The sequence below is a fragment of the Numenius arquata genome, chromosome 6 (genome assembly GCF_964106895.1).
Source record: "Numenius arquata chromosome 6, bNumArq3.hap1.1, whole genome shotgun sequence".
Classification (NCBI taxonomy): domain Eukaryota; kingdom Metazoa; phylum Chordata; class Aves; order Charadriiformes; family Scolopacidae; genus Numenius; species Numenius arquata.
In genome coordinates this window covers 57,809,769-57,915,285 of record NC_133581.1, presented here as the reverse complement: position 1 = coordinate 57,915,285, position 105,517 = coordinate 57,809,769, and the positions used below count along the sequence as shown (strand labels likewise).

Here is a 105,517-nt window from a genome sequence, read left to right as displayed (position 1 = left end):
GGTACGGCCGGGCTCGGGAACCCACTGACGCAGATATCCTTATATGGGATACATCCTGTGCGAGGGGGCGTGACTGACGGGAAGCGCTCCAGGGCTGCAGCCAAGTGCGGCGGGCGGCGCGCGGGACGGGACGGGACGGGACGGGGCGCGACGCGACGCGACGCGACGGGACGGGGCGGCCCCCCCCCCCCCCCCCCCCGCCACCCCCCTCCCCACGCGTAGCGAGACCCCGCACCGAGGCTGTCCCCACGAGTCACCCCCGCGGGTGACACACACACACACCCCCCGCACACCCCCCGCAGCCCTGCCGACGCCGAGCACGGTGCTCCGAGGGAGGCGGCAGAGCAGGGCCGGGGACCCGGCCCCCGCAGCGGGCCGGGCGTGGGCTTTGCACCCCAAAGTAAAACCCCGGTGCGTGGGCAGGGGGACACGGCGGGCCCTAGGTGCGGAGCGCCTGACCTACCCCCTTCCCTGCAGCGAGGAAGGTGTTATGTGGCACTAGTTACTTGTCTATTACAGATGCAGAGCAATAGTGGCGAGCGAGGGGAATGGCACGGGGCGCTGGGAAGCCCTGCCAGGGAAGCCTGGGGGGCCCGCAGCCCCCCAGGAAGGTTGGGAGAACTGGGGAGCAGAGCCCGGGGGTGCTGGGACACCCGCCAAGGGCACGGGCAGGGGGCCACCGGGAAACCACCGGTGAGGAGCGAGGGGTGAGGCTCGTCCTTTCCTCCAGTTTGGGTTTTGTTTTGATCCTTGTTGCAGCGAAGCCCGGAGACACCCACCCACGACGGGGATGTCAGGCAGCCCTGGCTCAGGTCAGGCTAAGCCGGGAGCCAGACCGCAGACTCGCCTTGCACGGGAGCCAAGAGATCGCGGCTATAGATAGTAACAGGGAAGCTGCAGCAGCGAGCGTGTTTACAGCAACAAACAGAGCCTGCAGCGCAGTCTCCAAGCAGGAGCGTCACCCAGCCAGGCTGGGATCCTGCTGGCAGCCTCTCCCGCTGTTTGAGCTCATGGGCTAAATGCAGCGCCTGATGCTGCTGCTGCTGCTGCTGTTGCTGTTGCTGCGCGAGCAACCTCCGTTCTTAGAGATCTGGGCCACGGGGGCGGGAGAACTGGGCCAGCTGCTATTTCTGAGCTGCCCGTCAGAGCGGAGGGGACAGCCAAGGACTGCCGCAGCTCACGGCCCACACCGCTCCCTGGGAAAGGACCCACGGGGGCCAGCGCAGCCTCTCGCCAGCTCAGCACTGGCCGGTGGGCTAGCCCCTCTCGGGGCAGGTGTCAGCCACCCCATGTCCCTGTGCTGCCAGGGGCTCCTTGCCATGGCCCGCGTTCCCGAAGCAGGGGGGCGAGCATGGTCTCTTCAGCAGCCCCACGCTGCAGGCAAGGAGGTCCCCCCTCAGCATTGCCTGGAGTAGGGACGTGCCAGCAAATTAGCAAAGCCACGACCCCGCCGTCCCTGCCAGAGGCCAAGTGGGAGGCCAAACCTCTGTGGCCACATCCCCAGCAGGGCCTGGGTTGGCGCACTGGTGCCCAGCATGGGCGAGAGCCCCCAGCACAGTTTCAAGTCTGAGACATTTTCCAGGCACGTTCCAGAAAATCCCTGCTCAGTCCTGCTGCTGTCTACCAACGGCCCCAGGGTTCCTCCAGCCAAACTGTCCCCCTCCCTCCCCGCCCCCCGACAGAAGTGTCTGGAAATCAGGGAGGGGGACCCGCTTCACCAAAGTCCAAAATATTTTTGTGGCGCCCATTCAAACCGTCTGTTGCCATCTCCGCTAGCGACCGAGCGTGCTCTGTTTGTACCAAACGGAAAGTGCACGGCCGCTGCACATTTCTAACATGTGGAGGCAAGGAAACAGAGAAAGCGAAAACACATGACGTGGGTTTGTTGTTTGCTCCAAAAGCGGGGTGCACACGGTTTTACCGCAGCATGTGTGAGAAAAAAAAGAGGAAGCAAGCAGTACCGCAGGGACAAAACAGAGTCAGAGCGCAAACCCTCCTGCCCGGGTGACGGGGTTGCCCTCTCCAGTGTGTTGCCAGAGCCTGACGAAGGCTCCTCGCCCCACTCGCCAGCTGGGAACAGGCAGACGCGTTCAGCCCTTCCAAAATATCGCAATCTGAGGAAGGGACCATGAGTCCATCAAGCACTACAACATTATTAAACATGTACAACTAGGCCCAGCAGGGTTTTACCGGGGTCTGGCCGTGCTTGGCTGGGCCTCAGCTGTAGGGATTGTGGCACTGTAAGGACCGGGATTCTCCCCAGTGCAGGGGTAGGGGTCCCCCATCCCAGCATGACCCTTTCCCCCTGCTCCAGGAAAGCCCATAGCATGGCTGGGCCCTGTGCTGGCAAGGAGGAGGTGGCTGCTGACCACCACCAGTGGGGAGATGGCTCTTCCCAGATGCTTGGCCAGACAGAAGAAGCCACGGCCACTGCACTGCTTGGGCACTGCAGCAGTGCTGGTTGGGCAGGAGATCACCCATCCAACAAGGATCTTGTTCCGGGTACCAATGGGACCCCTCCACCTGCCTGGCCCCAACTTTTCCTCCTGTCAAGTAGGGAGGTGGGAAGGCTCGCAGCTCCTGGGCTTACAAGGGAGCAGCGAGCTCCCCGGCCCCAGACTGCAGCACTGCTTTCACACCCCTCCTTCAGCTGAGCTTGCAACTGAGCCCAGGCTTGGAAAACCACAGCACAGAAGTGCCTGAGGCATGGGGGCTGGTGCCACACGCACAGCCAAAACCCGCTTTGGGGGCAGGAGATGGCTGTGCCTAAATTTGGATGCTCACCATGGGAAAGTTGATGCCAGCAGCGTGGCCCCTTGGCAGCTGCGAGACAGCCCCAACCCACCCTCTGTCAGCAGCACCAACCATAGCATAGTTCCACGTTCCCTCTCCATGCACACACCGTGATGGATGTCTGTCTCCAGCTAACCAGGGGCTGGTGGGCTGGGAAGGAGACCTGGCAGGGAGAGTACAGCAGCAGGGCTGGCACACAGGGGACACTGTTCTTCCCTGTAAAATACCCCTCTGCACTGAGAAGATGTCACTGCCTGACCAAGCGCCCTGTCCATACCATCAGAGGATCCATGCAATAGCCTGAACACCCGTTGCAGTACAGACTTGATGGGCAGGCTCCAGGGGCATTAGTGCAACTCCCCCTGTACACACCTGCACACCCGCTGTTCCCGGTGTCCCCTGTCATGTGCACTCCCAGTGTGGCATGAGGGGAGCCCCTCCATCCACCTGGCCCCAGGGAGGGTTGCGGAGCCAAGGAGAGGCTAAAGGTCTTGGGTGCAAATGGGATGGAAAAGCAGGAAAGGGGGCTGATAAAACAGCAGTGGGGGCCTCGCCCTCTGTTGATGTGGCTGGGGATCAGGGGGTGGAGGAAGGGCCCTTAGCACATTATCTGGGGGGGGGTCTGAGCTCCCCCCAAGACACACGGCAGCTATTGCCCTCCCACCTAGCCTGGGAGCCTCCAGGAGGGCAGGGTTCCCACCTCTGCTGGTCTTTAAAATGCAGCGCATACCCAACGCAAAGTATAAATAGTAATTAATAATCACAGCAGCTGGGCGTGTGACAGGGACATCCTAAAGAATAAACACTGCGAAAGGAGACATCCCGGCATCTCGTGGTCCCGCAGCCGCATGCCACGGGCCGCCAATTACTGTGGGTGATGCCGTCGAGCCCTCCCACCCGTTCTCACCACTCTGCCTGCTGCTTTCACTTGCCCGGTGGTGGATGCTGGCTCGCCAGGTGCTGCTGGACCTTGCTCCACCCGCTGACAAAACCCCGCACTGCTCACAGCCGGCAGCTCCCAAAGGCGGCTTCGCCCACCGCGGCGCTTCCTCCGCACCCCATTGACCCGGGGCCGGGCCAGCAGCCATCGCCCCATGAGCGAGGGTTCATAACCCAGAGCAATTCAAGTGCAAAGTTCTCCAGCCACAGCTCCGGCTGCCGCCGGCGCCGTCCCTTCGCCCGCCGTGGTGGTGCGATAGAGCCGGAGCACCACAGCCAGCCTGGCCTCTTATCTCCCTGCTGGCTCCAGCGCCATAGGGCTGTCCCAGGGCGTTGTATGTGTTCAGGGTTATAATCCCAGGGCACCGAGCAGCCAGGAGGAGAGCAAAAACCACCTGAAACAAAACGACCCGCACATTTGTGGAACTGCTTGATATTTAGAAGTGAAATCCCAGAAAGGCAAGGCAATAAGCTTGCACTTTGTGAGAGGTAGCACGTTCAAGCCCAGTGACAGGCAGGCTGATGCAGGTCTTTTCTGCTAATCAAACAAGATCCAAATGAGGCAAGCACAGCTGTGCTTTACTCACTGGAACCCTGCAATAAAACCCCACACAATCGAGAGAAAGCTTGGTCTTCTCGTTGCGTCCAAAAGCTTTCTGCAGGTAGCAGCTGGATGGTCCCGTCACACAAGCTGTCTCTTCCTCCATGGGGCCAGGCAGCTGCAGTGATGCTTATGCCGTGGGCTGGTGTCTGGGTAAAGGAGTCCTGCTCCTCCATCGGTGTGATGCCTCTTGAAGAAGAAAATGGGCCAAGGGTAACATAGGAGGAAGTGCTGAGACGGAGGAGGAAAAGGCCGCTGTGCTTAGCTAAGGAGATTTTGTTGCGGGCGGAGAACAAAGCAGCCGAAGTGAAGGGAAGGGACAGGATGTTGAAGATTGTTTGGCTCGGGACAGAAAGAAACCCTCTAATTGTTGTGACTGGGGAGGCTCAAGGGGACTCAGGACAAACAAAGGATCACAAAGCTGAAGATAGCCTGGGAGAGAGGAGGACAGCCTGAGGCTTTGCCACTGCCTGGAGAAACAGCCCTGCTTCACTGGAGGAAGTCCCCAGATCACCTTCCTCCTGTGCCATTCTGTGTCAGAGACCAGCACGCTGCCCCAGAGGACAGCACAGCCATTAACACAAGCAAAGACTCATTTTATTTTGAGTCCTTGGCTCTTGTAGTGATGTGGCTGTTGCAGGGACTCACGGAGACTCAGCCCGCCCTGGCCTGGGGGGAATCACACTCAGTTGCTGCTGCTGCTGCTAAAAAGAAATGGCGAGATTTGAAAGCAAGGTGTTTGCTCCCAGCTCTGGCTGAGCTGTACCTCGGGCTGGACAGTCAGGCTGCACACAAGGCACAGCCAAAGGAAGCCGTCGGCTCTGTGGAAAGATGCTGCCACTGCAGGAATAGAGACCCCAGTAATGCAGCAGAATAAATGATGAGGCACGGCCATGCGGAGAGTTGGCCTTCTCTGCCCTAGGAACAAACATTGGGAATACTCCAGGAAACTTAGGTTCCTTAGATGGTATTTAAGAAACGTAATAAATATGAAATTCAATCCTGTTTAATGGTCTGGGGTTAACAGTGCCATGAATATACATACATGTAAACAGCGTGGAGCGCTGCCAGCCCAGCCCCGAGGCTTTGATCCTCCCCAAGGATCCAGATCGGCCAAGCAATTTGGTTTGGCTGGGGGGAACTGCTGGGAGGGGGAAACATCTTTTGTGTTAACTCATCCCTAAGCATCTGCGCAACTGCAACGAGAGCTAAGCATGTGCTTGCGCAGAGAGACCTGGGAGGAGTATGTGGTTTGCAGATCATCTGGGGTGCTCTGCTCCATCTCCGCACCATTAACAGGGCCTGGAGGACAGTCTCTGTTGCTCACTGCTACCAGCCCACAGCTTGTTCCAAGTCGAGGAAAGAACTTGCCATTATCCAGGCACATAACAGCACCTGGAAAGACCAGCCATTTCCTTCCCCACCGAGGTCAGACGGAAAACATGTAGACACTAAACAGACCAGAGAGTACAGGCCTGGAAACTCCCCCCACAGAAGAGGCACAGCGACCCACTCTGGGGCTGAGTTTGATGATCGCACATGGGGGTCCCGTCCTTCTCTGTACTCCCCTCCCAGGACCCTAGCTGTCAGGGGCACAACCACCACACCAGCAGGGATAGGTTGACTTTTTTTCTCCCTGTTTGCTTTAGCATCTCAGCAGAGCTCAGCAGGCTGTGAAATTGGCACTTCTCTCCTGTGCTGAGACACCCCTCGGCCCTGTTAGCCTCCCTGGGCACCGAGCGCACCAGCACGGGTGTGGGCAGGCACCGGCATGGAGAAAGACGCCCTGTGCTCCAGCACAAAGCCCCAGTCAGCCAGCCTGGAGAGCCGCCCGCCGCCACCCACCCACGGTTCCTGTAAACAGGGATTCCCTCTTGCCTCCCCCAGGCAAACCCTGCCTCTCCCAGGGGGATGGAGGCAGCCTGGAGAGAGTGGCCCAGGCCCTGCCAGGGAAGTGGAGGATGGACCTGTGGGTTTGGGTTCCAGCGGCTGAAACAAACACAGGGAGGTCCATGTGAGCATGGACCCACGGCAAGAACCACCCTCTCAGGGCCTACCGCCTCCCTCCTGCCCAGCAGCAGGGCTGCCTGGGACCCCTCCACCCCGCCCGTGCTGGCCGCTGGAGTTTTGGGGCGCAGAGACCAACGCCCTGCCCAGGCCTCTAACACCCCGTGCCGGGTGGCCCGCACCGGCCTCCCGCCAGGCCCTGCTCGCCCCCTCAGGTGGGTGGGTGGGTGGGCAGCAGTGGGCCGTGGGGCGTAGCCACTCCCGGTGGGGACACCGTCCCCCCCCCAAGCAGCACCCCAGGCACCGGCCGCCCTCGCCGCTCCGGGCCCACGCCCGCCATCCCAGGCCTGTGGCGGGGAGGGGAGGGGGCGGGGCCGGCGCCGGGCCGGGCCACGCCCCCCTCCCCTCCCGGCCAATCCCGGCGCTGTTGCTGGGGCCGGGCCGACCGCCTGACGTTGCCCGGGAGACGGCGGAACGTTGAAAATACACAAACCTGTTGACGTCGGTGCGTGGTTTCCGTAGCAACGGGCCCGAAACGTCATCGCCCTCTCCCCCCCCCCCTCCCTCCTCAACCCCCCCGGAGCTCGCGGGGCGACGCAGGCGGCGGCGTCAGCCGCGGCGGGAGGGGCGGAGCCGCGTCGCCATGGCAGCGACGGAGGGTGGGGCTCGGTCGCCATGGCAGCGGGAGCGGCTGTTGTTTGTTTGGGAGGCGGTGGCGGCGGCGGCAGCCGAGGTCGGCCGGGAGGGAGGGAAGGAGGGCGCCGGCGGCGGCCCCGGCCTCGGCCTCCTCGGGCGTCCTGCCCACACGGCCGCCGGCGCCCGGCCCGGCGCCGCCGGCGGGGCACCCCCGCCTGGCCCGGGGACCCCGGGTGGGAGCACCCGGCGGTGGTAACGGCCCGGCTGGAGGTAGAGCCCGGGGCTGGGAGGGAGGGACAGACAGATGGACGGCCGGCCGGCCGTAGAAGGCCGTGCTGCAGGCACTGCTCTGAGAGGAGTCGCCACGAGCTCTTGCCCCGCTGCGGACACGGGCTGAACAGCCGCAGAGCACACGCGCTGCAGGTCTGTGCTGTGCTTGTCACCCCGGGGTGCCGAGTGGGGCACGCGTGTGAAGCGGACACCCAGGCGAACCTCAGAAATGTGGCCTCACAACAAAGAAACCGACAAGGGAACCGCAGACGTTGCAGCGTTTTCTGGTCTGTCTCTTGAAGAGTGGCCGGGTCCACCCTTCCCCTCCCGGTGGCGGCATCCAAAACCACCCGGCAGACTTTGCCCGGTGCCAGCGCGTGGCCTTGCTCCCGCAACCGGCGGCGGTGGCCGGCAGAGGCCAGACAGACCAAGCACTCCTCCCTGTGCGCTGGGCTGCTCCAGAGACCCCCACTCCCGGCGCCCTGCCTTCTTCCCCGGCTGCCGGCCTTTGGGTGTGCTTCGTTCAGGTGTCTTTCTCACTGACATCAGCTTCCTCCCCTAGGACACACAGCAGCCAAAGCCCTCCTGGGTAAAACGCCCGGTGAGGAGAGCGGGCTGATGGGGGGACCCACCCACTGGCATTTTCCCCCGTGCTGGGGCCTGGTGGGTGGGTCACACCAGCCGGGGGCCTTTCCTGAAACCCCAAACGCTGTCTTTGCGTCGGGGGTTGCACAGGCGCCGCCGGCAGATGGGAGAGGAGGGAACCTCGGGGCTGCCCCGGCCTCGGCCGCCACGTCGGGTGCCTGCGGGGTGGGAACTCCCAGCGCCTCTTCCCGCCGCCGCCGCCATCTGCTGAGGCCAGCAAACTGGAAACCAGCTGCTTTGCCCAACCCTCGCCAGCAGCCAGGCTGTTGTCATTGCTATTTGTTTTACATCAGCTCTGTTTGGTTTGGCAGACTGAGGGCAGCAGGTTCAATCCGGGCGATTTTATGAGGGCTGGTTCCTGTCCCACACCCCTCGTCGGCGAACACGGCGTACGATGAGGATACCCTCGCCCCGCAGCCCCAGGGCAGGAAAGGGTGCGGCTGAAATTAGTGTTTGCTTCTCAAGGGCAAGCCTGAAGTGCCGGTGTTTGGGATGGTAATCACCGGGCGTGAGAAAAGGCCTTCTGCCTGGTCATGGCAGCTCCCCGCGTGCTGCGGGTGCTCGGTCACCTGCACCCGGGGACTGCTGGCTGCATGGGAAAGTGTGGGTAGGTGGCCAAAGGCAGGGATCGCGGCTGGGGTCTGGCCAGCTGTAATGCAGAGCGTGTCCAAAGTCACCTGCCAGGGTGACTGAAGCCAGTGGGAGGGATGCCCCGGTGGGCATCCCATCCCACAGCCCTTGCCCCAGGCAGCACCTGCTACTGATGCCTGGCAACCTGGTGGTGCTCCATTTCCTCCTGAGATGCATCTTGTCCAGGCAGCTGGTACCCATGGTAAGTGGGGTGGTTTCTCCTCCACCTTTCATGCTGAAGTGAGAAAGTAAAAGCACTGCTAGTTACTCCTGCTGCTCCCCTCTTCCCAGGACAGGCTGTCTGCCCTCTGGCCCTGTCCCATCCCAGGGCACAGGCAATGGGGCTGCTGGTACAGGCGGTCACAGCTCCTGGGCTGCAGCAAGCCACAGAAGCCGATTAGCCTGGTGTCCTCTTCCTCATTAGCTCCTGCCTCATCTCAGTCAACTGGGCAGCCCCAGTGTCCCATCCTGCCAGTCAGCGACCCCACCAGGTCTGGGGTGTCGCACCCCCCTCATCTGCTGCAGGACCTCACCCGTGGGGAAGGAGCGGCGGGGCAGAGGACCCAGTTCAACACATGGCAGCAGCTCAAGTCACCTCCGCCCAGCCCTGCCCTGGCTGCTCCTTCCCAAACCCGCCCTGCCCCACGGCACATGGGCCCAGCTGATCAGTGATGTGGGGCAAGAGCAAGCTGCTGGAGATTTGGGGTGTGAGGAGGGCGGCCGCTCATCCCTGTGTCGCGCCTGGTCCCTTCCTGCCTGAGCCACGTATTTCTTTGCCTTGTGCTGGCCGTAGGGGCATGCAGCCGTGGGGCAAGCCAGTTCAGAGTGCTGACCCGGCTGGAAATGGAGCACTTTGGCAGACTGGAAGTCAGCTCGGGCCACTTGCTCCTCAGGCTTGCCATGGACTGAGCTGCGGCCAGAGTCCCCTCCCCGCTGGGGGACCTCATTCCCGCTCCTTGCCGGCTCCAGCTCTCGGCCGTGGGGTGAGGAGCCACCCTTTTGCGCTACCCCAGCAGAAAACCCTTTGCCGCCTTTTGTCAATCAGTCCTCCGCTGGTTTAGCAAGGTGAAATGGCTGGGAGCAAAGTCAGGAGTCAGCAACCGGTGCGGGGAGAAGGCCGGGTCCTGTGCCAGGAGGAGTGGGAAAATCCAGCCTACGGCAGCTGGGCTCGGACTGCCGCGGAGCTGCAACCTGGGCAGCCGGGCACTCACCTGTGCCGGCACGATGCAGGGTGCGGTGCCAGCAGCTGCCCAACTCCCTATAAATCAGCTGATCCAAATCTGGGAGGAACGGCCGGCACGTCCCGAGCCGAGCCGGGGCTCACAGCACTGCTCCGGAGCCTTGCGGTGAGCTGCGCTGGCAGACAGCTAACCCCTGGAAAACAAAAGGTGGTGGCTTTTCTGCCAGATCATCTCCTGGATCTGGTTTGCCAAGCAGCTGCGTACAGCGTTGTGCTGGCACGACAGAGAGAATGCGAGTGAGCGCCAAGGAGCTGGGATTGCCGAGACCACTTCAAACAGCCCCGGCACCAAAAAAGGGCAACCGGGGCCACACAGATGACCCCGAGCTGATGGGACTCCAGTTGTCTGCAGAGCCTTTGTGAGTCCAAGCCTGGGACAAGTCTTTACTGAATTGCATCACCAGGACGGGCTGTAATGAGTGCTGGAGCTGAGCTGTAGCAGGAGCGGGTGGGGGGGGCCACCTGCCCTTTTACACAATGTTTGAATGCATTTTCACTTCCCCGCAGAACTAAAGTGGGGGCGATTGGCTACTGTCCCGTTCTAGTCTATCCCCAGTCCGTAACATTTTCACTCCCTGAAGCCTTTTCGTTCCTTTGTGCATTTCTCAGTTGCTCTGGTGCCAGTTCTGGCAGTTTTAGTGGCCTCTGCCCCCCCGGGGCAGCGTTCACAGCGAGGTGCATCCACAGCAGCGTTGCAGGGGGCTGTGTAATAGCATCACTCCTCTCTTGTACCTTCACCCAAGCCCACGCCGCGGGGCCAGCACTATAGGGGCTTACACAGCTGCTGTGCTCTCCCTGCAAATCCTCTCCCTCCACACACGCTGAATCCACCCGCATAATCTTCGGGATGCTCCCCCGTATCCCAGGCTGGGCTGCGCTCATCCTCTTGGCGCTGATTTTCCTCTCCCTCCCCAGCAAGCAGGGAGTCGCTCCGGAGCGAGCCGCTCGCTGCGATCGTGACTGTTGTGAAACAGTTCAACTTCCTCCGGGAGCGGCAGCCCTTGCCTGTCAGCCTGTGCCTGGTGCTCACAACGCCTCCAGCCCTCACAGCCCCGCTTCCTTCTGCCTGACGTGTGCACATGCACGCTCCCGCACGCACACCCCGTCCCTCCTCCGGCATGCCTTCGGCGCCCGCTGCTTTCCCAGGGGCCTGCCCCGGGGAGCATGCCGGCCAAGCGGATGCGGTGGCAAGCAGGGTGGGGGTCAGGGTTCCCGCCGCTGCCGGAGGATGCAGGAGGAAGACGGATACAGGTCCTGCTGAGAAGACCCCAAGGAGGCAGCTCTACCATCCCAGCCAGCAGCTGTGCGGGTGGATGAGTGGTGGTTGTACATGGACCACAGTCCCCTCTCCCTGTGGGTTGTCCCGCACCCAGCAGTGCCTCCTCGGGAGTGGCCGGGCGGCAGGCACCGGCTTTCAGGCAGGCACATGCCTGGTGTTGGGGGGGGGGGGGGGGGATGTCGGATGCCGTGGCCGCCGCGGAGGCTCGGCAGTGTTCCCAGGAGGTGACTCTTTAGGAAGTGGGTGCGTCCCGCCGGTGCTGCCACAGGAGGCCCAGCGGGAACTGCGTGGGAGCGAGGAGAGCCAGGGAGCGGGCTGGGCCCTGGCCTGACCTCCCGGTCGTTAGAGAGAAGGCGGCTTTGACGTGAGTCAGCAGCAGAGCTGGGCACAGGGGAAGCAGGGCCTGGAAAGCGGAGGAGCAGGGAGGTGCCAATCGGCATCGTGACACGTCCTAATTACTTTACCTTCCAAATCCATGTTGCGCTATTGAATTCGCTTGCTTGCACAAGAAACAAAAGCAAGAGGCATTCCCCAAAACTCCCTCCAGGTAGTGGGTGCCTAACCCGCATGTTGGCAGATCCTGCCTGTGCAAGACAGAAGAAGAGGGAGTCCTGGTCACGCCATCTCCTGCCAAAAATTCCCAAACCGGCAAGCCCAAGGCTTGCTGCCCTGCCTCACCAGCCTGGGGCCAGGCACTGGAGCATCGCTGACGAAGGCACTGCCCAGAAGGGCCAGGCGTGGAGGAGCCGCAACCCCTGCAAGCGAGGAGCCCTGCGTAATGCCTCTGCTCCCCGCAGTTGGGAAATAGCTGTTGCATGGAGGCTGGGAGCTGCGGTCAGCTAGCACGGGACAGGATCAGCCACCTACCACGTCATGCCTTACATGCGGGAGGTCAGCCCAGGGATCAGCCCCTAGGATCACAGGGAATCGGGCACGGTGTCAGACCACGGTACCCCCGAGTGACAGGAAGCACAGGCAACAAGGGCAGGAGCCCCCATTTCCCCTCCACCCCCTTGGGTGCCCGGCTCCCAGCACTGGGTGCTGGGCTGGCCATGCCAGGCTCCTCCATGGTCTCACTGGTCTCCTGCGCACCCAGAGATGTCCCACGGGGAGAGCACTCTCCTGCTGCTGCTCCTGCTGTGGCTGCTGCTGCTGCCACCTAATGGAGCTGCTCCTCCGTCCCGGGTGAGATGAAAGCAGCAGTGCTCTGCACTGGCAGGCCAAAGCTTGCGCACCCCAGGCAGCCTGCTGGCCGGCTGTGCCCGTGCCCACGCTGGCGGGGAGGGTGTGTGACATGCAGGTGCTGGAACGGCTGTAACCCTTGGGCACATGTCACACCACACAGCAAGGAAGACCCGGTCTCCCCCTATAGATGTTCACCCTTGAATGTTGCTGACAGGCTCTCTCTCTGTGTACACACGCACGCACGCACGTACGGCACACCTGGCCCACGCAGCTGCCACGACCGTGGGGGTCTCGGCTGCCGGGAGCGAGCATCCCAGCCACCGGCTCCTGGAGGCTGAGACGGGGAAAATGAAGCAGCTCCCGAGCGATGCAGGTCATGGCAGGATGCTTTATATAACCCACAGCCACAGAGAAAACCAAAATAGCTGCCTCCCTGCTGCTCAGTTCGTCTCTTCCATCAAACACGGATAAAATTAGAGCAGGCGGTGACGTGCACCTACGTCTGCGCAGGGACTCCAGGGAGACGGAGGGAGCCGGCTCAGGGCTCTGCCATTAGCGGCACAGCCTGCCAGAGCTTTCAAGTAAAATCCGTCAGCGAGGCTGGTGTGTGGCCGCAGGGGACAGATGTGTGGAAGAGGAGGAGGCGGACGGGGTGAGGGGTGGGGGGGAGAGGGAGGGCACAGCTACCGAAGGCACTTGGGGACCACTCCACGCCTCGTCGCTGCCTGTTGGGAAGAGGGGCCGAGCGCTCAGACGCAAGCTGGGCTTCGGTGCCGCGCTGACCCTCGCCTTCCCGGTGCGGCCACCACGGGGGTCGGAGCAGGGCTGCTGCGAAGGCTGAGCTCTGGACTGACGCATCTCGGAGGGCCGAGCCCCCAAGCAGGGGAGTGCCGGAGCAGGAATTCTTCTGGAAGGGCTTTGGAGCAAACACGCCTCCGTGGGCTGGGACCCAGAGCTGCCGCTGTGCCCCGGGGAGGTGGCCCACAGAGCTGGCCAGCCCCCTCTCCCTCTCTGCTGGCTTTGCAACCTGGTGGAGCCCCAGGAGATGTGGTACCAGAGGGTGGTGAAAAGCTGATTCAGAAAACACTGCGTGGAGACTCAGACCCCTTTAAGGAAAAAAAAAAAAAAGAACAGGAAAAAAGAGGCAGGACAAAAGCCTAGGCTAGAAGCTGGAAAACAAACAGTCACCTACATCCCTGTATAGACACCCAGATAAGGTCTGAGCCTTTCACTGATGACACGAGAAACTGCAATTGCTCAAAGCTTCCGAATACCAGATTAAAAAAAAATAGTGTCATTGTCCAAAGCACGCGCAGATGGAGGTGTCTAGCTTCAGCTCTCTCTTTCGGATGCATCGCCTTTGACTTTTATTTTCTGGTTTACTGGTCTGAACGGAAGCGAGGGAGCCAGGAATGTGGTTGTCCGCTACACTGTGACGTTTCCCCAGCCTGTGACCTTGGACACACCTTTCCCCAATGTCCGCGTGTCTGCGTAGGTGCTTTGGTGTCCCATCCTCTTCTCTGACGCTAACATTCTCCATCCTCATTCAGCTGACAGGTTAAGGATTCGGGAAGGTGAGCAAGTTAGTATTTGTCAAACACTGAAGGTGGCAAGAGCCCTGGAGAAAATCTGTACATTAATCTTTATTTATAGAAAAGCAACCAAAAAAAAAAAAAAAGCCAAAAGGTTTAAAATTGCTTTCCTGGTCTGAGAGATGCGTGCCCACTTGTGAAGGTAATTTATGCCCCGTCCCCTGGAGCTCTGCTGCCTTCCCCCCCCTCCACCTCTGTCACACGACAGTGCTGGATACCTCTGCTCTTGAAGAGGTGGCTCAGATCCCAGCCAGCTCCTGGAGGCAGGAATTGCAGATATATATAGCAGCATGGCAAGAGGTGAGCTAGGCAGCCACAGCAGCAGCAGCAGCTCCTCACACTGGGCTTGAAAAAAAAAACCCAAACCACACAGAGCAAATGAAATCTGTCATTTCCCCCACAAGTTCCTGGAGTTGCATAGCTTGACAGGGGAGAAGTGGCCAGACGAGAGGAGGGATACCTGTGTCACGCTGTGGCGTCCCTCCTCACTCAGTCCTGCTCTCAGCCTGCCAAGGCCGCCTGGAAGTTGCTCGCATTTCCCTGGGGACATTGTTTGCTGAGTATCCATCGGCTGCCTGTTATCTTATCTCACCGATTTCTGAGGCACTGCCCTGCAATCCAAACGTCAACTGTACGGTTCAGAAAAACCGGCGTGCCGGTTCAGAACAACCGGTGTGTCCCTGCGTCCTCTGTTATCTTCTTCTCCTTTGGCCCGTGACAAGGCCAAGGGACGTTTGTGCACGCAGAGCACACCGGGGCGCCTGGAGTGGCAGAGGTTGGTTTTGCATATTCAGTGAGGCAGTTCAGAAAGGGTGTTCGGGAATCAAAGGGCTTCATGTGACTATAGAGCAAAACCCAGCTTCTCTGGGTTGGTACCGAAGCCAAGTGTGACTCCTCCCGGCCACAAACAGCTGCGTCTGCATCCGCACGACCCAGCGCAGCCTCGTGCCCTGGCGCTGCTGCTCCAAGCAGGCTCCTGCCCAGCGCTGCCCACGCCACCGGCTCCGGGGGCAGGCAGAGCTCCCGGTACTGCCTGCCGGCTGGGCAGGGGGCATTCATTCCATGGTTGCCCAGGTTACCAGGTTCCTTCATTTCACTGAAATAGCTGGTTTATTAGTAGCAGAAAGCCTCTGAGAGAGCAGAGAAGACAGAAGTGGAGGGGACCAGCAAGGATGGGACCGACCAGAAGGGCCCACAAAACATGTCCTTTCCCCACAAGCCACAAATCACCCTTCCTCAGGCCGTGCTGGCTGTTGCTGAAGAGTTTATGAGACACCAAAGGCAGGTGAGGCAGCCATGGACCAGCTGCTGGGATAGCAGAGAGAGCGTCACGCAGCTCAATGGCACGGCATATGGGAAGCCTCTTGTGCTTCCACTGCACTCACACCTCGTCTGTGACCTCTCCTGCACACCAGCTCTTGAGGGACGGAAGAACATCGAGTATCAGGCATATTTGTTGCAGGCAAGGGCAGGAGAGCGCTATGATACAGTCTGGGATTCCCCTGGGGCTGTTGGAGGACTGGTTTTTACTAGCGGGATCTCTGCTGGGTTGAGATGAATGGGGAGCAGGATTAATTTGCAATCTCTCTGACGTCACTTGACGGAAGATTTAATGACTGGGATTTCCCTCTGGTTATCCTGGGGGAATTGGAACTCATTTTACAAGCTCTCTCCCACCATCAGGCAAGGAGCCATTCTCAGGCTGCTTGAGTCTCTTCAGAAGACGTCAGGAATAAAGATTATTTCCCATGAGCAGTAGCGAGGAGCAGCCAGGCACAACTGTGGTCTGAAAAGGATACTACAACAGGAGCATCTTTTTCCTCAAACCCTCAGCGCATTGCTCTTTCATAACTGTTCTGTAGCCCAAAATAACCTGTCCTGGCAGCGGGTGCTACTTGCATAAAGAGGAAGCTGAGGCCCTCAATGAGGTCAAAGGGAAGAGCACCCTGTCTAGACTAACATCCCTGGGGATTTCAGCCCCAGCCTCCTGGAAACCCCCCTGGTCCAGAATTGCCCTGGTGAGTCAGAGCCACTTGCACAAAGCCAGCATCGAGACAAGCTCCAGAGCTATCCCGCTACTCTGACACTGCTCCTGTGACCTTCTCCTCTTGGGAAAGCTTCTGCAGGGCAAAGGAAATTTCCATGTTGCTCTTACCGCTTGATCAGTTACCGCTTATCGGCTCTTCCTAGCCACGCTGCAGGATGGATGAGAACCTGCGATTGCACATCCCATACATCTTCGTTACCTGGTTTTCCATTCCCTCCAGCTAGAAGGCCTTTCTTGTGCTGCTCACCAAAAGGCCTCTCCACTAACACTCTCCATATCAGATGTTGCATGCAACGGTCAGTCATGTCTTTGGTGCTCGCTAAGCCCAGTGCACAGGCAAGGCTCACAAGGCCCACGGTTTTTGGTAATGATGCTTAGGAGTGACTTACTGCCTGTGGCCAGCAGTGAGAAAACCAGTAACCCCAAAGTACTTCTTCCCTGGGTTTTGAGGTGCCTCCTGCACCCTCACCCAGCCTAGCAGCTCGGCTTGCCCTTGCAGAAGGAACTCTGCAATGCAGAAGTTGCCCATCTGCACTGAGTGGCCACGGAGGCTGTGGTTTGGGTGAGCCATCCTGCCCCACAGAAGTCTCACTGTAGAGGAGTTATTAATATTCCTGTTGCCCACGTGCCGTGCTGACGAGCTTCCAGGGATAAGTGCTCTCCTCATGTGCCTGTGGAGAGAGGGGACTTCCCAGGCCTAATTCAATGCTTCCCATTCCTGATTTCTTACACACCAATCTCTGCCCGGGCTATGAATATGTCCTGCTGATTCAGTGTTCATCCAGCCAACTTCCCCTTTTCACAAGGGGAAATATTTATAATCTAACACTCAAGCCACCACACAGTGCAGCTGGTGGAAGACATCCAATAAACATCCCATCTAACTGCTGCCTTTGCTGCCAAGCCTCCTCCCAAGAGTTGGCGACTTGAGTAGCATTCAACTGCGCTGTTGTTGATATGTACGAGGTAATATTCATTAAGCTGTTAGTTAGATGCTGACCCCTCTGACAGGATGCATGGAGGAATGTTCTTCATGTAAATATTCAAAAAATCAGCAAGGCTGCCCTGAGCTTAAAAAATTTAATCACATCAGTCCGGAAGAATTCATTAAGGGTTGTCTTCAGTGGAGAACCTGGCTTGGTGCTCTCCATTGCATCTAGCATGAAGATATCTTTGAAATACATAGTGTCCCTATGCGTAAATGTCCTCTGTCTACTATTACCAGGAGATATGAGGACAATATCCTTCAGAAATAGTGGCTCCATAGATACAGCTGAGGTTAATTTTGTGTTTAAAATAGGGATTCGAGCTCTCTCCTGTCTTAACATTCCCTCCCCAGTGTTCTTGCACTTACTTGCTACGTATAAGAAGAGATCTGAGAACAGAGAGGTACAAATGTTAAACAACTGAGAAGTTAAAAATAATTAAAATTAGCCCTTGAAGAAACACATCCTCTAGTAACAAACCTTTTTGACGCTTGATCATCACCATAGTAGAATAATAAAAAGACTTCAGGCTTCCTACGCAGCAAAAGCTTACTGCTATCACATGCAAAGCCTACACAAGAATATTTATTTTTTAATTCCTGGGTATTTTTCACATTACTTTTGACAAATCTCTCTGGATAGTTACATTAAGAATTTAGTTCAGAATTCTTCTTTTAAAGATGCGGCTGAAGTCACAACTCATCTTAAGTGGGGATCCTTTGCAAGAGTTGCTCTTAAACACACTCATAGACAAGCCTTTCCTCGTACCTACTCGCGTGTTTCTCTCAGTCACTCTCTCCCCACGGCTTGGGCAGGCATCTTCCTTGAGAGTGCATTTGGCTACGTTCCCATCAGGTACAACCGGAGAACAAGTTTTGTGACAGATAAGCTTTCAGTTATGAAAAACTGAAATTTATTTAAGGAAATACCTTCACAGACATTGGACAGCGAGTCTGGAAAGCATTTAAGTCAAGAACTCAGCAATATTAAAAAGCATTGAAATTTATATGGCTGGTAGGAACATCCAGATTTTTGCAAGGCAGTGCATGTTTTAAAAAGGATGGTGAGTCTTCTTCTGAGGTAGTACCTAGCTCTAACTAGGAAATATTTGATGCTAGAGTAAATATGACCTGTCTTTCTGCTGTGGGCTTCTCCGTTCTCCTGTGACATGTCTATCACTAGCCGTTATCAGAGAGAGGACAGTGGAGGAGCTGGTCTGGGGCTGCCCAGCAGTTGACAGTGTATGCGGTGAGTGAGGACTCCATCTGATCTGCAGGCAGGTGGACCTAGCATGGCCAACCACCTCTTATTTAAGGTGCTGTTCACTATAAATTGGCTTTACCTCTCTGTTTCACTCATTTGTTTCATGGGTGAGGAGACTGCTCAGTCAGACTTGTACAGAGCAGCAATATACAATATAACTGCTGATTAGAACTCAATTTCGGCATAAGTTCAGTTTGAAGAAAACTGAGGTGGGATTTACCTCATCCGATTTAGATGTCTGGTTCAGGACGAGATGACCTTCTCTCTAGAGTAACCTCTTTCTCTCCATTGCTTGGAAAGGGGATTGCTTGGAAAGGCCCTCACGCCCCCTCACATGCAGAGATGGGCATTCGATCAGATGGATCTCAGCTCTAATCTTTTAAGAAAAAGTAACTGTAAAGTTATGCCCCAAACCTTGAAATGTAGTCTCTTCTGTGCAGTCCCAAGCCTGCACTGAATTTCACAACTGAAAGAAAAATAATGGTATGACTTAACATTGGAGATTTTGCCTGTTAGGACATGACAGTACCCCAAGCCTCTTTTTTTTTCCTTTTTTTTTTTTTTTTCAGTTGTAGCTTAGGTAACAAAATTGCATGCAACGTTTTGTAGAGCTTCTTGAAAGCCTGTGTAAACAGCAATTTCTTACCCTCCCTGAGCAGTCATGTTTTTCATAGAGGTCAGAGGAGGACACAACAGGAGCTGGGGGGTTGAGAGGAGGTGACAAGCCAGCTGCTTCTTGCAGAGGGTGGAATTTTCTCTTTATTGGTGTTTGCTGGTGTTATGGAAATTATGCATGCCAGCCACCATAACAGGGTTTGACTCCAGGTTTCCACATAAGCTGAAAGACAGATTACTTTATAAAAGTACTTTTTATTAATGGCAACTCACGCTGGAGTAGCGCTACAGCTCAAGCTGGGCACCTCTGAAGAGGGAGCCCGAACAAAGAAATCCCTGAGCAATTATACCCTTACAACCTAATTTCCCCACCCCTCATGTGGCAGTTTGGACCAATAGTAATGTTAAAGTCTGGGGTCATCTTGCTTTTTTACAGGTTTGATTTGTGTGCAGTTTCATTATTAAGTGGTTGCTAAGTGGGCATCCCCTTATACAGTGTGACTTCATCCCAGGTTGGTTTTGGCTGATCCTGTAGATATTTATATGGAATGTTGTAATATGGTTGTTACTGTTCATATGTCACGATCTATAGGCTTCGCCTACTCTAGCTGTTGTTAATGTTTAAGCTGCCAGCTCCAAGTTTCAGCTAACTTTTTCTACAACACTGGGAAGGTTCACCCCGACGCAGCTGCCAGCGAGCAGGAGAGACCATGAGGAGCTTTGCCTCTGGGGAGCTCACATGGTGCTCGCTGCCAGGGCCGGGGGAGAAGCAGGGCTTTGGCTGGAGCCGCCTCTTGGGAATGGAAAGGGGAACTGGCTCCCCTTGAGCTCCAGAAGGGCAGCAGGTGAAAGCTGCTGGGAAGTGAAGTGGAGATTTTCCTCCAGAAAGCGGGAGGGAGCCTTGCCAGCCTGCACCCCGGCTATTGCTTGAAAGCCAAAAACCTGCCTGGCAGCAGGGAAGGCACTGGGGGGAGGCGAGAGAAGCATCGTGGATGCTCACTTCCTCAAAGTGGTTTGTGTGCAACTGAACCTGGGCTATCTGTGATGAAGGATGTTTCACTTCCCTAATTGAACTCATGCTTCAGATTAAGCCCCCCACACTTGATTTCAAGCAAAACCAGTTGACATTTGTGCAGGATTTTTAAGCCCAAGCTTCCCCATCATTACTTTAGGTAGAAAATAACTTCAGTCACTGGGTGAAATGGAAACAGATATGCGTAAATATATTGTAACAATAGTTTGTCTCCTCAAAAAAAATGCAGCTAGAATTACCTTATATGCTTCTTGATGTCTAAAGGTTACTGTCTTATCCAAGCGCTATATGTTTTAACTATATGGCCAGCACACAGTACCTGGGGTCTCTGGGACAGATGACAGGGGGGGCAGAGCAGCGCGATGCTGTTTGATGGCTGTTTAGCCACTGATTTATTTTTAGTTGATTGAATAACTTCCCTATCTGGATTGTGATCACAATGGTGGCTGTGATGGTTATATCCCAGTAAGGAGTTCAAATATAGCTGCTTAAAAGAGGAGGCCTTGCACTTTCCAGAAGAAGTGAATGAATAATTTTGCATGGTTAGTAAAAACAGCGATTAGCATCGTAAAGCACATGTAGTTTTTATAGAAGTTTCTCAGTAGCTTGTAGTGGATTGGCAGGTGCAAGGCAGAATGCAAAAGGACTAGAGCATAAAAGTAAGTCTAGAATGGTTTTTAAGAAGAAAATTGTTTCAATGTTTTATTGTCTAAAAGAAGAAAATGCAGAAATGCCACAGCAGCTGATGCTGAAACAGAAAAAAATAAAAGTCTAATTACATCATTTACACACATTCATACACACTGTTTCATGGAGATAGCAAATTAGTGTTGTTTTCTGCCATTTACCATGGACAAAAGATACATTTTGGTATAGCAAAAATTGACTACCGCCAACACTCTGTGAACTTCTTCATCAGCTGGGAAAAAATTAGAAAGTTGGGGGGAAAGGGCATATTTTCCTCAGTTGCCATTGCTGCCTCAAACTACTACAGAGATATCCAAAGGTTTCTGGTGCTCCTCTGATAACACAGGGTTGATAGAAGCTGAATAATTCATTGCTCTCTTCACTATTTTCAAGGCGGCAGCAAAACTGTGTTAGGGCTATTTGGAAATATAAAAAGTACAGAGGACCAAAATGGTTTAAATTTTGGCAATGTATTGTCATTGGCAGATGACAGGGTAATATTTACTTTGGGGGTACACCCATCTGTCCACGGATTAGCGGCAGGGAGAACAAATACCTGCTTCCAGCTAATTGCCGAGCTCCCACAATGCGTTAACAGCAGATTAGGCTGAAATAGGTCATCACTTCATCTCCACAGTTGTGTAACAAATTATCAATCTCTTCTTCTCCTCTGTCAAGTGTTTCAGAATTACGGGAAGCCTTTCATTTTGCCAGCCTCCACTATGTGGAAACGTTAAGGCATGTCCCTGCACGACTGTTATTTCTAAACCTGCAGCTGAAAGGATCTTAAAATGCTCTCCCTCTGCTAGAAGGTGCTTTGCACACTCAAGGAAGATTGCCCCATGGCGTGTTTCGGTGCTTTAAGGGGTGAAAAGCCGGGGATTGTGAAGAGAGTGGCTCAGTACTACTTTCTTTCACAACAGGCTAAGGCACTGAAGCATCTCCGATGGGGTTTTATAATTAGATCTGAACTTGCCTGCGCGGCAGTTTCCAGCATAATGCATCCACACGAGAGAAGGCTACAACAGAAACCGGGGGATAAATTTGTCCGTCCTAAATGTAACCCATCTAAAAATGTACGGTGACAAAATGGCCAGAATAGGAAGGGATTGTAGTTGGTCATATATTTGTTCTTCGATGGTTGACTTCACACCTTGATTTTAGAAAATGAGGCTACCTTAACACGAATGAGCCATTTTCTCTGTTATTTGCCCCAGAAAATAAGGCATCATTTAACGTTTTAAACGTGCTAGAAGGCTGGGTACAAATCACTGGTATGGGGAATGTTCTGCACGGAGAGATTTGTCGGTCTGTGCGTGTTTCATCAGGAATTTTGTGGCACAACATTACAACACTTCATACATTCAAATTCTAGGAATCTAGGTTTCTTAAAGCTTGTGAAATAATATCTATTTCTGCCTTAAGTGCTGCAATGGAAAGAATGTTTTCATTGTGCAAATATACTTTGACATATTACAGAAAGAGCTAAATATTTATTTTGTTAAGGTTAAGCTTCCAAATAATTTAATTGTCCAAGTAAGGAAAGGTTTGTGAACCAATTAGAAAAATAAAGATGTATTGAAATGTGCAACAAGTGACCATAAACCCAATTTCAAGCAATAAACTGGAGCATAAAGTAAAGTAATGGACTGAATATTTAGGCACAGTCGACCTTCACTTAAAAGATACATGCTCTGCTAAGGAAAATTGCCGAAAATTCTCTAAAATGCCATTTAAATAAAGGGCAAAGGTCTAGTGTTGGGAGGGTTTTTTGTGTGAGAGTTCTCTTTATTTCCCTCCAAGCAAGGTCACCGATCACTGTACGGTTGGGCTTGGTTTCTGTTCCTTCACACAATGGGCTTGGTCACATTGTCTTGGTAGATACAAGCATGAGGATGTGAGAGCATGGAGCTGTTCTTTGAAATGCTCTGGCTGTGGCGTGGCCTGTCTTGATCTCCACAGGAACATCCAGGCATTCAATTTGCTGGTTTAAGCCTCTTAAGATTGAAGTTTGTACCGATTCCTGATTCCTGATTGTCATTACAGACATGTTTTGCCCAATGGGAGAGGACCGGTGATGTTCAAGAAACAAAAGTGAAACAATGGTGTAATTTTTTTTTCTTTTTCACTTATGCTTTTACTAAAAGAGCTTTTGTTTTACTTTCTAGCAATGTTACTATGCATTTCTTTCTCTCCACCTTTCCTTACGTCTCAACACACCCAAGCAGGCCACTTCTCCCACTTTTGCACGTTCTCCCTGGTCCCTGTTGTCCCTGCAGCTGGCCCAGGAAGGCTGGGAAGGGAGAAGCACTGGTGGCCTGGTGCCAGGGGAAGCAGCAGTCCAAGACTGGGTGGCAGGTTATTTAATGCTATTTTCCTAAATAGTAGAATAAAGCAAGAGGAAAAAAAAAAAAAAAAAAGAAAAAGTAGATCTGAGCATATGCTGGAAAGGCAGAGAAAAAATAATCCTCTGAGGATCTTTAAAAATCATCATAATTTTATTTGCTGTCAAAACCGCTTCCATACTTCCGCCACTATCGTATTTGCAGGATGCTGATCCAGAGAAGTGAGACATCCGATAAAACTAAATTTTCTTGGCTGAAGAAGATGAGAAGTAATGGGCACAAACTTGAACATAAGAAGTTCCATCTAAACACAAGGAGGAACCACAAAAAAGACATCGAGGTGCTGGAGCGGGTCCAGAGAAGAGCAGCAAGGCTGGTGAGGGGTCTGGAGCACAAGTCTTATGAGGAGAGGCTGAGGGAACTAGGGTTATTCAGCCTGGAGAAAAGGAGGCTGAGGGGAGACCTTATTGCTCTCTACAACTACCTGAAAGGAGGGTGTAGAGAGGCGGGGGTCGGTCTCTTCTCCCAAGTCACGGGCGACAGGACTAGAGGAAACGGCCTCAAGTTGCGCCAGGGTAGGTTCAGGCTGGATATTAGGAAATTTTTTTTCACTGAAAGGGTTATCAGACATTGGAATGGGCTGCCCAGGGAGGTGGTTGAGGCACCATCCCTGGAAGTGTTCAAAAGACAGGTTGACGTGGTGCTGGGAGACATGGTTTAGTGACGGTGTTGCATTTTGTTGTTTTGTGGGTGTTTATTTTTGTCAGTTAGGTTGATGGTTGGACAAGATGATATTGAAGGTCCCTTCCAACCTAGAAGATTCTGTGATTCTGTGAACTTCTTTACTTTGAGGGTGGCGGGGCCCTGGAAGAGGCTGCCCAGGGAGGCGGTGGAGTCTCTGTCTCTGGAGACACTCAGACCCCACCCGGACATGTTCCTGTGCAACCTGCTCTGGGTGGACCTGCTCTGGCAGGGGGGTTGGACCAGATGATCTCCAGAGGTCCCTTCCAGCCCCGTATCATTCTCACGGTGATTCTGTGAGACTCAGAAATTTAAAAAAGCAATAATTAAGCAGCACATGCGCCTTCTGCAGAAGGCTCTAGAACATTCAGGCTGCTTGTCCATCCTTGGTACGCTCCTCTGCGTTGGAGCACGGCTGGGTTATATTTTATTACTATTATTATTTTTTGACTTCTTTAATGGATGAAATTATTAACCGTTATCGTTCATTACTATTAACGAATTAACTTAACGAATCGTTTATTAGATAGTCAAACAGCTCGCTGGAAGGGACGAGCTTCAGTAACGCTGGAGCGGGAAGAGGTGGCGGTCACAGGAGGACACTGAAACCCGCTGCCCCCCCCCCGCCCCGAAGCTCCTTTGCGTGGGACACGCGTGACGCCGCTCCCACCCGCGTGACGTCGCTCCCCGTGGCCCCGCCCCCTGCCCCGCCCCCGCCGTGACGCAGGGGCGTCGGCGTCGGTCACGTGTGGCGGAGGCCCGGCCTTGCCGCACCCGCAGACGCCGCCGCCATGCCGCTGCCGCTGCCCGGCCGCCCCCGCCTCGGGCAGGCCCCGCTCCCGGCCCTGCTCCTCCTCCTGTTGCTGGTGGTGGGCCCGGCGCGGCCCATCTCCTTCCAGCTGCCGGGAAAGGCGCGGAAGTGCCTGCGGGAGGAGATCCACCGCGACACGCTGGTCACGGGGGAGTACGAGATCGGCGCCCCGCCGGGATCCTCCACCGGACCCTCCGCCAACCTCAAGGTGCGGCGGCGGTGGGGGCGAGGTGGGGAGGAGTGGTGGTGGGGGGGGATACCTCGGCGTGGCCCCGCCTCCCCGACCGTGCCGGGGGGGGGCGTGGCGTGTGTGTTGCGGGGGGGGGGGGAGGGGGGGGAGTGTTGCGTGGCGTTTCCCACGCGTGAACGCCAGCCCACGCCGCCTCAAGGGGGAGGGATGGGGCCAGGCCCTCACCTTGCTTGCCCAGGGGCCACCAGCTGGCCCAGGGGTTTTGCCAGAGGGGTGTTGCAAGGGAGCAAGGCAGGAGCTTGGTTTGAGCCAAATGTAGGGTTTTTTCCCCCAAAGAGCTCATTGCAGCGGCCTCGTCCCGCCGGAGGCCGTATAATCCGCACAACGAAGGCCTCCGGCCTTCGTTGTGCGGATTATACGGCCTCCGGCGGGACGAGGCCGCTGCGATAAGGCTGTCCTAAGCCTGCTGGCATCGTGTAAGGAGGAAAGATACGGTGACGTGGCTTTCCCGAGGGTTCCCTCCCCGCGTAGGGCCTGGCAGGGCGGGATGGAGCGTGGGGCCACAGGGAAAGGGCAAGGCGAGGGCCTAGCAGCCAGGTTTTAGAATCATAGAATGGTTAGAGTTGGAAGGGACCTTAAAGATCATCAAGTTCCAACCCCCCTGCCGTGGGTAGGGGACACCTCCCAGAAGACCAGGTTGCTCAAAGCCCCATCCAGCCTGGCCTTGAACACTTCCAGGGATGGGGCATCCGCAGCTTCCCTGGGCAAAATTTTTTGGGAGGCAAAGTGGCTGTTTGGCGGGTGGCGGCTCGCCTGGGTTTTATGGAGGCAGGGGTTTGCTCCGGCGTTGGGGGGGGGAATAAAACACTCCCAAAGGATGTTTAGGGACTGTAGGGGGATATATGTGAATAATACACACCTGTATGACGAGCAGCTTGAACAGCTTCACTTTAATTCTGTCTGCAGTCTGCCTTCCCTCGCCTGGCTTCAGATTTCCCAGCTAGCTGATGAAGGCCTGTTGCTCCCTAATGAGTTCATAATATTTTTTCATTTCTGTCTAAGCTCCAAAGGCTTCAAAAGTAAGCAGGCCAACAGATGGGATGGTCTGCTCAGGATTCTGTGAGCTCAGTGTTATTCAGTGAGTATTTGAGATCTCTTGAAATCAAGTTGCCCTTCCAACAGACACTATTGGCAGTTGTGCTTGGTTATGGCTAGAGAGGGCGGTTCTGGAGTCTTTATTTTTTATTTAAAAATCTTCTTCTGCTGTTCTTACATCATTTGTAAGAGGAGACTTGTCCGTGTATAGGCAGAGCCAAGCAGCTTTAAAGCTTTAAAATGTTGCTGTAGTATTTACCTGGTAAGGTGCACATGTTTCAGATGGAGTGCCATGTTCCCACCTGTCTCTTACCGCCTGGTGATGGAGCCTCCTGGTTCTCCGGTTGCCCGCTCTTAGGTCAACTGGCCTTGCAGTCACTTCCAAAACTCACTTTTATGACAGAGGACTTGTCTAGGGAGGTGGTGAAGCAGCAGATCCCACGTTTAAGTCTTAGCCTGGCTTTGCTGCTGAAGCCAGTATCCAGGTAGGAAGGACTGCTCGTGGAAGTTTTGTTTCATTGGAACTGTAAAACAGAAATAAAATCGAGTCCTCTACTAGTTTGAAAAGCTACAAAGGAGAAACAATAATCGATACAATTCTTGCTTTCCTTCTTATTGTTCAGGTCTGTTGTGGCCTCCCAACATGCTGGGCCTGCTGTAAGTGCTGTAACTCCTCTCTCAGGTGCATACTTCTTTTTGTGTCTAAGTTTGTGGGGCAGAAGTTAGTTCAAGACACTATGTCTGCAGGTGGTCTCGCTGCTTCTGCGCTGGATGGTCTGCTTTGGTCCCCTGGATTGGGCCATCAAACGTAAGAGGTTGGTAGTTAATCCTAGCAGGGCTCAGTTCAGTTCCTGCCGGTGAGCTAAGTTTTATGCGTGTGACACGTGGGCGCTAACAGTGGCACCCTCTGTTTTGGAGGAATCCGGGGGCGCTGCCAGCTGGCTGCCGAGGGGCGGCATCGCTCTTGCCTGGGCCCGGCCACGTGCCTCTGCCCCATTGTCGAGGCTGGCCTTTTGGGGGACCGTCAGGCTGTTTGTCAAGGGCGAACAATGCCCTGTCTGTAGGGGATTGCGTTACCGTAAATAACGTTAGAGCAGCATGAAAAATCCCTTTCAGGTCAACTCCCCCACAAGCGTTCTGGCTGGGCTATTAGCAGCTTCTCCCGCCCCCGCAGGCCCGGCTGGATGGGCAGGGGATTTGGCTGGTTTGGGTAAATCTATTCAGTTTTGATGAAAGCGGAATAGCAGAGCTTTTGCTGTCCAGAATCCTGTTCGTGAGCAGGCTATTGCTAAAGCTTCAAAGGGCAAAAATGGATCAAGCTGCGTAATATCCTCTAGCTAAAGATCAGCTCCGGTGGCTACAAAGCACTAAGGGAATAGTGCTTAAAATAATAGGGACATTTGAGAGCTTGTTTTATTGTGTTCTTGTCACCACTTCTTGGGATGGGGAACCCCGTGTGCAGATTATATGATACCAGCCTGATGAGGCCAGCAACTTGCTTAATGAGGACGGCTCCGTTGAATAGCGTGCACTGTATGGTGGCCAAAACACATGCTTTTACACTGTATCTGCATGGTCACAGGCAGACAGTCCAGCACTCCAGCAGGGCCTGCTGACTTGAGCTGGGTGCTTCCGATAGTCTGGTGGCTTCCAGGCAGGAGGTGGCTTGTGTCTGGTGGCTTGTGGCAGGGGGTTGGTGAGGCAGCTGCCTGTGCCTGGCTGTGCAGGCGTGCTTTGCTCTGCTGGCTGCTTGAATACAGGTAGAGCTCAGAGCAGGAACTGCAGCACGGGAGGAGAGCAGAGCGGTGCTCCTCCATGTTCTCAGACGCTGACAAATACCATATGGTGCAGGAGCAGCTACAACAAATCCCGTAACAGACAATTACAGGATAATCTGTATGTAGAGGAAGCTTGTTCCTAAAGTCTTGCCTGCTATGGTTTATATCCTGAAGCATGAGGATTTATATATTTTATTATTTTTCCTGCCTAATGCAGCAACTGTCATTATCCATGTGAAGGTCCGCGTGAGTCCAGCAGGCTGCTGGCACCAGGGGTATCCTGAGGCAGGGAGTTAATTAGGTGTTCTAATAAGAATAAAGAAGAGTGTTTCCCTAGAATAATTTTGGGTACATGGCCCTCTTGTATATGGCCTTTGTACAAGGAAACGAGGCTGTTTTTCTGTTGTAAGATGGTGTAAAGGAGAATATCTGACTTACCTTCTTCATACTACAAATTATTTTGTGTACTTCTCTCTTATATACCTTTGAAATTGTTCCCAAGCTTTTTAATCTCTTCACCTCTAAGACTTTCAAAAAGCCCTAGTAACTTTAGCACCCGTGCTCTTTCAGACATACCTGTTGAGGGAAGCTGGGAAGCATTCCAGTGGAACACACACTCTTGATTTTCAGGTGGTATTGTAACGCCTTCAGTTTTTTTCACCCCTTTCCATGGTCAGAGTATTTAAACTTGACGGAGCCTTTAATTGAGCACAACGATTCTCAAGTCTGCGTCATGAAATGTGTGTCCTTTTTTTTTTTTTTGGCTCTTTGTTGAGGCATATTTGTAGATCTTCTACGGTTTTTGCCTATTCTTAGTAATTTCATAGACTTAGTGCAAAGCAGTCATTATTCTGTCTGTGTAGTCTGAATTGTCTTCTGAAGTGGCCACTTTTATGGATCTTGGAACCCAAACCTTGTATAAGTCAGAACCACGCTGGTGGTTCGTTTCTAGAGGAATAGATGTGCCCTTCTCCATTTCATCTTCTGGGGAATGAGTCTTTTTCTGTCCCGTAAGGCTTCTCTGTATCTCTGTTGCTATGGGAATTTATGAATTTTGCTTGCAAAAAGACGGCAATGAATAACAGTTTGGTTCAGCTAGAGTTCCTAAACGTAGTCTATATTCAGAGGTTAGAGGAGGAAGAGGAATTGGTGTGGTTTGGGGTTTTTTTGGTTGGTTGATTGGTTTTTTTGGCGGGGTTCTGTTTTGCTTAATCTGAGAGTCAATAAATTACCTTAGATTTTGTCAGGTCCTGGCGTGGGGATGAGGAAGAGAGGAATTGATACAGTTGTGAGGAAGGAGGCAAACTATTGAAAGGAGAGCGCAGCAGCTCCAAATAGGATGATGAGAACTCGTGCTGCATAGAGCAGGCAGCGTGAGCCTGTGGCAGCGAAGTGCTGTGCTCCTCACCCTTATTGTCTCTTTTACAGATAACTGACTCAGCTGGACACATCCTGTATGCCAAGGAGGATGCCACTAAGGGAAAGTTTGCCTTCACCACTGAAGACTATGATATGTTTGAGGCCTGTTTTGAGAGCAAGCTTCCTGTGGGTAAGTGAAGTGAAAGGTCTGCTGGCTGCTTCCAGCTTCCCAACAAGTTCATGTAGGTATGTGGACTAGGGGTATGGGTAAAGTGATCCTGAGTGTGGTCTGCAGAACACCGTTTGACTTCTAAGGCTGATCTTCGGGTGGCTGTAGGCAGTCTCTCTGCAGAATATCTGCTATCAGTGTTGCATCTGAAGTGAAGTCATCCTCTGTGTCTGTCGTGAAGGGCGCTTGGGTTTCCTCTGAAAGGGGAGCCTCATGTTCCTCCCACAGAGGTCGTCACAGTTCCAATGCATGGCAGTACTGGGGAGCAAACTACGCCTCTTTTGCCCTTGTCATGCTTCTCCCCATCCTGCAGTTGGGCCAGTACAGAGCAGGATGCCATCATCTCCAGGACCCTGTCTTTTTCCTCAGCTGACCTTCTCTCCCCACTTGGTGGGACATCATCTCTCCACAGTGTGTACTTGGCAGCAGTCCTGTGTTAGGTTAGCAACCATTTTCTGGGGTTGGAGTGTGTGTATAGAGAACGTGGCTTTGGTTTGCACCCACAACTGCTCTCTAAGTGGCCAGTAAAGGGAAGGGGAAATGAGCAGGATGTCAGCCTTGCATTTGTGCTGCAGGGATGGTTGCCTAACGAGCGCCGAGGCTCATTTCCTGTGAGTGTGACGCATGTGCTGCTTTGGGTGGCTGGGCTCAACTTCAGGCTGAAACAGCCAGCACGTGGGCTCTCATCTCATTTGTGGTGGTGCAAGGACATGCGTGTTCGTAGGTGCTCACGTCTTTTCATGGTCACTGTCGGAGTTCTGCTCCCTGGTCTTGGTTCTTCTTAGGTGTTATCCTGAAAGATGCCAGAGCATTTCACAGAGCAGTCACTAGCAGCGTTCCTCATATCTGCTGAAAGGCTGTCTCTGTTTTGCTGTTTTGCTCCATGTGTAAGATACAAATAGTTTGCAAGTTGAAGGGCACTTTCCAGAAAGAGAAGGCTATCTTCTTTGCTGGGATTGGGAGGGATCTGGCTTGTAACATGTTTTCTAGTGTTTTACAGATAAGACAGTGACCCCAAATGGTCAGGATTTTGCTTTTATTTCACTCCAAAGGTAGGGCTTCCAAATGCTCCTTAACATATCGAGACGTGCAGGCACTAGTGACTCATCTGGGAGTCACCCATGCTATTTACTGTCCAACACCTGGGTATTTGGGAGGTCTCCAGACAGTCCCACAGATCCTTTCATAGCTTCCACAGGATCACACGCTGAAGCGGGAAAGGCTTCTTTCTTTAGTTGTGTCTAGACTCTTATTTCAGTGCCGGTGACCAGAGGTTTCTCGCCTAGACTGAGCCCCTTATAGCTCTTTTGGTTGGAGCAAATGTTTTTTCCCTGGCTCCCTTGTATTTTTGCAAGTTTGTTTTAAAGTTGTCAGTACTGATGAGGATAAAATGTTTCAAAGTGCGGCTTCTGCCTGGTGACCAGTGGGGTGTTGAGGTGCCAAAATCTAGAGCTGTTCAATTGAGGAGCTGAATCCTTTTCTGGAGGCTTTCACTTTGGGGATCCCCAAGCTGATGTTTTCTTTTTGGACCCAGACACCCCCAGATTCCTTGCTAAAGAGAGATGCTGCATGATGAGTATCTCCAGATTTCCCATGCCTGTGCTGGAAATCAAGGAAGTATGAAAGGGAGGTGGCACTGTGAGGCTTGATCATCTGCAGGACTTGGTTAAGGTAATTGTGGAAGAAGTAACCACATCACAGGGAAGAGCCTTGTTTCCTCTGTAAGGTCAGGATGGGAATGGGGGAACTGACCAAATGCTTTTTTATCCCTATGTTTCTCTTTAAAGGTCGGGGGTTTTTTTCACAGTCTCATCAAGTGAGTGGTCAAGGCTTGCAGTGTGGCAGCCAAGGAGGACGTTGGTGGAGTACTGGAAGAGAAAAACTGTTGGTAGAGGAAGCCCAGAGCCGTTGGGACCTGAGGAGTCTAAGCAACTGGGATTTCTCAATCTTTAACCACAGAAATGAGGAAGAGGAAGTGAGAAGGAGATACTATTTAGAAGGTCCACCTTATCAGAGTGGAGGAGTTCTTAGGGTGCTTCTTTGAGCTATGGATATTTGCATGACAGGCTTTTTTCCCCTCTTCCAGGGTGGAAAGGTCCTGTCTTCCTGACCAGTGCTCTGTTCCCTGGCACACTTACTCTTGCACCAAATGCTAATCTCTGAGAAGAGCAGCCTGGCCGGCACTACGTGCTCCCTGTAGGGCTCCTCCTGTGTGCTAATCTGTACCTCTCTGCTCCTTCTGTAATCCTCTTCCCAAATTTCCTTAAGAGTGTTATGGCTCACTTTTTCTGGAATTCCTGTGGGAAATTTTTTTGACATCCAGGTCAACCATCCTGTTTTTCCACTGACTTTGCAAATTAGGATCTCCCCTGATCTCCCAGGAAACAGTTCTATGCTCATGTGAGATGACCTCTTGAAGACCTCCTGGTGAGTGTAGGTGGTGGTGAAGTTCGAGATCTCTGGACTCAGCTGTTTTTCTCTTTGCTGCTGATCCAATCTGCTCTGGTGAGGGTCTGATGAGCGTCAAGGGGGCTGCCTTGGGCTCAGGAAACTTGTAGAAGAGCAACTTGAGTTTTTCCAGGCCAGTCCCTGACAACGTTAACCTCTTGCAGAATGCCTGCTTTCCATCCCTTTGCTCCCAGCAGCTCTAAGTTTTCTACTTTCTTACTGCCTCTTGGCAGCTCTCCCTTCCAGCCTGACAAATTAATCCTTCCAGTTCTGTTCTCCCATTCACTGGCCTTTTTATCTTTCTCATCTCTTCCTGGAAGCTCCAGCTCTCCGCCCAAGTTGCTGTAATTTAAAGAACATTAAAAAAAAACAAACCAAACCAGAAACCTCTCACTGAACTGTGTGCTTTGAATTTTCTTCTGCAGCTACTGTTGGCTGTCCTACCTGCCAGTCTCCAGGCATGCTGCTATACGTATGGCATAAGTGGTCAAAAGTTGTGGCTGGAGAAAGGAACACTGGGTGGTTGTATACAGCCTGTCTGTTAAAGAACAGTGCTGGGACTTCAGTTTGTTTTTACAGTAACTGGTCTTCTATGAGAAAACCAAAAAATTCCATCCTAATCCTCATTTATTCATTGGGTTCTTACATAGCTAGGTTTGAGTTTTGAGCTCCTGTATTCCTTAGGAAATTTAAGAAACAGTTTGTGGTTGATATGGACCATCTTGTCAGTAGGTTATTCCATGTTCTGCTAGCAGTAGAAGGTGGAGGTGGTTCTACTCTGGTGTTGAAGAACTGTTCAGTGGGTAGAGAGAAAATTTGGAGGTGTTGTACTGAAGATCTGGAGGATCTTCCTAGCTTCAACTGGAGTGACCTGGTGTAACCTGCACATTGAATTTGTGTGTGGACTGAGGGAATGTCACCTGGCAGCCTCCTAAGGCAAAGTGTGAGTGTTGGACATGCTCCTGGATAAAGACTGAAATTCATAGTATAAGTGAATTCAGACCTTGTGTTTTGCTGGCAGCCAGCTGAGGACAACTGCATGGCCCAAAATGCTGGGATTTTGGAATGTGTTATGTACAGACATTTCCTTGGTGGGTGGTATAGTAGAATATGATACTCGAGTCAGCTGATGTACTGCATTCTTTAGGGTATCTTATATCCCTATTCTATATATTTATTGTTTTTCCTCTCATTAATGTTCTCAGACGTGGCAGTTTGTAGCAGTTAAAAGAAGCTTTTGGCCGTAGGTGTCCCCAGCTGGGGGGCTACAGCCTTAAAAGGTACTTACTGAGCAGCTGACTGCAGCCTTCTCCTACTCGCTGTTTGTGCGGCTCCAGCTGGCAGTTCTCTGAAGTGGCGTTTTCCCGGCTTCAGAAGCCTCCTGCCCTCTTGGGGTTTGCATTAGCAGTGTGGATCTCGGACATCTGAGCTGCTCCTTCCTTGAGAACAGATATTGGTAAAGGCATTGCCTTTGTTTCTGCAGATGCTGCAGCATGTGAGGGTCGGTAGTTGCCACATGCCACATTCCTCAATTAAAGCAGTTTTCTGCTCCTCTGAATGTAAAATCATTTACAACCCCAGTAACCTTCATGAGTTGCTGGTGCACTTCCTGCTAGGAGGAACGTGGGCTTCCCAGTTGAATATTTGTCCCTCTGGTGACTTGTCTTTTGCCGGGCTGTCTCATAGCAGCTGGTATTCATCTTCTAATCCTCTGCAGTTTTTACAGTGATTTGCATCCTACACACACTTAGCGCTTTTAGTTACAGCTTGTTCTCATTATCTTTGGGAGGCTCTCCTTCAGCCAGGATTTATTGTGAAGTCTCTGTATTTTTAGGCTGGACTGTGCTGCCTCCGCAGTTAGCTGCAGACATGGAGGGAGGGGTGGGATGTTGTGAGTTCTTCCTCAGTGGTGGGGAGAGCTGGTGATTTCCTGGCAGGCTGAATGTTTCGCACAATGAATCCTTTCATTATGCTTCCAGGAACAGGGAGGATGCCGGACCAGCTCGTGATCCTGGATATGAAGCATGGAGTTGAAGCAAAGAACTACGAGGAGGTATGTCCCCTGGCTGCCTGCACTGCAGGCTCCCCTTTCCCAGCACTCACGTGATGCCATTTGTAGATCTGGGGCTCGTGATGGGAAGCTGTTTTCCCAGCGGTGATGAAAGCCTGTCTGCAACCTACAATTCCAGTGAAGCTTTGTGTGTTAGGAGAGAGAGAAAAAAAAAAAGATAAACATCAGCTAAAATTAATTCTGTACTCTGGGAACTGGAGCCTAATGTGTGAATTTCTTTGCTAGGACAGCGTGACCCAGCTTCTGGGCATAGGCATTAGAGGCAACAGGAGACTGAGATGTGAAGTTCCCCCAGCCCAAGCAGCAGAGGGCATTTTAGGTTAATATCAGATTGTCCTAAAGGTCAAGTTACGTTGTTGCTGTTCTTACCTTCCTGACTGTAAGATGTACTGGCTCATCAGCCCTGAAATGGTGCTTGTGCGTTTCTAAGAACTGGCAGTATATCAGGGTAAAGGTGTTTGACAGAATATTAGCTGGTGTGAAATGGGTTTTTGGTTTGAAGGTGTAACATTGCAAATAGGCATAAAGCCTAAACGTTTCCATCTTAGCTTTCTTAGACCCATGAGCCAGCTGTGTGGAATAGCAGCTGCTTTGTGGCTGGGACAGTGCTGGCTGGTTTGGATGCTGAATTTTGATGGCTGCTAACCTCCAGGTTTCTCTCCTGGAATTGCTGCCTTTTTGAGCCTTTTGCTTGTGATGTTTGTCTGCTGTAAAGTCCCAGTGACCTGTCTTCTCCCCAGTTCTTCTCTTGTTGAATTGCTGCAAGAAGACTCGATGCAGGGAGTTGGATGGTATCAGTGACTTGTTCTGCTTGTGCATGGATACATGCAGTGGGAGGAGGGGTGATGTCCAGGTCTGCCTCCATAAGCTTTCATAGATCCAGACAGTCTTGGAGGAGAGCAACTGGGAGAGTGAGCTGGGTTAGAAAACCTAACTGCATGGCAGTGTCATGCCTTAATTCTCGAGGGTAGTGAGGAGTGACTTTCTCAATTCAATAGATAGAAATGAAGGTAGCAAAAAGTGAAAAGACTTTTCAGAGGGCACCAAGAAGGCTTGCTGATCTAGGTTCCTTTCCACATCAGCTACTCCTTGACAATTCTTGGCATGTCTCTTTCTATGCTAGGAAGAGAGTTAGGCTTTGACAAATCTTTGAGTGGCCCCTGAGAAGTTCAGTGGGGTTGTTGTCTTGGCTGATCTGGTAGTCCAGATGTTCCTTCTAGGATGATGGTGTTCCACAGTCACAGATGCTTGGTGGGCTTTTTACAAAACCCCTTGGAGCAGCTGGGCATATTGGCTTCACTAGGAATGAAAGAGGTTCCAGGATGTGAGTCTCAGAGTACATGCAGGACTAAAAGTAGCTATCAGATGTTTCTAGCTACACCTATTAAACGCGGCTGAAGGGATGCAGGAGCAGACAAGCCTTGTTTTGTTTCCCAGTGGAACCTTTGTAGCCTTCTGTGAATGAGGAAGAGTACCCTCCAGGAAGATAATGGAGCCAATCAACAGGGGGTTTGCTTGTCAGTAGAGCTGCCTGACACCTTGTGTTACAGACCTGCTGCTCAAGCTGTGTCAGCAGAGTCTGGGCCATAGGCACTCTTACACTGGTGCCAGTTTTCCAGCAAAGCTCTGCTGGCAGATACGGGTCCAGGTCACAGGGTTTTGTCAGTACAACCTATTGGCTAGCAAGCGGGAGGAGTTTAACCTGCTGTTTCCTACCCTTCCTCACAAATGCACTCGGAATTGGCACTGCTGTGCTGGCAGAGCTGTAATATACAGCTCGCCTCAGCATAAAATCCTCAGATGACTGCTTGATGGCCTGCAGCTTGCCAGGATACTTGTGTCATGTGAAGACCCTTCAGTGAAATGGGTGATTAGCTACCACTGGCCTGGTCACGAGCAGCTCTTCAGATGGGCTCTGACACCCAGGCAGCTGCCTCTGGAAGTGGCGTTTTGGGGATGGGCACCCCATTGCCTGCCTGTCAGCACCTGAACCACTGAGGGATGTTGTCCTGCTTGTCCTTGTGCCTTGTTGTCCTGTTGATGATATCTGAGTAATTCTGTGTGGCGATGAGACCGGTGGTGAGCTGCAGGTGCTCCCTGTGTTTTCTGTAGCGCGTCTTTCTTCTGCTGCATTGCCTGGGGACACGGCATCTGGCCTTCGTGGTGGGGGCCTGTCGCTCGTTGGTAACAGTGACAAATTCTACACAAGAACTGGAGTTACCCAAACCCTGTGCCGTAGCAGGAATTTCAGTTAGCTTCCTTTGAGTAATGTCCTTGTGTCACAGATTTTACATAATGTGTAGTCAGGTTACAGCCAGGGCTGGGGCAGGGACGTGTGTTTACGCACTCAACTTTAAATAGTTGCTGTTGTGGACTGTGCTTTCTAATTGAATTTCCTGTGGATATTTCTTTTTGGATACAAGTCTGTGACTTGTAGGACTGTGGGTTGCAGGTTCTGCACAAAAATGATTTCCTATAAAACCAGCTTTTATGAGAGAAGCGTATTTTGCTTTTTCTTTCCAACTGTCTCAGAGGCGGCTGGTCCCATAAGTGTTCCCGCAGCGTCACCTGGTGGCTTGAAGCAGAGGGAGCACTTTGTAGCTGCTTGGTCCCTACCAAGAGCGTATTCTTGCCCTTGAGGCTATCAGTGATAAAAGCCCTGAGCTCTTGTCGGTGTGATCAGACCACTGCTACTGGGAATGGGGCTGCCCGGCCTTATGGGGCATGTGGCAGCCGTTGGCAAAGTAAGTCTTGGTGCTAATTCCCTGTGTACCTATAGAACAGTGTCGTATGCGTATGTAAGTTAGTCACCTCTGTCTCAGTCTGTGACTTCTATTCACTGGAGGTTTAGTCATGTGGCAAACTCTTCTACCCACTGCTCAGAAACCAACTGAGAATGAGTTAACGTTAGGCTGAATAAGGAAGAAATGTGCTTGTATGCACACAGCGCTCCTCCGTTGTGTAGGAGGGGTAGTAGGAAAGTGTGTTTCAGAGAACAGGTGGGAGAAGTGATAGTGTTTTATGCAATGGTAGTTTCTGGCTTGTAGAGGTGGTTCCCTAGGGGAAGGATGCCCCAGATCTGTAGTATGTGAGGAGGAGTGGTTCAAACTGGCAGTAAAAACCCACGTGGGAGCTTTTGGTTTTGGCTCAGTGATTGCCTGACTCTTCTGTTTTCTAGATTGCAAAAGTGGAGAAGTTGAAGCCTCTGGAAGTGGAATTGAGGCGCCTGGAAGATCTTTCAGAGTCCATCGTTAATGACTTTGCCTACATGAAGAAACGAGAAGAGGAGATGAGGGACACAAACGGTAAGAGACTGTGCACTCCTTCAGAGGGATGGAGCTCTAAGACCCCTTCTGCAGAACATGTTATTACGACAGCATTTGGAGATCAAGCAATTATGGCCATCTCTGCCTGTTCTGTTCCTAGCAAGGGAAACGTGCTGATACTTCTCTCCCTCTGAAGCAGTCAGTCTTGTGTGTCCCATCTCTAGAAATCATTTTTTTCTTTCTCCATTCCTAATGTGAATTACTCTGAACCATTTAATGTTGCCCATTAACCACAGTTTCGCCTTGTTCCCTCTCATTATCCTTCTTGTTCCCTCTGCTTTTATTCTCAAGTACTGCTGGTGCTTGGGTGCCCTTGCTTTCATGCTGTATGGTATCTTGCCTTTGAAGTTGCCCAGGGGTGGGGAAAGAAAATCCTGGGAACTTTGCCCTCTTGAGGTGCATCCTGTGATGTCGGAGTCCCGTGCAATGGTTTGTTGTCTGTTTCAGAGTCAACAAACACCCGGGTTCTGTACTTCAGCATTTTCTCCATGTGCTGTCTCATCGGACTGGCCACCTGGCAGGTTTTCTACCTGCGTCGCTTCTTCAAGGCCAAGAAACTGATTGAGTAAAGGAGCAAGTCTTCCTCCCCCTCCTCTCAGACCCAGCTGGACACCGCTGGGACCCAGCCATGGTCCCCCTGGAGCCATCTCACAGATGACACCTGCTGACTGGAGCTTTTCTGCAGGAACTTGGACCCTAAAGGGGGAGGGGAGCCTAAACAGTGGAGGAACGGGGGACTTGTGAAATCCTGTTGGATGTTGAGGGTGGGGGAGGTTGTGATGGGTTTGGGGATTCCTGGGACAGCGATTAAATAATAATAATAATAAAAAAAGATATTTCCATGACAGCTGCAGCAAGTTTTTGCGCTGTCTGTTCTCCTTTTATAATCTTGGCTTGATGATGTCTCCCATCTGTCTGTGACTGTAGTGTTACTCTGAGCCACTCTGACCCTGCTGAGCTCTGTGGGTGCCATGCGGCAAGCACCGGGGCAGAGTGGGAGCTTCCCTGTTCTGACCAGCTGGGATCTGAGCCTCCTGCAAACGGAGGTGAGTGCAAAGCAATAGGATTCATCATTCCAGCAGGGCCTGAGGTTAGAGGGAGGTCCAAGGTTTGGTTCCTGTCGTGGACCTCTGTTTTTCTCCCTGTGGGAGCTGGTGTCTTTGTGCTGACAGGTCAGGGCGCTTGAGCATACGGTGGTTCAGTCTGGAGGAAGGGAAGCCTTGGAAGGAGGGCTTGGGAAGGTGTTTGAGCTTGCGAAGGAGAAGCCTGCTTTGCTCATATAAGCTGTCTAGCCTTGGTCCCACCCTTGCTCCACGTATTTGTCTTAGATTTGCCTCTCTTGCTCTGAAATGATGCAGCAGTTTTCCTGAAAGCTTTGGTCAGGGATGGCCTTTTGTGCAGACAGGAGGCCTCAGTCAGATACAGTCACAGAGCAAATAGGAGCAGGTTATGCTAGGAAAATTGGTTTTACAGTGAACAGGAGACTTTTTTTCATCTAAGAGTGTAGCGTTTATCCAGCAGGCAGTTGACTGAATCTCATTTTCTGAGACCTCAAAGCTAGGTGGGCTGCTGCTCATGCAAAGCATACCCCGCGTTGAGGTCTGAGGGTGCAAAGGGTGCTTTGCAGGTTGGCAGAAGAGTTGGAAGAATGTGGATGAACTCAAAAAAGCAGTACAGGGTAGGGATAGGCTAATTCTACATCTGGGGAGAGTCGGAACAGTGCCCTCAACAGAGTTGTGATTCTCCTATGGGGTACTACAGAGAGAGTAAGCAGCTTCTTGTTGTTTCTCAGCCCTCTGGATGGCATGATGTTAAATATGCCAAGCTGGGAAAAAACAGGCAGGTTAAATCCCTGGATTTACCTGCTGCAGTTTTTAGGCAGTGATTAAAATTCTTTCACCTTCTCTGCGTTCCTTCAGAGCAAATGGTTCAGCAGCACAGCATTCTGGTGTCATGTGCTTAGATGCTTCTGGTTAGGGAAGGGGTTGTCATGGCCATGGGCCTGGCCTACCATTTTGAAAAAAGCATGGTTTTGTAACTTCTGACCTGAATCTGATCTGTTGCTGGGAAGGAAACGGTTGTCTGGGATGAGGCAATGGGAAAGAGGATGAAAAGATGACCTGCTGTCATCTAAGTACATTAGTACTTTGCCTCCCCTCTGCCATTGCCGAGTTCCTGGAGTTGTTAGTTGTACTGGCAAGTGCTTAGACTGCTTTTAATTTGTTTCTTTTTTGATAAAGCCATATTAAGAACTCAAGTCCACTCCTCTGCCCTTGCATCCATTTTATCCTTGTATGTTTTCGAAAGCTGTTACAGTGCAGAACAGCGGTGATGCCACAGGACTGAAGTCATTTGAAGGTAGTTTTAGGTCCTACAGTTTGAAGCCTGTAGATCTGTAAAAGGTTTTGCTTTTGTTTTTATATAACTTGAAAAGACAGTACAAAAAATGGGCTTTTCCAGTCTTGTCTGTTTTGATATCCTCTCCCCGTCCTTACCTGAGTACAAAGATACCTTTATCTTAAAAATGGTGGTGAGGCCTTAAGTTCCCCAGGTGACTGTTACGCTATCATCATTCTGGTGTTGTGTTTTGATCTTCACTGTACCAGTATGGTTACTGGGGAGCAGGTGTGGGGGACTGGTATGGATTTACCTGTAATGACTGGTTGGGGGATTTTTGTCAACTTTCTCAAATAAAATTTCTTTGGGGAAAAACAACCCACCTCAGTTGTCTGTGTGAGTCTTGTCCTCTTTGTGCGTCTTCCTACCGACTGCTGTTCCCTGCAAGCTGACCTGTTGCAGGAAGCAGCAAGTACACAGACCCCCCCACAAGCCTTTGGGTTTCTCTAGCAACAATTAATTTCTAAAGAATTTGAGAATTCTGGACTTGGGAAGCTGCACAGGCTTCTTTGCGGAGTGGGATCAGCACAGCAAGTGAGATGTCTCTAATACGGGTTACCATTTGCTGCCTTTCTTCCTGTCCCTTCCTAATTATATCACTCTATGTGGAAGAATTTTGAGACTGGTGGTGAAACGGGGCTGGTGCTCTAGAAGACAAGATCCCATTTTTCACCGTCGGCTCCCATGTAAAATTTAGTTCATTAAGACAAAGGGAATTACTTTCAGTTTTGTGCTTTAGAGGAAACTTTAAGATGTTGCAAAGATGAGTAGGTCCTGTGTGAGCGGTGATGCTTACTGAAGAGAGTGGTTGGGTATTTACCGAAATGCTGTCAGCAGGAGTGCTGAGCCTGCGAGCCTTTTGTCACGCGGTAGCCAGGTGAGATATGCTACGAAACAGGGCTGGGGGCACGTTAAGTGCTACATAACTAGTAAGTAATATCAGGGAGAATTTCAAGAAGGGAAATTCCCAGATGTTTGGATAGGGATTAGCTTCTGCAAGTTCTTGCCTGGATGAATATTTGAGTGTGTGAAATCATACAGCTGTTCTCATGCGGTAGGTTGGCGGTGGGTCTGGGCTGTTGCACAGCAGTGGGGTGCCGAGCTGGTGTCTTCGTTCTGTTTTACCTCTGGGAAATGGGCTAAAGTTGAGCTGTTGCAGATACTTGGGTGTGAGCCCATCTTTGCGTGTGACGGATGCATCGCTGATAAATCTGTAATTGCCTGTAGCAAACTGCATCAGACATTTCCAGCCTCTTCCACCCACTTGTCAATGTGACTAACGATTTAATTATCGCGCTACTTAACACAGCGCGTGAGCATTCCTAAGTAAGGTATATCTTCTTGTATTCCCCCCCTCCCCGCTCTGCCAACGTGGGCTGTGCAAAGCGCCTGCTGCAGCTGCTGAGTGCATGCACCGGGAGGGGGTGAGCAATTTACACACTCTGATGCTGATTTCTAACGAGCTGCTCAGGTATGTGAGAAATAACCCAAGTGCACAACACCCGCGTTGCCTCCCAGCTGGCAAACCGGGGACTTTCGACTCAAACTAGTTTGGCAGCTTGTTGGCGAGATCATTAGGGGATTCCTGCCTGTGCACTTGATGGGGTCCTACAGCAGAGGTTTGGGAGAGTAGCGTGGCCTCTCTTCACCCCTGACAGCTCGTGTGGTATATTTCTGTCTCTCTCATATCTTTAGTTGTGTCCCTCCATTGTATTTGTCTTTCAGGTGCCTGGGATGGCCTTGCCCTTAAGTGAACAAAGTCTCTGGGAAATGAACTTCCCCTACATTCAAAGTGGCTTGTTGGGATGGAGAGAGCACAAACCTGAAACGGATACATCTTTCGCAGGAGAACAAAAGTTGAGGCCGGTGAAGACTGTAGGGGTTCAGGGTTGGTAGTTTTGTCTGCTGTCCCTTCTCCACCTGAAAAATTTGTCAGGCTTGTGCCTGTTCTGTTGTTCCTCCCCCAAACCGCCGCTGGTGGTGGCTCTGGTGGGCCTGCTTCTCTCTGAGGAAGGTGGGAGGAGCAGAGGATTTAGGAAAAACTGCCTGGTGGCATTTCTTGGACCTTTTTGTAAGCCTGAAACAGGTGAGACCAAGCTTTTGCTGCAGCACTGAAATACTTGTATTTGCTCCGCAGTGTTCGTAGGAAGCCTGGTTTGCTTTGCGCTGGCAGCAGTTGGGAGCTGCTCTGTTTCAGCTGCAGCAGAAGTGACTTAAACTTTCTGCAAAATGGCAGTAGTTGATGCCCGATTACTCCTCCTCTTGCCAGAGATCCATGTAGTTTGTCACCTTAAACAGTGCATTAGCTTCTGCACCTCCAGCGTGCTGACACAGCCTGCCAGAGGACCTGTGGTCTCCAGGTCTTTTGGAGATCTCCAGTGATTGCAGCTACAAGGATCATTTGTTTAGCTCATGTTTGGAGAAAGCTGCTGTGTCCTGAAGGACCCACCTGCCTCGTTCTGTTTCAGGTTTTGCAATAAATGTATGTGTTGAATAACTTCCTTTGGGGGCAGGTTACTCAAAAAAGGCAATGACAGAACCGCGCTCACGTTGCTCAGTCTCGCTTCTGTGGTTTCCTCTTCCTTGCTTAATTTCCTTTCATAGCTGATATTCCTGGGGTACCTTTTCCCTGAGCTTTTAAATGGGTTGTGTTGTGTCATCTTTGCATAAGCTGCAGCAGGAGGTTCTGTTGGAATGGTAATGAGGTGAACTTGGGTTTTCTTGGTTACGTGGGGGATGTTGTTCCTACAGCAGAGGGGATGTCGTGCTTGTGCTTTCCAGCTGTACCCCATTGCAGCTCTGGTCTGACCTGCTGCAGAGCTTCACACTCTTGGGTTTTCTCACCCACGCCAGCTGCTTGGTCTTTTATTCCCGCCCTGAGTGTTTGGATAATCTTCCCCCAGGTGTAAGGTATGTGCTATACATGTGTAACTGGAATCTCATGGTGTTGTCTTCCTGATTATAATTAACCATGTAGATGCCTTGTCATTTCTTCCTTCTCAGTATGGGCTGCTCTACCTGTGTGTTAATAAAGTAATCAATGTGCTGTCTTGACTCTGAAAGCCATGAATGAGATCTTTGAATGAAGCTGATCCTTGCCATGATTTGGTTTAAATGAGAGTGTTCCTGCCCTTATGCAGATTCATCCTTCCAGAATGATTTCGCAAGAGGCAGAGTGGCACATTGTCTCGAGGTGGTATGACTTCTTTAAATGCTTGAGTAAAAAATTCAGTGCAAAGTCGGGTGTATATTCTTCAGTCATATCCCAGTAAACCTGAGTGGGCAGCGGCTGTTACTTCCCTTAGGGGCGTCTTGCTGTGAGAATTACTGCCCTGCTTTCTAAAGCGTAGTAAATGCAACACTGCGGGGTGGCTAAATCTGATTGTAGCTACTACTGTGATCGTTTTATGGAAGAATTTGTGTGATACTGTAGATAATAATGGGCAAGATAACTCTACTTTTCAAGTGGGAAAAACGAAGATTGACTTTTTCAATTAGTCTTCTGGTTTTCTACAACTGTTCCAGATTCCTTAATCCCATTTCTTGGAGATTTTGCCTTTTTTTTTTTTTTTTTTTTTAAATTATTATTATTTACCAGGGGACATTTTGCCAGGTACTCCCCTTGCAGTGGAGGGAGTGAATGATCCTTAGCAGAACACGTCTGAACTTTTTCATTTCCTACAAGCTCCTTTATTCTAAAACTGACGTGCTGTCTTTACTGCTTGGAGGGACAACAGCTTTGTATGGAAATAGTTGTGATGCTCAGCAAATAAACTTTTGGGTAGTTAAATGGGTAAGTTACTTTAAAATAGGTACGTATAATGCTCTTTAACCCTCACCACGTTGCAGGGAACCCCTTGTTCCTTCCATGCTCTGAGCAAGAAAGCATCTTCCCAAGGCAGAGGGATATGAGCTCACCAGGATTTGCTGTACCTGGCTTTAGGGATTTGGCTTTCAGCTCCTGACGTCTCCTGTAGGTGTGGGATGACCTGTCCTGAAGTGAATGTTCCCCACCCTTCAGCTCTGCTTTTCCATCCGTGCTTGTGACTGCTCAAGCTTGGAAAGTTCAGCACTTTCACACAAATTCACCAATTTCACACAAAACACTGAAATAGTGATGGTCTGGTGTGCATTATCTATGAAGGAAGTAAATCACTCGCCTAAGATTTAAGGTCACTACTACTTCCTTATGACAGAGAAGTTATGGCAGCTCCAGAACTAAAATGTTATGTATGAAGCTTTCAGTTTATTTCATTGTGGTTAGAGAGGAACGTCATTAATGATGAGCGGGACACCGCTACCTGTTATTAATGGTGTGAAACGTGTCTCCAGCGGAGATGCCCTCATCTTTCCAGCAGATCTTTGAGCCTGGGACACTGCTGTGGTGTTTATCGGTGTAGCCATTATTTTTCAATAATGTATATTATGAGTAGTATCATTAAGGCAAAGAGAAGCTCCTCTCTGTGAGGTAAGAAACAGTAATGACTCTCTTTGATATAAATCGGTTACTTCGGCCCGTTTTTTTATTACCAAAACATCACCTGAAAGCTTTTTTAGGGAAATAACCTTGAAGCCTTGACTGCTGGGGAAGCAAAGCGACTTCTCCCCCGGGGGCTGAGGCACCTTCTCCCTGGGGGGGAGGGGGGGCTTCCTCGGGCCGCGGTGGGAGATGTCGGGATCCACGCCCCGCCTTGCTGAAAGCGCTGCTTTCCACAGGCTTTGAACCCGCCGCGGGGGCGGTGGCGGGGCCGGGGCCCGGCGGCGGCGGGAGGCGGGAGCGGGGAGGTCGCGGCGGCGGCAGGAAGCGGTTCCGGGTCGTCGTCGGGAGCCAACATGGAGCCCGTCGTGCTCGCGGGGCCTCGCTGAGGGAGAGCCGGGCCGCGCCGCCGCCATGTCGCTGGGCGAGTACGAGCGGCACTGCGACTCCATCAGCTCCGACTTCGGCAGCGAGTCCTCGGGCAGGGGCGGCTCCCGCGGCGGCGGCAGCCTGCCCGGCGAGCAGGAGGAGCTGCACTACATCCCCATCCGCACCCTGGGCCGCGGCGCCTTCGGCGAGGCTACCCTCTACCGCCGCACCGAGGTAGGCTGCCCGGGAGGCGGCAGAGGGGCCCTCTCCTCCTCGTCCTCCGCCGCTGCCCCCGAGGAAGGGGGCCCCGGGGGCCGCTCCGAGGAGGGCCGGGGGCCGCTGTCAGGGCGAGCGGGGTGGTTATCGGAGGCCCCGGTGCCCGAAGAGCCGCAGCAGGGCTTGTCCCCCGGGGTGACTGAGTGACAGCCCCCCGGGGTGACAACAGCCCCCGGGGTGACTGATTGACAGCCCCCCGGGGTGAAAGCAGCCCCCGGGGTGACAACAGCCCCCGGGGTGACTGATTGACAGCCCCCCGGGGTGACTGAGAGGGTTTGGGCACATTTGAGCACCACCAGTCTCTTGGTCCCCTCAGGTTTCGTAGGGAGACGGGGAGACTCTTCTGACGCTAATAGATTCCTCGTTTTTTTTCTATGTTTTATTCCAGTCACAGAGGACATGGGGGCATCTCATACAGGTAACTCTCTCGCGGGACCAGCATTTCTGCAAAATGAGGGGAAACTGGCTGAAAAGCCACTCCTCCCCTTGCTCCCAAGTCGTTTAATCCCGTCCAGTTCGATGGCAGTTGTGTTTTTTAGCGGCTGTCAAAGAAAAGCGCTTGACTTGGCTCCCAAGGGAAGTTCTTTGGTGGTGTTTTTTTTTTCCTGGGGGAAGGCCACCCTGAGGCATCAGGGCTCAGACAGTTATAAGTGAAGGCAGCTCACTTAGGAGATCACTCACAGCATGCCTGACAACGTGGGTGGGCCTCACAAGGGCAAATTAAATTTGTTCTTGTTTCCTTTTTTTTATTTATTTATTTTTTACAAGAATACCTGTGTATTTGTAATGGCTTATGCTCTTGTATGATAACCTGCAGTTACGGGATCGGAAAGACACTGTTCTCCCTATATTGAACCAGAGTGTGCTTAGTCTTTATTGAAACAAAACAAACTCTGTGTCTTTCCCTGGAAACCTTGCAGTATGTTTTCTTTTTTTTTGTTTGTTTGTTTGTTTTGTTTTGTTTTGTTTTTTCCTAAAGCAAGTGCTGTCCAGCTAGACAGATGGCTTCAGGCCATCACTGTACCTAGCAACAGACAGAAAACCTCAAAACTTATTGTTGTGAAGAATCTTTGTCTGAAATCTGCAAGAGGCAGGAAAGTCTTTTTACCTTTCCTGAAATTTTAATTTCCTGCCATAAAAGCACATACCGTTCTCTTCACAGTAGTGTGTTTTTAATTAAAAGATGTTTTTGTGTTTCAGGATGACTCACTTGTAGTGTGGAAGGAGGTGGACCTTACCCGGCTGTCAGAAAAGGAGCGCCGTGATGCTTTGAATGAAATTGTTATCCTTGCCCTGTTGCAGCACGAGAACATCATCGCGTACTACAATCACTTCATGGATAATACCACGCTGCTGATTGAGCTGGAGTACTGTAATGGTGAGGTCCCTACTCCCACTTACACACAGGCAGCTGCCGGGTGGCTGAGTCACCCTCCTCCAGGGGGTATTCCTGGGGTGTCCTCTGGGGAGCAGAGGTGAATTCTGCTGTGTAGTTTCTCAAGAAGAGACTGAGGAGCTGCCTGATTGATTTGTGTCTCAGGTGCCCAAGAAAGAAGCCCAGTAGTTAGCGCAGGCAGTTCAGGCAGAAGATGACTTCTCAAGTCTTCCGAGTAGCTGGTGCAGTGGAAGAAGTGGGTTATTGATAATGTACATTTATAAGGCACCTTGCTATGCTCTTTTAGGAGGACAGTGGGAAAAGACCATGAGGATGTTTGGGTCTCTGCTAGTACAGAGCAGGGCTGGTTTTCAGTAGCATCTCTTAAATAGACCTCTCCATTCGGCAGTTTTAAATCAAAGCTTAAAAACCTAGTGGTACACTGGAGTCGGGACTTGTTTCCTGCCTTGTGCTACCAGCTTCTACACTTGCTATAAAAAAATAATCTTCTTGTTCTGGTGGTGGAGAAAATTTTAAAATTCCATCCAAGAGTAGATCAGGTGGTATTGTTTGGACTTTGCAGGGGATGGAGATGTAGAAGGATTTGATATGAGGGTCTGAATTGCAGCTGCTCTCAGGCAGCTGGAAGAGGTGTAATGTACAGCTGACACTGTGGGACAGCTTCCCTGGCTGGGTGTCCTTTGTGTGTTTGTGGATTGCATTAAGCCTTGGCTTATCAGCAGAAATGTTTTTTTTGATGGAAAAGACTATCATCATGTTGTCATCATCTTGGACAGATTGCTTTCACTGGGACAGGTTAGGGAGGACAACAGAGTTGTGCAAAGGATTTTTGGAAGGTGTCAAACACCCTGGTTGGCAGGTTGTCCAAAGCTGGTTTTGGTTCTCTGCTTTTTGTTCTTATACAGGGTGGAGTCAAGTGCAAGAGTAGGGAAATGTAGCTCTTTGATGCTACTATTATTTTAGGAGTACTCTGTGTGAGCTATTTACCTGCCCCGAAAAGACTGCATGCTTGGGGCCGTTATAAATTAATTGCAGGATATAGAGAGAAGTTGCATAGTACTGATGTCTGTATATGTTTGTTTATGTCTCTAGACTGCTTGTTTTACTTTGGGTCAATAATCAATTACCTGCGTTGCCTGAATATGTCTGAGTGGTATAGAACTAAGGACATAAGAAAGAGGGAATCTCATTTAGACTTACGGATGTTTTGCCAGTGTGTTAATAATTGTTTCTGTGGCTTTTGTTACAGAGTAGAAGTCTGAGATAATTTGTGAGTAATTTTTTAAAATAAGGCTGGACTAATTGCTATCAGACACTCGTCAGACTCCAAAGGTTTTACTATTTAATTGGCCCATGAAAATCATACAGCAGAAAGCTGGCTTGCACCACCCCCGTGGGAATGGGAGAGGGCCTGGTGTTCTGTTACTATTAGGATATAATGTATGATAATTGGGGAATGGAATAGCAACAGGATGTGATCAGAGATTTGGGATGTACTGGTGGGATGCTAATCTGACTGGGAGTCTCACTGCCTGCAGCCCTTAGCATCATTTCTATTAGCTCTCCTTGATTTTCAGTCTGCCGTCTTGGAATTCTGAGGTGCCCTGAAGAGTCTGCTGATTCCAGGCTCCTGTTGGTGGAGCTGCTGTTGTCAACGGTTTGTGAATTCTGCACCCATGTATTTGGCAGGGCAGATGGAGAGAGGCAGGTCAGAGCCAGGCAGTAAGTGGGGAAAGGCAGTAATTTATGCTTTCAGGGATTACTCTGAACTTGTAATTGCTTTCTTTCTCTTTTTTAAGTGTATTATTTATTTATATATAATGCTGAGCAGGACAATCTTGCGTGATTTGGTGTACAGGTTATAAATGTTTACATATCCCAAGAAGCGCTTTCAGGTTCAAAATGTGTAGGGACTGCTAGCCTATCCTACTGATTCACTTTTCAGAGAGTATTAAATGGTGGTGTTTAAAAAGAACCGTCTCTGCTTAAGCGTAGATATGCTACTGAAGTTCTTAGATGGAAGAATAACTTAATTTTGTTAGTGCCTGACCAGTTTAAGAGAAGAGTGCTGAGGGAGAGCTGTAGCGATTCATCAGATCTCTTAGGGGATTGGAGTATTCCCAGCAGTACCTGAGCAAAGTAACTGCTGCCATTAACTAACAGGAACCTCTCTGTCTTTCTCACTCACAATTACAGGAGGGAACCTCTACGATAAGATTCTGCGGCAGAAAGACAAGTTATTTGAAGAAGAGGTAATTTGGAGTGGTTTGAGGGAGCAGTGGGACTGGCCTAATGTTCAAGCGATCTGTGTTGTTATCTGAGTATTTATACAACATTTTTTCCGTAGTGCTGGTGGGGAATTTCTGTGTATATCCGGGGACTGGTATCCTTCCTCTGCTGTTGCATATCGCAAGCATTTATGGATTATCAGAAACTTTTTATTTTCCTTTTTGGCTGTCTGTCAGCAGTATAAACTTCCAAGGGAGGAATAATGAAAGAGAGCGTTCAACTGGCTTTGGTCACCTTATCATCTTGGCTAACATTTAACTTTAAGACCTCTTTCTGTGTTTCTTCCTGGTTGGTACTCAATTTCTCGCTCTTAACGATTTTGTAGGTTCTTTTCTGAGTAATTACCTTGAATTTGTCTCACCATAGTTTTTTGGGGTTTTTTTGTTCTTTTTCCTTTAAAATTATTTTCTGCTGTTTGCTTCCACCTCATGCTGAGGTGGTTAATGATTACACTTATTTATCTTATATAATGACTTTTAAGGCCTTCTGGTTCATGGTGAATATTAAATGGTTGCAGTTCGTATTCCACAGAGCCCAACTGTAGATCTTTCCCAGGTGGTCATTTACTGTCATTCCTAAGTCTTTTCACTCATTGAATTCTGTGACGCTTGTCAGGACAGACACCATGAACAGCAGCAGAACAATGTACACTTTGGAATATCTTTTCAGAGATTTCCAAAACAGGAGATTCTAGATTTTCATACTCTTGCTTGAAAGAGCATCTAATTGGTATGGCTAGGCCCTCTTCCTGTGCCTCTGTGTGACAGGGACATACGGAGTTTTGGAGGTGTTTTTTGATTCTCACATAAGGCTTTTGTCCCTACCTTTGCAGATGGTGGTTTGGTATCTCTTTCAAATTGCATCAGCTGTGAGCTGCATTCATCGAGCAGGAATTCTTCACAGGTAAGCGTGGTGTGTGGTAAAGCTGAAGTAACCAGTGCGGTTCCTGGATGTGAATGCAGAACTCCTTTGGGTAGCCTTTGCTTCTGTGTTTAAAGCAAGCACTGAGCTTCTCTCCAAACCATAGCTGGACTGCCCAGATGTTAAGTATCACTTCTGTAAAGAATTCTTATTGGGCTACAAACCATCTTGTGATAAACATGCAAGAGATTTTGTATATGAAAATGGAATTGCTGTCTTTGATGCTGCAGCTGTGTAAACGAGTTAATCTTCCTAATGTAGGAAGGAGGTAAATTTGCCCTTTATTGCCATAGCACCTAAATGAAGTGGGTAGAAAGAGCAGTTACCACAGGCCAAAGGTACTTCCTACCCGCTCCACAATTAATAGCTTCAAACCAACGTGTACATCCTTCTGTAACTCCTGGAGGCTGACAGTGATGGAGACTTTGCATTGGTCTGTTGCTGTAATAGAACCCGGGTGAAAGGTTTGTCCTGCATTTGGCTGAATCTCATTTCTTCGGCCCGTTATTTAAGGAAGTAATATAGCTTCTTGGCTGGCAGTGGCAATTTTGACATTGAGATTTTAATGAGTAGCTAATGACCTTTTTCTGTTGCCCTTTTCTGTTTTGGAGGGGCAAATTTCATGGCTTATGTGGGCTTCACAGAGGCCGTGTTGTCCTGGGGAGTACTGCGCATGTAGACAGCTGTTTCCAGTGTGGTTGGGTCGTGTGCTGCACAACATCCTTCTCTAGCTAATGAGCGTAGCTGTGTGAGGGTGTTTTCTGTGGGATGGCATCGTGGTTGCTGCTGTGCTGAATCTTTGGTAATTGGCAAGCCTTGCTAATGAAGGGTTGGTACCCTACACTCAGCAAACTGTTTTTGACCTAAAGCAGATGTCATGTCTTTCCTGCTTTGCAGCGATTTCCTTCTCACCACCTCTGTTGCCCATCTTCACAGCAGAGTTCACAGTCTAGGAACACGTGGCCACAAATCCTTCCATGATAATGAATTGAACGGTTATTTAAATGTTTGCAGTGATTTCCTTCTGCTGCAGACATTGTCAGAGTGACCCAGGACTTTGCGATGCCCTAAGTGGATGAATGCAAAGTGCTGCTTTACTTGATGTTGTCCTGATCTACACTGGGAAGTTGTTGATGGTACGTTAGGAAAAAGGAGTGATACGAAGTGTTGGCCATGGAAAACGTATCATACTGTGGGGGCTTCCTCTCTGTTTACTGCCTCTTATATTGATCTGTGAAAATACATATAAATTTTTCTGTGAGAAAGTGTTTTCAATGAGTTTTGGAATTCAGCATTTTTGTGGCCATCAGCCTTTTGATCTTCTGGGCATAGTTTGTCGTGTTATAGAGAGTTGTTCTTGAGGCATAAGGTAAAGGGATGTTGTGCTTAAGTTCTAGAGTGGCATCTGTTTCACACCCTCCATGTGTGTGTTTGTATTTGCATACATACATATTCATGCATACATTTATGTTTTCAGTGAGCTCAGCGACTCCTGGCTTGGGTCTATTTATAAAACTAGGAAAAATAAGACCTGCTCAATGACCTTCATATGAGAAGAGACTCAGAGGGGGAAAAGAACTATCTTTGATCTGTGGCCTTTACATAGGTGTCTGGAGCCTGAGCTTTTTAAACTGTGTTGTGTTTGTATGGGGATGTGATAAAACACAGATAACTGCAGTTATGCCTCAGTACTTGGAATCAAATTGCCTTTGGAGAGCTCTGTGTGTGTGAGAGAGCACTGGCGAAGTAGATTTTGGGGGGGAGGTATAGTGATGTGCGGAAAACTCTGAAATCCGGAAATATTTTAAATATATTTGAGTGTTTGCATTTCTTTTTTTTTTTTTTTTTTTTTCTTTTAGAGATATAAAGACATTAAATATCTTTCTAACCAAAGCAAACCTGATTAAATTGGGAGACTATGGGTTGGCAAAGAAGCTGAACTCCGAGTACTCTATGGCTGAGACTGTGAGTATCTGCCACCTTTGCGTGTAAACTGAGGTGTGATTTTCTTTCCTCTCTGCGTGCCTTGCAGGAGGCTGGGTATGCTGTACGTTCTTGCTGCTTGTTTTCTGTGGTTTTCCTTTCCCTCTCCTCTCAACTTCCCTCAGTGTTATCTCACTGACATTGGCATATTTGCTGGTGTTTTGCAGCCTGCAGTTATCCTTGCTCCCAGGTTACCTTTTGAACATCTGTCTGTCTGCAGAGCAGCAGTAGACTAAAGATAAGTGCCACTGTGGGCATGGAATTATGTCAGAGCCAGTACAGCTGTGCTGGAGAGCACTGCTCTTATTTCCCTGGTACCTGGGCTTGGTACTTCCAAAGGTGAATCTGTGTAATGTGAAGGCAGTGCAGTCCGAAGGTACAGAGACAGCGGTATAGTCACATCAGTACAGCGCTTTCCTCTGGGCTAGTTAAGTCCAGCTTAGGAAGTTAAATTAATTTGGTCGTGCTGCTGTGCTAAGCAAGAAAGGCACTTGTGCTTCTTATGGTAACCAGGTGTATGGTTTATTGGTAATGCTGTCAGAGGCGGGGGGCAGAGCTTTGTAGGAAAGATTAATTCTACCAGAATGCTGTCAAGCCTGGCTTTGTTCCAGAGCCTTCCAGAAAGCAGTTTTGCGGATGGAGTTATGACACAGGGTAAGCTGTATTGCAGGCACCTGAACGGCTCAGCTTGGATTTCCCAGCTCCATTAATTTTTGTGGTGAGCACTAGGCTTGGAAAGGGAGACGTTATCTGGAGCTCCTATCTGCTAAAGGCCTTTATTATAGTTTGGGATGCAAGCCAGCTTGCACTTCCTCTTAGCAGGCCGTATTATTAGATTTAATGCAAGCTATTGGTGTTCTGTTCGGATGTGTAGTTAAATACTTGCCAACCTCCTTCCAGAACAGGAGCGCTATTGTGCAGTTGCACAGTGAGTGGGAGCTCAAGGCTACTGCATAAAGCCCCTGCTCAGCTGGGCTGCAGCAAAACCACTTCTGTTTCATCACATTTTTCAAGGCCTTCTGGCTTTCAGAGGAAGTGCAGTCCGTGCTATGAATTTCCAGGTTTGTTTTTGCCTGTTGTGTGCGTTCATCTACACCTGCAAGCTTTTTTTTTTTCCTTTTTCACTTCTGAAAAATTTTGAACTACGTACTTTCAATCATATTTCATTCTGCATATGCTGGCTGTGCTCTGGACTAATTGCTCAATTTGTGATCTTAATGACCAGTGGTGGTCTGGTAGTAATTTATTTAATTTTTTTTTGTGAAATGAGTGCAAAACATGTTATTGTCGGTATTTGTAATGGTAACAGTCAAATTACAATTTGTTAAAATGTCTTGCTTACTAAATGCTGATTTCTCAATTCTTTCTCCCATTTACCGAGGTAGATGTAGGAAATATGTCCTGTGTCTGTCTTGCAGAAAGCTTACATCAAGGGGTAAAAAAGGTTTAGGTGCAGCATCCTAGTTCTCCATGTGATACTCCAACTAGGTGGGGTTGTCCTAGTTCTCTGTATGATACTCCAGGTAGGTGGGCTTCTAAACCTTTCCATGGCTAGGACTTGCCAGGCTCTCCAGCTGTCGCGCTCAGGAATGGGAAGTGGAGGGGAGGTGGGGGATTCTGCATGTGCCCGTTAGGTACCTAGTGCACTGGCAGGGCCTAATGAAAGGCCAGCTTTGTACTCCTTGGAGCTTTGCTGGAAGAGCTGAAAAGAGGGCAACTATAAATATTCTCCCTTCTTCTAAATTCCATCTTTCTCATTTTATTTTGCTGTCTAGTTCCTTGCTAGGGAATGAGCTCTGTTAATCTGGAAGCTTCATTCTTACACCTTTTATCATGTTTCTTCTGTGTCTCCTTGTTGTGACTCTGAGGTACGCCACTATTTCTGTTGTAGCTGGGAGGCCTGCTGTATTTAAGTGCTGGATTTGGGAATTTTGAGTGTGGTGTGGGGTGTTTGTTTTAAACCAATTGTTCAGGAAAGCCCATTCTCAAGTGAAAGCCTTTCAGGTGGGACTCACGCCAGCTTTCTACTTACTGACCCCAAAGTAACACCTCTTTTGTTGGACACAGTGTAGCCTTTGTCCTGGCAGTAGCTTGGGATAAGACAGGGTGGCTCCATAGCCATGGGCATGCACCTGTGTTTGGAAGCTTTGCTAGATCCCTTTTCCTTCAGCGTCTTATGAGGGTTTACATATGCCTGGTCAGTATGTAATCCCCTGAATACCTCTAAATGTAGCATATGTAAGAGGGGGGCAAGTCCTTGCTGTGTTCTCATGACTATTGAGAAGTATGTTCCACATCAGGATCTGAGCAGAGAGGTGTCTGGGATCTTCTAAGAAACTCAGGCACAGGCTTGTGGATGAGAAGGGAAGAAGCGTGCTTGTTGTTCCCATCCCTCCAGCACGTTGGTGGGGTGCGTCATCTGTGTCACTTCAGTGCTGTGTCACATCTGCATCTAGCTCTGATGCTCATGGGCCTCTGTGAACATGATGGATACGGAACTCCTGAATTCAAGGCTGCTGGATCATTTCTGATTTTTGAATGTTCTTTTTTCCTAGCTGGTAGGAACTCCATATTACATGTCCCCAGAACTCTGCCAGGGTGTGAAATACAACTTCAAATCAGATATTTGGGCTGTGGGCTGTGTCATCTTTGAGCTGCTTACTCTGAAGAGGACCTTTGATGCTACTGTAAGTCTGCAAACCAGGATGGGCTGAGTAACCTTATTTTTTATCACCCTGAGATTCACGCTTGGCTCATAGCTTTCTTAACTCATGTTTTTATTTCATTGTTGTCTATATCTGCTGATTAAGAAAATAGTGGCCTGAGAGTGCCAGCGATAGCCAGAGAAAACGTCTGCATGATTTCCCCTACCCTGCACTGCAGATGCCTCTCTGGCTTCTGCCAAACCTTGTCTGCAGCCTTGGGTTTACCAGATGCAGAATGCAAGCTGCGCTAATTTGTATCATGGTTGTGAATGAGACTTCCTTTTCTCTACAAGGAGGAAGTTTGTGATTGTGTAGTCTGGTTTTTTTCAGCATTACTAGCTGTGAATTTTTTGGTGCAGCATTCTGTAGCAAAAATTTCCAGCCTTCAGATTTCATAGGATTTAATTCTGTTACCCTTTCTCAAAGTTTGGGTGCAAGAGAAGTGTGGTCAAGCTGGCATGGGGAGGGTGAAAGGGAGCACTGCTGGCTGGCACATGTGATTTGCCAGCTTATGCCATGAGATGGGAAAAGCTGCTAGCTGCTATGTGCAAGATTTTGTAACTCTTAAAGAGACAATGTGAAAATACCATCCTTTCCTGACTCTCTCTCATCATGGCTACTGAATCCCCAGTAACTTTGCTGCTATGTGGTGTTTCAATGGCAATATGCTGCATAGGAGATTCCATGTAGGGAGAAACCTACCCTTCTTCCACTGTTACGGAATTTGGTGAAAAGCTGGATATTGCCACCAAGTCTTAGCTATTGGAGGTACCATTTCTGCAGGAATTATTATTGGGCTTCTGGAGAAGCTGCTAGGCAGGGACGAAGGATGTGACCTGATCAGAGAAGGAGGAAGAAAATAATGGTGTCCTGTAGCATCTCTCCCCATGGGACACATTGTCCAGTTCAGTTCCCTTACAGCTGGTTTCTGCCTAGAATCCCCTGAACCTTTGTGTGAAGATTGTACAGGGAAATCGAGCCATGGAGGTTGATTCCACTGTCTACTCCCGGGAGCTGATCCAAATGGTGAATTCCTGTCTTGATCAGGTTGGTGAGATACTTTTTAGTTTTCAGATACCCTTTCCCAGCTGCCTAAGCCATGAAGTTCGAGGGTGAAGGGGAATGACATGCCTGTTTCAGCACGAGGGCTGTTGATGCTGGATAATTTCTCTGAGGCCTGAGGCATCACTAAGGCTGGGCTTCCTTCAGTCCTCTGACAGCATTGTCTCAAGATGCCATGCAGCCCTGCAGGCTCTGGAGGGATGCTGGATTTACTCTGATGCTGATTATTTAATGGTCTGGAAGAAGCAATTGTTTTCTAATGCAGTGCTGCGGAGTTGGGAGCATTGTCTCAGTACAGTCTCTTAAGGTTCTGGCTTTCTGACCATGACTCTGAGTTTCTGTAAGGAATTAATTATTTGAAAGCAAACATACTATTGATACCTTCAGAGCGTGGAAGTCCCTCCCACACATCCCTGGCATTTATCCCTATTCGTTCCAAAGCTTGGATTAATTTCTTTCCCTTCTGAAGGGAGTCAGGGAAGGAGGTCCGTGCAGGCTTGAAATCTGGCCCAAGATTTCATTGTAGATGATCAGGATTTCCCAGAGAATGACTTGTTGCTCGCTTCTTTCAGGATCCAGAGAAGAGACCCACAGCAGATGAACTGCTTGAACATCCCCTTCTCAGCAAACGCAGGAGGTAATCAGATGGTCGTCCCTGAAGCCTGGACAGGTGCCAGGGAGAGCAGGAGGGTTTGTGCAGACCAGTGGCATTCATGCTTTTGAAGCAAAGGCCTAAAGTTAATTTGGCCTGTTGCAAGGCAGTTGTTGAAGTGCGCTTCATCCTCTTTAAGAGAGAAGTGCAGTCTCGTCTTCTGATCAGTCGCTGTGCCTGTTGGTGCATGGCTACGGTGAGAAAGGTCTTTGCATCCTTTGGCTTAGAAGCTGCTGTATTGAGAACCGTGAGGCTGCTTTGAGGAATGCTGGTTCCCTCTCTTCAGATCTCTGAATGAAGGGTTACCCTTAGATCCTCCTATAGTCATTGGAAAAGACCTTTCAAAATCTACATCTCGTGCAATATGGAGACCTCTGCTTTCTCCCTTTGTTGCCTCCCTCTTCTGGAGAGAGTTGCATTGAAAGTGGTCCATTTTAGCTTAGTTTGACCATTGTTCTGCACACACTGTCTTTATGAAAGGTGGGCCAGAATTCTTAGGGGCAGTAGATATAGTCCTTTATACCAAGATCCTTTTACTTGCTAGTCAGCAAAGTCTGAGCTTTGTCTTGCGGTATGTATCGGTAAAAGCCCAAATCCCGATAATATTTAGCCATTTAAGGTCATTCTTGTGCAATATGGGTATTGGTTGGCCACATTCTGGTATATATATATAGTTCGTTGTCCTTGGCTAGCCCGGAAGTTTGTTAACTATATGGTACATTACTTCTGCCCTACTTACTGTGTATTGCTGTGAGCTGGTAAACAGCTGCCACGTTTCCTCCAAGAGGGAGCAGCATTTTATTGGAAAGGAAAGCAGTCTGTGTGTGGTGCTTGTCAGTAAATCGCTTTGGGCGATGTTGCTATTTCCTAAAACGTTTTTTCTCCTTTGGCAGGGAGATGGAAGAGAAAGTCACACTGCTTAATGGGCCAAATAAGCGACCAAGGTAATTATTTGGGCATGTGCTTGAAAGGAAGTCTGGAGAGAACGGCTCCCCAGAGAGGAACTTTGCCCAGAGTGTTAGTCTGTGACAACCGTAATGAAATAGTGTAGTTTAAAAGATTCCTAAATGCCGGGAATTTGACGTAGTTGTTACAGGGTTATTGTCCTACGTTTTACTCTGCCTTTTATATCCTGCTTATATGAATGGCTGAAGCCTTACCTCAGGGGGCCCCATGCAGCTGTAATCTGTCCCACTGAGGGTGTAGTCTTTACAGCCTACATATCTGAGGGTGTAATGTAGATCCCTCCTTTCACACAGATTCCCTTGAGCAGGAAGAATATCACTGTCTGAATGTTGGAATATTAAATTAATATAAATATCTTTCATAAAACTGGATATATGCAGAGGTTCTCCACAGTCCCCAGTAAGCCTGTAAGTGGGGTTGCTCCGTGAAGCATGCAGCTTCCGTGACATGCGTAGCTGTTTTTCTGTGGATTTGTCAGATAGAATTTGACCTTTTTTTCCTCATAAACTTGGAAGTACTATCTGAGCACTTTATGTGAAGTTGTTCCAGTTCATGGTTTGCTCACAGTTTGCTTTGATTACAGCTTTCATTTTGCAATCTGCTTGTGAACTGATTCTTACCTGCATCAAAAAGTTACATTTTTGCCCTCAGATGGAAGCCTATAATTTAAATGAAGAGGATAGAGGGAAGTTAGAACCTTTTGGATGCTTCTGTATTTTGAGCAAGATTTCATGACTGTTCATAAGGCTTTCATTTTTCACAAATGAGAACAGCTCCATGGCCAATCAGTGAAAGCCCGGTCCTTTTGAGTGACATGAAATTAGATTGTAGGCTTTTAAAAATTATTCCTGGAGGCTACTTTCTCTGCTGCTCTGAAACAGGTTTGATCCTGAATCTCTCTATAGCAGTTGAGGCCTCACAGGCGCTCAACAAAGAGAACAGTTTGTGAAAATAAAAACCATGAATGGTTGTGAAGGGGAAACTGGTAGACAACTGTAGCATTATGAGTGTTGACAGTGAACACAAACTCATTATTAAAAGCATGTGTGTTTTGTGGGGGGGTCTTGTGCAGGTCAAGTACCATGAATGAGGCTCCCATTGCAGTGGTGACTTCACGCACTAGTGAGGTGTATGTTTGGGGAGGTGGGAAGTCCACCCCCCAGAAGCTGGATGCCATCAAAAGTGGCTGCAGCGCACGCCAGGTGTGTGCTGGTAACACTCACTTTGCTGTGGTGACAGTGGAGAAGGAGCTCTACACCTGGGTGGTAAGTGAGAGAAACTGCAGGAAGGGGATAAGGGTGGGAGAGGAGAGTCCAGATCCACTGCTGGCTGCTCATGAGTCTCTTAGAATCAGATGGGCGAGCAGCTTGGAAAGAGAGATTCTGATTGCCGTGCACACTGTGTGAGGCCACAGGCTTTGGGGCTGACCCAAGTCTCCTAAGGGAACTGTGGTTTTGGGAGAAGTTTTCCATCATGCCAGGAAGTGTATTGGAGACTTGCTGTGCACTTGAGGTTTGTAGGTGGTGGGCTTGTAGGCCCAGACACTGAGTCAAACATCTCTTCTTTCCCTTCCTGTCTAATAGAAATGCACTGAAGGCTTTGTGATGCTCTGTTGGCTTTGTGTATTTTTGAGGAAGGTTTTCCAAGATCAGAATGGGTGGGATGAGTGACCTTGTTGTAATACAGATGTCATCTGTGAGGCAGCTTGTGGATGAAAACAGAGATGTCTTACGCTAAACAACTCTGCTTTTTATGATGAGTGGAAATTCTGAAATAGTTTAAAGTGAATAAAAAAATGTTGGCATGTAATGCATTTAAAACAATTGAATCCTGTCTTCTTGGGCTTTGGTGGTCAGTGATGTGGAAGTATTCTGCCTCTCCAGGCTTCCAAGGGCTTTTGTATTGATGGTATAAAATCTGTTAAGACAGATTAGAAAATACTGGTAGGTGGCTGAGAGAAGAAAGAGTTCCAAACGGGAGGAGAGCAACTTGAAGTCATTTGCTGGATGTTCTTGCAAGAATGGCCACTGAAAACTTTCAGCTGACTATTAATGTTTTAGTTTTAGCTTCAACACTACTCAGAGTTGTTTTATTTTTCCTGTAGAACTGATAGGTCTGGCCACTTCAGTGATGTTTGTTTCATCTTACGGTTTTTTTTGCAGCCATTAGCAATTAGAAAAATAGGTCAAAAACGGTGAATTTCAGTCCTGAGTCAGGCAGTGGGTTCTGTAGCCTGGCAGATGAGAAAGGAGCAGGCATTCCTCATCAGCTGGTGGCCTGAGACCAGATCACTCCTCATTAGTGCATAACTGCCCAAAAGCCTGTGCTACTGTTTAGAATGTTGCCTGCTGTTATGCCACATAGATAGCATTCCCTTCCCTGGAGTAGCTGACACGCTTTCTCTTGCTCTTTGCTGTCTTCTGTTGATTGTTTGAGGTGCTATAATTATTGGCATCATCTCTGGAGTTGTGGATACATAACCTTACCAGATGTTTCTGTCTTGCAGAATATGCAGGGAGGCACCAAGCTGCATGGGCAGCTGGGACATGGAGACAGAGCCTCCTACCGGCAGCCAAAGCATGTCGAGAAGCTTCAGGGAAAAGCCATTCGCCAGGTGTCCTGTGGAGATGATTTCACAGTGTGCATCACGGGTGAGAGCTGCAAGGGGACCTCTGTGCTGTGGAGATGTTTGCCTTCACAATCAGACTAGCAGAGCAGCTTTGTGCAAAAACGAGAGAGTCCTGCGTGTTGCTCAGCCCTCAGTTTTGAGGATATTAGGTGTGGTAGTGGAGATAGATCAACATTATTACACAGAGGAAGATACTGACTCCCAGGAAGGCTAGGTGTTTGCTAATGATGTGCTCCTTTTTTGTGATGAAGCTGAGTGTTGAGCACAGCTCCTTGGGGCTACCCTGCTCTTACTAGTGCATGTGTTGCCTCCATACGTGCCTGTATTAAAGGCAGAGGAGCATGAAGTCAAGAATGTAAATGTGTTTAAAGCTCTTTTTGGACTGTGTGGGAAAAGAGTCACCCAATGATAAAAGAAGATGTGTATCTGTGATTCGTTATTTAATTCAGAAAGCTTGAGACCTGGTAGGTATATCCAGTTCTAACCCTGCTCATACTTTTAAAGATGTGCTAACTGTGGTGGTGTCTGTTACAGAAGAATTTGAATCTCACTTTACACATGGAAACGTAATTCTCAACAAGGCAGTTTCCAGCTTGTTTTGTCAGTGCTGGAAAAGCAGAGGTTTGACAGAGATAAGCTCAGAACCTCAGTGTGCTGGATGAGTGACTTTGGGAGCCACAGGATCAATTTATGTGTTTCTGTTAAAGAAAGTGGCAGCTTCAAGATTTTTTTTTACATTGGTGGCCTGAAATAACTGCAGATTGTGGTGTAAGGTCACCCATCTTAATGTGAACAAGAAAGGACTCCATATTCTCCTGATGACATTCTTCTGCACTAGAGAGGAGTAGGGTTACAGAGAAGAGGTTGCTATGGCCCTGTCCCGAGAGGTTAATATGCAGCCTGATACAAGCTCTGTGTGCTGACTGAGCTTCCCTTGTGTCCTTCAGATGAGGGCCAGATGTATGCCTTTGGCTCAGACTATTATGGATGCATTGGCGTTGACAAGGTTTACGGCTCTGAAGTCCTTGAGCCACTGCAGCTGGATTTCTTTCTCACCAACCCTGTGGAGCAGGTCTCATGTGGAGATAACCACGTGGCAGTGCTGACCAGGAACAGAGAAGTCTACACATGGGGCTGTGGAGAGTATGGTAGGTAGAGTCTCCCTGGAACCTAAAGGCACTGGGGCCTTGCTGCTCCAGAGAGTGGCTTGGTGCAGGTGTGTAATGCGGGGTCTGGGTGAGGGCTGTCCTGGGGACAAAGAGCATTGTTTCTTTGGGGCTTTCTTTCCTTGTAAGAATGGGGAACTGGGGACTGAGCCCTTGGGACTTCACTCTGGGAAGCTCTAGGGTGCCGCTTGGCTTCCTTGTGGGTAGGACAGTTGTTCTGTGAGTGGGGTTGGGTTACCTTGAGGATTGGCAGGCAATGATGCATGTAGGCGAGCAGGTTTCTAGTTCTGTAGGGAAATTCCTTTGGGACTATGGAGACACAATACCATTTCTTAGGGATGGGCACCTAACCCTTTCTAACTGAAGTGTTTTCACTGATGCAGGGCGCTTGGGCTTAGATTCAGAAGAAGATCACTACACCCCTCAGAAGGTAGGGCTGTGACTACTTCTCAAAACCTGCATGGGCATAAATCTAAATTAGTTGCTGTTTGGAAATAATAACTATCTGAGGCTCCAGTGTTTTTTTTCTGAGGTATCACAGAGTTTGCAAGAGTTTAAACTTTACTTCCTCACTTTATTTTGCTTCATTTGTCCATGGAGATTATGGCAGGGGACATGCCACTCCCAAACCAGCCAGCATCGTGACTTGGAGCTTCATTGCTCTGATCTCCAAGCTGGAACTAGAAATGCCAAACTTAATGTTGTAGAAATCATAGTAGAAAATACCAAATTGCATGTTGGGTCTGTAAAGGAAACTCGCAGCAGCGTAAACAACTGGGAGTCTTTGGCATAATGAGTTAAAGATGAGTTGAAAGTAAAACCCTCTTGAAATACAGTGCTAGAGGTAATTGAAGTAACCTAACCCATTGGGGGTTAGAAACCAAAAAGGATGTGCCAGGAAGCCAAGTATCTGTGATCACAGAGTATCACACGCATACAGCACAGACCCAGCCCTGCTTTGCTGACTGGGTCTGGTGCCTGTAGACCCCAGCTGGCTAGGATACCTGTGCACCACATTTCTGGTTCCTGTGCTGGCTCGCTGGTGTCTGGACGCAAGGTCAAGAATACCTTGAATTTCTGCATTGTGACCGGAGTTTCAGTGTGCTATAGACTTTGTGATATTCTTCCACCTTCATTCAAAATAACTGCATCGGGTATTTCCAGTGCTCAGACGAGCTGAACCACTGCTCTAACCCCCTATGTTTTCCATGTGCCAGCTTCTGTAGGTGTTGCAATTTTGATTTTCTTGGGATATATTTCTTCCACATAGGTGGATGTTCCGAAGACCTTAAACATCGTGTCTGTTCACTGTGGCTGTGATGGGACTTTCCTGCTCACCCAGACAGGCAAAGTGTTGGCATGTGGACTCAACGAGTTCAACAAGCTGGGCCTGAATCAGTGCACTTCAGGAATAATCAACCATGATGTAAGTCCATTTGGGTCCCTGGCTCCAGCTCCCAGCAGTCAGTAGTATATGGGGAAATGGAGGTGCTGTGACAGTGACAAAGCGTTCATTAGCTTTGTGCCAATTTGTTAGTTCCAATCCAAGACAATGGATACTGGGATTGTGGGAAGCAGCAATTTGTTCCTCAGTTTCCTGCCTGTCCTATGGGCTTATGTCAGATCTGAGTTAGTGAAACTGATAGCGAGTTGCTCCAGGGTGACTTGGCCAGTGATGTGGATTCTGGCAGTTCTTTACCATACCCATGTTGGGACTGTCTAGGTTAATGTTGTGGCCTGCCAAGACCTGCTTGAGTAGGTCGTAGCTGGTGAATGTGTAGTTGTTCACTCTGTGCTTACCCACATGTCTTTTCTCAGACATACTGCGAGGTGCCATACGCCACTTCCCTTACTTTGGCCAAGCAGCTGTCCTTCTACAAGATCCGTACCATTTCTCCAGGGAAGACACACACAGCTTCCATTGATGGTGAGCCCTATCTATCAAGAAGTGAATACTGGTTGCTGGGTGACTTTACATCAGCTTTGCCCTTTCAGCCTGGCCCTTGACATTGAGGGTTGTACTCTTGGTAGCAGGGCTTATGCCTGCTCCAGGAATCCAGCATTCTGTTCCTCAGCACTATTGCCTCCTGGCCAGCAGTTGAAGCAGCAACATCAGGTTCCGGGTCAGCCTGCCCTTTTTTTTTAAAGGGACAAAAAAAAAAAAGTTTGTGAAAGAATCATGCTCTGGGATAGCAGAGCAGTCGTTTATGGCTGAGTTAGGCTTTGCCCAAGTGACACCATTCAGAGGGCTGTGAATAGTCCCAGCTCCCAGCATCAGAAAAGGGGAGCAACGGGAAAAGGAGGTAGGGAGATGTTTCCAGGCTGAAGCCATTCCTCTTGGCTGGCACTGTCCCCTCCCAGCCTGGCTGGCTTCTCAGCAGAGTTCTTCCTGGTCACGGGCTGTTGCTGCTAGTTCTCTGCATGCATGGCTGCTTCCAGAGTTGGGCCCTTGCTGTGACTGTCTCCTCCTTCCTCCTCTTAGAGCGAGGCCGCCTGCTGACCTTCGGCTCCAACAAGTGCGGACAGCTTGGTGTTGGGGACTATAAGAAGCACCTGGGAATTAACCTGCTGGGAGGCCCCCTGGGGGGTAAGCAGGTGATCAGGGTTTCATGTGGAGATGAATTCACCATAGCTGCTACTGACGGTGAGTGGGTCTTTGCAAAGTTGTGGTGGGTTCCTTTGAACTAGATCTGCAGGGTGGTTAACGGGCTCCCACTGAGCATTTTCTGTACCACACCCGCAGCACTGCACTGAAATAAAGAAATCCTTCTAGACTGGGGCTGTCTGGCCCTGTTAGTTGTCCCAGTGCAGTGCCAAGCATTTGCTGTCCCTGGGGCTGCAGAGTGCCAGCTTGGTGGCTGCCTGCAGGTTCGTTATCAGTTTGTTCTCCCACTGGCAAAATGGAACTGGTGGGTTAGATACTTTGGGATACCAGTTATGCAGAGAGGCTGTGATCCTTGTAGCAATTATAGGCCGACAGGAAGGGAGGAAACTGATGCTCCTGAATCTCTCTTTCCTCAGACAACCATATCTTTGCCTGGGGCAATGGTGGGAATGGACGTCTGGCAATGACATCGACCGAGAGAGCTCATGGATCAGATATTTGTACCTCATGGCCTCGGCCAATATTTGGATCGTTGCATCATGTTCCAGACCTGTCATGCCGTGGCTGGCACACCATCATCATTGTCGGTAAGTGTAAGTTTAGGGTGAAATTTTGGGATCTTGGTTGTGATGATGTATTGCTTGCCAGGGCCTAGGGAAATCCTGCCTGGGAACAGGCCAGCTTGCTGTGGGGGAATGTGGCAAATTGCTCTGAGCTCTAGGCCTGCAACATTGGCATTGTTATATGCCATTATAGGAGTTGTCTTGCTTTCCATGTGGCGCTCTAACTGAAAGCATGTTTCTCTTCTTGCAGAAAAGGTGTTGAACTCTAAAACAATCCGATCCAACAGCAGTGGCCTGTCCATTGGTACTGGTGAGTAACCTGTCCAGAGAAGCTGTGGCTTAAGTGCATTAAGTGGTTAGTTTGAGTGGGTGCAGTTCGGTCCTGCGGCATGGTTTCTCTGTGTTTGAGAGGCCTCACAGAATTCTTCAGGGGAAGGAAATCTAGCTGGTGACGTGCATTGGAAGGGATGGCCCAAAGCTGGGAAAGAACTGAAGCAGAGGAAGAACATGGATGCAGCAAGGCCTTTGTAGTTGAGGAACTTCAATTTGACAAGGAAAGGCTGAGAGGAATTCATTGGAGGCAGCTGAGAAGGGAAGGGGAGCCATGGGGAAGCTGCTGGAGAGGAGTCCAGTTTCTTGGACCTGTGGGAGGGCTGGGGCCATGAAGCTGCAAAAGACTTCTGCACACAAGCCTTTTTGGGAAGGCCTGCAGTGAGTGGTAGGAGATAAACTGTTGAGAGAGATGCTGCTAGCATGAGCTCTCACCGTGGCCATACAGCCACGTTCTGCATCTTCTCTGCTCAGGTGGGGTTTGGCAACAGAAATAGCAGAGGTGGAGAAAGTATAAAGTTTTCACTCTTGTTTGGTAGTGGCTCAGAGCTGCACAACTGGAGGAGGAGAGGAAGAGGATAATGAACAGGAAGCGGAGACTCCCAATCCCAGTGGAGGCTTTCGGGGAACCATGGAAGCAGATCGTGAGTTGGGGGGCTGGATCAGCACCACAGAAGCTAAGGGAGGCAACAGTGGTGACAGCAGCTCCTGCCCTGGCTGGCTGCGGAAGGTAATGTGGTGTCTCAGAAATGCCTTAAAATGGGGATCTAGGCTGGGGAAAACCAAGTGGCCCCTTCCACCTTTAAGGGATGCTCTGAAACGTTCTGTGCTCCACGGGATAGTTCTTTAGGCCTTGCTGCCTTTTTTACCACAAGAGGGTGTTGGTGCATTGGTTGAGGAGATGAAGTCAGCTGCAGGAAGACAGGCAGGCCTGACAGTGCTGCTTTTGTCTATCCAGGAGTTGGAGAACGCTGAATTCATCCCCATGCCTGACAGCCCCTTTCCTCTGAGTATGGCATCTTCAGAGCCCGAGAAGGAGACTCTCCCTTACCAGAAACTTCAAGGACTCAAAGTGGCCGCTGAGGAACCTGTTGGATTAAACAAGCCCAAAACAGAGCCCTGGGTAATGTTATCCAAGTGAATGCTTGGCCAAAAGCTCTTGGGGACCATAAATGGCAATGTTTGGATTATGGGTAGAGCTGAGAAGAGGGTGTTGGATTGGCCTAATTCATCTGGATGAGGAAAAGAGGGCTGTTGATAATAAGAAATGATGATGCATCAAAGACAACAGTTCACAGGATTCTAGAACACAAAGCTGGGGCTTGATCAGATTGAACATAATGAGATCAGTTCTGTGGAAAAACGTGGTTAATGCAGCTGGGAAAAAAAAAGAGAAGCCCAGAAACCTAGCAGAAGGTAGAAGTTTAGAAAGCAGAAATTGCTGTGAGATAGGAAGAAGAACTGAAGATAGGAAGAACTACAGGAAATCACCTGGAAATTACAACCTGGGAGTATACCTTATTCCAGGAGTTTTCTGTCCCAAGAGGAGGCACAGATCCCAGGCTTAGGGAAAGGGGTGTAAACCGGATGGATGGATTTTGGTGATAGGAGGACAGGAGCAGCTTTCCCAGAAAAAGGATGAAGTTAGTGGCTTTGTATTGAAGACGTAATGACTAGTAGCTTGCTGACCTTGGCTGCTAGAAGTTTGGGAAGTTTGGAAATGAGCTAGGGTGACACGTTCTGTGCATGGTTTCTTCTTGTGGCGTATACAACTGCATTTCTTCTTGTGGCCTTGCACTCAAACCTGGCCTGACTCCCCTCCATGTCTCTGCAGCCTACTTGCCTGAGTCCGACCCTGCCATGTGGTGAAGGGAAAGCCACGTCTCCTGTTGCAGGCTGCATGTGCAGTGCTCTGCAAGTGGAGGTGACGCACCTCCGAGGCCTGGTTTTACAGTGTCTGGATGATCAGAAGAAGCTGCAGCAGGAAACTGTTCGTCTGAGTGCCCAACTCCAGCGGTTCTGCAGGGGGACAGAGGCGATGCAGCAGGTGAGGACCCATCTCCTGGGTGCACATCCATGCTCAGGGCTCACTACGCTGATTCAGGCTCCTGTGTAGATTGTGGAGGCTGTGCAGAAAGAAGCAGCTCTTAACAGATGTCTGTCTTGGAGCAGAATGGGGGCACTGAGCACAGTGCCTGTTTATTGTGTGAGCTGCTGATGCAGGCTCTGGTAGTAGCAACAGGAATGAAACCAAGACAACAGTTTCCTGTGAGGACAGCCCAGTCCTTGAGGGACCTGGGATTCTCCTTTATTTCTCTTGGTGAGAAGGTATTGGCAGTCAGATGTCACAGAGAGTCCCAAATGGTGGTGGAGAACAGGAACTGTGCCTTATGTGGCTCCTAGCTTCTTTGCAGCTGGTCCTAAAGCTGTTTGGCTAACTGCTTTGTGTTTCGGCAGGTGGAGGTTCATTCCAAAGGAACACAAACAGCCAAAGAGGAGATGGAAGTGGATCCGAAACCTGACTTGGATTCAGATTCCTGGTGTCTCCTGGGAACGGACTCGTGCCGCTCCAGCCTCTAGTCTCCTGAGCCCACTGGGATCCATCTAACTTCACAGCACACTAACCGAATGCAGAGAGCGGCTTTCCTGGCTTCAGGTCACTCGCAGACAAGGAGCGAGGCCGGAGGCTCCAGAGCAGCACCCATGTACGTTTGATATGAACTAGGAGTGAGTTTGAGAGGGGAAGGGCCCCTGAGCTCTAGGCCAGCTCAGTGATTGAAGCAGCAGCAGCTCCTCTTTGTACCTTATCTGTCAATTCTGCATGTGAGGCAGAACGGCCCCATTACGGCGATGGCTCCAGTAGCGGCTTGTGGCCCTTTCATTGTTTCACTGCTTCCTGGGAGCTGCCTTTGGGACCCCAGTATTCATCACTGCATCTCTAGATGAGAGGAGGAGACATGTTTTGTACTGAAGCTGGCTGAACCCTAAGACTCGCCACCTTCACTTCAGAGGGGTGAAGGACTAGGATCCTCTCCCTACCACATGGTAAGGCCCAGCCGGTGAGGTTGCTCCCCTAAGCTTAGGGGCAGAGGGAGCAGAGAATGTCTCATTCTGGAGGCAGTGGAGATCTTCCTGTTCGGGAGACAATGGTAGACAGCATGTCCCTGGCCTCGAGGCACAGCTTCTGGCCATATGGCTGTGTCCAGTGGCCTGTATAGACAGAGTTTAAAGGCTTTATTCTGGGTGCCTAGAGCTTTCCAACTTCCAGGCAATGCACCAAGATGAGTGAATCGGGTGGTGTTTCCAATAGCAGTAGCGGGGACTGTCTGAGATGGGATCTCTGGTTCTCAGTTTCAGACCACCTGCTTCCCAACCAGGTGACAAGCGTCTGGGCCTCAGACTAAGTCACCCATTTCTTGCTCCAGGTGTTCGGCTTGGTTTGGGTGCCAGAGCTTCTGGTTTCTTGGTATAAGCCCGTAGCTACTCCCTGCTTGGCTTCTGTTCTGCTCAGCCCCTGGTGCCCACGCTCTGCGTGGGTGTGGGAAGAATCAGTGTTTTTCCACTCAGTGTTTTGATGAAGCTGGAATGCAGTTTCCTACCCAGAATAGGTCATTAATGCCGTGGTCACAGGATGCAGCTTTCCCCGATGACCATGAATGATCAAGTCTCTGTCTGGAATTCACCGTCCTTCTAGAAGCGAGAGGCTTTCCCAAGAAAATTGGAGATGGGAAGAGGCATGATCTGATGCTCAAAATTTCCTCATTTCCTGTTAAAGAGGTTAGTTTTATTCGCCTTAAATTTATTGGCAAACTGACTTGGAACTAAGCTTTTGAGATTGGTAGGATCCCTGGGAGCAGCAAGCCTCCCCTGCCTTACATGAAGCCTCTATGGAGTCCTGAGTCCCTCTCACCTTTGCTGGGAGAGTGGGGTTGTGATTTCGTTAGGCTTAAACCATCCCCACGGATGGCATGTCACTACAATTGCCTTCGGTCTATTGGAGTTGGGTGTCCTGTCGCCTCTCCTAGACTTCTTCTTTTGAGAGACTGTTCTGGGTGAGCCGGCGTTCCCCATTTGTCTAGAGGTGGATGCCAAACCATTCTGCTTGTAACTTATGCTCCTGAAATACTTCTTCGGTGCCTATTGCTAGTATCTTGGAGCTGAGTCAAGCGCAGTCTCTCCAGTGCAGTGTCAAGGGCAAGGATGGTACCGATGCGCCCTTCCATCCTTACCGAAGGAAGGCTAGGAGGACAGCCCTCCTGGGAGGTGATGAGCATCAGGCACCCTGGTGTGGCCACGTCGCTTGGTTGCCCTTGTGGCCCTGCTCTCCTTTCCACCACGTGCGTCGGAGCCAGTTCTTGGGTTAGGGTCCCGGCTTGAGGGTTGTTGTTGCGGTTAGAAATGATTGAGTTGGTCACATTGCGACAGTGACTTTGAGGAGTGAAGAGTTGAGCCTGAGCCATGTCCAATAAGCAAGCACCAAGCTGATGGGAGTCGCTCTCCTGCAGTGCACTGCTATCCTCATTTCTCAATGCTCTGCAGTTGGGAAGCTGGGTGCACAGACTGGATTCCCCTTGGATCTAGCGGAGGATTAGGGTCCGTGACATAGGATGCCCTGTGCTCCGCAATCTCATATGTGCCTTAGAGGATTCACGCTATCCAGGTTGTGCCTGTTACAGACCACAGATTTCACACCAGCCAGCTATGCAACCAAAAAAAAAAAGCAGTTTAAAGCCAGCACCTTCGTCTTGGGCTGAAAACGGAAGGGCAAGTGGGCAGAAGTGCCTTTGAGCAGTTTCAAACCCTTTTTACTTCTCCCCTTCTTGCAGTGCTAGCTCCATATGTGTTGGTCTCCTGCTAGTATTGCTACTGAGTTGTTATAGTGGAACACAACTTATGCCTGCTCTGACACTCTGGCTGAAAACTAGTTTGTCGTTGTCTTTTTTTGAAAGGTTAAAGGGTGGAGTGGTTTGGAGTTTCTGTTTAAATAAATGTTTAAACTCGCTCTCCTCTGTTTGGAGTCTTTTTTTTTTTTTTTCTTTCTTTCTTTCTCCAAGAGAGGAAGGGGAAATATGCCCATAGTCAGCTGGCTTCAAGGTATTCTGTTGTTTGATTTATTTTTTTTTTGCTTACAGAAAGAGGGCCAAGGGGCTTGCAGGTTCTTTGCTATGGGGAAAAAAATGTCAGGGTCTCTGTCCCTTCATTAAAAAAACAACCAACAACAAACAAACAACAAAACAACTCTTTTCTTTTGCTGCTGCATCTCCTCCTAGTGACGTCAGGGGGCTTTTGTGTGTGTGTTTATTTCAACAGTCAGAGTGCCAAGTGGGAAATGAGTAATGGGAAGAGAGAGGCTCAAAGGGAAGAAATACCTTTTTCTCTTGGAACAGTTTCTATTGAGCATAAGGCCTACGGAAGGGAGAACCTGCCTGACACCTGCTCAGCCAGCTGTTCCTGCACGCTGTACTTAATGCCTGGCTCTTCTAACTTTTTATCAGGGTTTTCTGTAAATTGTGAAACGTCTTAAGAGGCAGAGCTAGGTTAAAGACTTAAATTAAATCACCAGAGATCTAGATACTGAAAATGCAGCATGTCTCTGAGAGGGGGATTGTACTGCAGAGGCAGAAGAGGAAGCGTCAGTAACACAGCTCGAGTAGTGCCAGGGTAACGCTAACCACGATAGCAAAGCAGCCGGGTAAATCTCTGTGCTGAGCCTGGTGCTTTGGATAAACTGCCACTGTTTTAAACCAGTTACCAGAGACTTTGTGGATACTGGTGTCTGTCTTGACCTGAAACAATCGCTCAGCCAAGAGGCGTGAACTGCCCATGGTTAGCTCTGAAACAAAGATAACGAGTGAAGCCTGGTGATTTAATTTCAGTAACTTTTGTTTAATCTACAGTTTCAATCTCAGCATTAGCCGTTTGCCTGTCACTTAAGAGAAGTCTCCAACAGATGGATTTATTTTACAGTAACAAAAACTTTTCTGTGTGTATCTACCCCTGTCACCATTTACACTCTGCTGACTTCTAGGGTCCACTAAACACAGTCAATGAAACATGTTGCAAGAGAATTGGAGTTAATATTACAAGACAGGCAGTGGTACTGAATTTCTGAACTACGCTTTGTTAATTCAGTTACACCTTTCATTAATTGAAGGAGGCTGGCATAAAGCTTCCAGTTTACTACTTTCTACCTCTTGTCACCTCTTGGTATCCTGTATTTCGGGTCTTGCTTGTCTGATCAACTTGGACAGAGCAAATTATTTTCCCTTGTTTCGAGTCTGGTTTTTCTCTCCTCTCTAGGTTTGTGCTCTCTTGTATCTGGCTGGCACCGTGCAGCGCTGACCCTTTCTGGGACCTTCATGCTTTTCTAGGATGTGCCAACGGATTGGGATTTCTGCCCCACATATCTGTGGGGCAGAAGCTCTCCAGCTTCTTTCAGGAGTCTGGTCTACCCTTTGAAGGCTGGAGTGTTTCTTCATATTTGGCTTCTGACTAGTCCAGTTTCATATAGTCGCTTTTTATCTTTCCCTACGTTCCCATGAGCTGCTGCTACGTTACTGAAGGACTTGCAAAAGGACCTGCTGGAATTTTTTTGTTCCTTGTTTGCTTCCTGTTGCAGCTTTCTTATACAAAGTAGTCATTCTTACTTTGAGAACACAAACCACTCTGTGACTATTTAAAACAACTTTTACACAAAGAACTAGTCTAATATATTAAAAATCAGAATCTGGAAAAATAACTGACTTGGAAATGTGCAGGAATTGTCACCAGTTAGAAGCAGGTGATTCTCTAAAAGGGTCTGTAGGATACCTATTTCCTCCAAAAGACCCTTTAACAGTGTGTTTTAGAGGACCCTAGCAACTCGGCCTGCAGAAAAACTCCAGGTTTTTTATATTAAATCTAATTGTTGATTTAACCCTGAACATAGGAGTGAAGCAGCTAACAGGTTTTCTGATGTGAAGTTCCTTAATGTACGGTCTGGGAGCAGGGTGTGCTTGGCATTTTTTTTTAGCTGTAGCAGTTCTGAAACATTCTGGATGGAAATTGAAAAATAAAAGTAATCAGAAGCCAAGTTAAGAATTGAGGGAAGGTTGCCGTGGGAAGGAAATTCCTTCTCAGCTCCTGAAAGTGATATACTCAGTCACTGATCTGTTCTTCACACTTTATACAAGACGCCTGGAGGTAGGAACAAATGCTCTGTATCGCAGGTCTTAATTTCTAACTCTTGTCGGATGCTGCCTTCCACGATCTTCTTGAAGTCCACGCTGAAACAATGTAGGTTCCTTGCCTGTGCTAATCTATTTGGAAGGTTTTTCAGTGACCTCACTCCTGTCCTGGACAGAAACTTAATTTCCAGTCTGAGCTTATTCATGACCTATTTTTGATCTTGTGTGGCATTATTCTTTAATTAAGTATTTCTTCCACCCTTTCCCGGCTCTGAGCCCCAGCTATTGTACGTGGTAAGTAACACGTTGGGATGGTTGTTCTGTTGCTTCAAGGGCCTGAGTATCTCTGCTGTTCTGTGCACCTGAATTGACGTATGGACTCAAGCAGGAAGTGCCTGCTCCTGCTAGCTTTTCTAACTCCCTGGATGTCTCTTCCTGAGCTTCTTGTGTTGAGGAAGCATTTAATAATACTCCCAGTTCTCCTGGCCATCCCAGTCTTTTGTAGGTAGCTTCACTAAGAATGCTAGGCCAGCCAGAACCACTGTCACCATGAGCATATTCAGGGGCGAATATCTGCACCCACGGACCAGTAAAGCAAACAAAGAGGCAGATGCTCTGTTTGGCCCAGCTTTTCTCGTGACCAGCCAGCACTGCTCTTTGCCTTTGGAGAAGGAAAAAAAACCTGAGTCTGCAGCCACTGATGAGCTAAAGGAGAGCAGCTCTCTTCACATCAGACATCACTAGATGTCAAAAAGCCATCTCAAAAAAGAAGAAAAGAAAAAAGAAAAAGCCCAAGCCTCCCTAACTTACAGACAAAATATGATTCTGAAGAACAGTCCCTTTCTGATGGTTGGTTTGCTCCTTGCTGCTGTCCCGTGACAGTCTGTAGCAACAGCCTTTCTTCCCTGCTCAGCTGACTGAACGGCAACAGCTTCACACCTACACTGAGACTCCACATTGAGCTCATTGGATGGGAGAAGCAGCTCCCAGAGGGGCATCCCAGGGCACAGGTGAAACTACACAAGTTCTAGTATTCTGTTTGTACATCCTGAGCTGTCATTTGCTGTACACACACAAGCTCAACACTCGCAGCCAGTTTGAGACTAGGGAAAGCGCAAGTGTCTGTGGCTGGAAACCTGGCAGAAAACAGGCAGGGAATCATGGCAGCGGGTACAGTTGGACACGGCCTCAGCAGCGCCTCCTCTGTGGTGGGGGCGGGGGCCTATTCTTGATGGTTTTGCACTTGGGAATATGTCTCTCAGCTGCTTGGGGAGCAAATCGGCGTCCGCAGTATGGGCAGGCAATGTAGTCTGGGTTTTCGATGGGAGGCAACGGGGGCAGGTCAGACACCTTCCCTCCCTTGGAGAGGACTTGCTGCAACTGGCGGGCCTGGCGCAGGGTCTGGATTAAAACCTCATGCTTCTGCCTCCAGTTGATCCTTCTGGGAGTCTTATTCTGCAGAAGGGAAAGGCAGTCAGTGCAACTGGCACTACCATCAACCTCTCTTCTCAATCTTACGCTCACAGTCCAACTCAGGTCACCCCTCCCTGGCATTCCCGGCTGGTGTAAAACCCTCCCTGAGAAGCTATGTCCTGCAAAGGGGATCAAAAAGACCAGCACTAAGGAGGACTTGAAGGAAATACTGATGAAGTTATCAATACTTAGAAAGAGCTTGAGAATAACCAGAAAAGCAAGCAGTGGGGCAAAGGAACTGGAGAGGGTTGCTATAGCTGCTTTGCAGGAACAAAGCTGCACGTTTCCACTGCTTTTGTTTTAATAGCCAGTGTTATTACCTGGTTTTTCAGCCACTTCCCTGCAGCCCCTTTAAAGCTTTCACAGTGCTTTACTGCAGCAGACACAGTCTGCGTCCTGAGCATCCTGACTCAAGGAGTGAGCTTTCTCCAGGAGTACACCCTCGACACATGACAAGACAAGTCAGTTAGGACCCCTTCCCCCCATCTATTAGATTTTAAATTGACCTATTTATCCATTTGGCAAGAACTTTTCAGAGGCAATAGCTTCATTGTGTCCCCTAGCCCCACGTACACAAGAAGGCACTCGAATCTCAGTCAGAATTAGATGTTGAGGTGGAAGGAATGTGTGCAGTAGACATGGATAGAGGGAGGCAAAGGGACTGCACGTTACCTGAGGCCTCTCTGAGCAGTTCCACTGCTGAAACTGTTCCAGTTCCGTGCCCCTAGCTCTGGCCCTGCTGGAGTCAAACACTTTCCTGTTGGAGCCTTGGCTCTTGCCACAGACGCTCATGTGCTTCTCAAGCCTGGTGCAGAGAAACTTACGTCCGCAGAAGCTGCACTGTCCGAGCCCCCCCTGCTCCACAGCACTGGCAGCCTGCATGTACAGCACCTCTGTGGGCAAATGGTCATCAGAATCTTGGTCTGGGAGGGCAGAGGGAGAAGGGCTAAGTTTTTGTGCCAGCTCTGAACAAGAGGTTAAATGCTCCATGGGCATGCGGTCTCGAATTTTGCTGTTGCTGGCCACCAGCCGCTCCTTCTTGAGTTTCCCCATAGCCAGCTCTTGAGGGTGGAGGGTGGTGCCAGGCTTGGGGATACTGGCCTCTGCTGACTGTGCCCCACTGAAGACCCTGTCACCTGGCTTGACTGCAATTCTGAAAGCTTTCTCTTCAAGGTGCCTTGCTGCCTTTCGCTCATGGGTCCTCTCTGCTTCTCTGTCTCTTCTCTCCTCTGCCTCGACAAGCTCCTTCTCTCTTTGAATCCTCCTAAGCTCCTCCTTTGTTCTCCTCAGCTTCTCTCTGAGGAGAGCCTCTTTCTTTCGAATTTCCTCTTCGAGGTTCCGTCCATCTGCTTCCAACTTTAGGATGTAGGCCAGCTCTCTCCTATATAGATGGGAGGCTGACTGTTTAGGCTCTGCTGTCCAAGGAGAGAGCACTGCACCTAGCGGAGCCCTCCCTGCTGGAGGCTTCCCTTTGCTCATTGAGCTGGGCCTAGTATTTGGAGCTTCCTCCATGTATGGGGAACTTCTGTCCTGTGCTCTGTTGACCGCTGGAACGTTCACACCCTTGTGTTGAAAAATTGGTTTCAGGGGATATGCACGGTCCACTCCTTCTTTCCATCTGGCTACTGATTTAGCTGGCAGAGTCTTGGTCTGGCTGGTGAGATACTTGCTCTGCAGTCCAGCTGAACAAACGCCTTCGTGCCTAGAGCTGTGTTGACTCCTTTCTGCAGAAAGAGAATAGGAATAGCTTCGGCTCTTTCGGGCATAGAGATCCTTTAAACTTTCCTCTTTGTCAGGTGTGAGTTCGTGCTGGAAGTTGCTCTTCTGGTGTTCCAGCTGGGAACTGGGAACAAGCTTAGTAGCTGCCACCACAGAATCCACTGGTGGAAACAAAGCCATTCAGTGCCTGAGAAAGAGCCTGAAGTTAGAAGCAAAGTCAGTACAGGCTATCTTATCCAAAACTGGACAAATTTTCTACTAACAGTCTGCACCTGGAGGCTACAATGAGCAGCTAGAATAACTATTAGCAAAGGTTTTGTAACTTTTTTGGGTTCTGTAAATCTTTAAGTTCCTTTTATCCTTCCTTACATTCTAGCTCCCATCCTGCCTCTTCCAGTCCCAGTCACTTATGCAGCCAGAAATAAGATGTGCTTTTTATTTTGAGCCCTCTCTTACCATGGTAGCAGCAGAAATATGCTGTACTGCCAGAGAAATTGTTATACTCACCCAGAGTGTTTCCCATAACATGCCATAGAATCACAGAGTCACAGAACGGTTTAGGTTGGAGGGGACCTCAAAGATCATCGAGTTCCAACACCCCTGCCATGGGCAGGGACACTTCCCACTAGAGCAGGTTGCTCAAAGCCCCATCCAGCCTGGCCTTGAACACTTCCAGGAATGGGGCAGCCACAGCTTCTCTGGGCAACCTGTTCCAGTGCCTACCACACTCAGAGTGAAAAATTTCTTTCTGATATCTAATCTAAATCTAGCCTCTTCCAGTTTGAAGCCATTGCCCCTTGTCCTATCACTACATGTCCTTGTAAAAAGTCCCTCTCCAGCTTTCCTGTAGACCCCCTTCAGATACTGGAAGGCTGCCATAAGGTCTCCCTGGAGCCTTCTCTTCTCCAGGCTGAACAAGCCCAACTCTCCCAGCCTGTCCTCACGGGAGCAGTGCTCCTGCCCTCTGATCATCTTGGTGGCCCTCCTCTTGTCCCTTGAGTTTTGGCATCACAGATCAGCCAGTGTGGCACAAAGGTCTCATACATAGGCCTCGGGCAAAGCTCGGTGCAACCTTCCCGTGACTCGTTCTACCGCATCCCCCGAAGTGTGTCAGGTACCCAGGCCGCAGGCTGGCCCCGCAGGGCGGGTGGCGTTACCTGCGGGACTGCAGCCGGCGCTCTGCCCGGTCTCCTCGGCAAGCTGCGTCGCCTCCCGTTTGGCTCATCGATCTCCAATCGCCCGAGAGCCCCGACACCTCCCCCTGCCCTCCGCCCTCGCCCCGGGGCAGCGCGGAGCCCTGCCCGCCGCTCCCCGCCTGCTGCCGCCGCCCTGGGCGCTGCGCTCACTGACGGCTGTTGCCTGGAGACGGGCACGCGAATGCCACTTCCTGCGCCACTCTCGCCGGCGGGTGGCCTCTCGATGGTTTCCGCCGCTACGCTGGCGTTCCGCTCCGCTCTCCGGAGGACCCCACCTCTATGGCCGGCTCGGGGCGATGGCTCGGCGGGCGCGCCGATATGCATTATTCATGAGGCGGTTAATAAGGGACCGGCGCCTTCCCCGCCCCCTCTCGGGTCCTGGCTCTTCATTGGCCACAGGGGCGGGCGAGGCCACGCCCCCCCGCTCGCAGCGCCGCGCAGGCGCAGTGGCGTGCGCGGCTGCGGCAGGAGGAGGAGGAAGCGGTGAGCGGCCGCCATGGCGCAACGCGAGGGCCTACTCTCCGTGGACTACGAGGTGTCCGGCAAGGTGCAAGGCGTTTTCTTCCGCAAGTACACCCAGGTGCGGGCCGGGGCGTGTCGGTGTCCTCTCCGGGGTGCGCGTTGCCTTCCGTCAGCACTGCCGGGCCTGTGGCCTCTCCTTTGGGGGCCTCGGCAGGACTGGATGATGGCCCCGGCCCGGGCTGCGGCTGCCCGTGGGTGGGGGCTGTTCTCTCTCAGTGCTGTGTGATGTCAGAACGACTGAAAAGGGTGTTTCAGCCCCAGTTTTTCGTGTGAAAGACTGTAACGAATAGTTGGGTGAATCTGGTGACACAAAACTGAGGAGTGGCTGACACACCAGAAGGCTGTGCCACCACTCGGCAAGACCTGGACAGGCTCGAGAGTTGGGTGGAGAAGAACCTAATGAAATTCAACAAGGGCAAGTGTAGGGTCCTGCACCTGGGGAGGAATAACCCCATCCACCAGTACAGGTTAGGGGTTGACCTGCTGGAGAGCAGCTGTGCAGAGAGGGACCTGGGAGTCCTGGTGGACGACAAGTTGACCATGAGCCAGAAATGTGCCCTTGTGGCCAAGAAGGACAGTGGTCTCCTGTAGTGCATTAAAAAGAGTGTGGCCAGCAGGTCAAGGGATATTATCCTCTCTCTCCACTTTGGTGAGGCCACGTCTGGAGTACTGTGTCCAGTTCTGGACTCCCCAGTTCGAGAAGGACAGAGAACTACTGGAGAGAGTCCAGCGGAGGGCTATGAAGATGATCAAGGGAATGGAGCATCTCTCTTATGAGGAGAGGCTGAGAGACCTGGGTCTGTTTAGCCTGGAGAAGAGAAGACTCAGAGGGGGTCTGATCAATACTTGTAAATGTCTAAAGGGCAAGTGTCGAGAAGATGGGGCCAGACTCTTTTCAATGGTGCTTGGCAACAGGACAAGAGGTAACGGGCACAAACTTGAACATAGGAAGTTCCATCTAAACATGAGGAGGAACTTCTTTACTTTGAGGGTGGCAGAGCCCTGGAACAGGCTGCCCAGGGAGGTGGTAGAGTCTCCTTCTCTGGAGAATCCAAAACTCACCTGGATGCATTCCTGTCCAGCCTGCTCTAGGTGAACCCTGCTTTGGAAGGGGGATTGGACTAGATGATCTCCTAAGGTCCCTTCCAATCCCAACCATTCCACGATTCTGTGAATCCTCTGCTGCTTTCCTGCTGTAGGAACTTCCTTGGAGATCTGGGTCTTACCTATAAAATTGAGTCTTCCAGCTTGGATTAATCTCATTTTTCTCTACGTTGTCTCCTCAGGGGGAGGCCAAGAGGCTGGGACTCGTTGGTTGGGTCCAAAACACCAGCCACGGCACGGTGCAAGGACAAATTCAGGGTCCGACTGCCAGGGTGCGGGAGCTGCAGGAATGGCTGAGGAAGACAGGAAGTCCCCAGTCCTGCATCAGCCGCACTGAGTTCAGCAACGAGAAGGAGATCGCGGTGCTGGAGCACAAGGAATTCCAGATTTTGAAGTAACTTTGTCCCGGGAAGAAGCAAAACCCAGAGTGTGAGGTGGCCTTGGCCCAGTGTTTGCCCTTCTTCCTTCTACCCAGCTCTAGAGAACTCCCAGAAACGACGTATTTTTGTTGCAGAAGTTTATTTTATTTTTGTTGGTCCTCCTTTAGAATAAAATTGCTTGGAACTTTCTCGTGTGGAATGGATGTCATACGGGACGAGGCGGGGGGGGGGGGTGAGGAGTGGATCGCAGGCCCGGCCTGGGACGGCGGGGGACTACGATTCCCAGCATGCCTGGCGTCCGCCCGGCGGACGCCAGGCATGCTGGGAATCGTAGTCCCCAGCCACCCCATTCAGCCTCCGCGCATGCGCCCTATGCGCCCGGCCCGGGCCGCCGCTCGCCTGTCAGCCTCCTGAGGAGACGCGCGCGGGGGGCCCGTAGCCCGCCCACGGTTGGTCTCGCGCCGCGGACGTTGTTGGGGGGGGGAGGGGAGGCGGCCACCCCGGCGGGTACCGAGAGGAGGGGGTAAGAGCAGAGCATTGCTTCTTTGTGAGGAGATTTGAGGTAAAAAAGGAGAGGAAAGCCGCTCTCTGCCCTGCTGCTCGGTGCTATTTTTGATGCAAATGGAAGCGGAAGGCTTTTGCTTGTGGGTCCTTTGAGCTTCACCTCGTCGTGGTTCAGGTATGTTAAGATGGGGAATCACGTATGTTTTTAGTAAGGAGCATAGACTCACATTCTGGCCATTTACCTTGAAGGCACCAACAATGTGCAGTCGAAGCCTGGGCAGGAAAGCAATCACAGAAAAAGTCTCTGAATAGCAGGAAAAGTATATTTATGAGGGTGAATGCAATAAATGAAAGTTTTTTCAGGCCTTTAACTTGTATGTCTTTTCTTCTTTTTTTTTTTTTTTTTTCCTCTTCACCAGGGGAGTTCCTTTAAGGAACATGGAGGAGTGAGCTCCCTGCAGTTTCTTGCGTTTCTCACCTGTCTGATTTTGACATGATCAAATGTTTGGTGGAAGATGTGCGAGCCAGGCTGCGTTCTGGAGTGACTGTCAACTCACTGGGGCAGTGTGTTGAGGAGCTTGTCCTCAACAGCATCGATGCCAAAGCAACATGTGTAGCTGTCAGGGTGGATTTGGAAGCTTTTAAGGTCCAGGTGGTAGACAATGGCTCCGGGATGGGGAGAGAAGACTTAAATGCAATGGGGAAGCGGTACTTCACCAGCAAGTGCAGCTCAGTGGGAGATTTGGAGAACCTGACGTTCTATGGCTTTAGAGGGGAGGCTGTGGCAAGCATAGCCAACATGGCCAGCGTAGTAGAAGTTTCATCTAAGACCAGCAGGACAGCAAGCACATTTGTGAAAATATTTCACAATGGGCAAGCACTGGAAGTCTGTGAAGCTGAATTGAGCAGACCAAGTAGCGGAACTACAGTCACCGTGTGTAATCTGTTCCATCAGTTACCGGTGAGGAGAAAGTGTATGGATCCTGTATTGGAATTTGAGAGAGTGAGACAGAAAATAGAGGCTGTTTCGCTGATGCATCCCGCTGTTTCGCTTTCTTTAAGGAACGATGCTTCTTGTTCTATGGTGCTTCAGCTCCCTAAGACAAGAGATGTATACTCTCGGTTTTGTCAAATTTATGGACCAGGCAGATCCCAGAAGTTACGAGAAATAAATCATAAGTCTGGGGGATTTGAGCTAAGTGGTTATATCAGTACTGAAGGACATTACAGCAAGAATATGCAGTTTTTGTATGTGAATAGGAGGCTTGTTTTAAAGACAAGACTACATAAGCTAATTGATTTTTTATTAAGAAAACAAAGTGTCATTTGCAAGGCAAAAAGTGGCCCTGCGAGCAGACAGGCTAGTTCAAGTCCTGGTTGCCATCGTTGTGGCCCAGACTTGTACGGGATCTTTATTCTCAATGTGACCTGTGCATACAGTGACTATGATGTGTGTCTGGAACCTGCAAAAACTCTAATCGAGTTCCAGAACTGGGATGTTCTTCTAACTTGCGTAGAGGAAGGAGTGAAAATATTTTTGAAACGAGAACATTTATTTATTGAACCGTGTAGTGAGGACATCAGAGAATTTGATGAAGATAATGACTTTTGTTTGTATAACGCTCCAGTTCTGAAGCCCTTGCTCTCTGATGAGAAGAGCATCCAAAACAGTTTTAAGAAAGCATGTGATGAAATTGTGGATTCCTATGGAATGCGTAACTTGCAATCAAAAGATGTCAAAAGGAAATCTGTGACTGGAAAAAAATCTTCGAATCCTACAGAGTCAAATAAAAATCTACAGGAAACAGAAATTGCCCCAAATCAGAAGATTGTTGAACCATCTGATCCATGTAGAAACAACCAAGTGGGGATTCCACTGCCTAGCAAAGATGACACAGTCTCTGATTTCATTATATCAAATATCTTGGAGAAGGAGGAAAAAGACACCAGCAGTTCCCAAAACGTGTCTGGTACTCATCTGAAACCTTTAGAAAATCTTTGTTCCTCTTTTAGTGGAGGAGCCAGATCAGAAACAAAAAGAATAGACAGTTGTGGTGACCTGCACCATTGTGCAGAGAATTACATGAAAGATGTGGGAAGCCGGCAAGGCAAAGCAGTGCAGAAAAGCAAAACGGTCCGTATCTTAAATAATGATGTTATTCAATCACCAGCTGAGAGAGAAGACCCTCCTGAAACAGCAATGGAACCTGGAACTGCCTCTGGAAGTTCATTGATGAGACACTGCAATGTGAGAAGAGGAGACAGGGAAACAGCTGAAGCAATAGATGGTGCTGGAAGAGGGGCTGTTAGTTCAGTACCGTTAAAATTGTGCTCTACAGGCCCCGTAACACATGTTATGCAAAATGAGCCCCCACACGAAGGTGAACAAACAGAAGCAAATCCTGCATTAAATGTGCAGTGTACACCTGGCCCTCTCAGTGCCAAGTCGATTTTTGGCCACAAAGTGAATTTTCCAATTCAGTCTTTAAATGCTAAGGATACTTCCAGTAATACAAATAAAGAATGTGCACCTCCTTACGCCAGAGAAGTATGCATGGCTGATGGTAATGAGTGGTTAGAGAACAAAACTTTGTCAAATCAGGTGAGTGAGGGGATAGCTATGCCTATTGCCACCAGCAAAAAACATGATGAGACATTGAATATTACAAAATTGCCACTGGCAACTTCTTCGGGTTTTCCTCACAATAAAGTTATAAAAAGCAGTAGAAGACAAATAGCTGTGCCAAGATCTCAGCCCTCTAAGAAGCTGACCTTGTCCACACAGCTGGGTTCATTAGAAAAGTTCAGAAGGTATTATGGGAAAGTCAAGTGTACGCTACCAACACCGTTGTCGGAGAGGAGTGAATTTGGTCTTCCAGTTTTTAATTCACAAGGTAATTGTGACTTTTCAAAGAATGAGAATGACAACCATGGTAGCTTGAGCATTTGTGAAATTCCAGCTTTGGAAGATACAGATTCTAATAATAGTAGCCAAGTGTTCGGTTCTTTGGAAGAGACTTTACTTTGCAGTGGAGAAACTTCACAGGACAAACGAGCCCTTTGTCAGAGTCCTTTGACGTTGTCTGATTACTCTCAGGTTAGTAAAAAAAACATAAGTTGTCAAAGATCTCCAGGATCATTATCATCCAAACTGTCCAGAATGAAAAGTGACCACAAAGAAGTAGAACAACTTGGTGAACAATTCCAAACAGATTCAAGTAGAAAAGGTGACTACTCTTTTGATCTTGAATCTTCAAATAATGACTTTTTGTACAATGCTTCTCAAACATACAAATCCTCAGTGGAAAAAATGAAGGAAAGTCATTACAACATTTCTAAGGGTGATGCATGCTGTCAATCAGATGATAGGAGAGCAGAGTCCGTGAAAGGTACTGTCAGCCCATCATCACTCAGCAGTACAGAAGGGGAGTACACAGTCTCTTCAAGTCATGTTTTATCATTACCTGCTAAAAAGGATTGTACTGACATCATGTGTAAAGATAAAAGTACGTTAGCTGAATCCTCAGAACAAAATTTGAAAGATACTGAGGTTCCCCCTATGACCTTCCCAAGTAGCTTGGAATTCTCTGCAGACAAGAGAAGCACAGGCGACCCCAGGAATGATTTGTGGTGTTCTGACTGGCTGCAAGATTTTGATGTTTCGTCGGGTAAGACAATATACATCAATAAAGCAACTGGACTGAGCACCTACAGCACTCCTCCCACTGAAGGGTTTCAAGCTGCCTGCGTTCAAGATATAACAACAATGGCTGTGAATGTTGTCTCAGAGAATGGTAAGAGGGGTGGTGATTGTTGTAAAAATGGGATGAGAAAACCAGTTTGTGCTCTGCTAGGTGCATAAAATATCTTGCTGACAGCACCTGACAGTGTATACTGAAATATCCACTGCCTTACATGTAATAGCTGTATGGAAAACAGGAAAGTGTTGGAGAATATGGAGGCAGTAAAACATTAATGTTCAAGATATTAAAAGACAGCTTTTAATAAGACAGTAAAAAGAAATGCCAACACCTTGTTAATTAACAGGCAGCTGCCTGGGCATCGTGATATTTACTGTGATCACAGTTACATATAATTGTTGTCATATAAAAAGATTTACCAACCCTCAGTGCTGTTTAGTAGCCAGCCAAAGCATGGAGATGTGGAGATCGACCTTCTATTCAAAATGTTCGGATAGTGCATTCGTGTTTATGAAGAGAATACCTCACATACCCTTATGCCTTCAGGTTATGTGTAGTCTGTAGTCCTTGGAGACATATATTGTGTTGCAGCTTTTTATCTCCAGTGACATTGCTCTTTCTTAGCCTTATCATTGGTGTTACTCTCCATCGTATCAGTGGTGCCACTCTTTCTTTACTCTGTCAATGGTATTATTCTTTGGCGAGATGTCTACTGCAACTTTTTTGGTTTTCTTAGGTTGAAGGTTTGACCACCCAAACAAGGTGTTTGGACTTTGGCTAGACCCTATGAATCTTAGATTATCAAAGCTCAACAATCATGTTCTTTCACACATTTTTCAAGCAAAGGATATTCATTCTTTGTAGTCATAGTAATAAACATAACTGTGTCCTAACACGGCATTCATGTCTCTCAATGTTGAACACTGTTTTGGGCTGCTGTTAAGACCCAAGAGTGGAATAATTTCTTCACTTGCTTTGTATGCTTTCATTTTGCTTTTTAGAGTAGTGTCAGTAAGCCCATGGTGTTGACTTAGAATTTCATAACCCCGTGATTTAAGAACAAGACCTCATACACAAATTCAGGGAAAATACACTGGTCAATGGCAGGTAGAAGGAGGTAAGAATAGTCCATATCCTCATTTCCATGACAGCAGAGGCCACCTGCTGTTTTTTCCAGTCACATGCCATGTGCATAACAGGAGTGCTAGATTTTGTAGGTTAGACTCAGGCATCTTTGTACTGCTTTTACTGATTGCTACAGGAAAATTTATCAAGCTTCATTTCACCATCTGATCCCTCTTTGAATAATCTAATGCTATGCATTTTTACTAGGTTAACATCCCAGTTCAACTTGGTCTTCATTGTTATGCCAGCTACATTTGCATTTTTTGTTACTTTCGTTACATTATTGACTGGTGTGTCATTACACCAGTATATTTTAATGATCTAGTTGAGGCAACTGAAAATGACTACTCAAGTATAGTAATTGTATGTGGTTTGCCTGTATAAAGTAGATGCATTATTACCCTCAGCACCTTTTCTGGTGGTACTTGTCAGAAACTTCATATTAATAATATCTCTGCCAGCTCTGAATTCTCACTGGCCTTTGGGCAAGAAAATCTCCTAGCTTTATGAAAAATGTATGTCGTGAACAAGGATTTTCCCTGCAGCAAGAAGCAAGAAGAATCTTTGTTTATGATTCTATGTATAAAATACTGGACTTCTGTTCACATAGATGATAGATGCTTCTGTGAACTTGAGGGGTAATATCTTTCAGTGATAATACCTGTAAAAGTTCTGTTAAAGTCTGAATTAGGTGACGTTCATCAACTCGCGACATTTTACCAGGAACCACGTCAGGCCATCTTGTTCTCTGTTCGGGGTTTTGTGACAGTGGGATGCTGAGCTACTGTCCCGTGCTGAGCTGCCAGTCTGGATTCTTGAAAAGATTCTTAGTCCCTAGGGTAGGACTGTCATTCATCCTTACTGTAATGGAGGAGCATTCAGGAGTCCACGAAATGGCCTAGGATCTCATAGAGCCTTTTCATACTGAGCTTATCAGCACGCAGCTGGTTTTCTTTGGCGTTATCACTCTGCCACTTTTCCTGAACGCACACCCTTAATTTCTTAGTAGAAAGGAACTTTATTAATTCATTATTATTTCACAAAGAATAGAAGTCTGAATTGTACCAAAGGAAGGGTGAAATGTTTACCACTGTGCTGGAAATCTGAGCTGCTTTTCTTAATAATCTCAATAACAGTACTGGTTTGTAATATCATTAAATCATTTCTGGGTGGGTAGGAACATGTTGTTGGGCTTACTCTGATATCTCATGTGGTCCCGCTGACTTGTAGTTTTCAGTTTTACGAGTTCCTGATAACTGTATTAAGTATTGATAGGAGTGTTTATAGACTGTCAGTTCTTGCCACACCCTAACAGAGGGAAGTCAAAAGTGGTTTGATATCTGACAGACTTTACCATATGCCTCCTCTTTCCTTTGGGGATAACACTTCTGATTGCACTAATTCTGGAAATAATTCTTCTGTGATTAAAGCAGCAGCCAATTTTTAAGGACAGTCTTGCAGAAGCCATGGTAGTATTTTGAAATAATACATTTCATGATGCAAGTGTGTCTGATAATTATCAGCTTTTTACATATACATTGTTATTTCTCAAAGTTAGATTACAAAATCTGCATGATACTCTAATTTTTACAGGGCTAAGCCCTGTATTATTTATGATAATATAATAACTGTATATATAGATTTTTGTAATTTTGCATGCTGTTGAATCTGCAGCGTAAATCTGTATTGTGTTTAGGGATTCAGTTCAGGTGCCATCCCTTTAGAAGTGAGATTGTGCTACCCTTCCTTCCTAGACCTCGAAAAGAGAAGACTCTAGCAAGCCAGGATCTGAGAGGTAGGGCCAGCTTTCCAGGACACAGTGTTCTGTGGTAAAAAAAAAAAAATATAAAAAAATCAAAGAATTCTCCCAGATGTCCCAACAGGAACCCAGAATTACTCAAGGTCTGTTAACAATGGGACCGTGTGAGTCATCTCAAATCTAGAACGGGAAGAAAAAAATCTTTTAGGGTTGAAGGCAGGTTAGGGGATACTTATTTACAGGATGAAATACCCAGTTCTTTGTTGAATTATGTCAGTAGTTTAAAGAATAATTACCTACTCCCTTCTTTGTACTTGTTCCAACCTTGGAATGTGAAAAATAGCTTCAATCCTCACAATTTTTTTTTGCAGTGGAAAGGATGAAATCATCTTTTTGGTATGTGGCTTTGTCCAGAGGGAGTGGGTAGCTAAACAGGTCTTTCTTTCCCTCGTTCCGCTCCCCCCAAGGCATTTCCAGGGCCTGTTGAATAGTGCTGCAGCATGTTTAGAAGTCAGAAAGCTGCACAGTGTCCTTCCTAGATAAAGCAGACAATAAAGAAACCCAGTCTCATGTTCTATTATTTATTTTTACATTCTCTCCTTTTTATGATGAAAAAAAATAAAATAATACTCGTGTGAGGTAAAAGTACCCAATGCGCCTTCTGTTGATGGATGGTGTTAGTCCCTGTATTATCTATATGTTCTTTCCTAGATGCTGAAGGGGAGTCTCTCCAGTCATTGCTTTCAGAATGGGACAATCCTGTTTTTGTTCCCTGCCCAGAGGTAAGTATTATCTCTCATCTCATGCTAAAATAGGAGTCTGTTTAGCCTTCTCTTATTTTCTGACGTGGGGACTAAAATTGCACATATTGTTACCATTGCATGTAAGTTATTCAGTGGTATGTTAGACTATAGACCAGGCAGTTATGTGTTTTTATAGACTGTTTATATGTAAGTAATTGTTGTGGATTTATTCAAAATCAGAGAAGCAGGTATCAGGCTAATCTTTTGCCTTATGTCATTTCAAAAGCAAAACATTATTGTACGATGTCTTTCTCTCTACAGAGATAGTCATCTTAAAATTAAAAGTTAAAGGATGGCAAGATTATAATACAATGTCTGTCCTCTTTCTGGACAGAGTTAAAATAACCCAGCTTTCTTCTCTGGGATGCAATGGGTCTTAAAAGTGTATTTTACTATACTTGTTTTTATAGCCTGGCAGGATTATAGCATGTGAGAGGGAAACAATGTTGGAGCTTTTAGAAAAACTTCCTTTGTTGTCATGAGGTAATATTATCTTAAATCATCATGTTGTGTGTGTGTAAACATATGTATGTAACCATTTCCACCTGCAAACAATAGGGACCGAGTAGCAAACCACGTGCTGGTGAGTTTCTGAAAAGGAACAGTTCTGTTCAGTTCTTGCTGTGATGTGTACTCTGACTCATTTCAGGATAATACATCTTTTGTAATGCAATCCATTGCAAGCTCACGTAGGCTGATCATTAACTTCAGGTTTTCTGATAGGTACTTGAAATCAGCTGAATGCATTGAAGCTAGCAGGTAACATCCAGATGGGAAACTATATGGGGATCGAAGCAGGGGGATTGCTGGATGGTATCTTTAGCTAGTGCTATTCTTGTGTAGAAAGCTTGGTTTGTCAAAATACAGAGTTACTTCCAGTTTTTCTTAAAGATGGTTTGCTGGGAATATTTTGTGGTTTGTTTTTTGTTTTTTTTTTTTTTTTTCCCATATCCTTTATCCCCTGCTTGATCTGTAATTCTCTTTTTACAGATTGCTGTTGATGTGACCAGCAGTCAGGCTGACAATCTGGCTGTGAAAATTCACAATATCTTGTATCCTTATCGTTTTACCAAAGACATGGTTCATTCAATGCAGGTACAATATGATCTATTACTAAATTCACCCCTAAATTCCCACACAGCAGATGGGATTTGCTGATGTTTCTGCCTGGTGGGAAAAAGGTATCCAGGGAAATAAATAGTTCATATCCCTAATTTTCGCAAGCACAAACAGAATTCTTGGTTGCTGTGTGATACCAGCAGACACGTATGTCATGCCAGATCTTAGTATCATCTCATGGTTAGTCAGCTATCTGCAAGAGACTCTCAAATTCCTTGACTGTATGGTTAAATCAAATCAAGAGTCAGCCCTGTTGCTGCTGCTTAGAAACACTATTAACTAAATTATATTTTAATGGGCAGTTTTTTGTATTTATTGCAGGCGTTTGCTTAGTTCCTGTTCCTCTGATATCTATGTCCTGTATATTCCATTTTTACTTACCTTAGAAATTTAATTCTTCAGCAGAGTGTTTTCAAAAACAAGTCCCAGATTTCGTGGAAAGACTTGAAATTTCGCTTTAAGGTTTATGTCTGCCCTGAAAAGTGATTCTTAAAAATGGCATCATACCATCAAGTTTAACTGTTTTAGTGCTTCTTTATCAAATGTTTTGAATGTTAGCTTAAAAGCTAATATAAATATATGGCTTCAACTTAGATTCTTTGATGGTTTGCCTGGATAGAAACGGCAAAGTGGATTCTTATCCTCTCTTGCATCCCAATGGCAAAAGGCCCAATTACAGGCCTGGTTAGCGTTATTCTCATGCAGTTAGGTTGCTGACTTTGAGATTGCAGGTTCTGACTGTGTGGGGCATAGTGATGTTGATCTCTAGGGTGGATAAGGATCCAAATGATTCCCTTGCTTATGTTGTGTGTGCAAGAATAACAGGAGTAAATAAAGTTACTACAGTAAACAGATTATGTTTCAAAAAGACAGGACAGGAAAGCTGATAAATGGAAGGTACCATTTTTCTGTTCAATCATAATAAGAACTGTTCCTTAAAACTCACTGAGTGGTTCTGTGATTAACTTTACCTGTGTAATGTTTTCCTTTGTATGTTTTTAAGAAGGAAAAGCTAGAAGCAGTTACCACGTCCCATCTCTGAAGAAGCCGAATACTGCCTTCAGTACCCTATAGCAATTTTGAGAATCCCTGTAGAAAAGACCAAAAGTACAAAATGTTGCATCATGCCACAGGAAAAGAATAAAAAGAATCATTAATATCTTGCATCCTTGCAAAGAAATAGGATCATCTATTCATTTTTACCCAGGAGGTGAACAATGCACATGTTGTGAGACAGAATTCAGAGTGAGCTCTATCTGTGTGACTTGGGGAGAAATTCCTCCCTAACACTACAGCTGTAAATTTAAATCTAACAGTAAGATACTGGAAACATTGTGCATCCCTGCTCAGTATTCCCTGTAGCTCTAGTTAATTTCTGGTGCTTGAGGGGAAGGTGGAATCAAGACACAGAGGCAAATCCTACATCAGAAAAAGTCAGGGGGCAAATGCTTCCTAGCTCCTACAGGTGGTCAGCACAAGTCCTTAAACACAGGGCAGGTTAAAAAAGGTTGTTTACATTCTGTTTTGGTGATATCAGCAAATCAAATACTTGGAGTTGCTGAGCACAGCTTTCATTCCCAACTCAATGAGGCTTCTAAACAAGCATTTAATCCATTCTGTAAATTTCCAGCTCCACCTTAGAACAATTAAGAGTTCTTGCCCTCATGACTCTCTGAAAAAATTGATCCAGAATTGTTTTCTTGGATATTTTGAAACTTTCTCTTAGTTCCAGAGTAAACTGTTCCATGACTGAATTATGGTCGTTTGACCTTCTGCCAGTATTGTCTTTTAGATAAATAATTTATGCCTTTTCCATATTTGGCCTCCCAATGTATTTATAAAGAATAATTATATACCTTCTCAGTCTCAGTTTTGCTAGGACAAAGTCTTCAAGCCTTTGGGATTAGAAAACATGTGGTTTCGGCTTGCCTAATCGTCCTACTAGCTATTTGTTGTGCTTGATCCATTTTGATTGTCATCTTCTTTTGTTTACCTTAATTTTAAAAATAATTTTACCACTGGGTAATGATTTTTCTGAGTATCTTACAGGTTCTTCAGCAAGTGGACAATAAATTTATCGCATGTTTAATCAACACTAGGAATGAAATGGATAAAAAGGCAGGTGAGAATGGTTATTAACATGAAGTTGAGGTTGCTGTCAAGCGCAGTTGGACTGCAGAAGGAACATTGTCCTGTTTGTATTCTCTTCTTGCCTTGGGGTGATACTGTGGGTAGAGGAAAATTTTAGTCTTCACTTGAAATTTCCTGGATCTTCTTTATCTTTTTTTTGGATGTTGTTGAATGTTCCTACTGCCTGCAGATCAGTGTTATAAAAATAGATTGTACTCAAATTACTAACATCTTTCAGACTCTATCCACAGTGTCTGGACATATTCATTGTTGAAGCTTGCTGAAGCTGTACAAAAAAGGCATTCAAAACCAGTAGTTTTTGTAACATTTTTAAAGACTCTATTAAACAGAACAGTTTGTGAGTGACCTCAGCTCTCATTCTGAAGTTAGATGAAGATGTCAATAGGCAAGAGTTTCTGACTCAGGCTAATTACCAATTTGGATAACTAAATTTCTGTTCTGTAGTGACTTTATGTTCTGCCAACACAGCCGCCTCCTCACTTTATTTCTGTAAAACTGGCTGATAGTTATCTTCTAAATGTGGCCTCTAGAGAGTGGTCATTCTTCCCAACCTGTGCAGTTGTCTGGTACAAAGTTGCCTATTTCTTATCTCTTATGGTACATTTTTAGATGGAAACCTCTTGATTTTGGTGGACCAACATGCAGCTCACGAACGAATCCGCCTGGAGCAGCTTATTGCAGGTGAGTACTCAGATAGTCTTAGGAAGAAAGATAATCAGTGCACAGAAAAGTACAAACGAGCTGCCTGAAAGGGAAAGCTCGCTAAGTAACTTATTGTAAGGATGAATCTGGGATGTATGGAACCAATAGGATATTCATTTGTCATCTTTATCCTGATCCCTAGGAGGGTGCAGACATTCAGTATCTGTAGTAGTCATAGTATTGGCAGCTGAAAATTGTTACAGCCTTTCCAAAAATAGAAGATACACTCCCTACCCACAGAACTATCAAACTAAAATAGTCCTGACATAAAGAAAGAGCAGGAAGACTGATAGGAAAAACAATGAAGAGGAAATAGAACAACATCAGTAAGATTATGTGGTTATGCTGTGAAGAATAAGACACGGGATGCAGAGTAAAGAGCATAGTTCGTTGGGTTCCTTTTTAGCTGAATGCTGTGCTTAAAGCCTAAAATGTCCACATTCTGAAACTGTTTGCAAAGGGATAATGGTCTTCTCTGTAAGCTCATTAGCCATTGGTTTCAGTGTTAAAAAGCACAATAGCCATCCATCAAGTACTTTAAAATCATTGACCTTCTCTTTCATCATTAAATACTGCGCAGTTCCTGCAGAGAGGGTTCCGGGAACTCTGCTCCTTTTGGTCAGGTACTGAAAAAAGTAGAAAAAGACTGAAGGGAGAAATGCTTAATGAATAGTATTTTAATGCCATTTATATCAGACTTTTCTGTGGAAAAATTGCTCTCTGTGAGTTGGACTAAATATATCAGTGGTTTTCTTTGCTATTTAGGGTGACTCTTTTTTGGAACTGGTGGGAAAAAGCAAAGTGGCATTAACCAACCCTTCCCCAGAGACTAGATGTCTGGTTTGTGACATTCCCAGTCCTCCACAAGTTTCAGGAGAAGGCATTCTGTGGTCACTTTTTAATCCAAACAGGATTACATGCCAAACCACAGGGTCATTAAGGGTAATGCCTGCGTAAATATTCTAAGAGAGGATACTTCTGAACGATTCATTCACAGATTCCTATGAGAAGGAAGCTGCATCATGTGGCAAGAAGAAATTACTGTCCTCCTCCATCTCTCCCCCTTTGGAGATTGAAGTTACAGAAGAGCAAAGAAGATTTCTACGGTTAGTAATGGTCAATAGCTCTAAACTCTTGGGGAAAGCTCTGTTGACCAGGAATATCTCTATATATTGCTAGATTACCATGAAGCTCAGGAAAGAAGCTGTTGATTCTTTCCTGAGCCAGGACCAATCAGCTGTATCTGTGCTGAGGAAAATAGGTGTGTTTTTCAGGCACGTCGTTACAATGTCTCAAGAGAAAATCCTGTGGTGTGCCACCTCTATGCCTCTGCAGCCTGCTCTGGTTTCCCTGGGAAAGTGAACCTTCATGTCTGTGCCAGGAGGGTGCCAAAGCAGTCTCCAACAGATCCTACTGTCTGGGGCTCAGGAGTTGGGGGTGCACACTGGGGTGCAGTGCCCATGGTGTCGGTCTGGTCACTGATTTAACAGGCACTGTTTGAGAAGAGCTGGATGGGGTATGGAAAGTTTGTATTGTGAATCCTTCAAAAATGCATTCCTTAATCCTAGGTGCCTGCCAAGAGTAACTAATGAATACTGTTTCCCAAATGTTTCAGAATGGTGCCCTATCTACTATTAGGATATTTAACTTTTGTACTGCAATAGTTTAGATACAGATTTGTTGTTGGACTGTTGCAAACCTACTGGACACTAATCAAACTTTTTTTTCCCCAAAGTCCCTGTTTGTCACCTGCCACATGCATTTGGGTTTTTTCTTCCCTGCATTGTTCTTCATTTTCAGGTGAAGTTCTATCTTAACATTCACAGGACTGCCTTATTATTCTCAAACTGCTCTTTTTTGTTGATGCCTTTGGCAAACTCAACAGCTTTTAAATCACTCCTTGCTGAGATTGTTGGCTATTATAGGGACACACTTTTTGGGTGTGTTCCAATCATAACAGTATCACTGCTGTATCCGTTTGGTAGCTCTTTTGTGTGACAATGGCCAATACCAGAAATTCCAAAGGAAAGCATAAAGCACTACTATGTTCCACCTGCCTTAGGGAAAAATATGAGAATGTGTTCATTGCTGTTCATAGTTCAGTAATATTTGGACGCTTTTGTTGTTCCCACCTCTTAATGATGTTCTTGCTAACATCAGAATGTTTGTAATGCCCCTTGTTCAGCTTTGCATTATTTTTGCACTCATATTTGAATGTCTTCTCTTTCTGATATATCTACTTTTGAGACTGGATGACTGAAATTGAATACAAGATACCAAGTGAGCATATCACATTGATTTGTACAGTAGCATTGCAGTTGTGCCCGTATTTTCTGTGTATTATATCCACGCCTGATATTTTGCCTGCTTTTTTGGTTACTGCTGCTTGCATGAACGGCTTGTTTATTGAATAGTCACAACAATGAAACACGGAGTTGTGGGGTATCTTTAAATTTTTGCTATTTGTGTAGAAGTCAACAAAATGCACAAATAGATCAAATTATTCCTAATAATATGCATTTATTTTTCTTTAGGAGCATTGAATTCAGTTTTTCTGTCTATATTTCATTATACCTTTTTCTTTTATCCTACTGATTTCATTCATCATTTTTCTACTTGTTTTAAATTCTGATTGAGTTCAGTGTCGTCTTTAGTCTCAGCTAACATAAATAATTTTGTGTTTTCTACAAATTTGCCTGCTTGACCATGCCCCTTCTTTTCCACATCATTAATAAACAATTATGAAGATACAGATCAGGACTCGTGTCATGTTGAACACTGACCAGCTGTTGCCACCACACCTTTTTTCTGTAGTTTCTAAATCATGACAAATGTTACTTCTCTATCCATGACAACTTTTTGCATTTGCATTTCTAAGCACTTTTAAGAGGTGACATCAAAGGTTTTTTGAAAGACCAAATAAATTCTATGAGCCACTTTTCTTCATCAGCTAAATAACAAACACTACAAAAATCACAGAATGACAGAATCACAGAATCTTCTTGGTTGGAAGGGATCTTTGAGATCATCGAGTCCAACCACAAAAAAAACCCAACAAAAACACCCCACAAACCAACAAAAGACCAAACACCAAAAAAACAAAACAAAACCAAAAATCACACAAAACAAACACCCACAACCACACACCACACCCACCCACAAACAGACACAAACCAATAATCTTGGGCACTATAGCATGCCCTGAAGTGACATGTCTACATGTTTCTTAAATACCTCCAGGGATGGTGACTCCACCACCTCCCTGGGCAGGCTGTTCCAGTATGATAAAGTAAAGCAGAGAGGCATGGTTTTCTTTTAAGGACACTGGTTAAATTATTCAGTACAGTAGGATGTCAGTTGTGAGTTTCAGTTATCACTTAAGATAATTGATTCAAGAAGCTTACTGGTGCTGGCTTACTGATGCTTTTATTGTGTTGCTCTTCTTTAATTTATCAGTATTTAATGGCACTTCTCTTTAGTGTCCTTACTGAAGAGTACTATGTAAAAATCTAAATCCAGTTGTTATTGTTGCTGGCAGAGTATGCGTGCATTCTGTGGTAAAGTTTGATGTAATGGAATAAATTAACTTCCCTAAAAGATGTTTCTCTTCAGCTATGCTTGCTATTTAATAGTTCAGGTGGACCTCTGGTTCACCTGCAGCTTTGATTCTGTTATTTGTCATCTAAGCATTGTTCTGTTGACTCTCTTGAACTTCCTTTTTTTTTTTTTTCCCCCTTAAAAAAGAAAAAAGGCCTGATTGACTTCAATAGCTGCTTGGATTCTGTCATTTCACCACAATGGGCTTTTTCTGTCTTTCTCTGCTCTTGCTGAAGGCTATACACGTCGTCTTTTTTTGGGTAGAATTACACAAGTCATCTCCATATGGAGGCTAGTAATTGTACCAGTCTCGTGACTGATTTTAGTAAGCTGAGATTACCTTATTTTTTGTTCAGATAATCTTTTCTGAAATTGACCTTCCCCACCTTTGTTTTAAGTGAGTATTCCCTGAGTTAATAAAATAAACTATATATTGTTACAGTTGTTTTCATTTTGAAGAGAAGTTCTCATCTGACTGTGAAGTCCCATTTTTGCGTGTATTTTTCTATCAACAGGGTGACATATGTCAGATTAACTACAGGTTGTTCTTTCCTGGGTTCTCTTTCCTTAATGGCATATAAAGTTCATTAAACCACCATAAATTTCTTACAATATTTTTTTCCATTTTAAGCATTTGCTATTACGTGTCAATTGAAATCACAGTTTTTTAGGTTGGACTTAAAGGAGTCTTTATGCTGCATAATTTCAATATTTGGAGTGTTTGTGTGTTGAACCAGACACCTCGTGCATCTTTAGGAAAGATAGATTTATAAATTTAAACATAAAGGTTCTCTCCACATAATACAGGAGCTCTTAGATCTTGTGGTTGTGGAACATGAAATATGCACGGTTGATTGGAGTGAAAAAACATGGCTGGATGTAGGCTGAAAGCGTGAAATTACTTGGAATCTCATGATGCATGGATTTTGAGGTTGGAAACTACTGCAGGAAGAAACATATGTAGGGAATACAGAAATACTTCTATATGCTGTGGAGACACAGCTACTGTGGCTGATGTCTCATTTCTGGTATTTTTTTTTTTCCTCAGATGCTGCTACAAAAATTTGGAGGACTTGGGTCTTGAATTATCGTTTCCTGAGACCAACAGCTCCTTGATTCTAGTAAGGAAAGTGCCAGTGTGTTTTATAGAAAGAGAAGCCAATGAATTACGACGGAAAAGACAACCTGTCACTAAAAGCATTGTGGAGGTCAGCTGTGGAGATGGGTGAAATTGTGTACTGAGTCTTCTTCTGTGTTAATGGCCCAAGGTATTAGAGTATCTTTGTTATGAGAGGGACAAATCTCTTGGCAAATGTGGGTGCCATCCTTTTTAGTACCTAAATAGCCCTACAACTGAAATCCCTGAAGTATAACAGAAACTCTAAGACACTGTTTCAGACTTGGACTAGTGGAGAAGCTAAAAAAAATAGTATATAGTGCAATGTTTCAATACTTTAGGGCTCATGAATGCTTGAATGAAGAGTGAATGCTTGAATGAACAGTAAAAGTATTAATATTGCTGATACAGAAATATTATTTGTTAGGATTCAAAGATGTTTTTATGAAATCTCTACATGGGCAGTGCAGCTTTCTAAAAGCTGCTGTTCCAGATGTTCTTCAGTTTGAGGAAGGAATTGCTGAACTGATTACTTGCAGTTTCTATTGTAAACAATTCTCCACAATCTTAACTGTTTCAAGGACTCCTTAAAAATTGTTTCTGGAGTACCGTATTCAGCCACTAGGCTGAGCCATTGTGAATCAGTCCAGTCATGCCATACATCTCTTCTGATACGAAAAGAAGAAACAGATATGAGTAATCTGGTTAAATTTTCTTTTCAAACCATGTTATATTCGGGTAGAACTCAAAATGCACTCTTCTGGTGTGATTTGGGAACCAAGAGCACTAAAAGTGCCGGAGGAGGGGATAAGGTCTTTGCCTCACAAGCACTCATTCTTAGCTGGTGCCACAAGATCTCATGAGCATTTTGGTGGATTTAATCTCTAGTCCTTTTTATGTTATTTAGGACTGGTAGGACCTATTCATGATTGTTTATGAATTCATTGCATTTTAGACATCAGAAATGAAATCCACATGGACTATTATCCAAAGAAGAAGGGGCAGCTGTTCAAAGATAACACGCATTCATTGCACTCTTGACTTACAAGAATTCCATTATATCCATTCTACAAAGAGGGAACCGATGCAGAGAGAAACCAAGTGATTAGTCTAAATTCCAATAAGATACTGTGAGAGATCAGGACTTGCATCTCTGTCTTTCACACTGTGGTCAGTGTAGTATCAACACCATCTTTTTCCCTGGTTCTGGCAGTTACATGTAAATTATATACAGATGTGGACAAAGCAGGGTATGGGCAATAAAAGGGAGAAATAGCAACTGATGTTATTACCTTTTTCTTTCCAGGAGCTTATTCAAGAACAAGTTGAGGTGAGTTGCTGTCTGCTTCTAAAGTTGACTATAATAATGGAAAGCTTACTGCAATGAACCAAAGGGAGCAAGTGTGTTAAGCCTCAAATGAGAGAGGTGAACTGGATAATCCACTAGCTTGTCCTCATTTTTAATTTCCTTTGTGTTACAGTTAGAATTATAGAATGGTTAGAGTTGGAAGGGACCTTAAAGATCATCAAGTTCCAACCCCCCTGCCATGGGCAGGGACACCTCCACTAGAGCAGGTTGCTCAAAGTCCCATCCAGCCTGGCCTTGAACATTTCCAGGGATGGGGCATCCACAGCTTCCCTGGGCAACCTGTTCCAGTGCTTCACCACCCTCACAGTAAAGAATTTCTTCCTAATATCTAATCTAAATCTCCCCTCTTTCAATTACCCCTTTTACCATTACCCATTACCCCTTGTCCTGTCACTACATTTCCTGCCAAAGAGTCCCTCTCCAGCTCTCCTGCAGGCTCCCTTCAGGTATTGGTAGGCTGCTATGAGGTCTCCCCTGGAGCCTTCTCTTCTCCAGTTCTTCCTTTTTCTCATAATAAATGGAAAGTAAGATGATGTTCTCTTACTAATTTTAGCTAGTGCAGACCACAGGAGGAGGAGCACGAGGGACACTGCCTCTGACGTTTCTGAAGGTGTTAGCTTCCCAGGCCTGTCATGGTAGGGAAACTGTACTTTTCATTTGTTATTCTTTCTTCTTTGTATTTTTTTTTTTTAAACCTTTCTGTCTCTACACAACATTCTCCCTGGGACAGTGGTTTCAGAATGCGTTTGCAGGAATTCCAGGATTACACACTGTGTGTTTCACAGGGATGAGGACAGCACTGTTGGGGACAAGCAGTACTGCTGTGATTTATTCATGTATGGGGCTAATGTACTTTCAAACCTTCACATGAAACACAGATAGAACATGGTTCTGAGATGCACTCATCCCTGTGAGCTCTAAACTATTCAAATAACAGCTCTGTGAAGGGGGAAGAGGAGTTGCTGGAATCGGCTTGAAAGCAAGCAGGAAATAAGACTTAAGACACTCTTCCCAAAAAACATTTTTTATTTCCTATAAGTATCAAAAGTGCTAGTTTAAGTGTGCCTGTGACCTTTCAAGTATTTTTGGAAGGAGTGCAGTAATAATTGACATCTTTTAAAGGACTATGGCTTTCCAGCACCTGGAAATGAGCAGACCTTTCGGGTGACTGCAGTAGCTCCAGCCTCTTGTGGCAGTTCCTGTGCCATATTCAGTATTAACAAGATTACGCTAAAGGGGTAAACGTGAACCAAAAGCATCTGTTTCCACAGAGTGTCACTGCTTTCTACAAATGGCAGACAAGATACATATTTTTTAATATCTAAAAAGTTCTATGGCTGAAAGGCAGATTGCAGATGGTCTTGTGCATCTGTGAAGGCTAAAGATTGCAAACACCTCTGAAATGACTCCTTAATGTTCCGCTTGGATTTCCTCTGGATGCCATTAAGTGCTCAGTTGTGACAAAGGACTTAGTGGCAGGGCTAGCCACTTGGAACTGATGCCCATCAGCGGCAGGCACACAGAAGTGATAAAGCCTATGGAACTGATATTAGCTGTCGTCTTGGTTTAATACTGTTTGATTTGTGAACTGGTTGTGTCTTCAGCTGTAACACAAAAGACAAAAAAAAAAAAAAGCCCATTTGCCTCTTGCAGCATCATCTGAAAAGCCAAAACCTAATAATCTTACCATCCATCAGACTTAGAGTAGGTGAAAGGTGAGGCCACAGAAAGCTGACCCTTATGCAGCAGGGTGGTTAACTGAGCTAAGCCCTAAGTCTGCCATACTGCAGCCTCCCACCTAAGCTTTGGGAGCTGCTGTGTTTTCTGTTGAAAACCACAGCTGTGGAGGGAGGTCTGCTGGGTGGTTTGAATTCTCTTGAGCAGCATGTGCAAGAATTTGTATCTTTTTTTCAGGAGCTATTAAGTTTAATGAGCCTTTGACTTTGGAGGAGAGCTGCAGGCTTATTGAAGCTTTGTCATCTTGCCAGCTGCCCTTCCAGTGTGCTCATGGAAGACCTTCCATGATGCCTCTTGCAGACACAGACCATCTACAGCAGGAAAAGCAGGTACTGTGTGGGACAGAGACGTGCCTCTGATAATCCATACTGTGGACTATCAGAGGCATGTCACATGTGTGTGTTAGAACTAGAATGCGCCGGTTTGAAACCATTGCCACTGGCTGCATCTTACCTGAATTTTTACATAGCTGTTACCAAGAAAATAAAACTTTAGAACATTAAACCTCTGTCCTGCAAACACTTTAGCAAAGATCTTACCATATGTCATTTGAATGGTCACATTGACTTGAATGGGGTCCACAAGTCCTTAAAGTTAAACATGTAGTTAAAGTGTTTGCAGTTTTTAAGCGTAAAACTTAGAAAACGTAAATTCTTACATTCTACTAGGGGCAAAGATGCTAATTAAATGCCTACTTCCAAAAAAGTTTAAGATGCTATAAAATGGGGGGGAAAGCACAGAAACAGCAACATTTAAAGTGAAAAAAAAAAATAATTACTCCTCTTTTTCTGTTACTGTGCTATATTAAGTTATGAAATTGGATTCTGTTGAAAGTCAGCTGGGACTTTGAATTAAGTATTAAAAAAAACTTGGCAATGACTGTATTAGGGCAGAGTGTGGAGGCATTGAAGCTCATTTACTTAGTTATGATTTAGTACTTAATTTTTCTTCCTCCAGCCTAAACCTAATTTGGCTAGACTGCGGAAGATGGCACGAGCATGGCACCTATTTCGAAAAAAAAGACCCTAATCAAAGCTACAACCACTGGAAGCGTTGGTATGATCCAGGTCCCCCTGGAGCCAGGTTTCTGAGCCAGTGCAGTCACCAAAGTTCTGCTCCGAGTACTGACCTAAGAAGCTGAGATCAGCCAGCAGAATAAGGCAGGAGGAGCCCACCCTTTTAGCCTGGAGAAGCGTCTTCAACTTTCAGGAATTACATTGTAAGCCTGGGCCTTACATCAGTGCTTGGCTATCGGAGGCAAGAAGCTGCAGCCACTTGCAGTTACTAAAGTGCTTTTTCTCTGCAAGCACAGCAAGATTCTGCATCATAGAGAGGAGACTTTTAATTAGTGTATTTTATAATGCTTTGAAAATGGGGAGGTATTTATTAATAAAATTAACACTAAACTCTTTCCTTGCGCTCATGGCAGGGGTTGGAATGAGGACTGACCAGCTTCATAGTACACACAGGCCAACTTAGGATCAAAAAACATTCTTTTTATTTAACTAGGCAATGAATGACACACCCAGCTGTTTTCTCCAGCTCCCTGCAGTTTGCATTCTTGAGTGAGAGATTTCTAAATCCTAGCATAGCCCCATGTTCTCAGGGTACAGAAACTTACCCCCACAGAAATAACTAAATAGCCCACGGCATTCTTTACCATAGGCATTTTTTTAGAGGTTCCAGTTCTATTTTGTGTCTCAGTCTAAGGTAGAGAAGTAGAGTTTAATTTGGAACGGTAAAAGAAGATGACATCTTTGTTTAATCACAGACATCTAACTTAAAGCCAAATCAGAGAGATATTGACATCTGCTGAATCAAAAGCAAACAAAGAGTGGAAACTATTTTCATCTGATGCTTTAACTGTGGTGTATTGCCATACACTGATAAAACGAATTAAGGAAAAGTGATCTGCCTGATATTTCTGAGACGTTCTATGCTGCCCTTCAAAAAATCAAGAACTTTCTGAATGAGAAAAGATCTCCACCCAAGAAGAAGAATTGCAGTCACTCAAGCAGTACAGGAGAGGAAAGACAGAGGTGAAGAAGCCAGCTGACAGGACTTCTGAAGGTCTGCTTTTTATCAAGAATGGAATTCCATTGTAAAAAAAGCTGGTTGGTATTTCAGCAACTCACCAAAAATTGTCAAAAAATTCCACCAAAAAAAAAAAAATCCATTTTGAAGAAAATTGCCAATGGATTCCTATCACGTTGATGTGTTAAAGCACACATAGCACACTGCATCACAGGTGCAGACAACTCACCATGCTGGTAAAACTCCTGCTAGCTAAAGAAATAAAAATAACCATATCTGGGAAACATGCTTAACAGTGAGATCACTGTAAACAGCCTTTATTGCAGCATAATGTGAAGTAACAGCTCAGCTGCCCCAGAGGGTTACACGTATGCCTTGCTGTTTCAAAATCAAAGTGGGTCAGCAGCTCCACGTGGCTTCTGAGACAGCACAGGGATCAATACCTGTACAAGAGCTCTGCCTTCTGTTGCTTTTGGGTAGGAAAGACACTGCTGAGCAAATTCCCCACAGCAACCCATCTTTACGAAGTACACTTTAATTAGCTGTTGTATCTTTCTGAAGAGAAATACAGAAAGAGCCTGAAGAGTGACGTGCTTCACGGCGTTAGAGTTCATAGTCATCTGGGTGGTAGAGCTCACTCATGAGGCGGTAGATGTAGGAAGGCGCGTTACCCCCAATGTTAGAAATGAAGAGAGTGATGAGCTCCGGAGGGACGTAGTCAAACACTGGGCAGTGAACATTGATCTTTGCCAGGATCTCCCCTGTAAAGTGAACAGCAGCAATATTAGACAAAGCAACTCGAAGTACATTTAGCTTTCTGCACATTTTCCTGAGCCCCTGAAGAAACTGGCTATGCACATCCCACCCTGAAATCAGTACCAGAACATCCTGAATGCTTTCCAGCTTCCTCACTGATGCCATTGAATTAAAGGTATACAGCAATCTTGGATGAATGGCAGCAATCTCTTGGTAGATTTTACTGATAAAAACTACACAACTCAGATGTAGATTTACTAATTGCCAAAAATCCCCCTGCCAGTATGTAATTAGAACACAAGAATTCTGATGCTGCCAAAATTATGATTTAAAGAAAAGCTTGCATGGCCAAAACCAAAAACCTATGCCAAACCCGATATCTTCATTTCAAAAGTCTTTGTCACATAGAAACGGGGCTTTGAAAGAGCCTTTGCTATCTGAAAATGGGCTTGGGAGCTGATGCCTTTCTAAAGATGGTGCTTGTGTGGGAAGCCCACTGCAGAGACAGCAGGTTTCAACAAATGGATCACATAACAAAGTTTCAAGAAGTTAACATTTGAGTTGTAGGAAGGGAAGGAAGCTACCCTCAGTGTAGGGCATCTGCTCTGTCCCACAGGAAAATGCCACCTGCTTGGCATCATTATCACAATCCTATAATAAAACACTATTTCAGAGCAGAAGCAAAAGTGCAAAGATGTGCGGAAAAAGGATTTCCTTGAGCACTTTTCTGTAATCGAAAGTTACGTATAAAATAGGATGGTTCCCAGCACTATTTTCTACTTAAGCACTAGAAAAGGATTTTCTGTCCTGGGTTACAGGTCAGTCTTATGCTTAAATTTTATGTGAGCTATTAAAATTTTTTTGTAAAGTATAGCCTGAACCAGCCTGACCAGTCTGTATAAAGAAGAACCAGTACCTTCTGTGAACGGCAGCACTTCCTGTGGTGACACAAACTTGTGGAATGAATCTTCTTCATTAGGGAACTGAATGAGAAAGAGTACAGGAAGGTCAAGAGTTATCCTAGTGAAAACAGATACTGGGTGCTGGAAGAAACTAAAGCAGAGGAAGACGACTCGCCAGGTGATACTACATCTATTTACAATAATTAGAGTGCCTGTGCCTAGAACCTCTGCAACGTCTATGGGTGAAGGGTTTTTCCTCAGAGCTTTTAGAACCTTTTATGACCTGGCTGCCATTCTGCAAAGCCAAGGGAACTGGAGCAGAGAAGTTACTTCCTCAGTCTGCAACCTCACCTGACAATGAGGTTGTAAGAAGCACTGAGTGTAAGAAACAGTTTAGAGGATCTCCCTCCTCTGTCAGTACACAGGGTCTTTCAACACCAAAGAAATAACTTGAAACCCGCTGTGGATGAAGAAAAATAAGTATGGTGATGTCAGTCTGTAGCAGGCAGCTGTCTACACTCTTATACCCAATGCACTGCTTACTCAGCACATGGAGATCCTGACGTGCCAGATTTGGGTGAGGATCTATCTGAAGTAAAAGCACTAGATGTGGCAGATGGCTCATTTACCAACCTCTCCCTGGGACAGATGGTGCTCTCCACCCTAAATCAGCCCCCATCTCTATTGTAGAGCAGGTGCAGTCCTGAAGAGCTGCTGTACTTACCTGGGGTGAAAGCTTGAACATGGGGGCACAGACGATGAGTGGAGTGGAGTGGTGTTTCGCTGCCAGCGCCAGAGTGTGAGTCCCACTCACAGCAATTAGGGCACCGTTGGCCAGGATTGTCTTTGTACCAATGATGACCTTAAAAGGCAAACCAGCATCAGATAGCATGTTCCATGGCAAACTGGGGAAGGAACGCTTCCTGGCTCAGACCCTGCTGGATGAGGACTCTGTCAGAAGAGCTAGCCAGCCAAAGGCTGGAGCTATAGGGCAGCTGGATGCTTGATCTGTTTCATCTGGCACTGGCTGTGCACCGAGACGTTCCTCTAACAAGAGCGTGACTCCAGCATGGTGAGGCCAGCTCAGAGAACTTCAGAGGACAAATATATGTTCTACCGCAGGGAACACCAAGTAGAAACTGGGCTATGTTCCATGTTGTTCTACTGTCCCTGTAAAATGGGAATAATGTAACGCAGCTTAAAATATATAGATGAGTGGTGTGGCTGGATTTTATGATGTTATAAGCACTTTTTTTTTTTTTCCCATTTTGGGGTGCTAAGTTTTTATCTCTAGAAAAGTACAGAACAGGTCTGTTCAAAAAGACACACCTTGGTGATTCCCTTCCCCATCCATCTTGTGTTCCAGGCAAGGGGAGTTTCTCCCCTTTGGAAATGCTGCTTTTTCTTCCATCTTCTTTAAAAACAGAGGTTAATTCCTTGAGGCTCTCCTGGCTTGCTTTCTTGTACCTTTTCTGCCTGTTAGCCACTAAGGCAGAAAAACCTATCACTGTGTAGTTAGTCACCATGCTGGCTTGGGGTTCCACACCGAATCTCCACCCCCAGCTGTAAATAGGGACTATTACAATTTTGAGTCAGTGAAGAAACGCATCTGTCACTGCTGGGACCTGCAGCTGGTGTGGGAGACCTAAGCACCCAACCTGCCATGAACTCCCCCCTCCAGTGGAGCCCTCCTTACCTTGTTGACTCGAGACATGACAGCAAAAATAGCTGCATCGCTCATGACAGTAGTTTCAATGTTCTCTTTAGATAATCGGACAGCCATTTCGTGACCCTAAAAGGAGGGAGAATCCAATTGGTCCCCTGGGACATATCTCCTGCAGTGCAGTTGTAGAGATATTAGCAATCCATTCTTGTCTGAACTGCAAAAACAGCAGGCAATGGAGCACAAATACAGCCCTCTGACTGAAGGACGCAGGGTAGGATAACGACCTGCCTTCAATCTCTCCACTGCAGAGGAACTTCATAACGTTCAGCTTGTCTCCAGAGACAAGAGTTCAGTAAACGCGCGAGACAACGCAGCGCCTGGAGAAGACAGCCAGCCCAGGCCTCACCTGGCAGAAGGGTGCACACTCGGCCACGATGACCTGGAACTTCCGCTTGCGGGCAGCTTCCTTCAGGAAGGCCTCAACGGTGCGCGAGTAACCAATGGTCATGATCACCTCATTGGAGTGGATGTGCTCCAGCGCCTGCATGGCAATGTTATCAGTGGTGCCCTCTGTAACAAAAGGAAGCCGTGGGTGGACAAGCAGCCCAGGAAAAGCAACACATGTGCTTGTGCTGCTAGAGCTGTCCTCCAACAAGATCATTTTTTACCGAAGCGATGCTACGGGCACTGGTAGAGCAGAAGCAGCTTTTCTCCTCATTATTTTTACTGGTGGAGAGGGACCAAGAAGCTGATCTTGAATGCCCTGTGCTCCCCTGCTACTCACAGAAATAGCAGTATTGAAAACTCAACTGCGAGGGGAGTGGACTGTGTCAGCATAACCACCATTCCCACACAACCAGTGACAGAAATTCAATGGTTTTACAGCTGAGTAGCACTAGAACCACGTGGAAAGGAGAGGCAGGGCCACCTGGGCCTCATAAGGAGAGTCAGGTGCCTGATCTGTCACAAGATCGCAGGAAAAGAAAAATGTATCGCAGTGCTTTGTGCACAAGGGTCAGGTTATATCTGCACAGGGATTAAGTCCAACCTTGGCATGTTTTTGATACTCTTCTTCAGAGGACTCAATTTATGACTTCCCAGAAGACCAAAAGCCCCCCGTACTGTTCCCTCCACAATGTTCCACCCATCTCCCTGTAAGCCAAAGAGGACTTAGTTAAACTAAGTCCTGGGAGCAGCAGGACTTCAGTTCCTTAGCTCCTTCAGTTTAAGCTTCCCACATTCTTGCTGTTTCCTCTCCACCTAAGAGGAGGGGGAAGCATCAGTCCCAGCCCATAAGAAGGTCCACTCACGGGGCAGTTCAGACCCATCTGTACCTAGCTCTATTAGCAGCTCGTTAATAGCTTCAATAACGTTAGCTCTGAGGGGAGGATAAGGGGTACTGAAATCCTCGCTCAGTCCTCCGGAAGTCAGGAGTTTGTGCAGGGATTCTTGCTGGTCGCTTTCCTCACTGCGCCCGTGAAGCCTGCGGAGAGAAGCAGCCCTTCAGCCTCGGCAGAGAGCGCGGGGGGGATGGCCAGGCCGAGCTGGATGTGAACATGAGGAAGGAAAACCCCACGCAGAAGGCCCATCACGCCACGGAGCTTCCCTAGCTGCTTCTAGCAGAAAAACACCTGAAGCTCTGCCGGGAAGCGCCTTCCTAAATCCTGTGCAAAGGCTGCAGCCCACAGCCAAGGAGCAGGCTGAGGCTACCGCTCCGGTGGGATGGACCCTCGCGGGAACGCAAGGAGAGAAGAGCCCGAGGTCAGGGCACAGACTGTTCTGACACACCCACCACACACACACCAAGCAAAGTTTCACTGGAGGAAACACCATCAGCGACACTGAAAATGACAGGTTCCCTTTGATGTTACACTCGCTGAATATCTGAAGGGAGCCTACAGGAGAGCCGGAGAGGGACTCTTTGGCAGGAAATGTAGTGACAGGACAAGGCGTAATGGTTTTAAATTGGAAGAGGGGAGATTTAGATTAGATATTAGGAAGAAATTCTTTACTGTGAGGATGGTGAGACACTGGAACAGGTTGCCCAGGGAAGCTGTGGATGCCCCATGCCTGGAAGTGTTCAAGGCCAGGCTGGATGGGACTTTGAGCAACCTGCTCTAGTTGAGGTGTCCCTGCCCAAGGCAGGGGGGTTGGAACTCGATGATCTTTAAGGTCCCTTCCAACTCTAACCATTCTATGGTTCTATGATTCTAAGAATCCCTCTGCGGGAGAGGTGCGGGAGGAAACTGCAGGGGTCTCACAGAAGCAGCGGCACACACCGGGTGGGAGGGCTGGCCTGGGCTCCAGGCGGGGCACAGACAGCGGGAGGGACGCCTCACCTGCCGTACTCTTCCCGAATGACCTTCAGCACCCGCCGCACCATGTTGCCCACCGTTGTCTCAGAGGGCTGGGCCGCCGTCATCCTCCGGCCCTCTGTCCGGATCAGATCCATCAGCTCCCCTGGAAGCGGGGAGGGCCTCGGTTATCGCTGCTCGGAACGCACCCACCCCACGATGGCCCCGAGGCCTTCCCGCCGCTCCCCCCGCCGCCGGGCCCTGCCCGCCGCCGCCCGGCCCTCACCGGCCCGGCTCCATCGCCCGTGCCCGATGATCTTCCGCAGCAGCGACAGCGTCTGCCGCGCCGTGTCCTCAGAGCGCGGCCGCTCTCCGCCGCCCCGCAGCCGCGCCACGAAGGCCTCGATCTGCTCCGACAGCTCCGAGCTGCGCTCGGCGGCGCCCGGCATGGTGGCGGCGGCACCGGACCGGCGGGCCTCCACCGCCTCACGCGCCGCTTCCACTTCCGCCCTGCCGCTTACCCATTGGCGGAGGCTGCCAAAGTGCTCCCTCCCCCCGGCAGCAGCGTAGCCAATGAGAAGTGCGGCCGGCGGGTGGGCTGCGGCTGACGGGGGAGGGGGAGCGGGCGCTCTCGTAACCAGGGAGACGGGCGGTGACCCCTGATCACCCCCCTCCGCGCGGGGCCTTGCGGGACGGCGGCCATCCGGGCCCGGGGGGAAGGGGCGGCGGTGGCCGGGCCTGGTTGCAGGCCTCGGTACCGGGGGGTGAGGTGTGACGGGGGTGCGAAGGTGTCGGAACCGGGCGAGCGGGAGGCGGCCCTGGAGGTGGGCGCCGGTCCCGGCGTGTGTCTCCCCGGCAGAGCTGGGGAGGTGTGTGCCGGCCGGGCCCCCGGGGCCGCCACGGGCGGAGCAGCAAGGTTACCGCCGCCTGGGGAGGCGCCTGGCCTGCACGCCGCCGTTGACGCCTTCGTGGAGGGGAACGCTGCGGGCCGGCG

The 105,517-nt window shown here is 48.2% G+C and overlaps 6 protein-coding genes across 8 annotated transcripts; 4 read left to right on the top strand and 2 right to left on the bottom strand.

The window, feature by feature from the left end:
• The first annotated feature begins 24,268 nt into the window (after positions 1 to 24,268).
• On the top strand, positions 24,269 to 39,567 carry TMED10 (transmembrane p24 trafficking protein 10). Of its 2 annotated transcripts, none has more exons than XM_074149160.1 (5): positions 24,269 to 24,553; positions 28,837 to 28,957; positions 33,424 to 33,497; positions 36,694 to 36,820; positions 37,289 to 39,567. In XM_074149160.1, the coding sequence occupies exons 1-5, from the start codon at positions 24,326 to 24,328 to the stop codon at positions 37,408 to 37,410; spliced, it is 672 nt and encodes a 223-aa protein (XP_074005261.1). In that variant the 5' UTR covers positions 24,269 to 24,325; the 3' UTR covers positions 37,411 to 39,567. The 2 variants fall into 2 exon arrangements, with proteins under 2 accessions (XP_074005261.1, XP_074005262.1); XM_074149161.1 differs by having other exon boundaries at positions 24,326 to 24,553; positions 33,430 to 33,497; positions 37,289 to 39,548.
• Positions 39,568 to 44,057: 4,490 nt separating this feature from the next.
• On the top strand, positions 44,058 to 68,628 carry NEK9 (NIMA related kinase 9). 2 transcript variants are annotated; one of them, XM_074150086.1, is made up of 23 exons: positions 44,058 to 44,318; positions 44,749 to 44,778; positions 45,561 to 45,738; positions 47,953 to 48,008; positions 48,878 to 48,948; positions 50,826 to 50,931; positions 53,505 to 53,636; positions 54,591 to 54,701; positions 55,289 to 55,353; positions 56,262 to 56,312; positions 57,407 to 57,599; positions 58,841 to 58,985; positions 59,911 to 60,111; positions 60,513 to 60,559; positions 61,400 to 61,555; positions 61,948 to 62,056; positions 62,612 to 62,773; positions 63,151 to 63,321; positions 63,548 to 63,607; positions 64,167 to 64,357; positions 64,586 to 64,750; positions 65,462 to 65,674; positions 66,085 to 68,628. In XM_074150086.1, the coding sequence occupies exons 1-23, from the start codon at positions 44,130 to 44,132 to the stop codon at positions 66,205 to 66,207; spliced, it is 2,925 nt and encodes a 974-aa protein (XP_074006187.1). In that variant the 5' UTR covers positions 44,058 to 44,129; the 3' UTR covers positions 66,208 to 68,628. The 2 variants fall into 2 exon arrangements, with proteins under 2 accessions (XP_074006187.1, XP_074006188.1); XM_074150087.1 differs by lacking the exon at positions 44,749 to 44,778 and having other exon boundaries at positions 44,130 to 44,318.
• Positions 68,629 to 71,981: 3,353 nt separating this feature from the next.
• On the bottom strand, positions 71,982 to 74,165 carry ZC2HC1C (zinc finger C2HC-type containing 1C). Its single transcript, XM_074149910.1, has 2 exons — positions 72,939 to 74,165; positions 71,982 to 72,248 (listed from the first exon to the last, which is right to left on the bottom strand). Exons 1-2 carry the CDS (start codon positions 74,163 to 74,165, stop codon positions 71,982 to 71,984), a joined length of 1,494 nt encoding a protein of 497 aa, XP_074006011.1.
• Positions 74,166 to 75,647: 1,482 nt separating this feature from the next.
• On the top strand, positions 75,648 to 77,375 carry ACYP1 (acylphosphatase 1). The gene is made up of 2 exons (XM_074150085.1): positions 75,648 to 75,761; positions 76,990 to 77,375. Exons 1-2 carry the CDS (start codon positions 75,678 to 75,680, stop codon positions 77,203 to 77,205), a joined length of 300 nt encoding a protein of 99 aa, XP_074006186.1. The 5' UTR covers positions 75,648 to 75,677; the 3' UTR covers positions 77,206 to 77,375.
• Positions 77,376 to 78,184: 809 nt separating this feature from the next.
• MLH3 (mutL homolog 3) lies at positions 78,185 to 99,445 on the top strand. The gene is made up of 14 exons (XM_074149583.1): positions 78,185 to 78,605; positions 79,320 to 79,406; positions 81,285 to 81,485; positions 84,214 to 84,312; positions 84,988 to 85,058; positions 86,070 to 86,174; positions 88,248 to 88,320; positions 88,959 to 89,030; positions 90,049 to 90,157; positions 93,697 to 93,856; positions 95,072 to 95,095; positions 95,688 to 95,769; positions 97,049 to 97,200; positions 97,829 to 99,445. Exons 1-14 carry the CDS (start codon positions 78,185 to 78,187, stop codon positions 97,898 to 97,900), a joined length of 1,728 nt encoding a protein of 575 aa, XP_074005684.1. The 3' UTR covers positions 97,901 to 99,445.
• Positions 98,349 to 105,043, bottom strand: EIF2B2 (eukaryotic translation initiation factor 2B subunit beta). Its single transcript, XM_074148494.1, has 8 exons — positions 104,810 to 105,043; positions 104,569 to 104,689; positions 103,564 to 103,712; positions 102,636 to 102,799; positions 102,260 to 102,355; positions 101,288 to 101,425; positions 100,578 to 100,644; positions 98,349 to 99,666 (listed from the first exon to the last, which is right to left on the bottom strand). The coding sequence occupies exons 1-8, from the start codon at positions 104,970 to 104,972 to the stop codon at positions 99,509 to 99,511; spliced, it is 1,056 nt and encodes a 351-aa protein (XP_074004595.1). The 5' UTR covers positions 104,973 to 105,043; the 3' UTR covers positions 98,349 to 99,508.
• Positions 105,044 to 105,517: the final 474 nt, after the last annotated feature.

Coding starts and splice junctions, on each gene's coding strand:
- TMED10 (XM_074149160.1), top strand. CDS start 24,326: ATGCCGCTGCCGCTGCCCGGCCGCCCCCGCCTCGGGCAGGCCCCGCTC. Junction 24,554..28,836: donor GACCCTCCGCCAACCTCAAG/GTGCGGCGGCGG, acceptor TCTCTTTTACAG/ATAACTGACTCAGCTGGACA. Junction 28,958..33,423: donor TGAGAGCAAGCTTCCTGTGG/GTAAGTGAAGTG, acceptor TTATGCTTCCAG/GAACAGGGAGGATGCCGGAC.
- NEK9 (XM_074150086.1), top strand. CDS start 44,130: ATGTCGCTGGGCGAGTACGAGCGGCACTGCGACTCCATCAGCTCCGAC. Junction 50,932..53,504: donor AGTACTCTATGGCTGAGACT/GTGAGTATCTGC, acceptor CTTTTTTCCTAG/CTGGTAGGAACTCCATATTA. Junction 63,322..63,547: donor GCACACCATCATCATTGTCG/GTAAGTGTAAGT, acceptor CTCTTCTTGCAG/AAAAGGTGTTGAACTCTAAA.
- ZC2HC1C (XM_074149910.1), bottom strand. CDS start 74,165: ATGGCTTTGTTTCCACCAGTGGATTCTGTGGTGGCAGCTACTAAGCTT. Junction 72,249..72,938: donor ACTGCTCAGAGAGGCCTCAG/GTAACGTGCAGT, acceptor TCCCTTCTGCAG/AATAAGACTCCCAGAAGGAT.
- ACYP1 (XM_074150085.1), top strand. CDS start 75,678: ATGGCGCAACGCGAGGGCCTACTCTCCGTGGACTACGAGGTGTCCGGC. Junction 75,762..76,989: donor TCTTCCGCAAGTACACCCAG/GTGCGGGCCGGG, acceptor TTGTCTCCTCAG/GGGGAGGCCAAGAGGCTGGG.
- MLH3 (XM_074149583.1), top strand. CDS start 78,185: ATGATCAAATGTTTGGTGGAAGATGTGCGAGCCAGGCTGCGTTCTGGA. Junction 84,313..84,987: donor AGCAAGCCAGGATCTGAGAG/GTAGGGCCAGCT, acceptor GTTCTTTCCTAG/ATGCTGAAGGGGAGTCTCTC. Junction 95,770..97,048: donor AGCTTCCCAGGCCTGTCATG/GTAGGGAAACTG, acceptor TCTTTTTTTCAG/GAGCTATTAAGTTTAATGAG.
- EIF2B2 (XM_074148494.1), bottom strand. CDS start 104,972: ATGCCGGGCGCCGCCGAGCGCAGCTCGGAGCTGTCGGAGCAGATCGAG. Junction 104,690..104,809: donor CGGGCGATGGAGCCGGGCCG/GTGAGGGCCGGG, acceptor CCCCGCTTCCAG/GGGAGCTGATGGATCTGATC. Junction 101,426..102,259: donor TCATGTCTCGAGTCAACAAG/GTAAGGAGGGCT, acceptor TTGCCTTTTAAG/GTCATCATTGGTACAAAGAC.